Source organism: Aythya fuligula, chromosome 1 (genome assembly GCF_009819795.1).
Source record: "Aythya fuligula isolate bAytFul2 chromosome 1, bAytFul2.pri, whole genome shotgun sequence".
In the NCBI taxonomy this organism is placed as follows: domain Eukaryota; kingdom Metazoa; phylum Chordata; class Aves; order Anseriformes; family Anatidae; genus Aythya; species Aythya fuligula.
The window spans coordinates 9,529,365-9,655,743 of NC_045559.1; the positions used below are offsets into that span (position 1 = coordinate 9,529,365).

Consider the following 126,379-nt stretch of genomic DNA (forward strand, 5'->3'; position numbering starts at 1 on the left):
CACAGTGAGAATGATAACTGTATACATACTTGTTACGCTAGAATATTTATAGCCTGCAGATGAACATCTGCAAATTGAAAGTCAGTTTTGAACATCCATTTAGTGAAAGTTCAGTTTGTTGTTTCTTAGGAGCAAGAATACATTTTTTTCCTACAGGTTCATTCTTCTCTAGTGGCAACTTTCAACTGTTCCCATATTTCAGGGTATGCATTCATGTTCAAATGTTCTAATAGAGCTAAAATGTTAACATTTCTCTGAATATGTCTACATATGAAACACAATTTGCTCCCACAGTTGCTCCTGATAAATTGCTTCAGCACAATATTTATCCATTCCTCCTTAGGATGACAATTGTGCTTAGCAAGTGTCCTTAACAAGGGTGCTCATATGAGTCACAGTATACACCTAGAAAAAGAAAACAGCAACAACACATCTCTTTACTTTGCCTTACTGGATAGTTATTCTTTTTGTGCACCTCATTTGCTGCCTATACATCAATACAGGGGAAAAGCAGTTTAACAGACATAGCTCTGTCTTGCTAAGGGTACTAAAGTGTCTTGTTGTTACGGTTTCTAAGTGCAGCCAAGGGCTGGGACTAGCAGACTTTCAAGCATTAAAGCTTCAGTGATTATCTGGAAGAATCTTTATAAAAGCACCTAAAGCTTTAGTTCAAGTGTTTCTAGTAAAATAGGAGGAATTGGGTCCTTGTGACCCCCAAATTGGGTCCAGCATTCAGGAAAAATTTCGGGCTCTTTAAGTTCAGTGAGAACCTTGCCAGCACCAGATGAGACAGTGGGCTGTCTCATTTAAAACATTTAAAACAAACACGTACATTTAAAATAAAAACAAAACAAAACAAAACACAAACAAATAAAAATCCAACCCTGTAACTTGGCATTGGATAAAGGTGAAATAGTTGGCAGCTTTATTTTCTTGTAATCTCATATCATTATGATACATTAAAAATAAATGTGTGCTTTTGTGTATATGTGCTTATATGCATACTGATGCACTATGTATATGAGTATGTATATACACACTTCTTTTACATGTGTCTTTATATGTATATGCATAGATATCCATATATACACACAAGTGCACATAGCTTCACTTTCTTGGTTCATGAAGTTTCATTCTTGTTTAAATATACATCTTTCATAAAACCTCTTGAGTAATTGGTCCTGTGTTGTGGGTTAGCAGTGTACTGTATTTCCTCAGGGTTATAATCCTGTGCACATCTCTCAGAGTTTTTCATTCACTAATTAGTGCAGTCAGAGATCAAGTCCATTTTCTATCAGTTGGAATTACCTTTTCTATCAATTTTTTTATAAATGTATTTTTTGTCATTTATATCACTAAAATAAAGAAGCAGTTAATATGGCAAAATTCTTACTTCCATATAGAAATTAATTATTTCTTTACACTCATTATTTCCAGTATATATGTTTTTTATATCTTTCAATATCAGAACTTCATAGCAAGAAATTTACATTCCTGTCAGGAGGCTTTCCATTATTTCTGTTCCCCCACACTGAGCTTTCACCCAGCTTTGTTGTTTGAGTGGCCACACTCTTTTAAGGGAGAAAATTCCTCTCTCAGAAAAACAAGGAAGATAATACATGCTTTCATAGTCTAAGTTTTGTGAGTTTAATGGTCAGTTTTCTTAAGAAAACAGAAAGATATTTCTGTTCGTGGTATAAATACACCAGAAAATATTTTCAGATAAGAAGGCTTTCCACCCTGCCTGAAACTAGAAGAGATATAATCCCAAATATTTAGGACCTGTTGTACATGTATTGTATTATGATTTACTAATACAAAATAGTCAAGTTTACAGTTTTCATTTATACATGGTCTGTTCTGAAAGTAGCAGGACTTTTTTTTTTTTTTTTTAAATTATTCATGAGAATAGAACAAACGATTAGAATTTTTCAAAGTGGCACTCTTCCGCATCTACACACTGCTGCCAATGAGTTTTCCAGTTTTCGTATGCCTCCAGGAACGCCTGGACCATAATGCCGTTTAGCACCCTCTTCACAGTCTCTTGAAGCGCCTCTACAGATGCGGGATGATTCCCCTTGAGCATCGATTTTATTCTCGGGAATAGAAAAAAGTATGTCGGGGCCAAGTCAGGGCTGGAGGGGGGCTGAGGCAGCGTTGCCACCTTGTGCTGGGCAAGATACTCCACTACGTGGAACACTGTGTGGCTTGGCACGTTGTCATGGTGCAGCCGCCAATTGTTGACGATGGCTGAGTGGACACAAGCAATGTGTTTTCACAGTCTTGTGAGGACTTCCACGTAAAAAACTGCATTAACTGTTTGTCCGGGTGGTACAAACTCTTTGTGGATGACTCCATGTCGATCAAAAAAGCAAATGAGCATGGACTTTTGCTTGGATTTGCTCATTCATGCTTTCTTGGGGCGTGGGGAAGCAGGGGTGTGCCATTCTGTGCTCTGCCGCTTACTCTCTGGGTTGTATTTAAACACCCACGTCTCGTCACCGGTCACTACATTGTCCAAAAAGTCGGGCTCCTCATTCACATGATGAAGAAGATCCTAGCAGATCGCTTTACAGTTGGCCTTTTGCTCCTCTGACAACACTCGTGGCACAAACTTCGCGCACACTTTCCTCATGGCTAAGTTTTCTTTCACCATCTCAAAAACTTGGGTTTGAGGAATGTTCAAGTCATCAGCAATCATTCTGATACTCATCCTGTGAGCACAGTTAAGTAAATTTTTCACTCATAACACATTTTTGTTGGTCTTGCTGGTCGAAGGGCGTCCGGAGTGGTCGTCGTCTTCCACTCTTTCCCGACCTTCTTGGAACAGCTTGTGCCACTCAAAAACACCCGATCTACCCATGGCAGCATCAGCATCACTGTAGGCCTCCTTAATCATGTCGTGAGTCTCTTTGCCCGTTTTACCAAGCTTTACACAGAATTTGATCGTGTATCGCTGCTCCAGTAAACGCTCCATGATTCTCCGTGATGAGGCGTTTCGACAGGTGTTCACAATACAATTGACCTGCCGATTTTTCCCAGCGTTCCCAATATCCGCCTCTACTGATCCTGCATGCACAGACCACCTCTCATCTGCCCGTTCGCCCAGGAAAAAGTCAGTCCTACTACTTTAAGAACAGACCATTTATTACTATAAAATCAATTTATACCCACAGTGTAAGTGGGTATAAATTACACCCTCCCAAGGTGTAAGAAAGAAACATTTTTTTTTCTTTTTGGTGTAAGAAGGAACCTTGCCCACACTGACATTAATGACAGAAAAGGCATCAGGAGTTATTTCTTAGCAAATCTTGACATAATTTTTTCATCTCACCTCCACCTTTTCCTGTAGACAAATATCACCTGTAATTATTTTGCATGAATCACTGTCCCAGTAGCATGGGATACACGTGCCAGTGCTGCAAACTATTAAATCTTTTGAACGCCTTTTTTCAAGGAATTTTAATTATAGCACCCAAGGTCATTCTTGTTGAGACTTTATATCATGGGCCAAACTTCAGATCTCAGTGAGTGAGGCAAGAGGTTAGTATGTGTAACTTTATCCACATTGCAAAGTTCATATGCTGCTGATTATAAACTTGCAAACAAATCCTTCATATCTCTCCTCACTATAACAGTTTTATAAGGAGTTCATTTTTTAGAAAAATAAGAGTAGGTGACAAGGACAAATTGTCCTGAAGCATGCGAAGGAAATCTAACTTCCCCAATTTATCATGAAAAAGAGATTATAATTAGAAATATCATATCTTTTTGGACTGCGCTGAGTGTACTTAGGTCACTTCACAGTTTTGCTGTCAAGGAATAATTGGCTTGACTTCAGTGAGACAGGATGAATTCTCTTTTCATTTTTCTCAACATCTGGTTTTGTCTCTTTCCACAGGCAGACATATATTTATAGACTAGACTTGAGCTGAAAGGACAGAATCAAACTCTTTGCTCACTAATTTAAAAACTCAATATATTTGGCAATTTGAATAAACAAAATGTTTGCCAGTCTTTATGAATGGTACCATCTCTCAAGGGACATTCTCTTAGACATTTGGTTCATTGTCTGAAATATAAATTTGGAAGTTTTATAAAATTTTAATCCAAATTCTCCTTTGGATAACATTAATTAGCACACAGTAGATCACAGTAATGACAGTAATCAATCATGTTAATATTTCTGCTATTTATCCTACACTTTATGTCTTACAAACATTCATGTCTAAAGTCTATTTGGTCAGTGCAGCAAAACTGCATTTATGTTGTACGGTTCTTTATTTCTTGACAAACTTTGTGTTTTCATTTTTTTTTCCTTTTCTCAAAAAGAACCACCCTGGTTCATCTGCCTCTTTCACTTTATTTGACATATATATGTTTTACACCTTAAGAATTGTTTTGTCTCACATGTGTAATTTGCTTTTAGCCTGCTTTTATCATATTTGCTTCAGAGAGCTTTCATGTCTTCAGCTGTGATTAAATTGTGTTAATTAGGAAAATATCTAATGGCGTCTTGCCCATCACCATGCCCAAATGGTCTTGTAAAGTTAAGAGAGAGAGAGAGAGAGAGAGAGACAGAGAGAGAAAGGAAGGAAGGAAGGAAGGAAGGAAGGAAGGAAGGAAGGAAGGAAGGAAGGAAGGAAGGAAGGAAGGAAGGAAGGAAGGAAGGAAGGAAGGAAGGAAGGAAGGAAGGAAGGAAGGAAGGAAAGCAATATATACTTTAAATTCCTTTGATGCATTTACAAAAATGTCAACATTAATAATATCTTTTTTAGATACCAGTGGGCAAAAGTATAACAAGACAGATTTGGATAGAAAATAATGTAAATACTTTTTTTAATAGTAAGAATAATTATTTATTGGGAGAATTTTCTAGCTAAAGTGATGGAGCTGTTATAATTGAATGTCTTTCTAGATCATGTACTTGAGCTCATCAAGAAATTATTAGGCTTGATGCAAAAATTACTTAATTAAATATTATGTCCAGTGTAAAGGTCAGACTACACAGTCATAACAATCCTTTTTGGCCTTCACTTGCAGGTAAAATTGTTGCCAAGCGAATACAAGTCCTAACTTCTATTGATTTCAATAATAAAATGTTTTTATCCTATAAATTTATGAACAAAACTTTGATTTATATTTTAGTTCATTTATTTTTAATCTATTGTAAATAGATTACAAAAAAATAGATTACAAAAAAATAGGTTACAAAAAAGAGTGAGATATGGATACAATGGTATATACTTCTTTATGTTTTTACAATGGCAATGAGTAGTTATATTTTTAATTGTACTTTGTCCCAAAGAATTCTGAAGGGCTTTGCAAATGGATAAATCAAGTTCATAATTTCAGCCAGTAATGGAACAAAGCTGTCTCTTGCATAAATCTTGTTTGGCTATTTCAATGGTTTTACGCATTGCTGTTTTTGTTGTAGTGATAGGGTCATGGTATAATAATGGTCATGATATAATAATAGTTGGAAAATGGAAAAAAAAAAAAAAAAAGAAAACAAAGGAAAAGTTCTTAATGTTCATTCAGCCATTAGTTTCATTCTCAGTGAAAGCACAACAAAATGTCTTCAGGTATAGTCTTAAAGTTGTAACTATGCACCAAGTTAACAAACAGTTGTTCTCTGAGGGTATGGACTTAATGATGTAAAATGTTTTATTATTGTCTTGTGTGTCTTTACAAAAGGACAAAAAATATAAAACTACCTTCTTAATCACATTGAGAAATGTCCCTGAATGAAATGAGCTAAATGTCCCTATGGAAATTTAGCATTTTTCCATCTGCCTTTTCTTATCAATGAGCCTGTTAAGATATATATATGTTTTACTTTAATATTGGCTTTAATATTAATTAAATATTTAATATTTAATATATTTGATATTATGATAGTGTTTATATACACCATATATAATGTGACCTCCTCTAGTCAATTACAGAACTTTTTGACTTCCCTGAGACACAGAGAAGGTCCTTGCTGCCTTTTCTCTTCTGCAAGTTAATGCCTGTATTTATAGCTCCTTCACAGCAGCAGAGTCAGGCAATTTAGAAACTAACAGGGGTCAGTCTGCTGTTGTGACCCTTAATTGCTTCTGTCTTAAAACATTTCAGTATTTCTAAGATGTGTAATTCTTTTTATTTTCAGTGCACATGAAAACGGATAATGTTAGCATTTTGCAGTTAATTCAATTACTTTCCACTTGTGAAAATGCTGACAGGATTTCCGACCACTGGAAGAAGTGCCCTGACTGTTAGATGTGATTGGCAGCCCAGACATAACTTATAAACTGCAGCTGAAATTAAAGCATTTTATCTTCACTGATATATATCCTTCATGACAAACCATTCAGCAATACTTTTAACCCGTTATTTCAGATTTTCAACAGCAATTAATGACCTATTTGTTAGATAATGATCTCAGTCAAATCACAGACAAATCAGCATCTGCTTCAGTAATGGACAAGACTTTGAAGCACTTGTGAACATAAGTTATAGCTGTTGCTTTTTTAAGTACTTATAGTATTTTTTTAGATTTATATTATTTGCAACACTATTATAAAAAGACTTTGAATTGTGTATTTCATATTATTTAAAAAATATGAAAAAAAAAAAGAAAAAAGAAAAAATATTCAAAAAGAAAAGTGTCGTCTGCATACTAGAGAAAATAATTTACCAGATTAAAACATATATATTTTATTAATTATATTTAAATATAATTTTAAGAATTTGCAAAATAGTATAACAGAAAATAGGTTTGGAAAGTAAAGTGTGAAAAAAAAGCAATTATAAAATGCATGAAGAGAAAAAATATACTTTAAACTATGATAAAATAAAGCTTGTAGTCATCACACCTATGTTTCTTCACTTAGACTTTAGTTAACCCAAATGTTCTCTACAGTATATGGAAAGAAAAAGACATGTTTCCAAGGGTGATTCCTGTGGGGTTAATTTCCATCTCCAAGGGGCTACATTCATGATTAAGTACATAGAGATACAGGATGCCTCTGTACCTGGTTTAGATTGGGCATCTAGATTTTAGACAGAAAACATATGGGACATGAGCTTCCATTAAGCACCCATCCAATAATATTATCAAAGCATGAGTTTATAACAAAATAAGGTATATGAACAGAGAAGAACTAAAAAGGGTGAAAATGTCTATATGACAAATCAAGGATTTATTCCAGTATGAGTATTGCAGACATGTGCATGAAACCTTAAAACTCAGAAGAATAGATAACAATAGATAACAGCCACATACTAGAGCTCTACTTTTTTTTTTTCTTTTTCTTTTTTTTTTTTTTTTAAGGTCATAAAAAGGAGGGGAAAAAAAAAAAAAGAGAGAAGAAAAATTTGAAAGTATTAAGTAGAGTGAAATCCTAAATGAGCAAAAGATGCACTTCTAGCTTGAGGCGCAAGAATATTAAGTATTTATTTTATTTTATTTTATATTTTATTTTATTTTATTTTATTTTATTTTATTTTATTTTATTTTATTTTATTTTATTTTATTTTATTTTATTTTATTTTATTTTATTTCAATTGGCATATCTAACCTGAGGAGCTAGAATAACAATGTTTAGTCTTCTGCATAGCAAAGGCTTTCTTAATTAAATATATGTCTGGGTCTGTATGTGCAGACAGCTGCAAGAACAGAAGGTTTGACCAGGGCCAACTAGAACTCTCTTGAGCAAGAGTGTTTCATAGCTTACAGAAGAAAATTTATTTGTGGTCTCTCTCTTGGGTCTCTCTTCTCAAGGAAACTGATCTTATTGTTAATTTGTTGCCTCTCCTCAAAGATCAATGGGAGATTGATGCATCTTCCAAAATTTGAAATCAGAGATGAGATTGACATACCAAGTTGCCTTGATGCAGTAAGGAATATTGGTTGAAATGCCTTAGACATGCATTATGGGTTTATGTTTTCAGCAGTGAATATCCGAAATATCATTACAGCTGATTTTCTACTGAAAAATAGTGCCCTAAGGATGTGAGAGGAATGATTAAATCACATTAAAGCTATAAGCATTTTAACATAGTCAATATATAGGTATACTGTTCTTTTTTCTTTCTCTTTTTTTTTTTTGGAAAATAACTTAATTATCTTGAAAGACAAGCTAATATGAGATATGAAAATTAAGAGCTATTAGGGAAAATTAAGTAAAGAACTATGCTTATATGTAATTTAAACCTTCCTTGAGGAAGGTTTAAACCTTGAGGAAGGTTTAAAATCATGACAAATTATAAGACATTTTTGTCCTCTTTTTTTGTCCTCTTTTAATCAAATTTACTTTTACACTCTGCTTCATTTTAATTATTAATTTCCATTTTTTTTTAATTCTTTGGCTTCTGCAATGATAAGTAAACATACACAGTGCTTATTCACTTAAAAATGAGTCAAAATGATTCTTTTTTATTTTTTTTTTCAGAAAAATCTCAGTTATTAAGGAATCATTACTACTCCAATATGTAGCTGGTTCTTAAGACATAAAGTCTAGCTTTTTTCACATATCTTACAGATTTTTCTTGCAATATTTATTTTTAACTAGGAAATAGTTACAAGTTATATAGTGTAATTCCTTTTGTCATTTTAGTGGATATAAGCAAAAATAAATAAATAAATAAATAAAATATTTTTATAAATGCCTCTTTGTTATGTCTCTGTTTAATTACACTTACAGATATGGTTTTCCCCTATCATCATGTGCTTTTGGTTATAGTGATATCTGCATTTTAGAGGATTTAAGTGTTAAGTATTCATCATCTGTCAAGAAAAGAAATTGTTTCGTTGCATTTTAGAACAGGTATAGACTAATTAGAAGCTAGTGGAATTTTATTTATTTATATAAAAGAATTCTTCAATTTAGGACTTAAAAAGTCAGAAACATATCTTCTGCTTCAGTGCACCATTGATTGTGCAGATTGGATTATTACTTAATCCATCAAAGATGTTAATTACACCTTTTAATAATTGGAATTGTTAAGACAAAAGAAAAAAAAAAAAAAAAAAAAAAAGATTAATTTAATGATAAGCAGTTTTAACACAAAGCAAGCATTTTAAGTTCAAGACGTTGCCTGAAACAGGAGAAATTGCCTGAAGGCTATGGAGAAAGCTTTATATGGTATTTATATGGTATAAGGAAATATGTGACATATTTCCTTACTTTAGCACAGTTTACAGCTGGTTACTTCTGTTTGTGCTTGCAGAGTCTTCTAAGGATTATTCATGTTGACTAAAATAAAATCAAATGAAGCTTGAGATTTCTGTACAATCTTTGTATTGCTAAAATTACATAGCTATATTTCTATGAGTATTTCTATAGCAGTAATTAGTGAAAATCACTTTCTCAGTGATATCTGTTTTGAGAAGAATATAAATATATAACAGACTAGGTGAAGCAGTACCAAAACAAATTTCCCCTGTGAAGTAAATATATGCGGGCAGGAAGAACAATACTATATCAGTTTAAATTGTGATGATGAATTTATGGAGACAATTTGTAATTATTAGTTTCCTTACCAGGCCTATAAAATTTACAGAGTGAAGTTCACTTGAAAAGTCCTTGTCGAATCTACATGGCCAGATATATTTTATTAATTTATCACAAGCGTCTCTTCAGTGACTTTAAATTAAGATGTGCTGAGGGCAAAATGGCTACATAGAAGTAATGCAGTGGATACGCAATGGATACATAGAAGTAAGCTCTTGTAGAGTAAAAGAATATTGACCATAGAGTCATCAAGAATTTCTGTGAACCCATAATTTTTTGCTTTGCTTTGTTTTATAATGAAATAAAATCAATTCATTTCATGGGTAATCAGTTCAATGAAAGGAATGGTTGTAACATTTGTTTTTTTTTTCTGATGCAATAATTATAAATACACATTGACAAGCTATCATATTTTAGATAGGAATGAGTGTGTTGGGCTTTTTTTTTTTTTTCCTTAAGACTCCACATATATTAATTTAGGTTTCTAAGGCAGGTTTTTTTTTTTTTTTTTTTTTTTTTTTTTTTTTTTTTTTTTAACATGCAGAGGAATATAGGCTACATCAGTACAAAATAGATAATTTCATATCTATCTTCCTCTTTCTTCAGTTTAGACTAGGTCAAATCAGACAGACTAGGTGAAAGAAATATCTTGTGAAATTCGGAGGTTGGTTCAAATGGATCTCATTCTGAATTCTGTGGAAACATTTTTGTAGGTTGCCTAATCTCTGAAGCCTTATAAATACATTGCCAAATCATAATCCAAGATCTACATGAATCTGTATGTTCTGATCCTTGTAGGTATTATTTTCCACTGGTATTAAGAGAGGCTGAAATTTAACCTGAATATTTCCCATGATCAGACAGACTTCTAACACATTTAATAACAGCCCCTTGGCTGTCTGCAAATGATGGCAGTGCATGTGCAGGGTGGAGGGGTGAGGGTCAGTGGACCAGCTGTGTGCAAACCTCAAGACACTAACTGTGTTTTTTCAACAGGCACTGTAGTTATCAGTTACTATTTCATGTGAGAACCGTAGCTTTGGCCTCAATGATTACCTTTAACCCTAGCAACTGCTAAATCAAGAGAATGTTATTTTATTTACTCTGAAGAGGTCTAAGATGCTGAAGGTGATCTGAAGACTCAGCAAACATTGAACTTTAAAGAAAAACTTTTTCTGCTCGTGATGTTTCTTTTGGCAACACTTGAGTAATGTGCTTGTCTCTTATATCTTCTGATGGTGATGGAAATGTACGCAACTTCAGGCTAGTACTCTGTCAGTACTCTAACAAGTGTTAAATAAAAAAATCTATCTAGGTTGCCTTCTGGATAACAAAAACCCTGAAAATTTGTTGCTTGCTGTTGAAATGTGGGCTAAAATATTGAAACTATTGAAGTATAAGACCATGAAATTGCTCTCTTAAAGGTGCTTGCCTGCACAAGGAAGAAAAGCAGTCAAATTTAATAAAATAAAATAATAAAATAAAATAAAATAAAATAAAATAAAATAAAATAAAATAAAATAAAATAAAATAAAATAAAATAAAATAAAATAAAATGTTAAAGTATGCAGTGTCTGTAATAATTGAAAGGGTGGCATACTTTCACATTCTGTTTTGTAATGACACATTTTCAAACAATTGCCTTTCACTTGTTAATATACTTCAGTGTTACTATATGGAGAACCCATGGTCAGCGAGTAACTGAAGATTCTTGAAAATCACAGTAGTCAAAGTTCAGATGTAAGAATTTATTTCCAGATTATGAATTTAATTCTAATCATTGGGATATAATGTTGAAAATTGTGAAAAAAAAACAAACAAACAAACAAAAAAAAAACTGTAGGAAAGACAATTACTGGAACGAAAGAGCTGTGTTTTCAGTCATTTTATAACCTAATGTCAGTCTTACATAGCTGACTCAGAAAATAAGGTAGAATAGACTTTTCATTCTATTCTAGGAGACATTTAAATTTCAGAGCAGGTACAACTGGAGAAAAGGATGAAGCTTTCTGTATCTTGCCTTGCCCTATGTAACCAGACTTTCTCCCAGGCAAGCAGAATGTGTATCCCTGCCCCCATATATCATCAAAGTGTAGCCAGGGCAAAGACCTGAAACCAGGAACTCCCAGAAAACAGCACTCCCAATTCAGATTGCAGTCCTGCAATTCAGATACAGTGGTTATAATGAGCAATTGACCAAGAGAAGGACATGAAATTGTGGAAAGTAAGAAGAATGTTTTGTTGATTGACTAATCTTGTGGTCATTTAATATAACAAACAAAAGTTTGTAATAGGATATAGAAATTAATTTGCAGTCCTCTAATGAGAAAAAGGAAAAGGAGGATGTGACAAACTAATATTTCTTTTTCTTTCTGGACTTTGTCAGGGGAAAATGGTACACAGACTTCTTTATTATATTGCAAAAAATATTTATGTAAAAAACATTTATTATATTGCAAAAAAATATTTTTGTCTAGCAAGCTACATTTACTGGACTTGCTAATAATGTTCACTAATGTATTCTTAATCCAAAGTATCTTGGGAACTTGGACCATATGTAGTGACCTTTCAGATAGTTCCTTGAAAAGCTATCAGAGTAAGAGCTAGAAAGTGAGAACACAAAAGCTTTCACCCTAGCTTTAACCAGGAGGCTGTCTCTCTTCATATTGTTTTCTTGGATTAAAACAAGCAAACAAACAAAAACAAAACAAAACAAAACTGAAGACCAAAAGTATGAATTTTGTCTCTTAAAGATCTGGTTCTAGTTCCAAACACTGATATTTATTATTTTACCTCGATTTCCAAGTTTTCACATATTTTGACCCACTGATAACCTGTTAAACCTAAGCTAACTTCCAGAAAAAACACGAAAGCAAAAACATTATTCTTAAACACAGAGATTCTGTCAAATACTTTAACAGAGGAACTAATGGGGATCTGGAAAATTCTCTTTCAGTAGTGCACAGGAGAGTACTACAGCTCAGCTATGAATTGGTCATAATGGAGATTTAGGTAAAGCATGATTTAAAATCTATATCTAGCAGTACAGCATAGTTTTGTTTGCTTATTGCAGAATCGTGGGATCATACTTGAAGTGTTTCAGAGACTATATAAGTTTTTTATATGTTGATGTATAATCTGAGGGGACTAGAGAAAAAAAATGAACAGTATTATGTTAACATACATTCCCTGGGAAAAGATAAAAAAATAAAAAAATACAACAACAACAACAACAACATAACCCACATAGTTTGTGTACCAAGCTAACAATGATTCTATAAACAACTTTCGAGCAGATTCTGAAACCCAAAGATATTAAAAACATGTTGACCAACACTGTCAGAAAAAGAGTAAAAGTCAGTTTTTAAGTTTGAAACTGCAAGTGAATCTGGTGGATAGAAGTAATGGAATCTATCGTATCACTAATATGCTTCTAAATAGAACTACCAAATTCTTGCACCAATAATTACACCTGAGCTTCTCGTAAGAGAATCCTTTATAACCAGTGGGGGGGAGGGGAAGTTGGGTAGGGAAAAGGGGGAACACTTCTAGAGTGCAATTTATCTCAGCAATGTTGGACATATGGATGAGGTGAACAGCTGTGTCCCTGGAACTAGTTACTTCTTTGCTGTAGAGATTAGACAAAGTGATCATAGGTAGTCATTAATGTTGGGCTTCTGAAATTGGATGTCCCTCCTTTAATGTAAGGTTTTGTAAGGTATTAGGTATATATCTGAATATTTAGGGATGAAAAAATGTTTCTTGTTTCTATGTTTAATCTTTTTCCAGGCTGTGATACAAGGTTGATGTCATTAGCCTGTCCTCTAAATGTGGTCCTGAAATCTCACTTCAGAAGTGTTATGAGTATTCTGTAAATGCAGAAGTGAAAGCAGAACCTAGTTTTTTGACTTCTTTGGCTCTTCAAGTATTGCCAAATGTCTGCTGCCCAGGAAGTAATAACAACAACCTAGCGGTTTTTACAATACTTGACTGAAAACTTTTGAAATTGCAAATGTATTACAATTGGGAAAAAAAAAAAAAAAAAAGAGTTACAACATCAATTTCTGATGACAATTTCTTTGGAACTTACTTAGGTTTTGAAAAGTACTTTAGTTGCAATTAAAAGAAAATATGGTGCACCTGCAATTTCCTTTGGCCTAGTCTTGACTGATTTCCATGTATTCTAATAACATTCTAATGAATGTTAAGTACTAAGGTTTTTTGTTGCTGCTGTTTTCTGTTTGTTTAATAAAGCAAATAGGATTGAGTGTCCTTACTAGTACAAGACATGAAGCATGCAATTATTTGGCTAGCAAGTAAGTAGTAACTGGCAAACTGTGTGGAGAATCTGGAGATTAGATTTGGATGTGGTGCTTTGGGGCATGGTTTAGTGGGTGATATTGGTGGTAGGGAGATGGTTGGACCAGATGATCTCGGAGGTCTTTTCCAACCTTAATGATTCTATGATTATATGACTGTCCTGGTCATCCCAGAGTCTGCAGTGAGGACTGAATGGCATAGGGACTAAACTATTCTTGCAGCTGAGTGGGTGGGTCTTTGCACTTCAGAGCTAAGACAAATAACTAGCTAAAGCAGGAAAATATTTACTGCCACTACCCACTACACATACTGCCACCATACATAATGTACTGACATTATGACTGAAAATAACTTTCCTGGCTCAAAGACTATCAAAGTTGCATATTTTCCACGAATAATACAAGATCTTTCTTAAATCAAGGGACACGGAAACAACATCTCTTATAATATCATAACCACATCTGTGTCTGCATCCACTGTACAAGTCAGTGCACATTTTCATCTTGTATCAATTCAGTCATCTGTACTGCCTGAATTAATAATACCATCTTGCTGAACTTCTCATGCAGTCAGTAGACAAGGATGAGCCATTACAAAGGGTCAAGTAGGTCAAATCTCTCTTTGGAGGGTCATAATTCTCTCCATTTTATGGGATTCAGTTTATGGGATTCAGTTACTGGGTATGCAGTTCAGTAGCTTGGGTGTCTCTGATAAGTCCTCAGTAGAGCTGGAATTAAAATAAATCCACATGATTTAGAAAATTATTAAGGGCAGTGCAAAGGAGATGATAGAAACCAACCAATCAGTATCTGAAAGGTTGCATTGGTCTTCTGTACTCAGGTTACTAAAGAAAAGAGGTCAGAAAACATTGCATTTCTTTCTTTTTCTCCTTGAGCTTCCTCAGAAATTCATTCCAATATTAGCATTGACCATGATCTTCAGCCAGTTAAACATGCCATGTTTAAACTAAATGACTTAATTTGTCTTAAGAACTGAGATCTTGAGTTTTATCATTAAACAAAGGTCTTCTGTTTTAGGTCAAATATGAAATAATGAATATTTTCTAATCTTTAATCTAATTGTATCAAATGCTCAGCATGTCTTTTCTTCTGAAGAAAAAGAACTCCCAACTGAAATAGCAAGCAAACAGTAATGTTTAACCATTCCTGTTGTTTCTTCTCACCTTTTAGTATGAGATCCAGTTTGTTTAAACCATACCTAAGTTTAGGAGCCTGTAATTCTTAACAATTCCATATAATAAAGCAGTGATTTGTGTACTCAATTCATTAAGAAATTTCTCTGTCCTTCAGACGTCTTACCTTGAAAGATACATGAAATCTTTGGACTTAACAAAATTAAACTTGTCTTGAGAAGCAGAAACCAGAGCATTAGAGACTCTTCCAAACCAGTGAACTAACTGTTAGGCTAGGCCCATATGTGTGTTTGCTGAAATGGTTGCACAAGCCCTTGTACTCTTCACTGACATACCTTTCTAAGCCACTTGAATTGTACTTTGCCTCATAAAAGAAACTCACACTTATTCCACTGAAGTCACCTAATCAAAGTTTAATGGTAGAAAAGGATGTCTTAATCAATAAAAAAATGGGAGTTGAATTTTAGATATGTCCTCATTTTATATACAAATAAATGTATATTTTTTAATTATCAAACATTTTTGATGAAAAATAAAACTTCAACATCTTATGTGCTAAAACATCTGACTGGTTGTTACAGTTATTAACATATAAATACTTCAAGATCTTCATTATAAAGTATATATTTATCTATTTACACCCTTGAGCTACACCATCAAAGATATCTTTGTAAGCTACAATTTTTAGTAAAAATAAATTAAAATTGTTCTGAATCCTACTGAAATAACAAACTGTGGCAATCCATCTGGAATTCATTTTACTTCATATTATGGGGTTTGTGTCACTGCTGTCCAATTTGACATCGAAAAGCACAAAAAATAACATTGACATAAGGATATAGTTATGTTTATACTTACGGAAGCAGATTTTTTCTGTTATTTTCAAAGTAATGTCCTTAGAATTGGCACTCTCAACCAGTTTTCAGGAAAAAAATGTTGGTAGCAAGCATGTTAAAATGCAGCAGCAAAAGCCTATGAAATGAAAAAGTTGTCAGTTCAGCTACTGTTCTTAGTCAAGTACTTCCATTGTACCAATCAGAGGCTGGGAGACTGGAACTGGGAGATTAAGTCTTTACTTTATTTACCTAGACATGCTTTGAGGAAAAAGGTAGAATATGTGTCTGCTGGCTGTATCAATGCTTTTTCTCTTAGGGTTCATTAAGTCATCCCCATTAAAGTCAATAGACATATTTTTAATATGCTTAGTATTTCTTTCTCAAAGCAAAATGAATTGCATTTTTTCTTTCTTTTTTTTTTTTTTTAATGTATTTCCTGAAATCATATTTTATACACTTATATAATGCACTTTATTATTTTTATTATTATTATTTTAACATCTACAAAGCTTAGCCTCCACAATGGCTGTAATAGTAAGATCTTTAGGTGCCTGAAAGAAATAACAGAAAGAAGGCAATAAATAATTGTTCAGTGAAGACTGAGCAGAACTTAGAAATTATCTAAATACAACCAAAGCTAAATGAATATTTATTTTTAATAAGGGTAGGGATCACAGATTCACACAGAATCACAGAATTGTCTATGTTGGAAGAGACCTCCAAGATGATCTAGTCCAACCCCAACCTCTGACCTAACACTAACAAGTCCTGCACTAAACCATATCACTAAGCTCTACATCTAAACGTCTTTAAAGACCTCCAGGGATGGTGACCCAACCTCTTCCCTGGGAAGCCCATTCCAATGCCTAACAACCCTTTCCATAAAGAATTTCTTCCTAATATCCAACCTAAACCTCCCCTGACATAACTTTAGCCCATTCCCTCTCGTCCTGTCGCCAGGCACATGGGAGAATAGACCAATCCCCACCTCGCTACAGCCTCCTTTAAGGTACCTGTAGAGTGTGATAAGGTCATAGAATCATAGAATCATAGAATATCCTGAGTTGGAAGGGACCCTTAAGGATCATCAAGTCCAACTCTTGACACCACACAGGTCTACCCAAAAGTTCAGACCGTGTGACTAAGTGCACAGTGCAATCTCTTCTTAAATTCAGACAGGCTCGGTGCAGTGACCACTTCCCTGGGGAGCCTGTTCCAGTGTGCAACCACCCTCTCTGTGAAGAGAGGTCGCCCCTGAGCCTCCTCTTCTCCAGGCTGAACAATCCCAGCTCCCTCAGTAGCACCTTGTAAGACTTGTTCTCCAGACCCCTCACCAGATTCATTGCCCTTCTCTGGACTCTTGAGGACCTCCATGTCCTTCTTGCAGTGAGGGGCCCAAAACTGAACACAGTACTCAAGGTGCAGCCTCACCAGAGCTGAGTACAGAGGGAGAATATGTAAGTAAAAAGTCATTAGTAACAATTAATACATACAAGGGAAAATCTCCATCTGAGTTAGAAAAACAAGTATGAGGAGTTTAGTATATTCAAATCAGGATATAATTTTATTTAACCCAAAAGCTGAGAGAGTTAGAATCTTAATTTTTAAGTTCAATGACAAGATTTTTTTTTTTAAATTAATTGTCAAAGTGGAGAGAAAAATGTGTGGATGGAACTTAACAACAATGACAGCAGCAAAAACAACAACAAAACCACAATATTCTATCAAGATTTTGTTCTCCTCAGAAATGTAGAGTGAGATTCCTACCACCTAACTTTAGGCTCATCCAGCTAATCTAAAAATATCAGTTCACTCAAAAAAGAAAAATAGACATCTCCTTTAATTCTAAATGTCTCTATATATACAGATATGCATTCATATGTAGTACTTTCCTCTACACATACGCTTATGCTTTCCCACTGATTTGATGAACCTAAAATACTATCTCGCACTACAGGCCTAGATTCTGTTTTGCTAAATTTACGTGGAGTCTCTTCAACTTAAAAGTTCTTATAACTTGGAACTAAGCTGACAATGAGATGACACTGAAGATAGCTTCATCAAAGATAAATGTGCTTACTTGTACTACCATATTGTTATTTGATATATGATGCATTTCTTCAGACAGATGAAATGTAGTAGAGCAAATGTGTCTAGACTTCAGTAAAAATTTAATGTGGTGCTATGAGCTTATATTACTCAGCTGAGGGTTAAGGTTAGACAGGTGTTAGTACAGACCTTATAAAATACATAAAGAAAGGAGAGTTATTGAGTTTGAAGAAGGGCTGTTTTTGGAGTTCCAGAAGTGTTATTCATGGAATGCAACTAATCTAATGGACTCGTTTATAGGCTTGGCATAAAAACAAGCAGAGTGTTAATGAATTTTGCAGATAATGCAAAGAATAGATGACCTTCGGAGTGGAGGTGTGGGTGTGTTGAAGTATTAGACAAAATAAATTGAATGAAATTTTAATAGTAACAAAATCATGGTAATGAACGTAACAGGCTTTAATGAATTACTCTTAAAAGCTGCAGCCAAGACTTTTGGGACCCATAGGGAAGGAGAAAACAAAAGTCTAATGACTGATCCCAGCATGATTAATTAGTGATTGGGATTGTCCATGAAAAGAAAAAAGGGCTCCTAAAATCTATAAAGAAAAGTATTTCCAATGGAATTGGGAAATATTATTATATGGTTAATATAATAATATTGTCATTGTCATGGTTATAATATGGTTATAAATGTTATGGTTATAAATGGTTATAATATGGTTATAATATAACCATTGTCATGGTTAATACTGATGACATATGCCAGCCCAGTGCCACTGAGGAGGCTAAGGACTACTGCCCATATCAAGCTTGAAGACAAGTTTGGGACTTCCATTGGGATTCCACAACTTGGGACTTCAAATGAGAATAAATATTATGCAATGCTGTAAGACTTCTCCAGCTTCATTTTTTCTGATGCCAAAACCCATAACAAAGCTCTGTGAATTACAGGATGTCCCTGCTGCAGCTCAGGAGCTAGAGTTACTGAATTTGATCAGAAAAAAAAAAAAAAAAAAAAAAAAAAAAAGCTAATGCAGAAGGATCTGAAGAAAGGCGCAGGCTAGTAATTCAGGTGGCTCATGAAGTGGAGTACAAGTGCATGGTTCAGAGTCTTCTGCTTTCCTTCCACACAGATGATCTCCCACTCATCACAGTTCATGTTATAGAAAAATACTGCTTGAGTTGTGTAGTAGAAAGCCAGTTGAGAAAAGGTAAATTTAGAAATAGGACTTCAACTAAAATCATATGCAGTAAAATAAAATGAACTCGCAGGAACAAAAAAAAATATCTTAGTAAAACTGTAACCAGGAATAAGTTATTAAATTGTATTTAATATTTTAGTAATGTTCTCATACAAGAACATTGAACAATGCAAAGAAGCATGAATTTTTTAATTTAATTAAAAATAAAGTAAATGCTACATTAAAAATTCTGATACATACAAATATTTATCTTTTACAAATAAAAAAAAAAAAAAAGATAAAAAGACAGAAACAAACAAACAAAAACACAAACAAACAAACAAAAAAGAACTGAGGTACCTGAAAATGGATCAAACTGAAAAAAGAACCAAAAGAACCTAGCCAGACCAGAAGGGGTGGGACTCATGTTTATGAGTACTTCTGAAACTTTAGTAAGCTTTCAGTTTCTAAACAATTCTGAAAAGTCTTACCTTGATCTTTGTTTTCCAACCAAAACTGCTATCTAGTATAGAATATAACCATGGATTTTTATTAATTTTAAGGATTTCATAAGCTCATAGTGTAAAGGTTTATATTGTTGGTGTTTGAATCATTTTATATTTTATGATTTGACACTGCTGATGAAAAAATTGTTGTAGTGTACATTTTTCACAATATTGCAGATAATAATAAATAATAATAATAAATAATAAATATTATTATTAATAATAAATATAATAAATAATAATAATAAATAATAAATAATAAATAATAATATAATAATAAATATAGTAATAAATAATAATAATAATAATAATAATAATAATAATAAATAATCATAAACAGAGAAAGATAAATATTTTTTTGTGAGAAAGAGTACCCAAACAGTAACTTCTGGATGTTCGGTGGCAATTTTTACATCTTGTCAATAGTAAAAACATTGAAGACAGTAAAATCTTGGAGTTGATATCTAGCTCAGATTAAGAGTATCATATTTTTCTTAATTGAGAATATTACCGTGGCTTTTTATTTGTCCTAATCTCATCTGAATGTACTTAAATGTGATTTATTTATCAAAAACCCAATTAAATGTAACATTTAGCAGAGTTGGGAAAGATTTTATATTCTCCAATACTATGGGTAAGTGAATAAGAAGACTTTTAAACAATATAGTTTAAAATTATATATACATCATAAAGCAGAAGAATATTAAAAGGTTTATGTATTTTCTGCAACCTATAGGACTGAATGTTTTAGTTCAAATCAATGTACTAATAGATCTATCTATGAGTTATTAATATTATTGGCATTAGTTCTTATTCATGAATGATAATAGCAATCCATTTTCTCAATGTGTATTAAACACCAGAAGGCTATGGTTCAAAACATATACTATGTCACTTAGTATTCAAATTATTCACAGTTCCTGAAGCATCAAATTTTAGCCAGGGTCAGAAGAAAAATATGTATAGATAAGCGAATTATTTAACTTAAAATTAACCTTACATTCTCTTTTTATTATGAACAACATATTTCAGAGCAATTAGCTAAATGGACTTGAGGTAGTGGAAAATATATCTGCAATTCTCTTGTGGAGCTAATTAAGTCCTCTGTGTTACTTTGATGTGTTTTTGTAGTATAGATTGTTTAATATTGGATTATGCAATTCAGCATGTCTACATTACAGAGTGGAAAATGTAACACTATGCCTACAGCAAAAAGTAAGTGAGGCAGTGGCATGGCATGGTTGATCCTGTAGCACACTTATTATTCATTTCTTAAATGAGGAAAGTTGGCTTTCACAAACAAGATGGTGATTTATCATGTAGATGAAGTTAGAAGGCAAAGGTTACTAGAGGCACACGTAAGAAAATGAACCTTTTTCATACTTTAGTTGAGTAAGAGGTTTATGTCTTCCTTAAGCAGATATAGTATACAGTTCCCTTTCCCTTCCTAAAAAGAACCCTACATTATTTCAATGTATTGATTAGTGTACCTGAAAATCTAGTCTAAGCTCTATTCCCCATATTCAGGTGTATACAACCTGCAGGGGAAAATATAAGATGTATTCAGATATATATACAAGATGCAGAGGGGAACTGATAAGAGAAAATATATATATATATATTTCAAAGCACAAAATTCTGACTATGATGTTTAGATTCTATTCTTGGCTCCAGAACAAGTCACAATTGCTAAGTTGCTTCTAAATTTAATATATTTTTCATGCAACTATTATTTTCCCTGGGAACCATAGCTTATGCATATGCAAAATATCAGCCTTTTTGAATACATACTGGCTATAGAACATGTGTTTGATAAAGAAGCCATGATGGGTAAAAGTGACATATACTTCACTGTCTTCAAGGTAATTACAAATTACAGTTTCCATAATTGCAAGCAACTATTTCATCTTCCTTCAACAGAAAGAAGGGAAGTCATCCACTTGGGTCGGGGCAATCCCAGACATGAGTACAGACTGAGAGAAGAACTCACTGAGAGCAGCCCTGCAGAAAAAAGATTTGGGAGTTCTAATGGATGAAAAACTCTACATGAGCAGCATGCACTTGCAGCCGAGAAGGCCAAAAGTGTCCTGGGCTTCATCAACAGAGGAGTGGCCAGCAGGTGGATGGAGATGATGTTCCCCTCTGCTCTGCCTTTGTGAGGTCATTCTTGGAGTGTTGCATCCAAGTTTGTGGCTGCCAGCACAAGAAAGATGTGGACCTGTTAGGCTGAGTCCAGCAAAGAGCCACAAAGATGATCAGAGGGCTGGATCAGAGGGCTGGAGCACCTCTCCTATGAAAAAAGAGAGAGCTAGGGAAGTTCAACCTGAAAAAGAGAAGTCTTTGGGAGACCCCATTGCAGCCTTTCTGTACTTAAAGGGGGACTTATATAAAAGATGGAGAGTGACTTTTTACTTGCAAAAATAATGATAGAAAAAGGGGGAATAGTTTTAAACTAAAAGAAGATAGATTTAGATTAGAGATTAGGAGGAAAATCCTCATTCAGGGGGTGGTGAGGCACTGAAACAGTTTGCCCAGAGAAGCTGTGGATGCTCTTCCCTGGAGATGTTCAAGATCAGGTTGGATGAGGCCCTGGGCAACCTGATCTAGTGGGTGGTATCCCTGCCCATTGTGGGGGGATTGGAACTAGATGATTTGCCAATCCAAGCCATTCAATGATTATCTATCCACTGTGAACTAGGCTTTTTGGTTAAATGTTAGAACTTTTTCTGTAGACAAATTCTGTGACACAGATTCTTTGGGGGCTGAATATGCCATTAGAATGTGATTTGGATTAGAATTATTTAGGTTGGAAAGAATCTTTAAAATCTTCTAATCTAACCTTTAACCTAGCACTGCCAAGTCCACCATTAAACCATATCACTAAGCATCTACACATTTTTGAAGACCTCCACAGATTGTGACTCGACTATTTCCTCGGGCAGCACATTTCCTATATTTCACAACCCTTTCAGTGAAAAAATTTTTCCTAATATCCAAACTTAATCTCCCCTGGCACAATTTAAGAACATTTTCTCTTGTTTTATCACTTTGTGTTTGGGAGTAAAGACCAATCTACACCTCACTATAGCCTCCTTTAAAGTAATTGTAGAGTGTAATAAGGTCTCCTCTGAGCCTCCTTTTCTCAGGGCTAAATAGCCCCAGCTCCCTCAGCGACTCCTCATAAGACTTGTTCTCTATACACTTCACCAACTTTGTTGCTCTTCTTTGGACATGTTCCGGCACCCCAATGTCCTTCTGCTAGCAAGGGGCCCAAAACTAGTTCAAACAGAATGAGTTTCTTAATTTTGCATCCCATACTCAAGTGATTCCTCGATTAAACAAGATTATTATTGAATTATGTAGTCAGACTAACTAGACTAGCAGCTTCCAACGAGGTTTTAATTAACAGATTACAAATACGCTTTTCTTAAAGCTGTTGTTGATGGTTACAGAAGTTACCGCTGCTTGTTAACATTACTGTGGTAACATTATTTGTGCTCATTATTGCCCCTTGGCTATGATTCTGCAATAGGAATGTTTCCCTGCTGCTTCTTGAAATCCAAAGACAAAGAACCAAGCCCTTCAGAAGCAGTCCCTTTACGGTAGACGTAAGAGATGCTTGGGACAACAAAAACTCTTCTTAGCCATGTCACTGATGCTGTAATATATCAGTTAAATAATAATTATTATTTTCTGGAATAAAATAAGCTTGCAATAGAATAAGTTATCCAAATTAAAACAAAACTAGCAGGCACGGATTTAATAAAGAGGAAAGACTGCATCTAATAATAATTTAAAAAAAAAAAAAAAAAAAAAAAGAAAAAGAAAAAAAGTGGATCCAGAGAACAAACGCCACAGTAGCACTGACCTGTGATTATCTGTAGCCTTTAATTTTTTATATTCTTCTTGGCTACTGTGAAAACTAGTACTCTTCCAAATAATATCTGGGCATGGTTCAAGGAACAATACAAGAAAGACCATTCTGAGTTAGGGGGTTGGATGATTTAATGTTGTCTGGAGATGAAGATAGTAGAACAGTTTAATTTTATGGGTATATGTTATGTGGCCAGAAAAATTTAGCAGTACTTATGTAGCCAGGGAGACGATACTCTTTCACAATAGTGGGACCTATTACATCATTAACACCTCTCAAACAGAAGAGGTATCAGCAGTTTCACTTCTGTAAATGTTGTTTTGTATATCACTGTGGTGGTTTTACTCAGGTGGGCAGCCGAGCTCCACCACAACCGCTCTCTCACTCCCCCTCTCCTCAAAGAGGAAGGGGGAGAAAATACAACACAGAAAAGTCTAGGTTTGAGATAAGAAAGGTTTAATTAAAGGGAAAGGGAATGGGGAGGAAAAAACAGAGACAAAAGAAGCAATCAGTCCGCGCGGAAGCACAGAGAGAGAAAAAATTATTCTCTACTTCCCATCAGCGAGCGGTGTTCGGCCACGTCCTGGGAAGCAGGGCCTCAAACGCGTAGTGGTTGTTCAGGAGGAACAGCCCCCTCCCCCACGAGAGCCCCCACTTTTATTGCTGAGTGTGACTTCAGGTGTTATGGAATATCCCTTTGGCTGGTTTAGGTCAGCTGCCCCAGCAATGTCCCCTCCCCATCACTTGCCCACCCCCAGCCTGCTGGCTCTTGGGGGCTTAGAAGGAGTCCTGATGCTGTGCCAGCACTATGCAGCAATAGACACAACACTGGAGTGATATCAGTGCTGTTCCAGCTACGAGTGCAGAGTACAGCACTGTACGGGCTGCTGCAGGGAAAAGGTGACTCCAGCTCAGACAGACCCAACACAATCACCAATGTTTTTTTGTTATTGATGTGTGATCTTTTTCTGAGAATAACAGTGGCTAAACACAGTTTAGATAATGTTGGGAAAATGTTACCAAAGCTAACTCATTAATTGTCTTCTATAATAAGATTGGTAACACAAATATTCACCGTATATTTAATTTTTAGTACAAATAAATTTTAATTAGTTCTTTGAAAAATATCTCTTGGTTTGTCTATTTACATTTCAGGCTGAATATAGTGCAGAATAGAAGAAACATGATTCAGAGTGACTTTCATCTTTTTCTTTTTTTTTTTTTTCCACAATGATCAAAGTCTTCCTTGATTGCAGACACTGAAATTTATTACACTGTAGCTTCCTACGTTCATCAGCATGTGACAGAAATAACAGCATTTTAAGCATTTTGATCATGAGAAAACATTTATCAGGCTGACATTTTGGCTACTTTACAGAAACGTATGAACTTATGAAGTCCACCAGTAGCGCATAAGAAAGGTATAAATTAAAGTTCTTTTATGACATTTTGAGATATATGATTAATGGGATATAACCCAATTTGATTAATCTATGCATTCTTATGCATTCTTAGTATCTCTTATTTGACATTTATAGCTAGTTGCTTTTTTTCTGAAAATTCTTATTTTGTTTATATGCAATAGGATATTAATCATCCTTCCAATTAGTCTTTTTTTTTTTTTTTAGGCACCAAAAAGCCTTGTCTTTACAAAGAGTGTTTCCATTAAACACCTGCTGCTATACTATTTGGTAACTCCACCACACATTTACTGTTTTCTTCTCTCTTGTCAAAATTAGTTTTCATTCTGCACCTTTTATGCTGTGTAATGTTAACAAAGTATTTGAACACAAAAAGCCATTTCACACGTAATGAAACCAATTTGAATGGACATGCATGATGTTCATGCAAGGGGAAAAAAAAATCAAGCAGAAATGAGAGTCATCAGTGCTGGAACCCTATATTTCCATTTGATAAACAATTTCAGTGTTCAGTGACAAATTATATGTCTTGAGTATACACCTGGAAACAATAAAGAATGAAAAGAAGTTAAACTACGATGTGTGAGAGTATCCATTAATGCAGAAACCATAGTGATTACCTTTAAATCATTATTTTACTTCATTCCAAATGTGAAAAATCTTACAGGGAAAATAAATAAATAAATAAAAGTGCTGAAGTGCTAAAAATAATAATAGTTAAACAACAACAACAACAAAAAGATAAAATCTTGTGGCGGCCTCTGAAGCTCTCACTGAGGTTTCTTCAGCTTTCAACTTCCATTTGAGGTGAGGGCTTTCATTACACAGCCTGTTGATATTTCAGATATATCAATGCCAACAATGAAAGCCATGCTTTTTGCATGCTAATAACCAGCCCTGGTGTTAACACATGGAATGAAAATAAATGTCTATGTGATTTTCAGGGAGCCACGTATGTATAAGAAATTCTTGAAAAAGGCCAAAGATTTTTTCAAAATCTGTTATAAAACTGACCTGGAAAAAAAAAAAAAAAAAAAAAAAAAAAAAAAAAAGTAGTTTCCTAATGAATTTGGAGGCAAGAAACAAAGAAGATCTTTAGAAAAATAATAAGGGAATTGGTAGTGTAAGTTTCACGATGGAAGATATTAAATGCTTCTGTGTCGTCCCTCACAACAGAGTATTTGTAACTATGAAATGAGCTCATTAAAAATCTATCACTGAATCTGGATCTTAAAACACATGCCATCATATATATGAGTGAGAATGCTTGTTAGTAATAATAATTATTGCTTGCAGTACTAATAATTAAAGCTCTTCCAGCAGCCAGTGTGTGCTCTTTTCAAGATATATTTTTATATATTTTTTGTCATCTCCTTTTCTCCTTTTGTCATCTCCTTTTGCCTAATCTCCCCCAGACCCCTCACACCCTTTTTTTCTCCTTCTTTTTTTTTTTTTTAAAAAAAAAAAAAAAGAGAAAACATCTCCCCCCTCCCCCCCCCCCCCCCCCCCCCTCCCTGACTTGTAAGGATGGCTCAGAAACCTTTTGAAACTGTAGGCAGACAAAATACCTGGCTAGCTGTAGAACAACCATAGATCAGCTTCAATTTTCAAGGTGGACTTTCATATAAGCTGGAATGGTGTTCAGGCAGAGCTTATTAATTCAACAAGCCTAATGGTAGATTCTTATATAGAAATGTTAAATGCTGTGTAGGCCTGTGTATTTATCTAATGTAACAACCCTGTGGTCGTATAATTCATTGATTTTCTGTGTAGTGCTGCTACTGCCCTTTTAACATATTTCTCCTACATAATCTGTTTTAGATAAACATTATCAAATACCATTTTTTCCATGCTCTATCTACTCTCAGCAGCTCTGAAAGATAAAAAAAAATCACTAAAAAAAAAAAAAAAAAAGCATACACTGAAGTGTGGAAATGTGAATGCCAGTTTTTTTGTAGTTTGATTTTTTTTTTCTTTTCTTTTTTCTTAGACTGACATGCAGCTCAGGTGCTACTGCCTGCACCATTAGCAACTATGTCATTCCCTGTGCAAACATAATTCAGCAAATGTTAATAAGCTCTTATTGAAAGCAGCTGATAAGAGTTTACTGAAGGCATGGCAGTGCATATTTTAATGCCATTATTGCATTTTTAATTGAAATTGCTCTCCCCTTAACGTGCCACACTTAACCTCTAAGTACAATACAGCGTACAAGAGTTTTGAGACTGTTGCACATTAAAGGTGTGTAGTTAGGCATAAAGCCAAACCTAAGTGCTCCTAGCTTCTGTAGAGAATAATATCTTCTAAGGAATGCAAATATTTATATTCAGAAGGTTTCCTTAGAAGCAAATGATTCAGCCTTCAACAATCTCCAGTTCTTCCGAAGAAGGAAGTAGATTATTTTACAGTGTTAATGAATGATTAGCTTTCAATTTATATTGATTCATAAGCACAAGTAAATAAATAGCTATTTTGTTTAGTACTGTCTTTCTGAGTGTTATACTGATACTTGTGAGTCCTTGAGATGGACATTGTATTTCTATTAGCAATTTTATGTTAAAAAATATGTGGTGCATATAGGTCTGTTGTCCACTATTCATCATTTTAAAAAGTGATAAAACAACAACAAAAACATTAAATCCCCATTCTGTTATCAATAGTGGAAATAACAAACAAACAAACAAAAGCTTGTTTTTGACAGCTGAACAGCTTTGTTAGATTGTTTGCTGGGCATTAACAAGCTTCCAGATGTCTCGAGCCTCTTCTCCAACCTTTACTACTCTCGGGAAAAAACAAACAAACTTCATGTAAAACCAGCCATAATTTTATGAAGTTAGTTGCTTATGCCAAAATTAATTTCAGAGGAAAAAATGGTGTGTTAACTAAGAACTGCCCAACCTGAATAATCAAATGTCTGTCAGATCATTGAATGAGCTTAGAAATCAGAAGTATCTAATTAAAAGTATTTTGAAAATGAAATGAAATGAAATGAAATGAAATGAAATGAAATGAAATGAAATGAAATGAAATAAGTTTCTTTTTCAATTTCTTGTGGTTTCAGGTCTTCATGGTTTTGTCACATATTCAGCATCTTCTCCACAATCACAAGAGAAATTTGCAGTCTAAAAATATTAGCTTCTCAAATAGATTGAACACTTGCAGAAAATTCAGTGCAACATTGTGGAAGCTGGTGATGTTGTAGAAGAGGTTAAAAATAGAGTGTGAGTGATGCATTGCACCTGTATTGACAATTTCAGTCAGTATGAATGAAAAAACTTATAAGGTTCTCTCTTACATAAAACTCATAAAATTCGGAAGGGCTAGATTTATGGAAAAGTTAAGACAATGTTCAGGTCACTCGATAGATTGCCATTATCTCTGGTTAGAGAGAAATGAGAGATATCATTAGTTTAAACAAGTCAAATACCTTATTTATTTGTTTAATATATTTTCAATATTTTAAATACTTTATTTTTTCATTATAAGTATTCTATTATCCCCTTCTAAAAATGAAAATATAGATACCCTATATTTAGTCAGTTGTCAGAAGACCAGCTGTAAAAGAACAGAAACATTTTGATTTGAAAAGAAACTTATGTATTGACACTTCAAAATACATTATTTTTCTAATCTATACATGTATTGAACTAAAATTGAGTAAGCCATTACAATTCTATCACACCATGTCTTGTAATTTAGTGCTATGTTTTAATATAAATATTATATTCTCTGACTAGAAAGACATCAAAGTGGAAAACATTTTTGAATATTACTACACTCTTTTTGCATCTTTCTTGTACTAAATACAAAGTGCCTAGTTCCTCAGGGAATTAGAAGTATCTAGTGGGAGTGAGGATAAAGCAATATTAAAAACAAACAAACAAACAAAAAATCAATTTATTGCAGAATTTCACAGTACCTCCGGTGTTATTCAACTAGTGTTTCTATTCAACCATTACTTAAATTTTTAAGATATTCTTCATAGTTAACAACACAAATAAAAATCCCATGCATATCCAACTGAAAGCCTTCCAATTAATAAGGAAAGACATAAAGCCAACATTGGCTTTTCCTTAGTTCTATATGCCATTTCTAATAAGGACTGAATAATAGAAATTCATGCTAAAACTAATCTTTTCTTTACAATAAGAAAACTATAGTGCAGGAAAAATTATAAAATTTTTGGTCTGCATTTCCACAGTCAACGGACATATCTGTTACTGTATATTACTGTAACATTCCAAACACTAAATTAAATTACAGACAATAGAATCAAGTATAATTTACATCTGTGGGAGATTAAAAAATGAGGCTCATTAAGTAGTGTATTTTTCCTATTAGAAATATACATGCTGAAATAATGTTCTTAAAACTTTCTTTTCAACTAGACTTTGCTGTTTCAAATGTACTCCTAAGGCAATGTACATACTTGTTTTTTAAATGTGACATGCTGAAATCAACCTTAACTTTCTTGGATGACTTGACTTTCTTGTGCTGCAGTTTAGGTAACTTTACCACTCCTAAGTTCCAGCCCTGCTACTAAACCTATACAAACAGCCTGAAGCATACTTTATTCAACAGGGCTACAAATAAGCACCAAAGGTCCACCTGTGTTAATATGTTTTGTAGGCTTCTGCTACTTCTGTCACACACTATTAATGTTATAACCAGAAGGAGAGATCAAATAATGTCAAAATTGAACCTGCAAACTTTAGTCTAAACACATGAATCTGTACCATCTGAACTGAAAATCATACTGTTAATTTAATATCAGTAGAGCTCACATAAGTCATAAAAGAGCTACAAACATTACTAGTAGGTATGTTTTTAAATTTATCTTGAAATTGGTATATTGGAAGTATTTTGGATTTTAATAGTAGACATCGGGTATTTTTGTTCCTAACGCCAGCAATTTTTTTCTGTAATTTAAATCATCAGACTATATAAATAAATTGGAAACAGAAATTCAGTGTATAAAGGGCTAGATTCTGCATAGCTGTATTTTCTTTTATACCAGTGCAAATAGGCCAACTGAAATGAGTTTTGCCCCTATAGAACTGGTCTTCAGTTTCTGTTTAAACATACCAAAATGACTTGCAATTTATAATACTCTCTTTTGCACCATGATCTTACCATCTTTTGCTGCTGTGGTTTTTCACCCAGTGACAAAGACTGAATGGAACATGAAGTTGAATCTATGTTACATCCATCCATTTCTGGATTTGTTACATTACACTCTAATCACAAATATTTCTATAATTTCTTTTCTCAAAAGACTTATTAGTCTTCAAGAAAAAGTCAGTACCTGCATAGAGTTTGTAGCTTGATGAGAAGTTTAATGTTTATAACTGTGTGTTGAGTTCTGGGACTGAAAGCCCAAATTAGGTGGTATTGGAAGACATATGAAGGTGATTAAGCATAAATGAATCCAAATTTTGAGAACTCTTGTGTAATGAAACTTCTGAATGTTTACAGTAATATTCCGGAGACTCATTCCACTTGTTTTTTCATTTAAAACTCTCTGACATGAGAATGTAAAAAGGAGATGATAGAATAAATATTTAACATGAAGGGATTCCTTAGATGTCTGTAGTACAGCTTACTTGAAGCACAGGATGGTCTTTCAAGACGCAAAATTTGTGTTAAAGAGCTGATGCTTATATTGGTGGTACAAATGCAAGTACAGGGGCACATAGACTTAGTGGAAGTCAGAGTTGCATTAACAATGTCAAGGCACCTATGCAATCTGGTTTCTAGTAAAGACAGATTCCATATAGCTGCCTTACTAAAACAACATGTGTAAACCCTTATCATACACCAAATGTGCAAACAACCAATGGATACACAGTGAAAATAAATCCTTCTAAAGGACTTGCTTTCTGTTCTCTGATCTTTATAAACCTTCTAAATAAATTAAAAAAAAAAATATTGAAATTCCAAAGTATTAGCTCCATGACCTAATTTAATAATTGATATAAAGACACTGGCCAAGTGATCTATGAATTACCAAAATGCTTAAATTTATAGGGAAAGAAAAGGTCATTGTTTTCAATAGATATTTAGCTTTTATTTTTTATTTTTTTTTCTTTTACATTAATATAAGCACTAGGCAACACTTTCATAGACAATGTTGTAAATTAGTTGTGTGACAATTTTTAGAGATTACCTTATTTTCTGTAGTGATGTCATTGTCACTGAAACTAGTTTCAGAGGAAAAATCTGCTGTCACAGGAAAAAGAAAAAGAAACAAACAAACAAAAAAAAAAACAGACTGCTGTTTGCTTTTATCAAATTTACTTTTCTGCAATAATCTTTTGAAAATACAGGTCCTCATTATAGCTATCATATTCGTATTTTTATTATGATGAATACCACCATTTTTAGCACAGTCTGAGATGGGAAGTGGCTTTGTTGATAAAATGAGAACGTTGTGTGAAATAATGTATATAATGTAATGTATATAATGTAAATAGACATATTATATACTCATTCACACAAGCACACATCCTGTGGGTCACAGAATATTTTCCTCAGATGCCTGTACTCCCACAAAGACGGAATTTTTATCTTACTTTTTTTATCTTACTTGAAAAAGTGACAAGTCCAACTAATGATTTGGTATCAATATATGCATATAGAAAATTCTGTTCTTTAGTGCAAATTGCATTACGGAACATGAAAATGGGTGAATAACCTGGAAGATAGCTAACATGGCTATTAACTAGAATAATTAGAGTAGATTGTGGAATGTTTCATCTCATTCTTGCTTAATAGGTTCATCTAATAACAGTTCTGGTGCTTGCCTTTGTAGATTATTCTAAGGCTAATAGATCTGACTGTCACATTATTATAAGGACTGTATCCTTATTGTTAAATGACCCAAAGGTTCATTTGGTTCCCAACCCAATGGTCCTTGGTTCCATTGTCCTTGAAGTATTTTGTTTTTGGTTTTGTTTCTCTCTCTCTCTCTTTTTTTTTTTTTAATGTATTTTTTTTAAGCCAATATTAACAATTGTGTTGTGTTTTAACAACTTTATTTTCCATTACTTCTGAAAGTTTGAAATGGTGAGAGAATGTCTTATAGTTATCTTACACTCAAACAAATGTCTGTGATTGCAAAAGATGCAAGGAAGAACATTCTGATCTGATTTTCTTGTGATAAAAATGCAATACAGATTGTGGACTATGTGGTCTCAGTGTCAACCATACAGTTGATGTGCCATCCATTGCCAACCATCCATACCTAAGAGTTGTTTATGCAGCTCTTAGACTGAGAAATATATCTTGCAGCAAAAGAGTATATTGAAATTAGAAACAATTTATATGTATGATACTTATTTCTGTGAATAAAACTGGCATATTTAAGCTATTGATAATATAAATATTTCATTTACAATACACAAATGTGTATTTTCTGATGTTTTTCCTCCTTTTTACTTTTCTCTATGAAGAAGGCTTTCTTGTTGCTTTCAGAGCAGACAGTATTTAATATTATCCTAGCGGGGTCAGAATAAAATAAAATATTCCCAAATCTTTAATTCTTAAAGAGAGGAAATTCCCTTGCACTTCAGTTAAGTTTATATGGTAAATGGCAGGATGACTTAACTGTAACATTTTCTTTTAAAGTATTAATGAAATATAATATAAACAATTAAATAGCTTTCAGTTAAATAATATATGTTTAGGACCTATTCGTTCCTAAGTGTACTCACTTGTGACAGTTTGATAATAACAGTATTCTGTGACAACCTATTTCATACAGTTCATGATGCTCATTTTACATATCTTCTGTAGTATCAGGAATGGAGAATTGTATAACAGAGCAATATGAAGTATGTCCTCAAATAGCCCCAAGGTCACAAATAATATGCAGAATATGAATTTCTGTTTTTATTGGAACACTTTTATATAAATTGTTATTTATTTTTTATATTGCAATATACATTTCTGTTTATATTGCAAACAAAAACATTACTCTCAGACTCATAAGTAGTATAGTACTTGGGACATATAGTTCTAATATAACATCTTTGAAGTTTTAATATTTACTTTCTTGTTTTTCATTATTATTTTGGACAGGAAAAAAATTTAAAAAAATTTGAAATAAAAAAAAAGAAAAAGAAAACATGGGGGTGTATATTTGCACATTTTAAATGAATACTCCTTTTTCTAGAAGAACATTTCAATTTGAAGTCTTAGTTGGCTAAGATGAACCAGCTTTAATCAAAATAAAATATGCAAAATTATCAAAACAGTTCCATTAGGTTGAAGTGAAAATTATAAGACTTTTCAATATTTGAAAATGTTCAGTATTTGAAGATTATATTCCAGTTTAGGATTGCAATGTTTTTCAAAGTCACTAGAAATTCTTTCAGTGCCAGAAAAGAGTTCCATCCCAGTTCTAATATATGTATGTTCTTCTTCCCTTTTATTTTTTTTTCTGAAGGTAAATTATCATCTATCAGGATTGTAGCCATGTAAGTTGCTCATTTTCATTTCATTCAGAATATGAAGTTTCCAACCTCCTGAATGACTTTGCCAATCACATAAGTATAAAACCAAGCCCTGGCGAATTTGATGAAATCTGAAATTATTATTTTCTTATTTTCCCCATCTTCATAATGGAAATCTTACTTTTTGCACTGTTTGGCTGTGTCTTCCATTTAGATTGCAAATTCTTAGAGAAAAGGATTGTCCAGCACTGCATGTTTCTAATCCCTCAGTCACTATGGATTCTACACAATATTCTATTATACGAAAATGAAGACACATGTCAACCTCTCATTTCTGTACTATACCTACATACTACAGAAAAAAAGAAAGCAATAACCCCTGTGAGGAATAAACACCATTAAAGGAAATATCTCATGTTTTACCTTCCATAAAGTCAGCTATATCAAGAAAAAATAGGTTGGCCTTAAAAAATCTGACATTAAGCACAAATGCCTAACCAAGAAGCAAGTAAAAGGTGAATTTCTAAAGGGAAAGTGAAGAAGAAAAAAATGCCCATTCATAGATGATATTTATATATACCATGTGTATCAATCAAGACAGGGTAATACCAAGGTGGTGTTCTATTTTGAAGGAGGAAGAGGAGGAAATCTTCTTTTATGGTTACTCTCAGGTTGAACAAGGATATAGAGATGTTACTTGTAATTTTGTGAGATTGTGAGAAAGTGGAGACTTTACATGTAGATTTCTCTAGTGTGACAGGACTTTTTTTTTTTTTTTTTTTTTTTTTTTTTTACCATCGGGTATTTGTCTAAAAGCATCTGAAGGGTTTAGGAGCACAAATTACATCTGAAATTCAGTAGGAGGTAACCTCTGACTGTTAGATGTTTAATCAAAATCATACCAAAATTTACTGTAAGAATTTTATCAAGATTGAAATTGCAAGAAAAGTGCAATAGTTCATAATATAATTTGTAAATGTTATGTGACATGTTCACTTTTAATCTCTGGTTGCACCGCTTATGATCAATTCTGCTGAATTCTACTATCTCAAAGACAAATGCAGAAATACCTCAATTTTTGACTGCTACTGTTTGCGAAGTGTTATTGATTCTGAAATCTTTCAGATATATGTCCAATTTTATTCAAATAAAGCTTTTATCTGTCTCTTTCTTCCAAGACATTTAACCTACCCAGCATTTTACAGTTAATTATGCATTCTCAGGCAGAAAGAGTGGAGACATAAATTTTAAAGACAGTTATTTCTATGTATTGCTTTTCGTTGCAGTGCTGAAAATTGCAAACATTGTCAAGGTACAAACTTAGCTAATGTATAGAATGCATTTTGTAGTGGACTTCACCTATTAAATTTAATAGGCTTCCTTAAAATTCAGAGCATAGAAATAGGTTGCATACCTTTGGATTCCTGTACAAAATACTTTGAAATGTCATTTAGGAATTCATCTTTCTCTTGTTCTGATTTAAAAATAAGTAAGTAAATATGACAGCAGGATAAATATCTTTTATATTTGTGGGATTTGGCCAACCTATTTGCAATGGTTTGTGGGAACAGAACAAGGGTAAATGGCCACAAAATGGATCACAGGACATTCCACACCAACATGTGAAATAACTTCTTCATGGTAAGGGTGACACAGCACTGGAACAGGCTGCCCAGGGAGGTGGTGGATCTCTGAAGATATTTATCTCTGAAGATATTTAAGGCCCGTCTGGATACCTACCTGGGCAACCTGCTCTAGGGAACCTGCTTTGGCAGAGGGGTTTGACCGAATGATGTCTTGAGGTCCCTTCCAACCCCTACAATTCTGTGATTCTGTAATCTTGAACTAGATATCTGACCAAACAAAATAAAAGCTGAATGAGGCAAATCCCACCAACAGTATAAGAGAATGAATTCTTACATAAAAATCCATCTCAATGAATTAAATAAATAAATCAATAAATAAAATAGTCATAAATAAACAAACAGACTTTTTTATGTATTAGATTTTCATAAATATTCAAAAGCATTTGGGATGTACCAGGAAGACCAGGATGGAATCACAGATATGTAAGTGCTAGTTACCTCAAATTAGGTAGGCTTTCTGAAGACAGTGATGCTTAGCAGCTGAATACTTGTCTCTATTCTGTGGATTAAATCTTTAAAAGAAACTATTCTTGTTAATTAAAGAGAATGGACTTTAGTGTAATAACATAATAATTTCCACATAGCTTCATTCACTGATATAGAGGTGCTGTTCTCAGTAAAACATGAGTTTATTTCAGCATGTGAGGTGTAGCTAATCATTTTAAATTCGCCTATGGAATATTATCTCAAAATCTGTATCTGCTGTGAGTAATTGATTTGTCAGGAAAAATCAAAAAACAAACAAAAAAAAACAACAAAAAAAACCAACAAAAACAAAAACAAAAACAAAAACAAAAAAACAACACACACCTTGAAAGTTTCCTTTCATCTTTTTCATGCTTTCCATCTCAATTTTCCCTCTGCTTTTGCTTTTTTTTTTTTTTTTTTTTTTTTTTTTTTACAATGTATCCTTTCTCTTTCATTCTGTTTTTTGTCGTGTTGACGATTCCAGAAAGCCTTACGTATATTGTCAATCACATGCCATCCTGCCCAAGAACATATGCCCCTGAAAATCACATGGGATAGCTCATTTTTATCCATCTTTTCAAAGGAAATTCAATTTAACAGTCATTTTGAATAGCATAAAACCCTGACTTCTGGCATCTTCAGTTTAAATGAAAGCACCAGATTCTCTTTCTGTCAAAACACTGGATCTCTCCATAGGAAGAATTCTACCCTTACCAGATTGGTGTGGTAATAAGCATGTAGTAAGCAGTACACCTTAATAAATTGAGCCCTCAAGAGACTGGATTGTCTGTGTTTCATCAGAAGAGGGCTATGATTATTTGAACCATATGTATCTTTCAAAACTCAAGGGTTTTAGAAATTGGTTCTTTCACTTGTTAACACTTAAGATATTAAACATAATGTAAAACATTTTATGCAAGCATAATGTAAAAATAACATTTCTTTCCATAGATATGCTTTCTTCCATAGAAATGCCTTGGATGAAGTGAATAATGTGCTCAAAGACTATTTCATGGATGGTTCTGTCATCCTTAAACTGAAGTAATTTTGTATTAAAAATACCTGATTTACATTTCTGCTGGAAAGTATTAATAGGCAAACATATTTCTGAAGTTTTCTGTCACGAATTCTATATTTAGAATTCATATTATATATATATGTATAATGTATATATAATGTATATATGTATATATACATTGTGTATATAATGTGTATATAATGTATATATGTATATAATTCATTATATATATATGTATAATGATAATAATAACAATTATTATTGCATACAACATTATCACTTCTTATCACCAGTACTCAAAATGTTTTATTAAATAAATAAGGATCATTAGGATTTGAAATCACTAGAGAATTTTAGGCAGTCACATTATACTGGTTTAATATTGCTCATAAGAGTAGATGTCTATTCTTTGGACTGAGATCTGGGGCAATGTAATAACAACAATGGTATTATGTCATTTTGCATAAGCAAGAAATATAAGAAATATGGTTTAATATTTTCTATCACAACCACATTTTAAAAATTTAAAAATGTGGTTGTGATAGAGAATATTTTAAAAATGTGGTTGTGGTAGAGAATATTTTAGGATTGTATCTACATTTTCTGAAAAAAAAAAAAAAAATCACACTAGAAAGCTAAACAATTCATTTTGATAATGAAGTCCCTGGTACTAGGAATATTTCATTATGACTATAGAAAATTTATTTGAATGCTTCCCAAAATTTGCTATTTATCATCAAAATGAATAAAAAAAAATCATCACTGTGCAAGCAGTATCCTATTATGTGGAACTAAGTATGGAATCAGTATAGTAAACTTAATTTAAAATACCTGAAAACATATGCTGAGAGCCAGTTTGTTGAAAGCATGTTGTGAATGCATTAAAACAATTATCTTTTGAATTCCATTTAAATATTTATCACTTTTTGGGATAATGTCATGCCTGTTGTTTCTCAAGTTCAGATAAAATACAGGAGGAAAGTTATTATTAATATGTAGTTTGACAAATGCTTCATGAATATTGGTGTGGTTACCTAGCTTAAAGCTAATGGATTTAACTGGGGAAATGGTGGTTGAGCTCTGGATTAGGCCTTATGTCTGAAGCCATAGTAGCTCATGTAAATCAAAAGTAATATCCAGAATTTTTTAGGGTCACATATCTGACAGAAGGCAGATAACACCTACAGTATTATTAACAGGTACTGTAAATGTTATCAATTGATTTACAAAGAAGTTTTCTTTTAAGACAATGTCAATTGGCTGTAGTTTCTAACTAGGTTTGATTAATTATGAAAAATATCCAGATTTTATTATACTGCATTGAATTTCTTTTTAAGAAATAGTAACAATAGCTTAAATATCAGATTTTTTTTTTTTTTAATAAAATGTGCTTCTGATTAAAATTGCTATAAATCTAGCTTGTATGAAGATTATATGTGTTTATTTTCAATTTGATATACAGTTCCATTGCAGAAGTTTCCAACAAGAACTAAAAACATTAAATACGATCTAAGCATAATTTTTGTTTGTTAATAGTGTGTAGCATATCAATACTATGTGCCTTGGTAGATTTATAATGGTCAAATTTCTGTTTAATAATTAAAAACAGACCAGCTACAGTGGTACTAACTGAACATAATATTTTGCCATTAGGGAAGAAAAACTAAATATTTGCTAGATGTGACAGGTGAAAATATAATAACGTGAAATGGAAATATCAAGAATCAGGACATGAGCTAATATGATTAGCTGTGTTAAAGGATTTCAAATTCCACTGAAATTTTTCTGCCATAAATGAAGTAGAAGTAGAAGAAACAAAAATATAACCTATGATTTATTAAATGTTCTAGTTATAGATTTTTCCAACAGCCTTAAAGAAAGAAGAGAGACTATACTGTGTTTAAATTGAAAATCTTCTCATCTGTCCATACCATACCTTTCAATTTCAGAAACTTTTGCCTCTGTAATTTAAACAAAGTCACAGACAAAGGTCTTCTAAGGAGGGTGCTTACTTGTCACTATTAATTAAACTTCATCATTAGATCCACACATTCTTAGGAAGTGTCTAGAAAAGCACCAAAGAAAAAACATTTTTTTGGGGACTTTGCTGCATCAGCTCACTTTGTGAAGCCAATTACATTCTCCAAATATAGCTAGATAGCCAAACTCACCTGCTGTTAGGAGCAGAGGTTGAATCATGTGAGAGTATTTATGAACTAATGGGTTTTTGCTTGTCATTACTGGACTTTGTTTTCTGTGTCCTACCCTGCCAAGTTTCTGAGGCTTCTGCCTGCCAGCCACAGAGATAAAACCTCAAGCAGTGTAAGTTCATACTTCAGTCTGGCTCTGACTTCTAAGTTTACCTCCTACTGATTCTAGTTACCTAAATGGCACTAAAGTATCTCAGGATCCAGGTATTAATAGTATAATGACAACTTTCACCATTACTACTATATTTTTGAATTAGCTTGTTATTTGCATATAATTTTGCCTTTAAAATTTTATTTTATTTTTTTTCATCAGATTTTACTCACAAACCTCATGTAGCCACATTAACTTTAGCTGTTTCTGGATGTTTTACACTGCTTGCTTTTCTGTTGCTCAACTGTCACTTGTTACTTGAGGCACCTGAGATAGTGCCTCTGTCCTGACTCTGTAATTAGTTTTGCAGCAACTGACGACTGATGAGCAGGAAAGTAAAATTACTAATGCATTAGCTCATATTCAGCAGCATAATTTTGGGGTGAGTTTTCATCTCTACTATTTTTTTCCAGGGAAGAAAATGTTTACCTCCTGTTACCAATTTTAGTGGAATATTGCCATTTAGAGGTCATAACCTTCTCAGAAAGATCCAGCCACTTGTAAGATTATATTTATGTCCTTGTGATGTATGAATCTTTAGAGTACCATTGAATATTAACCTTTTTTAAAGTACTGGTGGTTTAAAACTGAAGGATACTTGCACAGATTGATATTATCATTAACCTATAGTTCATAAGCTGCATTACAGATGTTTCAGGCTGTCTCCATATGTCTCCTATTTGTTTTTCTTCCTTTTTCTTTCTGTCCTTGTTAGGCACAAGCAGATTCTGGTTTTCACTTGTCCTATAATAGCAAATAGTTGAATAGAATACCATTATATAAGGCACACCAAACTGTTACAAAGCCTTTTCCAATATGCTGATAATTGGAAACGTGGAATGTCCTCCAGGTGTTCACAGTACCTCTATTTTATATCTATGGCCTTTTACATTATTGATGTGGACAGAAGGCAAACCCAATTGTTACCTCTTCCTGTAAAGCAGCACTGAGATGCACATCTTACCTATTCAACATGTTCAAAGTGCTAGACTCGTGTCAGTGCCCTGCATCTGGAAAACATCTTTGCCAGAAGAATGTTCTGCAGAATTAAGTAGTGTGGGAGGTGAGACTACATCTCTGTAGAATTTGAAAGGGGAACCAAAGACTTTTATGAGGGCAAAAAAGGGCAAAGGCAATAGACTGTTGTGGTGATGTAATACTATGGAAAACAGAGCAGAAACTTTTTCACTCCCTGGGAAAATAGAAGACAATGCTGAAATAATATTTATTTGCATCCAAGGTCTAACGCTATACATTCCTCACTATGTTTTTTAATTTCTGAGAAACTGGACAACTCACTATACGCTGGCTATTGTGAAACAGTAAAAATTTTTCTACATTTAATGTCCTAAGCATATTTTAGAAGTTATAAAGAATGAGGTTTGGAACTACATGATCTTTAAGGTCTCTTCCAACCCAATCCATTCTATGATTCTATGATTAAAATAAACAAAAACAAAGCAAAACAAACAAGAAAAAAAATAAATAAAAACAACACAAACACACCGATATTACGAATATAACTAGCATTGCTTGACAAATAACTAATAGAATCCTTCTTGTCAAAGGGATTAAGTATGAATATGTTCACTGAATTATATTTGTTATAAGAAAAAGTACAGTAAATAAAATCTGTCTGAATATTTGCCAACAAGCAAAAAGACAACAAACCTGAAAGTTTATTCTCAGCATTTAAACTGGGAAGAAACTAGATTTGTTCTACTTAGATACTACATAGTGCTATTATGAGACATAATCTAGCAGGCTGGATTTGCCTTCACTATAAGTATAGTGAATATATAGTGAATATGTACATATTGAACCAGTAATTTTTTTTGTTAAGATCATTCATATTGTAATGGTGTGTTTTTATTTATTGTGTACAACTTTTAAGTTAAAATAGTAAAACACTATACTATCATTAATATCACTTTCTCAAATTTGGGAATTTGGGGATCGTTATACTGAGGCGATTTGTTCATCAACTGTTAGGAAAATGAATGGTCTTTTCTCTTTTGTCCTTTGTTTTGAGCACTAACTATGCACTCTCCCTCAAAAATTATTCTTTTTTTTTTTTTTTTTTTTTTTATCATGCGTTTTATTTTTTCACAGAAAAACTTTATAGAAAAGTGGTTTTTTTTGTTTTGTTTTTTTTTTTTTTTTTTTTTTTTTTTTTTTTCACAGAAATCTGTGGAAACTCAGCAAACAGAAGGGTTGTACTCACCTGAAATCTTTACCATGTGAGAGAAGCTGAGAGTTTTTCGTCCATGTGCTAGAACTGTTACTGTACTTTATTCACTAACTCTTTAATATAAAATGTACAGACTATTTTGAGCACTAGAGCCAGCACATCTTTCCCAGAAAAGCAATTTAACTACTAAGTTAGTGTCACGCTCTTGCTTGTTCACTGTGCCTGAACCTGAAAATTTTGTTGCACTGCTTCAACAGGAAATGGAGAAAGCATCCATCCTTCCCTACCAATCTAGCAGCTAATAACTTGTGATTAGTCCTCTTTATGGAAAGAGGAAGATCTGTGTTTTGATGCATTTAGAAAAGGAAATTGAACTCATCTCATGTCTGCTATTCCTCAGGTGACCAATTAAAACAATAAAATATTTTTTTAAATATTAGTCAGTACTATATTTTCTCTGTCCAGAATTTCAGAGGAAATCACAGTTGCACCTGATCTTGTAAGTGTTTTAGATGTGTTCAGTATAATTGCAGGTATTAAATCCTAGGATTAGTTAGAAGAACAACCTCTTTTTGGCTTGTGCTCAAGCTTAAGTATGAGCTAGGAACTGAACTGTTCAATTTAAGGATGTGGGTATAGCCAGAAGCACAACGCTTGACAGCTTGAGGAGTCTATAATAACAAGGTAACCCTTGCAAGCATAAGCTTGGTAATTTACATGAAGCCATATATGAGCAAGAATCAGTTGCTTAGATGTGACAGGCATCTAGTGCCATTTTAGACTCCCTGGGACATCCATCCCATTTTCTTGGTATTCAGAAGGTGCTGTAACCTATTTTTGTACACTGTCCTAATATCTCAGATATCTTACAATGCCCACAAATCCTAGTACCTTTCAAAGGAGCTGCATAATACTAATAAATTTGTATTTTTATAACCAAATTGTACCCCAGATCTCCCTGCTTGGTGTTTTGCGGCCCTTCCAAATGTCACATTTACTTCTGTGCTGATCTCTAAACCTACAGCAAAAATATGCCTGTATAGATATGGTGGAGGCAGACCTAAAAATACCTCTTTTTACAAGCTTGATCTTGAGAGGTGTTTAATATAGTCAATGTTCATTTAAGACAATTAAAGATATAGGTGTACTTGGCAGGACTGTCTCTTACATGAGAAAGTTAACAGTTTAAATGATCAGGTAGAGGAATTCATTGTGCTTAGTATTCTCACTGAAAACAAGCAAGTGATTTCTTTGATTTATTTAAAGAAATATTGTCTTGCCTATGAAAAATTTGCATTCAGGACAAGATGAAAGTAAATCGAGGGAAGATACCAGAGTATCCTTTCATGGCTTGTACATAATTAGAACTTTAAAATGCAATTCATTTTCCACAAAACTGACTTGAAAATAAAATAAACTGGATGACTGATATGCTTACTAATAAAGTCATTTTATTTAGGACCTAAAGAATATTAACCTAAAGAATATTAAGAATATAATATATACCTAAAGAATATTAAGAACATAAAGAATTTCCATTTCCATCTAATTTCTAAGCATTTCTAATTTCATCACAAAAAAAATAAATAAATAAATGAATGAAACATCAATCTGCTGGATTTACTTGGCAAGAGAAGCTTGCATTGAAAATACCATCTCCACATTGCTATTCAATCTTGCACTAGGTGTATCATTGCCAAAAATGGTCAGTGCATTAAGCTTTGACAAACAAGACTCTTGTTTTATTCATCATGATACTCCTCTCTGTGACTTACTTTTTCTATTTGTTAAATCAATCCAAAAACACACGTGCAAATTGTTTTAACCTCTTCTGTTGAAAAATGTAATGGAAAGTCTAGATATTAAAACAGTTCTCCACAGCTATTTAGTTTTTGAAGATAGCTCAGGAAAGAAATCACTTGTGAGGTTGAATGACTCCTTTGATTAAAAGAAAAAATTATCATCTAAGGAAACAGTTTTCAGAAAATAGTTGCTTTAAGCCTCTGTTGACATGAATCAGATCTAGTAAACAAATATAGCAAAATATATTTATCTAATTACTAAACTTCTTCAATGCCACAAGAACAATATAAATACTAATTTAAAATAAAACTAAGTTGTGTTTGTTGTATTGAATTCATAGAATCATAGAATGGTTTGTGTTGGAAGGGTCCTTAACTATCATCTAATTCCAATCTCCCTGACATGGACCTCCCACCTGCCACACCTCCCACTAGACCAGGTTGCTCAAAGCCCCATCCAAGCTGGCCTTCGATAATATCCTTAAAGAATACTAAATATTAAGTTAATTAGAATGCCAAATTTTATGTTAAAATTATATAGCTATTAAATGCTAAGTTTATTTCAAGTAAAAAGAATTATTTTTTCTCTTTTCTATAATTTAAGACGTAAGTAAGGTATCTATTGAGGAAAATTAGGAGTCTTTCCTTGAGACTAAACCAGAGATTTAATCTGATATTTCATACCAGTTCCCCTGTGTATTGGTATGACAGAAAAATCCTTTTTTCTGTTCAACTGGAATATTTCTCACATATGTTATTGTGTATAACTTTTGAATGTTGAGTAACAAATTGCAAAACAAGAAGAGGGAGAGAAAAAGAAATTCAAAGACAAGAATCTGAGTAAACTCTACTGGGACTCTATTTTGTTTTTATTCACACAAGAATGGAAATAAGAATTGTTGTCCAGAGAAGGGCAACAAAGCTGGTGAGGACAAGTCTTACAAGGAGAACAAGTCTTACAAGGTGCTACTGAGGGAGCTGGGATTGTTCAGCCTGGAGAAGAGGAGGCTCAGGGGTGACCTTATCACACTCTACAGGTACCTCCTTTAAAAGGAGGCTGTAGCTAGGTAGGGGTTGGTCTAATCTCCCATGTGCCTGGCGACAGGATGAGTAGGAATAGGGGCTAAACCCAGGGGAGGTTTAGGTTGGGTATTAGGAAGAAATTCTTTATGGAAAGGGTTGTTAGACATTGGAATAGGCTGCCCAGGGAAGTGGTTGAGTCACCATCCCTGGAGGTCTTTAAAAGACGTTTAGATGTAGAGCTTAGTGATATGGTTTAGTGCAGGACTTGTTAGTGTTAGGTCAGAGGTTGGACTCAGTGATCTTGGAGGTCTCTTCTAACCTAGATGATTCTGTGATTCTGTGAAAATTAGTCATGATAAATCTTTTTGAAGTAAGAGCATTTGAATTCAAATACAGAACTCAGATCTCATTGGTTTGGAACACCACTCAGAGAACTCAGGACACATTTTTAATAGTGATGTGAATTTTGGTAGTTTTGTATTTGGGCCCCTTATGAAGCTGCCATTCTTAGCTTAAAGATGCAAATCAATTTCTGAAAACCACAGAATATATGACCGGTATCCCATATATGGATGCCAGAGTGTTACACCAATGCAAGAACTTTCTTTGACACATGAACTTTCTCCTCCTTTCTCTTCAAGGACTTTCTCTCACACAGTGGGGCAGTCCTCTCACAGAAGACCAGATGAGGGTCCACTTTTAATTTTTTTTCCCCTAGCTCTGGGACCATCCCACCTCTTCCATCATCAGCTGCTGGGACACATCTAAACAACTGGCAAAGTTATGTTTAAGGACAGCTGTGAGGATAAAACTAAAAGGAACTTAGTGACTTTTACCAAGAGTGACTTTTGTTTCTTCAAAATGAAACAATTCACCATGATACAGATATAGGAATATAGTTCTTTCCCTCAGTCCCAGCTCTGCTGTTTCTAAAACAGCCCTAGGGCACTTCTTTTGAGACTTCCCAACAACAAAATGATTCTTAGCCTCTCCAACATGTTGTGAGCCAAACTGTGCTCTGCACCATCTGATGAGAGTGCAGAAAGACCCCCAATGCTTGCCTCTTTCTTCCTTCCTTCCTGAGGCCTGATTCCAAGTTTCTGCAACATTACACAGGACGAATTTTACTTTCTCTGTGGAAGTGACTTTAGTCTGGATCATACACAACTAAGCCCCAGATCCCCTTAACAGTTCAACATATTTCTTGACAAAATTAGTAATCACTTGGAAAAATATGAATATGTATCTTACAAAGTTTATACTGTTATTGAATTTAGTGTCAACACTTTCCATGAAGTAAGTGGACACAGTGCTGGGTTTAAAACAAGCTTTTTACTTTTCTTTTTTTTTCATTTTTTTCACATTTCAGTTAATGTCCTTTAGTCCAGTGTTTTTTGGTTGGTTGGTTGGTTGGTTGTTCATTTTGTTTTGTTTTGTTTTGTTTTTTCCTTTTTATAAAATATTTGGGAGAACTCTTGTTCCCCCAACACCAACCTGCACAAAGATTATGATGTAAAGATTCACATACAAGTCTTTTGGAAAGCTGACTTGTTTTGAAAATTGTTCCAAATTGTTCCCAGGTGTTTTGTCTCTTTCTTACTCAAAGATTATATGATTAGCATTTTAATGTCCCACAGCTTCTTGTCTAGTTCCCTAGGAAAATATGAAAATGAAGCCATGAAACTAAGCTGTATGGTATTTATCATGTGTACTCTGTATGTCTTTCAGAGCTCTGGGATTTAAACAGGACATCAGTCTTTCATAGCCCATTTGGATATCTTGGCCTTCACATAATGCTGCTGGATGAGTATCAAGAACGACTGTTTGTGGGAGGAAGAGACCTCTTGTATTCCCTCAGTTTGGACCGAGTCAGTGACAACTATCGAGAGGTGGAGTAAACAGATATATATATTTATCACTTGGTTTGATAATGTGTAGCACAAAACAACAGAGTTTGCATGAGTGGAAATGAGATAATGGAGTTCTTGTAGATATTAACATTTTGTGTATGATCTTTAATGCCATGTTTATCTGTAAAAAGAATAAAATAAAATACACTAACTATCATTTCTTTTCCAATGAAAATGACTCTTGATAGAGATCTGGGAGTCACATAGTTATTTTTCAGTCTCACTTTTTTCAGCATGTTTACTAAAATTTAAAGCATTGCACAGCACATTATATATACCTAATTTCTGTATCTCTGCTATATAAATAAGGCTTAATCACTCCCCATTATTAGTATATTAGAATTAAAATTAAATTAGAATTTTTCTACAGCACCAGGAAAACAAACAAACAAAAACATAAGTTATAAGAGAACACATAAACTATGCAATAGCAAGATAAATCCTGCAATTAATTTCTACCCCTTTCTACCCCAAGTCAGTGCTTGTAAGTACTGACTGAAAGTATCATTTGAAGTCTACTTTGTGGTCTGTGGGAGGAGAAAGGGGAGTCAAGTCACAATGTTTCAGATTCTTTTGTTTCTGTCCCTTCTTGTAAGTGAACAGCATATTCTCATACCAACATCCTGGTCCACTTCCTTATCTCTAAGGGTAATTAGCATGTTCTGTTATTGTGAATAGATATGTTTTATCCTTTTTATAAACAGTTTGGGAAAGGCAATCTTAGATATAGGGAAATAGAGATACTCAGGGAGGCCATTTGTGTATTTATCTACATTTAAAATATATATATATTTTTTACATATATACATTATACATATATATATATTATGTATTATATATTGTATGTTATATGTTATATGTTATATGTTGTTATATGTTATATGTTATATATATAATAATTTTTTAATTCCTCAGAGGTCACTATTACATACTGAGCTTTGCTCCTCCATAGTCAGATATGAGTTAACTTCTTTTCCATTTGACAAAACTTATTAATATCCTGTGACAAGATATTAGAGCTCAGGGATATAAAGACATTTATGAGGCAGTTTCTATAAAATAAGCTTGTTTTCCCTTGCTTATTCCCTATTCAGCAGTAAACTTGTATGAAGAAAGATGACAGAATAGAACATTTTATGCTTCTGTCCAATCACCATTGTTCCATCTAGACACACTCTGAAAGTTTGTTACTCTCTTTTTTGTTGTTTTAAAATGGTAGATCAGCCATTTACTCTGAAACTGTATGCTGTCTTGAGACCCATGTTCAGAGTATGACAAATTAATGGAAGCTCTTCTTGCTTACATGCCTACTTTTATGATGTGCAAAAGATGAGACACTGAAATAAATGGAACTTGACCTAACATGTTTTGAAACATGACCTCACTGGGACTTATCTCCCTTGAATACAAATGTAACAATCTTTTTCTCTTTTCCCAGTGTTCACTCAGTGCAGATCTTATTCAGTGATAGCTAGGGAAAACTTGATTGTCCCACAGCACTATCAGCAGAAGTGTGGAATGAGACATTTCTGTTATATGAGAGCTTAATTACTGAGATATGCTGGGGAAAGTTCTTGGAAACAAGAGACCAGTTAATTCATTACTAACAAAGTTATGTATTAAGCTGCCTTTAACTGTATGTTGATTAGCCTTCGACCTTTTCTTTCTCACTGAAGACTTTAGTTTAATTAATCTAAGATACCAGTTCTAATCTAGAGAAAGTATAAGAAGAAGGAGACAAGATTCTGGGTTTTATTTTCTCTCTGGTAACCAGGATGAATCACTAGCTGCAGAAAAGCAGAAGAGATCTTCCATAAATTTGGTAGCTTTGGGGTAGATCTAATTGATTTTTATTCATTCATTTATAAATTTATTTATTTATTTATAGCAAATAGCTTATGTTTTTTAATCCATTACCATCCCATCTTCCACAATTTGGAAGATGAGTATGCTCTCTAAAAACTAAAATAAAACCCACTCCCAGCCAGATATGTATCCCTTCTGCCATAAAATGACCCTGTAATTCCTCAGGTAGTCAGTTCTAGCAAGAATGTCAGGAGTCCCCCAAAGAAAAACAACAAAATGCTGAGTGGATATAAAATGCTTATGTTTTGAGACCTATTGGCTTTCAAAGTATTTCTAATTAACTCAACATGTTATGTATGTATCCCATAAATCTGCATTTGATAAACCACACTGTTCCTTAAAGTTCAATTCTTTGCATCTGTCAAACACAAAGTAGCACTCTCAAAGATAGATCATAGGCACACATTATTCTGAGCACCTATAATATACAATAAAGAAAAAAATGTATAAAAAATGGAAAATATCTCTTAGGGAAGGAAACTGTTCCTGTCATTCTTGTACAAGCAGAAGATTTGAGGAGAGCTCACAAACATGGTGTAGACCTTCTTGGTACTATTGGACAAACACAGGGTATCGCTTATCCACTGGTCATATTCTATTTCCTTGGCCTACTTTTTATTTTTATTCTTTGTCTCTTTCCTTGCATATAATATGCAGAGTTTTTCTATCTTAGTGTTTAGTACTTCCTACCATAAGTTTCTGAAACAAAGCTAATCTTTTTTTTTTGGTTTCTAATATTAATGCCCTAACGATATCAGTGGCAAGAATGATGGAGGCCAAAATGAAATGAAACTTCATTACTACTTGAAACCACGTGTAAAGCCAAATCTGCAGAGGTACCCTCCATGTGATCTTTGCTTTCCCTAGAGATTTCATTTCCTTTCATACCACCTTTGGAATCAAACTTTGCACATATTTGGGATTTGATCTAAAGTCTTTAAGGCTTGTAACGAGCTAAGACACTGATAGATAATTGTATTTGATATCTGTTGCCAAATTTAATTTATTTTTAAAAAAGCATTACAGTTAATTTTAATTGTTGTCAGAGCAGATCTTTGTTGACAGAAAGCTTGAACCAGTGCTGGTAGTTCAGTGATCTGACAACTTTTAGAGGAGGACAACCACTGGTTTGAGAGCAAGCAAGGAGGACAACCTCTTTTCCTCTCCTGTAGAAGTGAAATTAAATTGTACTTCCTATTTGTCCAAAAACTCTTTTCAGATATTCATTCTGTGCAGTTTTTGCTTTAAAGTGTTCAGGAAGGGCTTGCTATGAAGAAAAGCCTTCATAAGTACAGAGGCTTGTCCAGGCAGGTTTCAATATGCTGTTTCTGTTTCTGATCCATTGTGAGATAACTCCAGGTTAGGATTTATGTTGGTGTTGTAATACATAATAAAGCCCTGACAACATATCTTGTGTTTCTCACCTCTGGTGAAGCTAGCTGTATTTCTGCTCTAGACCTAGCTGAATATAAGCCCACTGGCTTGCATTTTCTTAGTATATGAAACATATGCAAACTGAAGTAAGAAACACATAAATTTGATTATCCACTGGAATTACTTTGAAAGAGGTAAGGTGGGTATGTATTTGTTGATACATACACATAGTATCTGCCAGACATAACAGGCTATTTTTGCAGAATTTGCATTCCAGATAAACACAAGTTATGTGTTAGTTAAGCAGCATGTATTGACTTAAAACAAGAACTGGAGTTGCTTAATTGCTCTGTCATATACCACAGTTCAGACTAGTTCACACAGTAGTACATTTTAGCCTGAACTACTATGAAGTTAATATAATTTCTTGAAATCATTTTTCATTCAGCATGCCATCCTGATTTTTTTTTTTTCTGAGACTAGTGACTGAGTATTGAAACTGTTTGGAGATTCTAATTAGGATTCCAGATGCAATTAAAAAGTCTTTTTTCCCTATCTGTAACTATCATTTCTATTGCCCTATTATCCCTATAATTCTTCTATAATTCTTTTTTTTTTTTTTTTCTTTCTTCAAAGAGCATTTTTAAGTATAGATTTTTCCTGTCTTTTCAACAAAGAATTCTCTTCAACGAAGAATTATATCAGTCAGATATCAAGGATAACAATATTGTGGTGCAAGATGAGAAAACATCACTAAACATGAAATTTAAAAACTTCACAGTAATCTGCAGTAGTGACAACTCTTAAATGATTATGTCCAAAAAAAAAGGTCAAGCTTGTAGCCCTGTGAAATGTATGTTAGTGTGATGTTATTCCAGCCTAGATGCACAGGAAATTTCTCAACAGTATGTATTGACAGCTTGCCAAAAGATTTAAATCCTGGCAAAGAACCAATTCAAAGTTAAAGCTGGTAGTTTTCATGACTCTAAAGCATAAACATAAGGAAAAATTAGATGTGGCAGGTTAAAGGCTACCATTACAGTTGATTAATATCTGGATATCCATGCAGTCCAGAAAAATCTTATTTATCCCAGTTAAGGGAAAATGCACTAATTGCACAAATATACTTAAGTGCAGTAAGTACACCTTGATAAAGTATTATTACCTTAGGCCATTTACTACCCATTTCTTTTCAAATGATCATAGAGAGACCAAAGTTGTATATCGGTTGTATAAACCCAGCTAAAAAATTCTTGTGAAGATTTCATGATTAAAAGGAATGATAATAACAACAACAACAACAACAACAACAACAACTTTTTTGGTGTTTTTCAACACTTTTTTTTTTACTACGCACATTTTTGAGTACTATGATCAGACTTAGTATGCACATAAAATCAAATTTTGAAGAATGCTTTGAATCTGATGTGTAGAGTCTCTCTAGGTCTAAGTATAAAAGAATCTTGAAGAGATCAAAATCTTAATGCTTGTTTAGATTAAGATTCATAAGCTTTGTAAGAAATTACTTCAGGCAACTAACATGAGTTTGCCTTACGTGTAGGTAACTGGCTATGAAAATACAAGATAGATTCCCACAACTCTGCATAACTGATGGAAAAGGTGCATAGATGACTGCCTTTCTCCTTCTGACAGACACTTTTTCTATGACAAGCTATGATAAGTATCCTAATAGGTAATACACATATGTCTGAGACAACAACAAAAACAGGGTTTCACTTGGAGGATTTGTACAGGAGTCAGTTTTAAAAAGCAGGTCCACAGCAGAAGTGGTAGATACAGTACAGCTACTGTTGCTCATTAACCTTTTTATAAGAACAATCCACCCAGGAGGGAAATCCCTCCATCTCTGCAAGATGGTTATGCACATATCCTCCACTTCCCATCACAGTATGCTAAGGACCAAATCCTTGCTGCTTATTCTGCTTCTGCTTTTCAGCCTTCCAGATAAAGGGGTAACAACCTTTTTTTTTTTTTTTTTTAATATATATTTATTTATTTAATCTCTCTCTTAATCCTGTTTATGTATTTTAATTACTATCTCTTAAGTGGAGTATGTTTACATAAATATTTTGAATAGCACTGGGACTAAGTACAAAAACAATCACCTACACACTTTATATTAGATAATAGCTTACAGAGTCAACTGTTCAGTTGTTCATTCATGATGTGTTTTCTCAGCTTCTGCATTCCTAACATCCCCTTGTATCACTTACGGGCTAAAAAGAAAACAAACCTACAACATTTTAGCCTACCAGTAAGAGCACGTCTCTGTGGTTGAAGTTGTGGTTTTAAACTTTTATACTCAAGAGATCCTAGAGCTCACATCTCCTAACTTCTAGGCCTTTGGTTAAGAACAGGCTGTTCCCTACTCCATCCTCTCTGCCAATGAACAAATGAAATAGTAAAAGACCTTGACTTCTGAGCTTTAGGCTGAATAAACCAGGAATGATGACTGAATGAGTGCCTTCACAGTACTTCAACAGAATTCAGCCTTCCAGTACCTAAAGTGGGCTACAGAAAATCTGTAGAGGCGCTCTATGTCAGGGAGTGTAGCAATAGGACAGGAGGAATTGTTTTAAACTGAAAGAGAGTAAATTTAGAGTAGATATAAGGAAGACATTCTTCACTATTGACCACGTTGGCCAAGAACAGTTAAAATTGTTGCCTCATCCCTGGAAGTGTTCAAGACCAGGCTGGATGGGGCTTTGTGTAACCTGGTCTGGTGGGAGGTGTTCCTGCCCATGGCAGGGTGGTTGGAACTGGATGGTCTTGAAGGTCTCTTCCAACCCAAACCATTCTATGATTCTATGACTTCAAGCTTTTTTTAATACAACTCCAGGATTTGTAACTTGTTCTAAATACTTGGATTTTTTTGGGGGTAAAATTATTTCAAGAAAATGAGGTAATATAATTAAAAAAAAAAAAAAAAAAAAAAAAAAAAAAAAAAAACTAAGAGAAGATGGATTTAATTTTAAAATGTTTTCCAGATATAATAATAATTTATTACTGGACTATTGACAAAAATATCTTAATGATGGCATCCATTTTTTCATACTTATTTTTTTTCAGCCAAGCCTGTTATCACTGAAGTGAACATGATTTTGTTTTCACTTTTAAAAATTCTAAGAAATAAAGTAACCATTCCAGTCTGCTGAGTCAATGTTTAACATTGTTTTCATCCAAATAAATCATGCATTTGGAATGGATTTTTTTTTTTTTTTTTTTTAATAGTAGTAACAGAAAAATGATCCTAGTTGTATAATTTGGCTTCACTTCCAGTAACTGACTGTGGAGAGCTGATCCTACTCCCATGAGGTTGATTGCTGACCCTCATTAACTTCACTGTGAGCCATTTTTTTTTTCCTAACTGCCACTTAAAGAAGGAAATCAGTAGTTCAAAATTAATACTCTAAGGGAAATTGTTGGAAGTCACTGACAATTTAGCAGGGACATTTCTACTCAACTTATATAAAATGTCCAATACATTAACTTATTTTACATCTGTTTACCAGTATTAATTTTGCTGAGTTACCCTATGCAAAACTGTTACAACTAAAATATGTCACCATCTTGTACATTTTTAGAGATATTTTTAGCTAAATTATTTGGCTTGAAAACTGTTCAAAATGTAACAGAAACTTGATTAAATGTTATAGCATGCAATAAAATAATCTCACATGAAGAGCAGTGGAAAAGTGATATTAATATGATCAAACTGCCAATTGAATTATTTCCTGTTTGTTTGTTTCTCTTCAGATTCACTGGCCTAGTACACCTCTTCAGGCAGAAGAGTGCATAATTAAAGGAAGAGATGCTGTAAGTATCATTTATTACAAATCAAATATACTTTAATTATACTCACTGCTGACCAAAAACAAGGATTCAAACATCCCTAAATTTCAGATAGATCAAAGCATAGATATAATTCTAAGTGTTGCAGCTTAAAAATATGTAACCACTATGAATACACTAAATTATTAGTTTAATTGCTTTTCAAAGCAGCTCAGAAACAGGCCATGAACACTTATCATCTGAACTTTCTCCTAATTCTTTCTCTGGTGACAGCAAAGAAGTTACCTTAGTAAATACTTCTCCTATTTCTATTTCCCTTTCTTTTTATACACGTATAATACCATCTCTTTTCAAACCTTTTCATATTCCAATTAATTTCTAAAATTCAAATTCTCTAAAAACATTCAAAAAGCAGCTAAATTATTAGTAATTATAAGATATATTCAAAATTCTTTTGCCCTATAGGTTTTCTTCAGTTTAAATTGAGTTATATAAATATTTTATTAATAAACCTAGAAGCTGTTCTGTTCTTGTGTTTCATTGCTTTGACTTTAATCAGTTCCCAGGAAAAGACATGAAAGCTCACTGACATACAGTGGCTAATATCATTGGCATGACAGGATTAAAGTTCTTCTGGATGGGAACTCTCCATAATTTTGCAGTGCACCAAGCTCATTATCTGCACCTCATAAATACACAGCAAATACAACACCTAATAAATCTCACAGCTGTGAGAGCTCACACTGTACAAAAGGATTTGAAAATTATGATAGTTTTACAGAAACAGTGATAGGAACACAGAACAAGAAAGGGCACATACAGTGGTTTTCCACAAAACACAGCAATCAGGCAGCCTTGATGATAACCACATTCACTGTGAAGCCTAGGAAGCAATATATATTCCGGTTGAGGTAAAAGCATGAGAAACATCCACATTAAGGGAATGGATGAATCAGAGTGGAAAAGAGAATATAATAATAATAGTAGTAACAACAACAACAATAATTTATTAGAAGTTCATTGCATTTTTCTGGATGCTTTTGGACCTTTGAGGATTTCAGGTGTCGTGTTGAATGTAGTGTTTTTCTATACTATCTGAACTTCATGGTCATATTAAATGAATCAAAAATCTATGGTGTTTCAGTTTTATTTAATACTACTTTTCAGCATAGGCTGCAATTACACTAAACCTCTGTCATTTTTGCTTCACTATTACATGATATGTTGTATTTTCTGATACTTTGAAAATATTCTTTGGGTTAAATAAATACATAAATAGGTATGGTTGTTCCAATTTAATGTAAAGTTTTCACCCTCAGACTCTCTAAGGATTCCCTAAAATTTGAAACCTTTTAAAATCCATTCTACTAGTGTGTCTTCAAACATGCACTGTAATGAATATGATCATTCATTACATATGTTTCCCAAATTCTCTCTGTGAAAGTCAGGTGTCTCATTTTTAAGAAGAAAAACAGAGAATTTTTAAATAAACAAAATAATACAGAGTTGGTGTCTTAAAAACAAACAAACAAACTAAAGGAAATAAAATGTTAAAATTGTGAAAGCTGGAAATATTTCAATACCAACAAATAGCGAACGATCCTCTGATCCTCATTCAAGGCCTAATTATGTGTGGGACAATGTTAATGGGTAATGCTAATTAATTCCAGGGAATCCTTAGTAATTTTCATTAACATGCTCAGTATTCAGTGAGCTAAATTGCTCAACATGCAGAGAATCTAAATTAGAAACAAAATTACTTGCCTTCTCATCTTCATTTTTTGTAGACATAAATGAATATTGGCCTAATGGTGTTATATCTTAAAATCAACCTTTTGCCATTTCTAAGTTCTGAATTCTATTTATCACACTATAAAGTCTCTGAGAAAAACAAAACAAAACAAAACAAAACAAAACAAAACTCATCAGTGGTCTTTCAAAGTTTTTTTCTTGTTTATTTCCAACTTTATTTTCCTTTGCAAAAGATCTGGTGCTCACTGCATAACTGATATTAAGGAGGTCTGAAAATGTTATAATAAGCATCTCAGTGTTGAGGAACTTCAAGTGTTCTCTGCTAGCTCCCTCTCTATGACACGACAACCCACTTTTGCAATGTTTTACAATCTTTAAAGGTTATCAGTTCATCTTGTAGCAGTAAAACCAAGTATTGTAGTCATAAACAAAATTTTTGAAAGCTTGCAACAGACTAAATAGGACTTTTGAAAAAGTCTTGTCTTAACACTTGCATCGTCTTAAACTCAGGTCACACTTTTCTGATCCAGTTCAAGCCAAGGATAAAATCATTCTGCTCTCATCCAGTGTGCCAGGAAACACACCTGTAGGCCTGTGGTGTGAGAACTTTTGATCCTTTCAATTACTTTATCAGAGCTGGAAATCATACAGAAACAGAAATCAAATTCTGTTGTGATGACTAACTCCTTCACACTAAGAAGATTCAGATGAATGAAATTCTACAAATCTATTAATATCAAATCTGTTAATATGTCTATGGAGTCTCCTAAAGATAAACAATATTTATTAATTTAAATGTAGGAAGACAACTTATTTTAATATCTCCTGCCTGATCCTTCCTTGTTACATGTACAGGATATTATTAGTGGGGTCAACAGCAGTGTCTACTTGTTTTTGTTTTTGTTTTTGTTTTTCATTTGTTTTGATAAAGGCTAAAAATGTGGAATGTTTTTTTCTATATTTGGTGTCTTCTCTGCAGAAATTTTCAGGCATTTCTGTGAAGAAACACAGGAGAAAAATTGTATAATTTATGCTCATGCGAAGAAAAAAATAATCCTAAAATCTCTGTTCCTCTAAAATGCTTTTGAGACAAAGATCAAGAGTTGCAGAGATATATGGATTAAGAAAAAAATAAATAAAAATGGAGAAAAGAGCTTCAGAGATACCACAGAGACAGAACAGAGGGGATAAGTCAGAAAGGTCATACTTGGAATACAGAGAGAATGAAGAAGACTATCAGTGCAAAGCATCTACTTAAAAAAGCTACAACACATCATAAAACTACTATGTTTTAATATTCCACTACTACCAGTTAGTAAATATGTACGAAATACAAGAAAAGTGGGTATCTCTGTGTGTTGATTTTCATGTACTTGATGACATCCCACTAATCTCAATTCACTGATTTTCTATTTGTCTGGCAATTAAGTAGAAAATTTTTCTCAGTGGGTCTAAAAAGTACTGTCGGGTGAGAGACCATGCAGATGCCATATGGAATAAGACATTAGTAGTAGTAGTAGTAGTAGTGGTTTCCTTCAAAGAAATAAAAATAGAAAAGAACAAAAAAAAGGGGGGGGGGAAGAAAAAAAAAAAAAAAAAAGAAAGAAAGAAAGAAAGAAAGAAAGAAAGAAAGAAAGAAAGAAAGAAAGAAAGAAAGAAAGAAAGAAAGAAAGAAAGAAAGAAAGAAAGAAAGAAAAAGAAAGAAAGAAAGAAAGAAAGAAAGAAAGAAAGAAAGAAAGAAAGAAAGAAAGAAAGAAAGAAAGAAAGAAAGAAAGAAAAGAAAATATCTAAGAATTAAGAAATTCAAAGACTGATATTAAAAAAGGTTCATTTGTCCTTTGCATATTCAGCTTGCCCAGAACAGTTCAAGTTGTTGCCCCATCCCTGGAAGTGTTCAAGGCAAGGTTGGATGGGGCTTTGGGAAACCTACTCTAGTGGGAGGTGTCCCTGCCCATGTCAGGGGGATTGAAACTGGATGGTCTTGAAGGACCCTTCCAACTGAAACTACTCTATGATTCTATGATATACATATTTAATTACACAGTGTTTTTGTTACCTGCCTGTGTAGACTATCTAATTCTTTTGAAAAATCACATAATAGTCATGGTTGGAAGGGTACTGGCCCCATCCCTGATGCCCACGTACAAGCAGAGACAATTTAAGCAGAACCTGGTGTCCTGTTGCTTTGTCTGGATAAAGTCCCCTACAAGGACCAGGTCCTATGAATGTGAGGCTGCTCCTATCTGTCTGTCGAGGGCCTTGTGTTTATTCTATGTTTTCAGGTGACCTGTAGCAAGCATCCACTATAATGTCACTTAGCCCTCTCTTCCCTTTCATCCTAACCCATGAACTCTCAGTCAGCTCCTCATCCATCCACAGGCAGAGCTTAATGCTCTCATGCATAAAGGACAACACCTTCTCATCATCTTCCCAACCTGTCCTTCCTAAAAAGCCTGCATCATTTCATTACAACACTCCATCAGGGAGCCATCCCACTACATCTCCATGATCCTAGAAAGATCATAATCTCGCAACTGCATCCACATCTCTGACTTGTTTTCATGTTTATTCCCCATACTGTGTGCATTAGTGTACAGGCACTTAAGAGAGTGTCCTGGTTTCAGTTAGAACAGAATTAATTTTCTTCCTAGTAGCTGGTGGAATGCTGTGTTTTGGCTTAGGATGAGAAGAGTGCTGATAACACCCCGATGTTTTAATTGTTGCAGAGCAGTGCTTATACCAAGCCAAGGACATCTCAGCCTTTCGCTCTGTCCTGCCAACAGGCAGGCTGGGGGTGCAGTAAGAGCTGGGAGGGGACAGACCCAGGACAGGTGACCCAAACTAGCCAAAAGGGTATTCCATACCATCTGACATCATGCTAAACAATATATAGGGGTGGCTAGCCGTGGGGAGGGGGCCGGACTGCTCGGGGTTAGGCTGGGCATCGGTCAGCGGGTGGTGAGCAATTGCATTGTGCATCACTTGTTTGTACATATTATTATTACTTTCCTATTATCACCGTTGTATTATTATTATTATTATTATTGTTATTATTATTTTATTATTATTTTCCTGTCTTATTAAACTGTCTTTATCTCAACTCACGGGCTTCACTTTCCATTTCTCTTCCCCGTCCCAGAGAGGGAGGGGGGAGGGTGAGTGAACGGCTGCATGGTGTTTAGCTGCCGGCCGGGTTAAACCACGACAGAGAGGCACCTCAGTATGTCAGATTCCTAAAGAGGGTTTGAGAGATTTCTCCATGCTGGTGCCCTGTAGGTATTTTCCTTCTTACATGCAGGTTGGAGGTGACCCTGACCCAATGTTGTGGAATCAGTGCTCCTGTCATTCCTGTCATATCCATCTTGTCATATCCTGTCATATGTATTCTGGCCATGGCTCTGCCACAGACTCTCCCTCTGAAACAATAACTTCTTTCAAATGGTCATTAAGACACAGGATTGTTCTTATCTAAATATACTAGTCCAAAAACTGGACTTAAAGAGCAAACTTTCCAAAATGAAATTCCTCCACTCTCTTTCACACATTCATTTTATGATAGATTAACTTGTCTTTTGGAGATGTATGGCCTTCTTCACTGAGTATTGAAAGAGCCTAGAAGAAAAGTTTTGATTAGAAGGCCAAATTTTATAATAGCTACTTTATAATAGCTATAATAGATATCTGAGATTAACCCCATGATAATTGTCTTACACTTCATATGACCTGGGTCTTAAAACCCAGGGTCTGAGAAACAGAAATGTCACACAGTGAGTGAAAATGAACAGAAATTTTACTCAAAACATAGAAAACACTGCATAATATTAAACACTCCAATAAACCAAGTCCCAGGAGTTCCAAAATTAATGGATACATTTTTCTCACTCTCTCTGTTCCTAGTTTAGCACAGAAAGGATAATGACCCTACATCTCAAAGCAATGTTTGAAAAAAAATTTAATTGCAATGTTTATGAAGCTTAAAATACGCTAATGAGTCCCAAAGTATTGCCTCAGGGAAAATGAATAATTTCTTCTTCAAAGGAGGGTGCAAATGGTGGAACTAAAAGAAAGCATGAGGTTATACAATATAAAAATATTGATTAGCAATGAATTACACACACACAAAATAGTTGTGCAGTAGCCTTAAAAATAAATAAATAAACAAATAAAATAAAAAAGTGTTATTTTTCTTGAGTTTATTTAACTTGTGAGGGAAGACATTTGCTGACTCTTCATATCTCTTGCTCTGAATTTAATGCCTAGTGCATCTAATAAAAGTTAGTAAAATGAATATCTAGATTTGGATAATATACTTCAGATTAAAGAAACACGAAATATGTTTTATAACTTATTAACTCCTGAGTCATAAAGTGCTTAAAATAAGCTGTGATAAATAAAAGCTCTAAACATGCTTCTAAACATGTCATAAGTGTCTAATAAGTGTCTATCCATGGATTTGGTGAGACTGGGGTACTAGTATAAAGTGGGAGAACTAAGATTTTATACATGATGGAAAAGGAATTCTCTGTATGCAGACCATCACTTGACATATTAAGCACATGACATATTAAACCAACAACAACAAAACACAAGCAAACAATCAAAAACTTTTATGTTTTTAATCTATCCTTTTTAACAGAAATGCTAAGATATTTCTATGTTTATTTTTTATGTAAACTAGGATGAATGTGCGAATTATGTCCGTGTCCTTCACCGATACAACAGAACACATCTCCTGGCTTGTGGAACAGGAGCTTTTGATCCACTCTGTACCTTTATTAGGGTTGGGCACCCATCAGAGGTAAGAAATATCTTTCATAGTAATGACTCTTTAGATTTATATTGCAGCTCTATGGCTAAAAATAAATATTTAAATTCAAGTGCTCAGAGTTCTCATACAAAGCATACAAGAGGTTGTTTTTCCCAATGGAAATGTAATCATCATTCAAAACTAAGTTTGTGACTAGGGGATCTCACTAACAAGGTATATTTTGGAAAATTAAGCAAAGGACTCATCTTTTCATCTTAGAATTTTATACCATTTGAGCTGATACAGCACTTTTTGAAACAGCATCCTTCTTAAATATTTCATTTTTTAGCATAATCTGTTTTTTGGTGTTGTTATTCTGTTTTGTTTTAGGAAATAATGCACCGTATAACAAATATATTTTTAGTTTGATGGCAGATGGAATATCTTAAGCATTTTTTACCAAATTCAGCTTTTAGTGTTGATCGTATTCAACAATGCTGAATGTATTCAGCAATTCCTTAATATTAATTTTAACTGGGTGAAACAATACTACAGAACAGATCGTTAAATGTAGCATAGAATCTATACAATCTGGATCCTTCCTGCCTCAATTATATTAGATCAGAGTTAAAGGATCACCAAATGTACCAATTCCTCATTTTAAATTAGTGTTTAAACCTCCTTAAGTACCTTCTCCTGATTGTATGAAAAAACTTTGTTACTACATGGGGACCACAATGCTGACTGGTTGGACTTTGGACTTGCTTACATCCTGATTCCTTTTATACTTGTTTCCTCCTGCTCCTACATACAGTCAAAAATAAAAATAAAATAAAATAAAATAAAATAAAATAAAATAAAATAAAATAAAATAAAATAAAATAAAATAAAATAAAATAAAATAAAATAAAATAAAATAAAATAAAAAAATAAAATAAAATAAAATAAAATAAAATAAAATAAAATAAAATAAAATAAAATAAAATAAAATAAAATAAAATAAAATAATAGTGAATATATTCTGAAATTCCTTCTAAAAAAAAAGAAAAAGTCTTAGACAGTGTGGAAAGGTATGAATTAAAGGTATAGATTACATTACCAGTTCTGGACCTGCCAGTCCATATGGAAAAAACAAAACTAAAATTCAGCATGAAAATTGGACACTTAGAGCAATCCTTTTGCATATACTTAGTGATGCTGAAGAAAATATTTATTCTACTATAAGGTGAAGCAACCAGTAAGGAATCCCACTGTTTATCCAAGCTGCCCTGAATTTGGAGATTTTCAGTAGGATGTTAAAGAGGCATATGTGATGACTGCTTTTAGGAATCTGACCAGAGATTCCTGGTCATGCAGTTTGAAGATGTGCTGGATAATGGCTTAGTTGTCTCGTGTTTAGTGACATCTCCCAGTAAAGTTGAACATTTTTCATGGAGCTGATGTTAAAACACCATCCAAGAGAGTTCTTGCTTTTTCCAGTGCCATGTACAGGATTTTCAATTTGATTGCAGTTATATTAGTCCACTTCACAGGTAGGTTTAATTTTGTGTATATTATTTATAAAATAACATAAAATGAACAATAATAAAAAAACTTACTGATGATCATAAGAAAAAATAAAGCTTCTAAATAAATATTTACAAGTGTTTTTCTTTCTCTTTCCATATTTTGCAATGTTTGCCAAAATCGTTAAGATATGTTACAAATAATCTGTTGATTTGTATGTATATACAAGGAGAAAAAAATATATTTAATATTTTATGCAGCTGAAATTGGATAAACTGGAAAAAACTCTGCTATATTCTAGAAAATTAAAGCTCAGTTTTGAATTATGTTCTATAAGTTTAAGGCTTACCTTCAATTGTGAAAGAAATATTGCAAATATACCTTATATTTATTTATTTACTTTTGCCTAGTTCCACCCCCCCTGCAATGGAAAGGGACATATTTCACTAGATGAGGGTTGCTCAAAGCCCCGTCCAACCTATCCTTGAACACTTCCTGGGATGGGGAAGTGTATATTAGTAATTAAGTGAAAATACAATGATGATGATGCTAGTGATAATCTTAATGTACATTTTAACTGTATGTTAACATAAATATGTGACTACAGGGGACATTCTTCCTTCCCACCCTAACACACCTGCAGTTATTCCATATCAGAATTACTCACTTTAACACATTATTAATAGACTGATTATTAACACATTATTAATAGACTGATAAAGTCTATTAATAATGTGTTTTCCCTAATTCATTTTCTCACAGATTACAGTTTATGCTCTCCTAACCAATCTGGTTTTATTCCATCTTTTACATCACACTTCAACTGTTATTTCATATGTAGCTGGGAGTTTTGTGCCTTCCATATCGAAGCAGCTATTCTTCAGACTTTTCTCATATATACAGTATTGCTGATTGGTGTATTGGTCAGAACAGCAGGAAAACAAAGAATAGGGGCTAGAGATGATTTAAAATAAGCAGTTGTCTCAAATAAATATTAATAACAGATATAATTTTTATAAAGTCTACTAAATAAGTCAATAAATGTATTTATTTTAGTAATATATATATTTTAATAAGCCTTTCTGTGTAAAAATGTACCCCTTTGACAGATTAAACTAGAACCACATCACCAGAAACAATCTCCAAGGATCCAATCTATGCTGTAAACCTTCATCTGCTGTTAAAATCAGAAGCACTTCAATAGTTACGAATGCAGTACAGGACTTATATTTAAAGCTATTTGATATTCAGAAATACATTGCCTTCTAAAAATGAGGAACAAAATAATGAGCAATTTAAAAAAAAAAAAAAGTGAATTTGCATTTCTTCTTTGGTCCTGTTATGAACCTTGTGTCAGGCTTCCTTGTACAGTTTAAAAGAAGCAATGTCTATATATTTAGGAACACTATTTAAGAATGTATAAGCAACAGACTAATAAAAACAGAAACCAAAAAATAAAAAAAAAAAGAGAGAAACAAGATTTGTATATAAGAATGTGTGGCTCATGATCCTCCCCTTATGTATCACTGTCCTTCCTTTCCTTCTTTTTGTTTATTATTCTCCCTTTTAAAACTGAAGTTCTAAAACTTTACCCACACTGAAGTCATGGGAAAATTACAATTTTTCTGTTTATGTAAACCAACAGGAAACTCTTTTGCTACACTAGTAGCTATAAGGACATAAGTAGCTAGACTAATTTCCATTATCTGAAAAGTTGACCATCAGGATTAAAAAAAGACAGGTGCCATGTGTATGGTAGTTTAAAAATAACATATGGTATGTGCTTGAGTGGGGAAATTGTAATCTTGAAGGATAAGGTTATCATGTAACTGCAGGAAGTAAAGGGACCAGATCTGTCCTCAGAAAATTGCAGTTTAGACTCTGTGGTTCTCTCTGGTGAGAGTACCCTGAGTCAGTAACTTCAATTATTGTCTTGCAGTTTCCTCCACCTCAGCTCTCTTGTCTCTGTCTGACTTTCATGGAAAAGAGAATAACAAATCATTGGCAGCTGCTCCCCAAACACTTTAGGTCCAGCCTATATATAGAACCTAAATATAAATATATATATATATACACAAATATATATATATCCCACAAATAACCTAATCAGGGAATACAGTGATCCTTACACAGCACTACTGGCTCCCAGCCAGCCTCAGATAGAGACCATGACAGCATCGCACTCTCTGCATTTTTCTGAATTTATTTTTAATTACTAAGCACAGTTGTACAAAAACAGTTTGTTCTTTCTTATACATTAATGCATCTATTTCTTCTTTACTACCCAGTTCAGAGCACAATTGAATCACAGAATCACAGAATTTCTAGGTTGGAAGAGACCTCAAGATCATCGAGTCCAACCTCTGACCTAATGCTAACAGTCCCCACTAAACCATATCCCTAAGCTCTACATCTAAACGTCTTTTGAAGACTTCCAGGGATGGTGACTCCGCCACTTCCCTGGGCAGCCTGTTCCAATGCCTAACAACCCTTTCAGTAAAGAAGTTCTTCCTAACATCTAACCTAAAACTCCCCTGGTGCAACTTAAGCCCATTCCCCCTCGTCCTGTCACCAGGCACATGGAAGAACAGACAAACCCCCACCTCGCTAAAGCCTCCCTTGAGGTACCTATAGAGAGCAATAAGGTCGCCCCTGAGCCTCCTCTTCTCCAGGCTGAACAAGCCCAGCTCCCTCAGCCGCTCCTCGTAGGACTTCTTCTCCAGACCCCTCACCAGCTTCGTCACCCTTCTCTGCACACGCTCAAGCACCTCGATGTCCTTCTTGTAGCGAGGGGCCCAAAACTGAACACAGTACTCGAGGTGCGGCCTCACCAGAGCTGAGTACAGGGGGACGATCACCTCCCTAGCCCTGCTGGCCACACTGTTTCTGATACAAGCCAGGATGCCGTTGGCCTTCTTGGCCACCTGAGCACACTGCTGGCTCATATTCAGCCGACTATCCACCATCACTCTCAGGTCCTTCTCTGCCTGGCAGCTCTCCAACCACTCATCTCCCAGCCTGTAGCTCTGCTTGGGGTTATTGTGCCCCAGGTGCAGGACCCGGCACTTGGCCTTGTTGAACTTCATGCAGTTGACCTCAGCCCATCGGTCCAGCCTATCCAGATCCTCCTGCAGAGCCTTCCTACCCTCAAGCAGATCGACACACGCCCATAGCTTGGTGTCATCTGCAAACTTACTGAGGGTGCACTCAATGCCCTCGTCCAGATCATCGATGAAGATATTAAAGAGGACCGGCCCCAGCACCGAGCCCTGGGGGACGCCACTAGTGACTGGCCTCCAACTGGATTTGACTCCATTCACCACAACTCTTTGGGCCTGGCTTTCCAGCCAGTTTCTAACCCAACAAAGCGTGCGCCAGTCCAAGGCAAGAGCAGCCAGTTTCTTGAGGAGAATGCTGTGGGAGACGGTGTCAAAAGCCTTGCTGAAGTCAAGGTAGACCACATCCACAGCCTTTCCCTCGTCCACCCAGCGCGTCACTTTGTCATAGAAGGAGATCAGGTTCGTCAAGCAGGACCTGCCTTTCATAAACCCATGCTGACTGGGCCTGATCGCCTGCTTGCCCTGTAAGTGCTGCGTGATGACTCTCAGGAGGATCTGCTCCATGAGCTTTCCTGGTACTGAGGTCAAACTGACAGGCCTGTAGTTTCTCGGGTCTGCCCTCTGGCCCTTCTTGTAGATGGGCGTCATATTTGCTAGCCGCCAGTCAACTGGGACCTCCCCCGATCAACAGAACTGCTGATAAATGATGGATAGTGGCTTGGCCAGCTCCTCTGCCAGTTCTCTCAGTACCCTTGGGTGGATCCCATCCAGCCCCATCGACTTGTGCACATCCAAGTGCCGTAGCAGGTCACCAACCAGTTCTTTGTGGATAGTGAGGGCCACATCCTACTCCCCATCCCCTTCCACCAGCTCAGGGTACTGGGTATCCAGAGAACAACCGGTATTGCAGCTAAAGACTGAGGCAAAGAAGGCATTGAGCACCTCCGCCTTTTCCTCATCTCTTGTAACTAAGTTTCCCCCCGCATCCAGTAAAGGATGGAGATTCTCCTTAGTCCTCCTTTTTGTGTTGACGTATTTATAGAAACGTTTTTTGTTATCTTTAAAGGCAGTAGCCAGATTGAGCTCCAGATGAGCTTTGGCCTTCCTAATTTTGTCCCTGCACAGCCTCGCCACATCCTTAAAGTCCTCCCTAGTGGCCTGCCCACTTTTCCAAAGATTATAACCCTCTTTTTTCTCCTAAGATCAAGCCACAATTCTCTGTTGAGCCAGGCTGGTCTTCTTCCCCGCCAGCTTGTCTTTGGGCACGTGGGGACAGACCGTTCCTGCGCCATTAAGATTTCCCTCTTGAAGAGAGCCCAGCCTTCCTGGACCCCTCTGCCCTTCAGAACCGCCTCCCAAGGGACTCCACCAACTAGTGTCCTGAGCAGCTCAAAGTCAGCCCTCCAAAAGTCCAATACAGCGGTTTTACTGGTCCCCTTCCTGGCCTCGCCAAGAATAGTGAACTCCACCATTTCGTGGTCACTCTGCCCAAGATAGCTCCCGACAATCACATCCTCCACCAGTCCTTCTCTGTTTGTGAAGAGAAGGTCTAGCAGGGCACCACCCCTGGTAGGTTCACTAACCAGCTGCGTCAGGAAGCTATCTTCCACGCTCTCCAGAAACCTCCTAGACTGCTTTCTCAGGGCTGTGTTGTGCTTCCAGGATATGTCAGGGAAGTTGAAGTCCCCCACGAGTACAAGAGCTGACGATTTCGCAACTTCTGTCAGCTGCCTGTAGAATTCCTCATCCGTCTCCTCATCCTGGTTCGGTGGTCTATAGCAGACCCCGACCAGGACACTAGCCTTGTTGTCCCTGCCGATCCTAACCCAAAGGGACTCGACCTTGTCATTCCCAGCCTCGAGTTCTACAACCTCAAAAGACTCTCTAATATAGAGAGCCACCCCACCACCCCTTCTGTGCCCATCTGGCTTGATAACTTGCTCTCCAGCTACTAGTGATGCTTCCAGGGAACAGAAAACTGATTAAGAAGAGAATTATAATCTTAGGAGGAGACATTACAAGAAAAATATGTCTCTACATAAATATTTGTAATGAAGTGGAATAAAATAACACAACACAACAAAAGAAAATTTGTCCATACCAAAAGCGGTCTTAAAAATATAAGAACATTCCATTCTATGCAGCAGCAAAAACTGCTGCTTTTTTTTGTTTGCTATTTCTTAATAAATAAATAAATAAATAAATAAATCTAGTAAAACTGAGACTTTTTATTTAAGGGGTAAATGCTAGCTTATAATATGTAGTTACTGCATATAAAGAACATTTCTTTATATATAAAAAATATATTAAAATATATAAAATTTTTTCTTTATATATAAAAATATTCATAGTTTTTAAATATATTGAACTTCATTATAAGAAAAATCTCAATTGATTTGTGAAGTAGGTTACTTCTGTAAAGAATCTTTGGGATCTTTTATATTTGACTGTTTCTATACCTTCTTTTAACAATGATACTTTGCAGACCTTTTGGGTTATCAAATGTGGGAGGAAAAAAAAATCATTTTAGCAGACTTCTGTGTATCTACATGCCTAGCTATCAGAGCATATAAAGCATTAAGTCTCCCATATGGAATTATGAACACAGAAGAAATACTTGCTTTGTTGTCTCTACCTTAAATTAAGTGTCCGTATTGCTTTCTGAGCAATACTGACAAGGAAAGATGTAATCCTCTCAGCAAAAGATTGCAGGTTCTTGAATTTTAATGTGCATATTAATAACAGTTAGATATTGTAGACATTTAAGAACTTGATAGAAGGACTGTATTTTCTATAACCTCGGCCCTTGCAATTTACTGAAAAATACAAAGAGAAACAGTGTGGTGGAACAAAATAACCAACTGAGATTCTAGCTCTTGTGTCTCAGTAGTCCCATGTTGCAGGAAAAAATGTATTTTGTTGCTGAATGAATGCTTACATTAAATCATCCATTTCTGAATATCTTTTTGGTAAGAAAATGGAGTATAACAATTCTTCCTTTGGACTGTGATAATATCCCAAAAATGGGTTCATGCTTGTATTCATATTCTACATTATCCTCTATCCTGATTCAATAATTAGCATGCTTTTGTGAGGTGCACTCTGTCTTATGAAAAAGAGTGTTCTTCCTCCAAGTGCATAGTCTTACTATGCAACTACAAATGCATACTTTCTCATCCAAAACAGGTTTGAGTTGTGTCTTGGAGAACACTGGACTCCTGTCAGCAATCAGTGAAGACAAAATATTTTTTTTTTCTCAAAAACAGGCAGAATTTGGTTGATTAATTGGCAGAGCATTATTTCCTGTAACTTACTGAAAATCAGAACCTTTAAGTTTCTAAAAAAAAAACAAAAACAAACAAACAAACAAACAAACAAACAAACAAAACAGTAAAAAATGTCCTTTTCCCCTAATCAGTTTTCCTAAAAAATATTAATCTAAGTTACTATGTGGTAATTGAAATCTTTCACAATAAAGTTATATTAAGATACCTTATATAATGATTCAATTCATCTTTCATGCTTTTAATGGCTTATAGAAATATAGTAGAAGTAGTATCTATAGATCATAATTATAGAGATATCATTACATTTATTTTAAATAATTGAAGTTTTTAATTATTTCAACTAAATATTATTAAATAACTATACTTGAGCATGTTAATCATATACAAAATAAGCAACATTTATTGGATTTGTTGAATTCCACCTCATAATTTTTTTCTACAGCTACAGTCTCATGAAATATATTTTACTAATTCAAATTATTTATAAATTCTATGATACGTAATATACATATACATAACCATTTGAAAAAATAAATGTATGACAGATTAATACAGTTATTTTATTTGAATATTGTTTTAATTGATACTGCTGTGGAAATCCAGGCTGTTGTGGTCACTTTAATAATGTTGCTGCCAGCATTATTACCTTATTACCTATAAAGTTTTTATAGGTATATACATATAATATATATAAATGTAATATATATATAATGTAATATATATACATATATAATATATATATGTATATAATGCAATAATTATTACATTATTACCTATAAATATATTACCTTTCTAAAAATATACAATTATTGTCAATGATAGCAACAAACAGCTTTTGATTTTTTTCTCTCTTTCTAATTGTTTTGATTCTGATGAATGTTGCTTTCCCAAATCTAAACATTTCAACAAATTACCCAATATTTTTCTGCCATTTAGAAGTTACAAATACGGAAAAATTTGACTGCCGATTTTGAAGACAGAACTAAGCTGGAGTTTCCAAAAGAGCATACTCCAACAAAACATAAGGTAATTGCCAGCTGCTCAGTGAGTTCATTATCACTGACTTCATGAAATATTTCCAAATGTCAAAAAGGCCATCCAGATCAGAAAAGGTGGGTTTGTCTATCATCCAAAAAAGAATTTCCTTCATATTATTACAATTAAATTGTGTGTGTGTGTGAACAAAGCAAGAGTCAGAGGCCCTCCAACCTCAGTTTCCCATGATGCACTGAATATGTATCCTTCCCACGTGTTCTGTGAGAACAAAATGAGATAAGTCTTCAAACAAAATATGAAAAAAAGATGAAGGAAAGTAGAGGGAAAAAAAATTACTCTGCTTCAACTCTTGTCAAATCCACTGTTGTCACTCCTGTTGCCTTTGATACCACCAGGAAAAATAAAGTTTTGTAGTAGAAGATGAGTAGATAAGAAGATGAGTCTGTAGGAGAAGATGAGAACAAGAAACGTTTTCCATTATCAGTCAATGTTTCTTCACATCTACTTGCTAGTAAAACAGTTCTGTACTGTTGTAAGTAGCTCAAAATACCCTAGATGAATTATGATGAACCTTAGGTAAATCAGATGAAGATGTCAGACAATATTTTTTTCTTAATGAGCTATCTATTCAGCAGAGCAGCAGGTTCTAGGAGCAGCTTTCAAATGTCCAGACTGCCTTATTAAACATGAAGTAGCTTTAAAAATGTATGGGATTTCTACCAAATACAGATAGTGTATTTGTTGTAATACTCAACCTCCATAGGACCTGCAAAATGAGTGGAAATACCAAAAGAAAACAATTTGCAGAAATAATATCCTACGTTTTTTACAAACTATATGGAGACAATAAGACACAACTGATTTATGGAGACTAAGGTGTATCTGCATGAGAAAAACCAGTTGAGGGAAAGGAAGATGTGGTAAAGAACAGTGCATTAGACGTATCAGCAGAGGAAACTAGGGCTGTTTTGTCTGGACAAAAGGAGGCTGAGGGGAGACCTCATTGCTCTCTATAATTACCTGGAAGGAGGTTGTATTGAGGTGCACATCAGTCTCTTTTCTCATGTGACAGGTGATAGGACACAAGGAATTGGCTTCAAGTTACACCAGGAGAGTTTTAGACTTGGATATCAGAAAAAAAAAGTTCTTCACAGAAAGGATGGATAGGCATTAGAATGGGCTGCCCAGGAAGGGCAGAAATACCACCATCCCTGGGGGTATTTAGGAGATGTGTGATGTGGCACTTAGAGACATAATGGAGTGGTGGACTTGGTAGCATTAGGTAATGGTTGTACTTGATAATGTTAAGGGTCTTTTCCGATGTAAATGATTATATGATTCTATGATCAAGAATTTTTCTTCCAGAACATGCTGTAAATCTTAAATGTGTATGTAGAGCTGGCAGAGTACCTTTTTCAGTGCCTCATATAACTAAGTAAACTGCCTACAGCTGTATTTCTCCACCTCAGAAAGCTGATGGACTAAGTCATCCTTTCCACAAAACACCCTGGTTGTTTCAGGGAACCCACCCTAAATATTTCTAATCTGATGTACTGTTTATTAAGCTCTTTCCTCTTCAATTAGCCTGATGGGATTCTGCTTGTCAGGGAACAACAGCTTTAAATTCCAAGTCTTTTAGGCCTGTTAGAAAGAAACACCCTAAAGTGAAGTAGCAGGTGTACTTGTTTGTAGAACAGTTCATTCAAACTGGAATTTCTCCTGTCTTTCTAATCTGTGTTTCTCTTAATAATTCATTGGATTAGAGGAGTGACATTTGTTTTTCTATATATTCAGAACAAAAATAGGATAGGGTTCAACTGTGCATTATGCTTTCCATTTGCCTTTCAACCCCCAAAAAAATTAAGTAAAATAAGTCCCTCAGTTCTTGCTTTAGCAATTGAAGTGAATTGACATGTAAATTAGAAAGAAATAGCCTTTACAGGAACATGCGAGTATTCCAGTTTAATATCTTAGTTTAATATTTACATGGCAAAATTTTTATGTTCTTGACCAACATTTGGTAAAGTCATCATTATTTCAGATTGTTAAGGAACAAAATTCTATACATATTTATGTCTATTATGTTCAGATATTTTTTCTGATTTATCTTTTTATAATCAAAACAATGATCTGCACAGTTATTCCATCTCCATAGTTTTCCCTATTACCTCATCTCCGCTCTCAGTTTGCATAGGATTAGGGAGGAGGAACATCTGGTTCCACTGATCAAACAGAAGTGGGTGTTGGTCAGTCTTCATTAAATAGAATGTGTGACAAATTCTTGCCCTGAAAATATTTGCTCAGAGACATAGTGTTCCTCTTTGGAAGGATAAAAAGACACCACTTAAATACCCATCCACTAAATCTTAACACAATCTATTTGTGCATTTGAATCTGCAATGCTAATCACTATGAAAATGCTTTCTTATTGAAGTTCTGTGTACCTATAGTTCATGTGAAACTATTAGTTAAGTTGAGTGATCTTTAAACTAATGTCAAGAGTTCATGTACATAAAGTGACATCAAGTAAGCAACTCACTGTCATAGAATTTTTGACCAGAAGGGATCATTATATCATCTAGTCTGAATTGCCACCTCACAGGCTGTTAAATTACATAAAAGCATCCAAAAGCCTCAAATTTCATTTAGATAAAAGGATTTCAGGTTTTAGAAGTGAAATATGTATGTGTTTCAAGAGAGATTAAAATGTTACCTAAACTCAGACAGGAAATGAATTAAATTAATATTATCTCTAAAATCGCAGGAAAAAAAAAAAAAAAAAAAAAAAAAAAAAAAAAAAAACAAAGGTTCTGTGCTGCAACAAGCAAAAAGAAACAAACAAACAAAAAAAAGACCAACACCAACCTTAATCTGAAGAAATATTTCTTACTCAATCCATTTTTTATATATACATCCCTATGAAAATAAACAAGTACTAGATAAGCAACACATGAAAAAGATTTTCTGCACTGATTCAAAGAATACCATCTTCTAAACTGGACAATCTCTGATACTTTTGAGAAAAGATAAACATCCTTTTATGACATGAAAACTTTCCTTTCTAAGCAAAGCTCATGTCTATGTGAGAATTCAAGTTTCTGAGGTACAGTTATAATAATTATCCTTATGAACAGTTACATATGTGAAGCTCAGTAAGTTTAATAAAGAATGGGCAATTCTGTTCTTCCAAATGCTTTGCTTGGAAAGGAATAATTAGTATTGCATAAATAGAAATAAAGGCCTGAAAGGATCACTTGAACATTTTATGTGATCAGTCACACATTGCATGGATGATTTCTCCCAGATAATGAATTAAAGCATATTTAGGAAAATATGTATTGCCATTTTAAATAATCCAAATAATGGTAACTCCACTCTTTCATTGGTGAGCTGTCCTAATATTTAATTGCTTTCTAAGTTAGGAAATTGCCACTTACTCAAGGTTAAATTTATCTAACTTCAACTTCCTGCCGTTTAACCTTGATATGACTGTGATAGCATAGTTGAAAATTCTCTTACTACCATTTCCACATCTTTTCCGTATTTAAGTACCTATACACAGAGATCAAGCCACCTCTTCACTTTTTTGATAAGCTGAATAAATATAGCTCCTCAAATATACTACCACAAGGATTCCTCAGCCATATTTGTGTCCTTCCTGTGAACTCTGCAGTATTTTTACACGTTCTGGAAGTGTGGACACTAGAACTAGACATGGCATTTGATGAGGCAAGGTCACTTCCCTACTTCAGTTTGAGATTCCTCTTTTCACAAATTCAAGTGCTGAGTTCTTGGCACAGCATCACACTGAAAATTCTCATTTTTGTATTCTGCACACTTGACTCAAAGATACTCTCTGGAGCCCAAAGTTATTCCAGTTAATTTTACACATTTAGTTGAGACAAATAATTAGTAGTCACATATAAGAAGGTAAATGAAGAGATTTCCAGAGATGCTTGTTACGTTTAGCTGTAAAAAGGCACTTATCATATCCAAGATCCCAAATAATAGTAGTTGAAGTAGTTGAAGGTAGCTTGACTGAATGAAGATCTGAGCCTTCACTTTTTAGGGAATTCTTAAGTAAAATCTTATGATATAAACTGTTGTCCTTTTTCCAAGATATACCGCTTTGGATATGGTTGTGTTAAAATATATTTTGTCATCTTCTGACCTTTGTGTTTAGAGTATTCCATAACCTGAACACACTCAGAGCACTTATTAACATTTTCTCTTAGTAGTTATGCCTGATGAGTCTTTTTGTATCATCCGTAAACTTCACCATTAAAGAAGTAATATATTTGTTTAAATCAATGCTAAATTAAAATAAATAAATATATAGATAAATAAATATATAAATAAATAAATAATAAAAATAATATATATAAAAAATCAGCTTTCTATAAAAACAAAACGAAACAAAAACTAAGGAAAACCTTCAGGAAAGGAGGATTCATCAATGCGTACCTAATAACAACTATACTTTATTATAAATAAGCAGTTAATTCCTTAATAATTCCACAATGCACATTGTTTCATCAAATAGCTATGTAGTTAAGTCAAATGCCACAGAGAAAACCAAGTATTCTATATCAGCACAGTTGTTGTAAGACTGTCTTATCAGTCAGTCTTACACATTGTAACAGAGAACAGGTTCGTTCGACAGTACTCCTTATCCATAAAATGGGGTGAGTGACTTTTGGGCACTATCTAAATATGTCTATATCTGAAATTTAAATTTAATTTGGCAGATCGGTAGAGATTATGATTTGATCACCCATATGAAATGAATTGTCCAGTGTATTAAGCCTGTCTTTTAGAAGATTAAAGACAGATGGTCAGGAGAGAATGAATCACTACAGAGGTATAATGTTATTAACCCAAAGAGAAAGAAATATTCCACCTGTGTGGTAATCTGATTGGGATAGGTAAAACATTCCAGTCCTCATCATACCAATTTTTAGATTCTGCCACCTTTATTTATCATAGAAAGTATTTTTCAAAGAGAGGGTACCTTATGTATTCTATGGCATTATTTGAGGAGTGGAGGTACTACACGATAAGGTGTTAGTAATCATAATTAAAACCAGCAAAAATTGAACAATGACAGGATTTAGATAATACAGGTTTATAAAATACACTTTTAATACTCAATAATTCTTATATAATTTCAGAATGATTTTTTTTTTGTTATTTTTTCTTGATCTATCAATATATATATATATTCTAGATTATAAAGTAAACTAAAAAGAAATATTTCTTGCAGTTCATTTGTGTCTTCAAGAGCAAATAGCTGGAGGCTCCTCAGGCAGTGGATCCAATCCTTTGTCCTTTCTTCCAGAAAGCCCATTTTGGCATGCCTTTCTGTAGCTCTGTGGAAGGACTATTAGCTATCTAAGGCTCCCTTAGTCAGAGAGCACTTCCCCAGAGTGTCTCTTTCTTTCTGAAATGCAGTTAAATGTAATCATTGTCTTCTCTGTGCCTAATGCATCTATTCCTCCATTCATCATCAAATCCTGTAATCTAGCCTCAAACTACAGAGCTGTATCTTTTGCTTTTTCATGACTTTTCTCCCCTAATTGTTATGATGACAATCATCAGATAAAAATACTTTTATCTTGCATTTGCTCTGGTGTGACCCTCACAGTCTCAAGACAAGTTTAGACTGTCAAAATCAAGAAAAATTGAAACTCTTGGCTGCCCTTGCTCTGTTCTGTGTAAATACAGAGCAGTTCCTCACTAAACTTCCTTTGCTTATGTGCATAGTTTTTGTACACTCTGTAGCTCTTCTTTCTCCTGGTCATAAGACTATATCTCCATATACAAATATTTAAATATTTTTATTCTAGAGATTCTTTATGGGGTCTCTGGAACTTTCATATATACCAACCATAATACTACTGCAATATAATTATAATTATTGTTGGCAATGGTCCTATATACCATAAAACTTTAATGAGTTCATCTTTGTTAAGTTAAGGTTTTGTAAAAGTGTGTCCCCTAAAATTCTGATGAATTCAATCACTTCTGCATAACTCTGATCAGCCAAGGACCCATGATTTCTATATGCAGTTTTTTCTTTTGCCGGAGTATTTCACATGAACTAACTCAGAGAAGTATATTATTTCTGTTACTTTAGGCCAGATATTTTGACAGAAGTCACATATTTCTAATCCTTCAGCAAACCCAGATAGCAGTCTGACGCAGCTACAGATTTTAAACATGTATTTTCACTGGTGCCTGAAGTATATTAATCATTTGAATGTAGAATAAAAGGAGTTGACCTGAAAAATACATTTGATTTTTTAAGGAGGATTTAATGTCTGTAATATTTTATGCACTCTTGTACCATAGGATTGTCGTGGTTCCGCTCGAGTGGATAGCCGAGCTCCACCACAGCCGCTCTCTCACTCCCCCTCCTCAAAGAGGAATGGGGAGAAAATATGTGAAAAAGGCTCAAAGGTTGAGATAAGGATGAGAAAATCACTTAGTAATTATTGTAACGGGCAAAACAGACTCGGCATAAGGAGATAGTAAGATTTATTGCCTATTACTAACAAGCTAGAGAAGTGAGAAACAAAGGAAAGAAACCAAAATCACCTTCCCTCCCATCCACCCTCTTCCACTTCCTCCCCCTGAGCGGCGCAGGGGAACTGGGGACTGGGGGTCATGGTGAGTCTACAGTGCTTCTTCTCTGCCACTTCTTCTCGGTCACTCTCGTCCCCTGTGCTGTGGGGTCCCACCCACGGGATGCAGTCCTTGATGAACTGATCTGACGTGAGCTTCCCACAGGCAGCAGCTCTTCCAGAGCTGCTCCAGATATGGGTCCGTACCACGGGGTCCATCCCTCAGGAGAAAACTGCTACAACCTGGCTCCCCCACGGGCAGCAGCTCCTGCCAGGTCACCTGCTCCTGCGTGGGCTCCTCTACATGGGCTACAAGTCCGGCCCGGAATCTGCTCCGGCAGCGGTCTTCCACAGGCGGCAGCCTCCATCAGTGCAGGGCCACCTGCTCCACCATGGTCTCCTCCACAGGCTGCAGTGTGGAACCCTGCTCCACCATGGTACTCCAAGGGCTGCAGTGGAACATCCTGCTTAAACCCACATAAACCCACTACAAGGATGATTGATCTTTTCAGTATGTCACTGAAGAGTAAGAGGATTGAAAACAGATCCTGAGAAGAAATACAACCCCCCCCCCCAAAAAAAAAAAAAAAAAAATCTCAATTATGTCAAATAGAGGAGATCTAAATTCAAATGGCTCTTTGAGAACCCTAGCCTTATTATTTAATCCGTATTTGGATCAGAAAATAACCATTGAATAAACATGGAAGGCATAATTTTCAAATTTAGTAATCCTCTGACAACAGGCAGAACTATTCTTTTGCCAGTGCTTTTGCCAGATACTTTTGAAAATTAACATTTGGAATTTTTTTAGAAGACCTTACATCATGAAATATAAGGTATTTTTTCACTTCTGGAGCATCCTAGTTGTTCACTTAAATAGCCTAGCAATTGGACTTATAAACTCCAATTATTGTCTTATAAATTGGTCTTATAAACTCCAATTAGTTTTCTACTGGTTTTAGAATTTTAACTTTTTAATGAGTCTCTTGGATTTATACAAATCAGGCATCCATCTAATATTTGGGACTCTAATTATCAGAAACTGCTAATACAAGCTTTTCTTATTGTCTAAGTGTGGGCTACAATACAAAAAGGATATATGATGTAAGTCTTTTCAAGTCTGATTCAATAAATATCTTCCGTTGTTATTCAAAGAAAAGAGATAGTGTTTATCTCTTTTACCAGTGAGGTAAAATGTGATGAGGAAGACATACAGATCATTATGGACATACAGGTCATTATGGAGTCAGAATTCGGTTTGGAGACCTGCATTTGAATTATATTTTCTTCTGATTTATTGAAAAGTTTTGTGATTTTTCAGATTTTTTTATTTTTTTTTTTTTAATGGTGAAGTCAAGGTTCATCTTTCCTAGATGTGTATTTGTACTAAAAATGTTATAGTGCAAAAAAGAATTAAATCAATATGAGGTTTATTCTGTGGTCAAAAATATATTCTTTTAGTGACTAGATTTTCATTTCTCACATGAGAAAAAAATCCAGTTACATCAGTGAAGACAAATCTTATATTTGATTAACGTTAATGTAAGTTCATTTTTCCTTAGTTTAGGTCATGTGAGTGTGTATGGGTGCATATAAACATGCAAAATGCCAGACTTTAAAGGTATAATGTTACATTAAACCAGAATTAAAAATTATATGAATAAATGAGAAAGTGCATATGAGCATCAAATACTTTATTTGTTTATAAATAGCATATTTGCTATTTTGAATACCTTGAAATTCTATTCTCCACAGAATAAAGTTTGTTACTGACTTGGAGACTTCATAAATTACATTAATTCCCATGGAGCTTAGAGCAGTCAATAGAGCTGCAATGTTGTCCCATTGGATACCAAACTTGGTGAAGTTCTTAAATCACGTTTTCCGATGTGTTACTTTATTGTTTTGTTTCTTTGTTTTTAAAACAGTATTAGAACACAATGACTGTATAGAATGGGTGAATCCAAGAATGATATCCATTATTTTGTGACAAGGGTCTCAGTGTAATTGTCATAAAGATAATATATAAATGCAAGTAAAAAAGGCAAAACTGCAGTGGACCTTAATGGAAGTACTGTGTGAGAGAGTACTTCCCAAATCAGAGTTAATCTGCCAGCTCTTGTGCACCAGTGTACACAGATGCCATGAAAGCTTCTGAACATGCTTCCTGCACAGTAGAATGGTGAAGAACCCCGCAGGATCCCTCTCCTTAACATACCCCCTCCATTTGCAGCTCTCCTTTTTGCTCTGGGCTTCAGAGCCCAAATCCAATGACACTTGTTGAAATCCCACTTTACCAGGTCATTCAGTCAGTGAGTCCATTAGCACGTTCTTCCCTCATGAAGTCAGTGTGTCCCAATGTGTACTGTCCTATCCCAACAGTTTTTCTTCCTCAATCAGAACCCTATAATTAAATAAGATCAATCTTTAATGTTTATTCTCCCTTTATTTTCCATATTAAAAAAAAAAAAAAAAGTTTTTCATTCTTTCTCACAAGCAATGCATCCCTACTTTACAGTTTCACCATTCAACACTGTTTGCAGGTGAACCTTCATAGTTTTTATTAGTTTTGTTTTAAAAAGTTTCAAATTATATGGCCCCTAGAATATGAAACACAACAAATAGCTCTTGCATGAAATGCCATTCATACTCTAAGGTCATGTAATTATGGGCTCATTAGTACTAAGAATGAATTTTGTGCAGTGAGTTATAGTGATAGTAAGTAACATATCCAATGTTAAGAACTGTATTCACAAAAAAATGTATAAAAATCTGACTGTCAAAATACTTTAAATATGATTTACCATCCTGCAATATATATATATATATATATATATATATATATATATATAATATAATGATAATAACAATAAAAAGGCAAATGTCTCCTGGAGAGCAGACTTTGGTTTTACACTTTGCAAGTACTCATATACAGTTACGAATGTAATTAAAGGTTCTGAAATTGTTTAAATTTCCTTCAAAAATGGCACTGTGGTATGTTTTACTTTTTTTGTTTCCTGGAAAATATTAACAATTAAGAGTGAAACAGAAATCCACTTCCTGAAAATCAAATTATTTTTTCTCATAAAAATTGTATCATAGGAAATCCCAAACAAAGCCTCTATATTTTTAAGCCCCTGATTTAGTCAAAACATACAGACATTGCATTAAAGCTGAGAATAGGCTTAGGTACTTTGCTGAATAGCAGTGGAAGAAAGCATATGTTTTAAATTAATCACATGCATAAATGCTGTCTTGAACCAGAGCAAAGCTGCACTCGGCATGAAAGAAAGCAATTTTCTGCTACAAAAGTTAAATACAATCTTTAAATTTTAATGTCTCTGATTGACCTTTTCTTTCATTATTACTTATAACCAACATTCTTCTTCATTGTCTAAAATTATCAATTCATATAAAGTTAATGGTAAAATGCTTGTCACCCTTGGAAATATCTTCTATCCTTTTAAACTACAAAATTATTTTAAAGGTGTATAAGTTTTTCTGAGTCACAGTTATCATAAATCAAACCCAGAGCACCATTTTTGTCCAAACTACATGAAGAAATTAGTAATTCCACTCCCAGTCCTACATATATTTTTTTGCATGACTTTTATCCTAACCACTGAGGAGTGCCCATGAAATAAGTTGTGATGTTAAATTGCTGTGTTGGATAATCTTTGAGGAAACTGTCAGTTTTCTTCTGACATTTCTCAAAGTATTCCAATGTCACAAACAGCAAGGAGGGTTAGAATTATGGTATTAGCCTTCAAAGCCAGTTATTAATGTGTAACGCTTATTTCATTTAAATTGGCATCCTGTGGAAGCTGACACATTTAACACCTGATCTTCAGTTACTTGCTTCAGTAATGGGAATAACTTATTGCCACCACGGAATATTTGGTATGCTGTCCTAAAACATAAAAGTGGAAAATCTCTCCTGCAGAAATCCCTGCTTACATTTTGTAGTGACTTTTCAGACAGTTTCATGCATCTGAAAGCATTTATTAGATGTGCATCCTGTTTTGTATCAAGACTGATGAGATTCATTTAAAAACTTTTCCAAGTTACATTGAAATTCAAACTTTTGTTTACTTTTACTGTTAGCAAGGGTTTATATATTTAAGTTATAATCCTTATTCAGAAATTCCAGCTGTTAAAATATAGATAATGAAGGGACATTATGTATGCTGCCTAATGTTTTCATTCATGGTTATACTGTTAGCTGTATTAAACACGTATATGTCATGAGTGTTAAAAGAGATGGGCTTATCTTCACCATTGATTTTTCTAATTCTCAGGTGAATGGTTAACTATGTTAGTAACTTTTCATTGTCATACTATACTTTGGAGTACAGTGACACAAAATCTTTCCACATCTTCTGGAAGAATCCCACAATGCCCCAAGTCTCAATGGTCTGTATGAGTGGAGTTTTACCAGGAGAAGATCTGAATATGAAATCTGATTTATGATAAACAAGTGAGATCACATATTGTCCAGGGAAATTTCATTTTGTTCCCTCTGTAGGATGACATATGGACCTTACAGTATAAACCACAAGATATAAATAACAAAACTTCTACAAATATTGATTCAAAATATTTTTGTTTCCATCCTGTATCACTTTACGTGAGTATGTTTCCTCAATAAGTTACAATATTATTTCTTTTTCCTATCATTGGCAAGTCCATTTTTCTTTTATTGTGGAAAAAACAAATGTTTTTTTTTAAAAAACAAAGTATTAAGACTATGAAATTATATTAAATTTGAAGCTCTGAATTTATCTCTTCTTTTACATCTACAACAACTTCTTTTTCTTTATTAAGCTGATCCATTGACGAATACTTTAGCTAAGGTCCCAGAAGGTTAGCTTTCTCATGAGTAACTTTATTTTTAATACCTGATTAGAGGATAAATAAAATCAGACATTCATTTATATGATATTTTATGAAAATTATGAATTCCTTGTCCCTTTGTGTAATTTCAGAATTTTTTTCTTTCCCTTCCTGAGTTCTTCTTGCTATTCTTTTTCTACTGTTGACCCAAAATATTATGGTATTTAATTTAAAAATAAATAAATAAATACATAAATAAAAAGGTATGTATGTAATGTCTGAAAAGTGTGGAATGGGGTTGAGAATTCCACACACAGAGATTTTTCTTCATTGTTTGACATTTACCCAAGAGCAGGGTGGGAATAGTTACTACTGATGCACAATTGTAGCTGATAAAGTATTCTTGCAACACTGCTCTCTACCCAGAATGCTTATATTTTTGCTGCATCAGCTTTAACATCAGGCACAACTGTAGGTAATCTGCCAGGTTTCATCAGCAAAGGAGCTTCTGGAGATGTAAGATGCTGAGTGTCTTGTTACTTCATGGGCTTTAGGACTGTTACGAGCTTTTGTGGGGTTTCTGCTTGTTATTTTTATTTTGGGGTGGCTTTTTCACTCCAAGTAGATAAGAAACAGATGTTTTATTTTCCAGACCTACATTCTGGGTTACACTCCATTTTTATGGAAACTCTCCAACTAATGGAATTCTTACATTCTGACCAGAAGTTGCAGAAAAAAAATAAAAATGAAAAAATCATGTATTATTTAGACAGATGGGAATGAAAGATCGGTACAACAATATGAAATACATAGAGGTATTCCATTAATCATCCAGGAGTAAGCACTAACAGCTCCCCAACTTTCCCACTTTCCTTATTTTATTTTATTGTATTTTTTAATTATCTTATTAGTTTTCCATCATATGCAATGGTTAGTATCTCTCCTGAACCTTTTCTACTTGTACATATTTTATGTTTCTTTTAGGAAAACTTAACTGCCATGAACAGTTAGGAGCATAACTTCTCTATTTAAAGAGAAGGGAATATTAGTTTTGCTTGGGAAGAAAAATTTATAGGTTTTAGAGTTGGATGGGTGGACACAAGAAGGTGACCTGAATGGAGAGGGAAGCATGAAGCATTAGACAAAGCAGACACATAATCAAGTTTCTGTGTCTCTCAAAAACACAACTTTCTAGGGACTGAGACACAAGCACTATAACACCTTCCCACAGATTCTCCCCAAATAAAAAAAAAAAAATGTAACTAACAGTAGAAAAAAAAAAAGAACTGTTATAATGTCAAGGACTAAAAGATCATAAAACTGTACAAGGACTATCAGGACACAGTATGAAAAGGGGAAAAAAAAAAAAAAAAAAAAAAAGTGTAACATTTTTTATTTATTTTTATTTTGTCCAGTGTAGATACACTGAGATTTTTTTTTTTCCCTTATGAAATACTGAATTATTCTAATTTGCAGTCTAATAAAATCTGACTTTTATCATTAAAAAGCTCCCCGACCTCTTTGGGCAAGATCCAGGGAGAGATCCAAGTAGATCCACATCAGAGTTCTGGGGGATTTGGAGGTCCTGCCATTATTTTACGTCATGGAGGTGATTTTATGCCTTAAAAATATTATATTAGCAACCTGAATCTGAGGTTAGTTTACTGAATAGGTAGATTGAATTTATTTGATATGCTTATATAATCTGTATTTCATTAACCTTTTGAATAAAACTTATTTCAAACTGGAACTACTAGACTATTATAATGTTTCTTAGTTACACACTTGATGGCTGAGTGGCTTATAGATGAGCTTTCTCTCTGTTTCACTTTTACTCTCCACACAGGGTTTTGTAATAATTTTTGTTGTTTTTTAATTATTTTTTTTAAAGGTGATGACTGTCACTTGATAATTTCATCAGACAGCAGTATTTATTCGACTCTTCTGAGAAAGATAAGACAAAAGTAGCATTTCAAATGAAAATTTGAGTTGTAATTTTCAGCCTTCAAAGCCTTATACAAACAAAAATTAACGAAGTTGCCTATACTCTTCTTATGCTGATATTCTGTTAAATTTACTCTAGAAATCACATCTGCTCTGAAAACTATAACTGTGGATTCATTCCTAAACATACTTTTAGGAAGAATATATATAAACATCTCAAAGCTACCAACAGAAGATAACACAGCATGATATATTTTACTACTGGAAAAAAAAAAATGTTTAAAGAAAGAAAATACATTCCATGGCTAGATATCTATCTAATGTTTAGGTGATTTGGAGAAAAGATAGAGGAATCTTACCTCCTTACTCCCATAGAAATGAAACAAGTAAAATTTTACTACATATTTTAATGACTTCTTTGGGCAGTGAGAACACAATGGTGATTTGTAGAAACCCAGATAATTTTTACAAGTATATCAGTGAGCAACAGTAATTGCATTTACTCCCTAATGAATTCAATTCAGAACAAAGGTATAACAAAGTTAAAGTTGGTCTCTGAGGATTTTTTATTTGCCTGCAGGGCTTATGCTGTTTTCTGTGATTTTTTTTTAAAGGATCATCTGTTTCAACTGGAATCGCACAAATTTGAGAGAGGACGAGGCAGGTGCCCTTTTGACCCCAGTTCTTCCTTCACCTCCATCTTAATTGGTAATGATCTTTATGTCACAACCTTCACAATCCTGTCAATCATTCATTCTGAGTCTCTTTCTTCAGCACACTGAAGGTGTTGTCAATCTTTCATTGTAAACTTCCACATGTCATACTTAATCTTCATACTTAATCCAGTGTCGCCCACACTAATATTACATCCTAGGCAGCATTAACTTCAGCAAGAGTGCCTCACTGAAGTAAGTAGATGCTATGTGACATGCACCATCTTGAAAAGGTAAATGATTGTTGCATAATTTTGAAAATAATAATTTCCTGTTTTACTTCAAAGCAAAGCAATATGCCTAGATTAATCTTTTACAATGGTGATGCAAATATGCAAACCTAACCATTTTTCTTCTTTTCAGATGTAATCTGAATAACAGACATCTTGTAAAAATGTGAATTTAACTGTTTTTTGTTTTTTTTTTTTTTGTTTGTTTGTTTGTTGTATCTGAGGCACTTATTGTTTATATAAATTATAGTTTGTGGAGATTGACAGAGATTTATTTCAGTGCTGTTTATAAAAATCACACACACAAAATGGATGAATACCTGTTTTGAGGGTTGATCTTATACTCAACAGTTATAAAGACAGAATTCAGTGTAAGTCACACACTGCCAGAAAGCTGTGGTTAGGTAGTGCTTCTCTGCACCTTGATGGTGAGTTTATCACTGCTGGGCTGGGATCTTTGAAGTTGTAGTAGAGCAAACCATACATTTTTTCTTCTGTAATGTGTTCCAGAAAACATTTTGTGAGATCAAGTAAACACAGTCTTAGCAATATTACAGTACATTGGCTAAAAATAGGCTGGAAGAGCAGGTAGAGGGTGAAATTTAGATATGGTTAGGGAGTAACACAGTGACTATGTGCTTTTAGGAAACATAAATAAGATGAAAACTGAGTATTCTAGAAGAATAGTCTGTGAAAGAAATTACTAGAAAAGAGAGGTTAAGGATCAAATAATTTTTTCAGTGAGAAAAGAAAAGAAAGAAAGAAAAGAAAAGAAAAGAAAAAAGAAAAGAAAAGAAAAGAAAAGAAAAGAAAAGAAAAGAAAAGAAAAGAAAAGAAAAGAAAAGAAAAGAAAAGAAAAGAAAAGAAAAGAAAAGAAAAGAAAAGAAAAGAAAAGAAAAGAAAAGAAAAAAAGAAAAGAAAAGAAAAGAAAAGAAAAGAAAAGAAAAGAAAAGAAAAGAAAAGAAAAGAAAAGAAAAGAAAAGAAAAGAAAAGAAAAGAAAAGAAAAGAAAAGAAAAGAAAAGAAAAGAAAAAAGGTAGAGAGACCTTGATATTTCTATTCCATTTCAAATCTTAAAGTTGGATCTTTAATTTAAACAGTTAAGTTTCTAGTTATTAACTTCTGTGATATAGATAACCCTTGATTGTGAGGAAGTATTTGCCATGAGTGACAGATATATTTGTATAAGCAAGATTTATTTGTTCCTTTACATCAGCAAATCACAAGAAGAATATTTACCAATAATACCAAATTTCTCAAAGTCCAGCAATTCATCAAAACCTTGTTCATTTCCATTATCAAACATTACAACTCAAAATTTTAAGTCAGTGGTTTAAGAAATCATGAAAGAATCAAGGGAAAAAAAAAAAAAGTATTTTGACTGACCTTTCACAATCCATTACATACAGATTGTTACGCTTTTCTTCCACTCTTATTTCTAAATTGTTTCTAAAATTTTTAACAGATTCCAGTCTTAGCTCAGTCTGGGAACAAAGGCTCATCCCATGGAATTTGCTGTAGGCCTGAAACCTCATGGTCTAATCTTGAAGTCCTCCTCAACCTTTATTCAGACAGAATTAAGTAAATAAATTAACCTGATCATGTTCCTACTGTGAGATCAATGTGAATTTTATTTGCTTAAATGGAAGCCAGATTGTCCCAGTGAGCATTTCAAGACAAATGATTAGTCGTTGTGCTTCTGGTCTGTTCATTACATTGCCTGGATTATTGGAAGTCCTATGAATCCTCACAGCTTTAACTGAAAGAGAAATTCACTAAATAAGCTTTTCCTAATAGTCATAAACTCACTAAGCTAACATGGAAAGATTAACACAGAAAAAAAAAAAAAAAAAAAAAAAAAAAAACTTTTTTTTTATCAGCTCAGTGGTACAACTCCAAGAAATAGGCAATTTCTCTCCCCGTCATCAACAATAATATGACCTGAGAAAGCTATTTACTGGCTGTTTTTCAAGGCCTCCACTGGAAATTCTATCATTTCATAGAATCATAGAATGTTTTAGATCATAGATCATAGAATATTTTTAAACCATAACCAAATTATTTGTTATGTTTATAATTTTTATTTATAATTCTATTTATAATTCTATTGAAACTGAACACTTCTAACACTTAAGAAAAACATCCTAAAGTTTCTTTTTTGTTTTGTTTTGTTTTTTAATTTCCATATATTTCACTATATTCTACTAACCAGAGACATACAGATTACAGAATAAACAGAATTAACGCTGCTACTTAGAGGACAGGATGTGTTTATCTCTGTAGGTATCCATTTAAAAAGGGTGGAAGAGACATTAACCAAATATGGCTAATGTTAAAGAATCTTTAATTGACATTTGAAAATGAGACTGAGACCTCTATCCCAAATTAATTCTAAAAGGAAGAGATGTCCCTTCATTCAGCCTTGATGTCTACTCATGACCCCACGGCAGGAGATATCAGCCTCTGCATCGCAAACTCTTCACGAGTAGTTGTACAGTTTTCCCTCCAACACTTGCAGGCTGCATTCCTCTTCACATCCTCCAATTTTATTAGAAAGTGAAAACTGCTGCTGGTATGAGGTCAGTGTTCTCTTGGAGACTACCCCTAGGCTGCACCCATTTAGGCTCAGACAATGTGCATATCCTTGAAAAGGATTCAGGCAAACCTGTTACCAAAGGCTTTCACATCCCAGCTTCCTTTTCTTCCTAACCAAAAAAAAAAAAAACAAAGTCTGCTTCTGCCTCTGTAAGAACCATATCTAACTCACATTAACAACAGTCTACACCAGTGTGGCTATTGGTTAGCAGTGAGGATTAGACTAACAAAGAAACTTTATCTACTTCTGGTAAAAGTTTGAAAGCTCTTCATCTTGCAAGATCTTTTGCACCATTGCTAATTAGAACCAGATTTAGATAGATAAATTTAGGAAGAAACAGAATCTATTGTGTGGTGTCTCTTTGCATATTTTGACACTTCAGTTAAAACCTCACTTCAGGAAAACAATAATCCGTGACTTGGCTTTAGAACTATGCATCCATGCTGTTATATGTTTTATTACAGGTTATCTGACTCATTGGTAAAGTAGCTTGTGATGAATTCCTCAATTTATGAACAATTAACTTTTAGCAATTTATTGTCACTATCAGGAAACAGAATGGATGTTGGATGGCAAGCAGGCTGAATAAAATGTTCATGTTTAGATAAACTGCATTTTAAACTTTTGGACTTTTATTTCTAATGAATTCTCCCATCTGCTTTCAATAATCAAAACTATGTTTGATATCTGTTCATGCACACAGATTAATTTAGAACACACTCGCTCTTGAAAGCTGAGAAATTAATTTATGCCTATATTTTGTTACCTGCAATATTTCACAAGCATATGGTGATAAACTTAAACTACATTTGAAAAAGTTTTTCCACCCAAGGAATCCATTCTGATAATGGTTTCTGTTCTCACAATTTTAGAACAGTTTCATGTATTTGTGTATTTTTTTTTATTCTAGACAATTAACTAAAAATAATACAGTTTCTCTCAGAACAAAAGACAATAATTGAGTGACAGAAAAGCACATACAATGAGAAAGTTTACTGGCTAAACAAATGCTAATTTCTTTTGAATTTGTGGTTTCCTACTGGGAAAAGTATAGCTCTCTGCAAATCTGAGCTGGCATTTTAAATATAGCTGATATAGGAAAAAAAAATGACAAGAAAAAAAAAAAAGTTGACAAGAAAAAAAAAAAAAAGCATGGCTGACAGAAAAAGAAATGCATGAAAGATGCTGCTTATATTCTATACCTTTATTCATAACTGAGTTAGTCCACTTAGTACAAAGTCATGTAATGGGATTTCACATAAAAATACTACAGATGATTAGCTTATATCTATCAGTTTGAAGCAGGTACACAAAGCTATACTAATACCTATACTAAAGCTATACTAATAACCAATGAAGGAAATCAAATTCCAAGATGGAAGCAGCCTATTTATAAAAATTCCTTGTATGTTAAGTTTTTGGAATGAAATCACATGCATCTTATGTAAAATATACCAAATAATTTAAAATAATTGGAAATTTTTACACTGATAGTTCCAAAACAGTATATATTTGTAGCAGATTTCAGCCAAAAATCCAACTTTACTTTGTGGTCTTTACTACGTAAAGGTAGAGATTTTGTCAAGAAATATGGTTGTTCTGTTAGTAAGTCTCTGTATGAGATTGGGAAGGTCATATGACAATAGGTATCATTAAAGAGCATGATAAAACCCCTTAAAGGAATGAAATAAAAAAAAACAACATTAACAATGAAAAAATACCTGTTCTGTTTGTGTGCCTTAGTCTGCTGAAACTAATAGTAATGAAAAGGACAAATAAAAAATATCTGATAGTTTGGGTACTTCTGTGAAACAGAGACCCCAATAACGACTGAAACTGGTATGCTGTACATCAGTTACATTAAAAACAGTAAATATGGGGCATAACAGTAAATATGGGACATATGTCCTGCATTATTAATAGCAGGAGCTTCTTTAAACTATGACATGAATGGATGTTAAAGTGAGAATAAAACGAACAAAAAACTAACTTAATTGTTCACCTCAAAGCACATTTCTAGCACATTTAACTTGTGTGTAGTTTACAGACACCAGAACAAGATCACAGAATCACAGAACTGTAGGGGTTGGAAGGGACCATGAAAGATCATCGGGTCCAACCCCCTGCCAAAGCAGGTTCCTCAAAGCAGGCTGCCCAGGTAGGTGTCCAGACAGGCCTTGAATATCTCCAGAGAAGGAGACTCCACAACCTCCCGAGGCAGCCTGTTCCAATGCTCCGTCACCCTCACTGTGAAGTTCTTTCGCATGTCAGTGCAGAACTTCCTGTGCTCTAGCTTGCAGCCATTGCCCCTTGTCCTATCCCCACAAACCACTGAGAAGAGGTTGGCTACATCCTTCTGTTCCCCAGCCCTCAGATATTTGTATACACTTAGGAGATCCCCTCTCAGTCTTCTCTTCTCCAGGCTGAACAGACCCAGGTCTCTCAGCCTTTCTTCATAGGGAAGATGCTCCAGGCCCCGTATCATCTTTGTGGCCCACTGCTGGACTCCAGAAGATCCCTGTCTTTCTTGTACCGGGGAGCCCAGAACTGGACACAGTACTCCAGGTGAGGCCTGACCAGAGCAAAGTAGAGGGGGAGGATCACCTCCCTTGACCTGCTGGCCATGCTCCTTTTAATGCATGCCAGGATCCCGTTAGCCCTCTTGGCCACAAGGGCACAGTGCTGGCTCATGGTCAACCTGTCGTCCACCAGGACCCCCAGGTCCTTCTCCTCAGAGCTCCTCTCCAGCAGGTCATCCCCCAGCCTGTACTGATACTTCAGGCTGTTCCCTGGGGAACACCACTAGTCACAGGCCTCCAGCTAGACTGCTCCGCCGATCACCACCCTCTGAGCTCAGCCAGTCAGCCAGTTCTCAACCCACTTGCCGTCCACTCATCTATCCCACACTTTCTCAGCTTTGCTAGTAGGATGTCATGGGAGACAGTATCAAAAGCCTCGCTAAAGTCAAGGTAGATGACATCCACCGCTCTCCCCCCATCTACCCAGCTGGTGATGCCATCATAGAAGGCAACGAGGTTGGTCAAGCACGACTCCCCCTTGGTGAATCCATGCTGACTGCTCCTCAAAACCTTCTTCTCTTCCAATTGCTTGGAGATGGCATCCAGAACAAGTTGCTCCAATACCTTTCCAGGGACAGAGGTGAGACTGACTGGCCTGTAGTTTCCAGGATCCTCCTTTCTCCTTCCTGCCCTTCTTGAAGACCGGAAGATCAGACTCATGAGTTTATACATGCCTTAACTTTGTATATTATGAAAGGCATTTTGAGTAGATTAGAAACAAGTAAGTAGATCTTATGAATCTGTTTTACTTTAAAGAAGTAAACTTATATGTACTTACTATCCTTTACTTCTAGGAATTCTTGATTTTAGAGGAAAAAAGTTTGGAATTGATTGAATTATGCCCTGTACTTAACTCCAAGGATAGACAAGAATAGGGAAAAAAAAAAAGTAAAAAAAAAAAAAAAAAAAAAAAAAAAAAAAAAAGTTAAAGTACCTTTAATTGGTCCCAAGAGAATTTTAATGTATTTGTTTGCTCAAAACAAGTAGTAGCTAAAAGTGTGTGCACATCACTTGAGCTAAAACTGTTTTTTGATTGGGGGGGGGTGTTCTTAAATAAGAAGAAAAAAAAAAAGGGGAGAGGATGAAAATTTCCGTTCTTGTTTTAGCAGGAGTAACCATGCTGTGTTAAAACATAATTTTAGCAATTAATTTGTTTAGTATGTGTGAATATAATTCCTTACTGAATCTGTAATTTAACTGGATGAGATGAAGAAATGTGATGGTCTGTGAAATCACTCAATTTGCAGCTGATTTTCATTGGAAGATACTGGTTTATCAGTGTGTTTTGCAGCACTATAGAAACTGCAACTAGGATGGAAGTGAGTTGATATGTAGTAGTAGGTTTTCAGTGGAGGAGAAAAAGTAGAAATATTGCTAGTTTTTTTCAAAACTCAACTTCAGTTAGTTCTCTAAAGTTAGAATTAGTCAGCACTTGTAAAAACCAAGTGGTGTTCAGAATTTGTAACATGGATTAAAAGGATATAGGCAAAGAACTATTGTAGAGCAAAAAAAAAGTAGATCCTCTTAATGTCAAAAGTGTAAAAGATCTCAGAATTACATTGAATGTTCTTGAATTGAGATTTCTGCTGGTCACACTCCTCAGTATCTCATCACCCTCGTTAGGTCTTCAACTGTCTGTTTGACAGATGACTCCTGTCATTTGTCTTCTGTTTAGATTAGTAACACTTGACTGTAAAAAATCAGATTTAATTTCTGTATCTGTAAAATTGCTTTAATGTAACAATATCCATCCAAGACTGTGACTTCAATTTATTTCTCCCAGGATCTCACAGGTAAAATTAGTGATAACTTTTTGGGTGTATGGTGGGATACCGTACCAGTAGGTTAGTTATGCATACAGAATTTAGACCTATGTCAGACAAAATGAACAGGCTTCCCATCTGAATTTATGAATGTTTGTATGTATCCTGAGCACTAGGAAAATGTGAAGAATCATCTTTCCCACACTGAGTCTTTTTCCATGTTTCAATACCACGTTAAAGGGATAAAGGAATCATATTTTTTTATTACACATCACAGAAAGTTGCCAAAAAAAAGAACAATCACACACACACAAATAAAAATGCAATAAAAAAATTATCCAATGGCATTCTTAAAGGGGGCTCTCTGACTAATGTAACTCATTAATTTCTGTTGTAAAGATTGATTAGGACATTATTCAGACACTGGCAAGCTCCATTGTATAAACTGAACTGTGTTGTTAAAAAAAGTTCTCTATTAGTTCTGGTTAACTTCTGATACTATAACTTGTTGTTAAAAAAAGTTCTCTATTAGTTCTGGTTAACTTCTGATACTATAACTTGTATTTAATTTCACTTGCTAATATTTTACACTAAATCACCAACATGTATTTTACAAGGCAATATTCATTCTTCATAAAGTGAAAACTATGCTCAGCCCTGAATCAGCAGAGATCTCCGAACAAGCTCCACCTGCCAAATTACTCTATGTTGTTCAGAATGTTTATTTAGAGTTACTGTACCATTACATTGATATATATCTCTTGAAAGAAACTAAATTCACACACTGAGGGAAACCAACAAGATTTTTTTTTTTTTTTTTTTTTTTTTATAAATTCCAGCAAACATTATTTGAATTGATTTGTCATGATTATTACTTTTTTAGGAGGTAGGGAACCGTGCCACTGGAAACTCCACTCAGATTAGCCTAGAACTGGAAATAATTTATTTCCCTCTTCTTGTGCAGTTTAATTCCTGCTGCGTTATTTTCTAACATAAGGGTGCCACCTAGTGACCATCAGTGTCTGCTTTTAAAATTAGGCCTAAGAAATTTCTAATCTAATTCCAAATGGATATGAAGTGTATTACTCTTAATGCTTGGTTAGTTAAGAGAGAATTGCACCCATGCATAGAGAAGTTGTAGAATTATTGCTAGTATTATTGTAGAATTATTGCTAGTATTTCAATACAGTAAAATATATCCAATATCATGATTATAGGTCAGATAGTAATAGGCCAGATTTCTGAACTAGAGATATATCTCCTTTAGTTGTACACAACTATATGTAGATTTTCAAAAGTTATTGATAATCAGTATATCATACGTCATTCCACTTGCTTAATTCATGAGCACCACCTAAACCTTTTTGAAAATGGGCCCCATTTCTGCTCCCGTAATTTTGTCAGCAAATGTTCACCATCAGATATGCAGGATGGAAGACATCTCAGGTCCTGTCCCTACTCTGGTGAATATTTTAATGATATGAAGACAAGTTGATGATGGACAAGGGCAAAATAAGTTCCTTTTCCTCTGTCTTCTGAACACCTAAACTCGTCAGCCAGCAAGATACACCCAAGATGCATTTATCCCAGGTAAACTGGAACAGCTCTAGCAGTCTGACTGGGGAAAAGCAAAAACAAAACAAACAAACAAACAAACAAAAAATATAAAATAAAATAAAATAAATAAAATAAAATAAAATAAAATAAAATAAAATAAAATAAAATAAAATAAAATAAAATAAAATAAAATAAACTCAGTCTAATAAAACTTGTGCTTGTTTATAGAAATCACTTCTAAATTGACAGGTCCTACTTCTTATTTCCCCAGCTCAGGAGAAAATCCAGCCCTCAGTGTTTTCAGTACGTTCTTCACTAATGAATCTTGTTTTCAGCCATGTTTTGCACAGAGCCAAATGTCACAACCGTCCTCTGAAAACACTTCCCTTTTTGAGGCTCATTCTGTAGATTCAAGTGTGGTGGCACCTTAAGCTGCATCCATGCACTGTAGCCTAAATCAGTGGGTTGATGCAGCTATCATCATTCTTTTCCTTAGCACTGCATCCTTTGGAACCTGCCGCTGCATTTTCATTCAATTCAATTCAAATTTCATTCACTTTCCTATTTGTTACCCACTCACCCTTCTCTTCCTCTGTCCCTACAATTGCTATTGCTTTCTTGCTAGCCATTTCTCATCCCTAAAATACTCATAAACCATAAATCCAGTTCTAGGGGACAAGCAGTTAGCTGCTCCTTGTTAACAAGACTGGTGCACATTCAGAAACAAATCACTGATCTGAATCTTTGCAGTGGTGACAATTTAGGTGTTGACAAAGGATAGGTATGTCTTGGGCTAGACACTGTATGAGAGTGAGATCTTTGAACATTGGTACCTGATGTGACAAAATGTTGTGGTAAATGTGGTTACATGTTATTTCAATAACTTCACATTTTGTGTGTGAATATATCCCAAAGTCATTGTCAGTCTTGAAAATGAAGTTGAGCCCATGAATGAAATTGGAAATTCTTGACCTCATTCTGTTCCAACTGTTAAGTGCCACAATGCTGATACAATATCTATAAACCCTTTGAACTGCATGTAATTTACTGACTCACTTTCCTGAATTTGAGCCAATCCAAATGACATGTTTATAATGCAGTTCCCATCATTTGCAATGAAATTAGTAAGTAGAGCTTTATCATATTTGTTTGTTTGTTTGTTTAATGTATGGTCTACAGGTGGTGAACTTTTTACTGGTCTGTACAGTGACTACTGGGGAAGAGATGCGGCTGTCTTTCGCACCATGAATCATATGGCGCACCTCCGAACTGAACCTGATAGTGAGCGCCTGTTAAAAGGTACAGCAAGTAGAAGAAAGAATGTAGAACCAGCAGTGTTTTGGATGACTAGAGAATTTCTGTTTAATCAGAAATTAAAATGACATTGTTCATGAATATGCATATCCAATTACAGATGATTATTTTTTTTCATGATTTTTTTCATTAACTTCCCACCAGGTTTAAAAAATTGAAATCTTTACTCTGATTGCATATTGGTTTTAATAAGTGAGGCTTTGAAATCCTTAATTTTTCACTTTTAAAAATGTTTTCAATATATACTTTGGTTATTCCATACTGTTTCATGACATCAGTTATAATTAAAATAATATTTTAAAATTCTCTAATTAATGGGAGATTTTAATTAGAACATAGTTTTTTTTGTTTTGTTTTGTTTTGTTTTGTTTTTTCTAGATGAGATCATTTAATCTTTATGTTGCAGTCAAATAACTGAGTGGTTGCCAAGTTCTGTGCTAAAGAGGCTTATTGTTATACAATAACATAAAATAATAAAAATCCAATAACCATGCAGTCCAATAGAATAAAAAATAAAGCAGATTATTTTAAATAAAAACATAAAAATATTGCACAAGAAAAATATTGAGAAAATTTCTGTGCTGGTAAGTTTATGAAATGTTTCATGATCTTTAGTCTGGAATGTAACTGAATTTCAAAGCACAGAAGTTTCTGTGTACTGGAAAGCCAGAATCTTGATTTTTCTTACTCCAAAAGTATTGCAATATTTCATCATAATAGTGACATATAGTGACAATAGTGACAGCTAATGTTTGGCAAAAAGAGTTAATAATTTCCTTTTATGGTAATTCATATGGTGAGCATTATCTTCTCAGTGAACATTGCTAGAAAGGGCAAACAGAATTTTTTCCTCTCAAATTTCAAGGCAGTTCGCTCTTGAATCAGAAGAGAGAAAAAAAAAAAGTTCTGCTACATGTTTTTTTTTGTTTGTTTTTGTTTTTCCTTCATTAATTTGGCATCAGACTTGAATTAAATTCATTTAAAAAAAAAATGTGTTTAGAATGTGTTTAGATATCCACTATACATCCAATAGTTAGGCCAGTGATGAATGGAGTGTTTAAATATATGGGTAGCAACAATTACATAGATGCTTTCAATATGCAAGCAAAGTTGCTTTTCTCTCTGGTAGATGTCATTATTTGTAATATACAATTATAAGTATTATGGCCTTAAAAATAGTTTTTAATTTACTCTGTATTCAAAATTTAATTTTTCAATGTCCTTAAAATGAATGTCCTTTCAATGTCCTTGAAGAACACATTAGAAAATTTACAAGCAAAAATTCTCTAGCAATGTCTTCAAACACAGTAACTGTTTTCATACGGAACAGAAATTTAGAAAATATTTACACTACCAGCTGCTTCTTAAGAAATTGTACTAATTGCACAAACGACATTCTCATTTTAAAAGCTTGTAAAAATTTGCTGCAATTCTGTGAGATGAAATCATTCATAGCTCAACTTGGTGTGGGGTTAAAAAGTATATAGAATAGACTGAAGTTTGTACTTACATGTAGGTTTCCACTCTGTAATGAAATGTCAAAGTAGGAAAATTTTAGAAGGTTTTTATTTCATAACGAATATACACAATGTGTCTTCTATCTATGAAGATATGTGTCCTAATATGCCTATTAGCTGAGATTATAGACCAGAGATTTTTCTTTAACTAAAAGGCTATGTTTCCAAAGGTAGCATTTGTATGCCTGATTTGTATGGGGCAAGAGATTTTTATGTGAATATTAGTGCCAGGTTTCAGCCTAATACAAATTAAAATACATAAACCCTGGAGAACAGAACTGGAAAGAGATCCTGCACATATACAAAAGGAATATTGATTTGTGAATTACAGCTATAAAAATAGTTTGACATTAATGCATTCCACATGTTCTAGAGATACCCACCTACAAAAAAAAATCATTTTTTTTCCATCACAATGTTCCCCTCAGGTAGTTTTCTGACTGACAGATCCCTGACTCTTTCAGTTCATTATTTTTTTCTTTTCCCACCAGTTGATTCTAAGAATTGCAAAAATAAAATAATGTTTTAATAAGCTTGACCTCAATGCATTTTTGTTTTCCTTTGAAGAACCAAAGTTTGTTGGCTCATACATGATTCCTGACAATGAAGACCACAATGATAACAAAGTATATTTCTTCTTTACTGAAAAAGCATTAGAGGCTGAGACAAGCAGTCATGCCATTTATACCAGAGTGGGACGTGTGTGTGCGGTAAGATCCTTTTTCTAACAACCCAATTAAGTGGACATTTTGGTTGTTCTTCCCCAGGCAAATATAGCATCTGTTAATGTACATGAGATTAAATTATAGGTCTGAATGAAAACCCTGCTTCTAAACAGCCTCAAACATTAGAAAACTCAAAAGTGTCCCAAAATCTGGGCTTAAGGTGAATTCTGCTGAGAAAGAAGGACAAAGTTCAGAAACCTTATTATTCTGCTCGTCCTATTGCTTGTTTCTTGAAAGAGACTGACCCCAATTTCACCAAAACCTCCTTTTAGGTAACTGTAGAGAGCACTGATATCTCTCCTTTTCTCTAGGCTAAATAACTCCATTTTCCTCAGCCACTCCTCATAAGATTTGCTCTGTAGAACAAATTCACCAGCTTCATTGCCCTTCCTTGGACACTCTCCAGAACCTCAATGTCCTTCTTGTAGTGAGGCGGCCCAAAACTGAACACAGTACTTGACATGCGGTCTCACCAGACCTGAGTACAGAGGGACTATCACTGTATCCCCAATCTTGCTGACTACGCTGTTTCTTGTACGTTTCTTTATGTGGGTTCATGATGCTGTTGGCCTTCTTGGCCATCTGAGCACACTGCTGGCTCATATTCAGCCAACTATTGACCAATACCCCCAGGTCTCTTTCCACCATGCAGCTTTCCACCACTCTTCCCCCAGAGTGTAGCATTGCATAGGGTTGTTGTGCCCCAAGTGCAGGAACCCAGCATTTGAGCTTGTTGAGTTTCATAAATTGGCTTAGGCCCATAGATCCAGCCTATCCAGATCCCTCTATCTATCCTTCCTACCCTCAAGCAGAACAACAGAACAACCATACAACTTGGTGTTGTCTGCAAACTTTTACTGAGGGTGCACTCAATCCCCTTTTCCATTTTATATATATAGACATTAAAAAGAACTGGCCCCAGTACCGAGCCTTGTGAAACACTACCACTAGTGACTAGCTGCCAACTGGATCTAACACTATTCACCACAACTCTTTGGGCCCAGCCACCCAGCCAGTTTTTTACCCAGCAAAGTGTATGCCCACCCAAACCACGAGTAGCCAGTTTCTCCAAAGAATGCAGTGGGAAATAGTGACAAAGGCTTTTTTAATGTCTAGATAAACAACATCCACAGCCTTTCCCTCATTCACTAGGTGCGTTACCTTGTCTTAGGAGATCAGGTTCATCAAGGAGGACTTGCCTTGGATAAACCCATGCTGACTGGGCCTGCTCACCTGGTTGTGCCATATGTGCTGCATGACAACACTCAAGATTATCTGCTTCATAACCTCCCCTGGCACCAAGGTCAGGCTTGTAGTTCACCAGGTCTTCCTTACAGCCCTTCCTGTAGACAGGAGTTATATTTTCTAGTCTCTAGTCAACTGAGACCTCCCTGGATAGCTAGAACTACTGATAAATATAAGGAGTGACTTGGTAAGCACTTCTGCCAGCTACCTTAGTACCCTTTGGTGGATCTTATTTGGCCCCATAGGCTTGTGTGCACCTAACTCGTAGGTCGCTAACCATTTCCTCCTGGATTATGGGTGCTTCATTCTGCTCCCCATTCCTGTCTACCAGATCAGAGGACTGGGTACCCAGAGAACAACTGGTCTTACTACTAAAGTCTGAGGCAAAGAAGACATTAAGTACCTCAGCCTTTTCCTCACCCTACGTCACTATGTTTTCCTCCACATCCAATACAGGATGGAGACTCCCCTTAGCACTCATTTTGTTGCTAATGTAGTTATACAAGAATTTTTTGTTGTCTCAAATGGCACTAGCCAGATCAAGCTCCAGCTGGGCTTTGGCTTTTTTAATGTTCTCCCCGCATAGCTTCACAACACCCTGTAGAACTCCTGAGTGGCCTGCCCCTCCTTCCAAAGGTAATAAACTCTCTTTTTCTTCCTGAGTTCTAGACAAAGCTCTGTGTTCTGCCTGGCTGGTCTTCTTCCCCACCAGCATGCACCCTTTTCTTGATACAACAACCCAACAGCCACAGCAAAGCAGGAATTGAAAGTGCTGAAAATTTGTTCGAACACCTTATAGATGCTTGCCTCAGACTTACTCTAGCTGTATTAGCTCTATAGATAGATCCAGAGCTTCAGTTTCTAAGACAATGTCCGTTAAACCCTGCACTGTGATTCTAAAGCAAAGCTAAACTTTGTTAATGTACTCACTACATCCAGTTAACCAAAATGAGACATAAGAGGCCTGCAGCAGCTGTATATTTAACCTATGCAGGGATGCAGTACGGAATTAAGAAATTCTTACAAACCCACAGCTCTTAATGAGACCTGGACTTGATCAATGCAATCTTACTTGAAAAGCAACTCCAGAGAAATACTACTAATGGACGTGTGGTTTGAAAATGTATACTTTTGACATTAAAAGATACAATGAGTGGCTAATTCAGTGGACATGTCTGTGGTTTTAGATTTATTCAAATTACCATCAGTGTTTGTTTCTTTTTATGCAGAATGATATGGGAGGACAACGAATGCTCGTGAATAAATGGAGCACTTTCCTGAAAACCAGATTAGTTTGCTCTGTGCCTGGGAGAAATGGAATTGATACACATTTTGATGAATTAGGTAAATATCTTAGACTTCAACAAACTTAAAACCATCATATAAATGATATTTCATTGTAGCACATCTTACTATCCAATATTGTACATGTCTTCATTAGTCTTTTGTTTGTAATGTATATGAAGTTCTATATATGGGGAGTTAATTATCATCAATTATGCCTTTACTGCTTGCATTGTCTTTAAACATTGCTTTTAAACTCTGCATAAAAATACATAGCATATATAAGTAAAATAACATTATGCTTTTAAGAAGTAATGACATTTCTCTTTTGAGTCTGAGAAAAGTAGTTTATTGCCAGTAACACTGCATTTAAATTTTACAGAGGATGTGTTTTTGCTGCAGACTCGTGATAACAAAAATCCAGTGATATTTGGCCTCTTCAACACTACAAGGTAAACAACTAGAAGAAATAATAACAGCAGTAGAAGAATGTTTGAACAGCTTATTGAACAGTTAGAAGTTGCATGATAAATATCCCAGAGTAAATATATAATAAACAGTTTAATCCTTTTTTCATCCATAGCGGGCTTTCTTGTTAAAGAAAAAACTGCTTTATGACAGGAGCTTGAAGTCTCACACAGTAATCCAATCTGATTCCAAGAAAACAAAACAAAACAAAACAAACAAACAAAAAAAATTAATTAACTAAATATTTCCCTGCTTGAAAATTTTCTAGTGCCAACATGTATGCACTTCAGCACACTTATAAAAGAAGTCTATTAAAGCCACCTGTCTTTCTTTAAGAGATTGACCGTATTTCAAGTTTAAGTATATAGCACCTTAAATTCCTTCTGACTTCTTAGTAAATCCTAAAATGTTATCTGTGATGTTGCTGGTGGCCTCCTTTTCCACAGCAGCCTAATCCAAGTGCAAGACTGTTTATTGGAGATCTAGCTTTAGGATGTAACTGGTAGAAAGGAGCAGCTATGCTATTGCAATTATTTATCTCTCCTGATTTGCTGTTTTCAAAGAAAGAGAGGAATATATAGTCCTGTAAGGAAGTGGTCACCTATTACTTCCTACTGGACTTCTGTGTCAGTAGGCAGAGGTTGACACCATTAAAATTATCTGAATCACCTTCTAGTCTTCAGAAAGAATTCTTTTGTAGAGATCTTTGATATTTCTTCAAAAAAAAATATTAATTGCTTCTCCAGAACTAAGAATGTAAAAACAATAATAATTTTATATATATATATATATATATATATATATATATATATATATATATATATATATATATATATATATATGTATTTATATATATATAATTTTGTGGATTGATCTACATTGTGTGGTCTTTATGAACCCTGACCAGCATTCTCACTCAACAATATAAAAAGACTCCTGTTCATTTCAGACAGTTCTTGGCTAATTCCCATCTTTCCAAGGAGCAAGAATAGGAAAAACCTTTGAGAAGAAAAATGGTTAAGTGTTTAAGTCACTCATCAAAGACCAAAGAGATAATTTCCTTGTCCTTCCTCTCTGTTTATAAACAAGTAATTGAGAGCCTGCTTCAAATTTTCAGATAAAAGCACTGAGCACTTTTTAAGTATTATGAATATAAATATATTAAAGACCTTGTAAAGAACATTGCACATAGTAGTTACAAGAAAAATATATAAGAAACACCAATTATTTTTTTCTACATGAATGGTGTTGCAGTGTGACTTCTTTTTAACCATATTACAATACCAGTATTATATGTAACAAATGTAACATATTGTTGTAATAATGTCTTTTAATTTTACTTCATAGCAATATATTTAGAGGGTATGCTGTATGTGTTTACCACATGGCAAGTGTCCGAGCAGCTTTCAATGGACCATATGCTCATAAAGAAGGACCTGAATACCACTGGGCTCTGTACGAAGGGAAAGTACCTTATCCTAGACCTGGTTCAGTAAGTAAAATTTATTTTCCACTTCTTTACCCGTGTAAATGAACTTAAGAAGAAAAAGCAAACTGCTAGTAACGCATAAATCTTACTGACTTCACAGTCCAGGATATATTTATTTTGATATATACATATTATAACATTTCTGGAAGAGTGTGGAAACTTAGCAATAAGTTTTGTCAAACACCAGAACAATATATCTCCAAAAAGAAAACAGGGGAGTCAAGTATATAGGGTTTTTCAAAATCCTAATGGGACTTGAATTCAGGATCCAAAGAGGAATGGAATGGAATGGAATGCAATGAAATGCAATGCAATGCAATGCAATGCAATGCAATAGAGTAGAGTGGAATGGAATGGAGTAGAGTAGAGTAGAGTAGAGTAGAGTACAGTACAGTACAGTACAGTACAGTACAGTAGATCGGAATGGAATGGAATGGTTCAGTTGGAAAGGATGTACGAAGATCATCTAGTCCAACTGCCTGACTTCTTCAGGGCTTACCAAAAGGTAAAGCATATTATTAATGACATTATCCAAATGCCTCTTGAACTCTTGAGCAACGAAGTTACCTCTCAGGCTCCTTTTATCCAGACTGGACAACCCAAGTCTTTTACCATCTTTGTAAAGTGTAAACTTTACACTTTGTAAAGTATACACTTTCAAGTACCTTAACATCCTTTTATTCTGTGGGGCCCAGAGCTGCACACAATATTCAAGGTGAGACTGCACCATCACTAAATATGGTGGGAGAATCACCTCTTTTGACTAGCTGGCTATTCTGAGTTTAATGTATCCCAAAATGAAGTTCACCCTTTTGGCAGTTCACCCAGGGCACACTGTTGCCTCATGTTGCCCACTGTCACTAGCACCATCAGAACCCTTTCTGAAGAGCTGCTCTCCAGCCACTCATCTCCTAATCTGTAACTATCTCCAGCATTACTACATCCCAAGTGCAGAACTCATTTGTTGACTTTCATGCCATTGATGACTGTCCAGTTCTCCAATGCAACTAGCTCCCTCTGCAAAGCATCTTGTCCCTCCTGGGAGTCAACAGCACCTCACAGTTCAGTATCATCAGCAGTCTTGCTAAGGATACATTCCACTCCTGCATCCAAATCATTGATAAAAATGATCCCAGGATGCCAGGCAATGGGGAGGCACCTTCAGAAGGTTGTTCTGATGCTGCATTCAGATGCAGTAGGTGCATCTGTGAAGGAACTTATTATTAATAATAATAATTATTATTATTACTAATTTCCCAATGGAAGAAAACAGTGAAGAAAATAAATTATTGATTTTTGAATTATTTCAAAAATCTAATTCATCTGGCAGCTACTGCAGCATATCTTGAAATTGTACAGGTGCTGTCATCCAGAGAATTGTTCTTGCCTGTTACTTAGATTTTTTCATTTGGTAAACAAATTCAGGAGAAATTACCAAATTTATTACTTACAGAGAATTTCTACAAGGAATTCCTAATTCTTATGCTGATATCTCAAAGACATAACTGATACCGGGCAAGTAGCTCTGTGTGGCCCTGTTTGAGCAGGGGACTGGACAAGATGACTTTCTTAGGACCTTCCAACATCAACCATTCTGTGATTCTGTGATCACATGTAATCTTCATCTCAAGCTCTTTTTCTGTTTCAGTCTCTTTTTGAAGAGTTTCCAAAGTTTCTATCTATGTTGTATTCTTAACGCAGGAATTTCATGTTCCACCTAAGGGGGTGAAGAGATCAGTGGTACATGAGGGTGTCCTTTGAATTGCCGGGATCCATCATCATTTCAGACATTGGTCACAACTAGGGCTTCCCTCACCCTCCCCTTCTTGCTGTAAATCAGGAGGAGTCCTACAACAGGCAAGGCCAGGGTAACCCAGGGAAGCATCACATCCAGTCTTTCTTTTTTGTGCCATACCTTTTGGGAATACAGCTACTTGCCCACCCATGGCAGTTGTTATGTGTTGCAAAGCTGCTTTAGTTTACGCTCATTGAAGGTCTACCATTTAACATGTCAGTATTGTGTAGATTTTAGTCTTTGTGAGACATAAAGACATTTCTAATAGCCATAGTATGTGGCTAAAACCCACACACAGCTTTCACACTTCACCTCTTTTATCTTCTTGCAGGCTAAGGACTCACTCTCTTGAGCTGGAATAAACAGTCACTGGAGCATTACTTAGAATGCTGTTTTTCCTTCGCTAACTGAATCAATATTCTCTTTTATACCAAAAGCAATCACTTGCAGAAGTAAACGTTTTATGCAATTCATTTATCTCTGAATCACAGGAATAAGAGGTGAAAAGGCCTATTAGCTTATCTAGTTCATGCCAGTACAGCTTTTCTCTCTGTGGCATGATTTCAAATGCATGTCCTCTCTCATTTTAAATTACTGTTTTCTTCTGCTTCTCTTGAGGTTAGACATAAGTCCAAATACAGAACTGGATACTCAGAAAAAAATTAAAACTGGGATTTTTAAACACTGTGATTATGATTGACTATCTTGGCACTATAATTGTGCTGATATCAATACCATTTTTTTTTGTTTGTTTGTTTTGATGTTCATCAAATAAATCATTGGTTTTGAGTCAAGATAGTAAAAACAGATAAGTAAATTATCAAATTTTGAGCAAAACAGTGTAATTCAAAGGAACTATTGATTTCCTATTTGGTTTCCTATTTATAGCAAAATTACAGTTTTTACACTTTTACCAAGCCATGAGACAGTAACATCTATGCACTGCAGAATGGATATTTATTTTAAAAAGGTGACATGATCTAAGTTTTTTAAGTGGCATTGATTTAATTTTCTGGCAGACGAACACCTCACATACATTATTTCAACTGGAGTTAAACACAGGCAGAAATTTAGTATTAAGGATTGTAGTCATTACATTGGTACCATTACATTGACTAGCACTAAAGATTAAATGATGTTTTTTAGGAAAGGACAGAACACTGTGCCAGCACTTCAGTAAAGATGACAATGATTTACACGAAGGTTGCATTAAATTCCATTCCAAATCAATGCTTCCCTCCCTTGCCTCTTAATGACCACATTTGGGTCGTAGTGGATTGTAGATTCTCTAACAGGCAAAGCATAGGAGCTGAAAGACACAAAAGAAGAGAACAAATAATTTTTCCAGTGTCATGGAACAAGTTAATTGTGAAGTCAGGTCTTTCCTGAGCATTAATTGGTTTAATCATGTTTGTCTATAAGTTACAGAGCACATCCGAATTTGGATTAACTGGTTATGCCAGTTAATAGAGGATTACTTCATTTTTGGCTGCTCCTCAAGGGCATAGTTTAGAGGTCCTTTCAACACTTTTATTGTAGCAAGAAGCTGTAGTTTTTTTTCACCCTCCAAAGAACAGGTCAGCATATTGATAAGGTGAATCTCACTACCTTTCCCATTACAAGAGACAGTGAAAAGCAGCCAAATGCATCATATTTTTAGGCACCTCTGCGAGTCAGCACTTTCATCTCAGCTATTGAATAGGAAAAGATAGAGTCTATAAGGAATAAGAGGAGAGCTCAGAGCTAAATAAATAGAAAACCACTGCTGGATTTGCTCTGAGTCTGACAGGCTCTGCAATCTGCTGCTCTCTGAAGTCTGCTTGAAGCATTGCTTCTGCGATACACTAGGATCCTACTCTGTTGATTCACTTAGTGTATTTGGACTGCAATGTTTCTGAGAATGACATAAGCTACCTCAAAAATGGTGTTGATAGACTTCAGGGACAGCTGCGTCTACTGTTTCTTTTCTAGACTACTTTATTTTCTATAATTAAAAACAAAAAGCCTGTGAAGGATTATTTTTATTAAATCTCTCTAAGGCTAGAAGTTTGCAAAGGGAACTTGACAATGACTATTCATTTGATATGCTGTGCAGTGCATGGAAAGCAGAGACTTAGCCTATCTTCATGCTCCTGTTCTGTTTCTGTATTTCAAATAACCAATGAAACTCCATTACTAGGTTAGTTAGACAATTACTTTAAAGTCAACACTGAACAAATACTTTCCTGAAGCTAAGCCCAAAAAGTGGAAACAAACATTGCCCCACTTGATAAGTGCAGGAGTTTGTTCTTGTCAGCTACAGCTGAACACAAGTTTTAAATTACTGTTTCTAGTAAACACAAAGAGTATTTTATTTCATTTTATTGATTGAAAAAAAAATCCAATTTAAGTAGGGAAATGTTGCTACTGTGGCTTTGCTTGAAATGCTTCTTAAAACCACACTGTCTTATGAATATTTGGAGAAAGTAAATGGTTACTGAGCTATTTCCAGCTTGATCATAAATGGTTTAAATTAGACTTCATGAAGCAAATTGGAAATGTAGAATCTACGTGCAGTTAGGGAATACTATATCCTTCACAAAGCATCCTAAAATTAACTTCTCTATGCAACGCATTAAATTATCTCTAATTGCATATTTGACCAAAGCAGTAAGCCTCTTTTAATCAATCATTGAAGTAAAGTGTATTTGCAAAATGGTAGATTGATCATTGTAAACATTGGTATTTTGAGCTAAACTGTGATATATAATACTGCCATCATGAGATAGGAATTGGAATCAAATGTAATACTGTTAGAGTACTGGAGATCAAGAATCACCATTGCTGGAATCATTTTTAAGTGTGCTGAGTTTCTTATGGTAATACATTTTGCATTCAAAAGTAATTAGAGTAGAGATTGATTTCAAGTATTACTATTCTGCTGACTTTACATGGCTGTCTCTCTGATGAAGCAGGAAACCCTTTTAACTCTGTCAATGGCCATTCTCATTACATTTTCAGTATGAATTTGGGGAAGAAATAAACACTCTATATTTTTATTTTTATTTTTATTTTTATTTTTATTTTTATTTTTATTTTTATTTTTATTTTTATTTTTATTTTTATTTTTATTTTTATTTTTATTTTTATTTTTTTTTATTTTTATTTTTATTTTTTTTATTTGTTGCTGGTTGTTGGTGTTGGTAGTGTTTTTGTTTGTTTCTTTCTTTGTTTTGTTTTTGTTTTTTTCCAAAATCCAGAGGTGTCAATATAAGTTTTCTATTTCTAAACATGCAATTACCAAGTCTCTGTTCAGTAAAGCCTGATTAATAGACCTTGCTGACTGGGTTCCCATGATTAATAATCCATACATGCATAAAGTGTAGACTACGGTGGAGTTCTGTGCTAGTTTTTATGCCAGGTTTGGTGTAGACTTGTCATTACCCCTGAAAACAATACTAGTCTCTGACAATTTACTTGGCAAACCTTCAGGATAATCTGAGTTTTATATTTTTGCAGTGTGCCAGCAAAGTGAATGGAGGTCTGTACACTACCACCAAAGACTATCCTGATGAAGCTGTCCATTTTGCCAGGAGTCATCCACTGATGTATCAGCCCATCAAGCCTGTTCATAAAAGACCAATACTAGTCAAAACAGATGGGAAGTACAATCTTAAACAAATAGCGGTAGACAGAGTAGAAGCTGAAGATGGGCAATATGATGTCTTGTTCATTGGCACAGGTAAAGTAAACTAGGAATACAATTGATTTAACGGGTTTTTGACCTCCAGGATGAATGAAATTACCTACAGTCCAAAAATAATGAAGCAATACAACAGTCATTTTAAGAATAATTCTGTGCATGATGGAGCCAATCTTCACTAACAGCCTTACAGAAGTGGTTAGTCATTCCAGACATACAGTTCACTGTGGCGATAACATAATACAGAAAAATAATGGTAAGAAAAACTTTTAAAGACTAGGACTAGAGACTTAAGTATAGTATTCACCACCACCTTCACCCTACAAGAACTTTTAATCCAATTCCTGACCTTATTTTTAAAACTTCACAACACAAACATGTATTTCAATATCTTTCTGAGCTGAGACTTAGACTCTGGGAGAAATAGAAATGACAATGAATTTCAGAAATATCAGTTCAAATTCCTCCATTTCTGGAGATGACAAATCTATCTGCTACTGTTAAAAAGAAATTGATAGCTTCCAGACTTGGGTTATGACACAGCTCAAGGAAGGAAGGGGACTATAACCAAATTTATGGTTCAAAAAGAAAATTAGAAATTTCCTGCAAATTTTTTTTTGCCTTTCTTTTGTGATGTTTTCTAAGATACATAAAGGTTGTTTAAAGAGGATTTTTTAAACACCTACCAAAAAATATAAATAAGGTATAATGTGTCACAGAGTTCTGCAACCCTAAGCAATGGGTAAAAAAAAAAAAAAAAAAAAAAAAAAAAAAAAAGTGGAAAGCCTAGAACTGGACACAATTTTAGTCATATCTAATCTGCCTGTAAAAAATCCAAGGATTCAACATTCACATGTTATCAAGCTAACAACAGAAGTGGTGACATAAATTGTTTTGACCATTTTGTCTAGGCAAGCATTTACTGTGAATTATTTTTTACTAATGAAATTCCTCTGATTCCTCTGAAAGCATTTTTCAGTGTAGAGAACATTAAAAAGAAGAAAGACTGTAAACTAACAAAGGCTTATTTATACTAGGGATGTATTCTGATCTTTTAAATAGCTTCTGTATGGTCTCAGTGTTGGACTCAGTGTGGTCCATAAAACATCGTGTCACTTACGTTTCCACAGCAGATTTAATAACAGTGACTAGATTTTTAATATTTTGCACTTGCACTTATGATTTAGATATTATATCTAATACTTGTACACAAGTACTCTATTTAGCAAAATTGAAACCATTGAGATTTAAGTATGCACTTTAGAGCTGGGCTGGACTGGCACCTAACAGCTGCTTAGTCTTGCCTAATCTCAGGTGACAAGAAATTTCATCATAGGTATTTGGACTTTAGAAACTCTAAGATGATTCCTGCAACCTCCACTTTGGCAAAGCTCCCATCAAAACCCTCACTGCTTCTTTCAGCAGTATAATGTTAGAAAGGGTTAATCTTCTTTCATCCGAGTCCAACACCTTCTATGTAACATTAGTAAACAAGGTCTTACATCCCAGCAAAAATTTCCTTATGGTATCAGTGCAGATTTATCAAAAGGGAAGTCTGAATGTCAGAATGAACTTTCACCATTTCACATCACCAGGATTTGAAGAAGGACTTATGAAAATCAGAGCTCAAATTTCTTCTTCCTCTTCCTCTTCCTCTTCCTCTTCCTCTTCCTCTTCCTCTTCCTCTTCCTCTTCCTCTTCCTCTTCCTCTTCCTCTTCCTCTTCCTCTTCCTCTTCCTCTTCCTCTTCCTCTTCCTCTTCCTCTTCCTCTTCCTCTTCCTCTTCCTCTTCCTCTTCCTCTTCCTCTTCTTCTTCTTCTTCTTCTTCTTCTTCTTCTTCTTCTTCTTCTTCTTCTTCTTCTTCTTCTTCTTCTTTTTATTATTTACTATTCCAACACAAAATGGATTACTTATTCACTTTCAGAAGTGGTGTATGACCCCAGTTTAATGGTTCCTCTCATCCCTTTCGCCTTTTGCTGAACATTTTTCCCACTGCTTGTCTGCTTAATATTTCCCCTGTAAATCAAGGATGACTGAAAGTAACATAAGAAAAGAAGCGATATTTGCATTGTTGATGGCAGATTTCAGACTAAGGAAAGTAAGACTATTATAATAATAGTCTGCAAGACAAGGCTGAAGTGGTGGAAGACTAGATGCTGCTCTTGTGTTTTAATTTCCTGAAAGAGATGTGCTGACAGAGAGACTGGTAAATATAAATTCCAATGTACTTTAAACTTTTTGAAAGTGCAGCTTTTCTTTGTTTCATCTTCCTTTGATTACTACCTTCAGTTCTCACTGAGAGAAAGAGAACTGTGCATAATGAACCCCTGAAAGCATTGGTATTCTTGCCTCAAGAACAGAGCTGCTGCCAGAAATTAAGTATAATTAGTAGTTTCCTAACCAGTGTCTAACACACATATCTTATAATTCAAGACACTTTATATTTCCCTAATTTGATGGTCTCAGCTTCTGCCTACACTTATTTCTTTTATTTTTCTCAAAATTTTAACTCTCTTAGATTATTTTTCTGCTCACCAAGGGGTTCTGGCCCAGAATTTGAAAACTACCTGAATTAATCAGGTAGGTCAAGGATGTCTCAGCTGCCTCTTAGTTGACAGATAGGCCAGAGCATGTCACAATGTCTTTGGAACAAATTAGCATACATGATTGTTCTCTAAGTGTAAGAACCCTCATCAATAACAGCAATGTGCAACTACTTGTATGTATAAGTTCCTATTCATGATCAGTTTGAAGATGTTATTTAATGTCTTTTAAGGCCAAGTAAAAGTTTCCACCAATTATATATTTTAGTATTTTATTTTTCATTTTTATTCCCAGATAATGGAATTGTTCTGAAAGTCATTACAATTTACAATCAAGAGACAGAATCAATGGAAGAAGTGATTCTTGAAGAGCTACAAGTATTCAAGGTGAACTGTGCTTTACATGAAACATACATACAACTAACTGTCTTGTATGTTTTTCAGATAAAAATGTCAAAAAAATCTGAGGATAGACAAATATAAAATAATTGTGCACAAGAAAATTTCTGATTATCTAGATATTATATGACATAAAATCTTTATTTTCTACTAAAGTTTTTCTAAAGTGGAGTTATGTTTAAGTACTGAAGCACACTGTGGCAAAGCAACACTGTCTTTCTATTTACATACTCAGTGTGTGATTAGAAACTTATAGCATTTTACTTAATTTTCCCTCATATTTAATTAAGTATTTAAAATAATATAATTGCAGACACAAAAAATGTGTCCTTAATGTTGGAAGCTTAAAAAAGGACCAGATTATTATTAATAATAATAATACTAAAAACAACAAGTTCCCAGAAAGAGTGAATCAGTTAATGTGTCATTACAGTGAGTAAAATTCATTCCTGGTGAGGCAAAAGTCACTTTTGTTTAAGAATAACCTAAGATTAAAGCTCACTATTCAGTATGTGGCAAAGGTAACACAATGAAATTCACTTAATGAATACTCACATCACTTTATTTTAGCCACATGAAGTAGAAGGCTAACCCACTTGTAACCACAGAGAAAACCTAACATCCAAATGTAGATATTTAAATCCGGCACCTGAATTTGGGCAGAGTAATTATGGACTTGCTACCCTGGGGGAAAAATGTTGGTTTTCAATATACCTATTAGGAGCCGTGTTTTGCCATTGCTCCAGGAAATCTGAGCAGAGGGCAGAGAGGAAAAAGTATGAGAAGGAATTCCTGCTATTTTTACCTATCTTCAATGTATGTTTTGTTATAAAGAACACTCCACTTATCACTCTGGAGTATGACAAAAGGGATTCAGTGGTGGCAAGAGCTAATGTTATGTTTGACAGGGAAATTTTAGTGTTCCTGTGACTCTGATAATCCTGAATTAAGTGTTGGCTGGTTGTTTTTAAATAAAATATTAAAAAAAAAAATAATTCTCAAAAACAATTGCCTCACGTTTTTCTGTAATGTCAGAAGTTAGAGCAAATCAAAGTATTTCACAGAGATGAACTTAAGTAAACATCAACACTATTTTACCTAATTTATTGTCATGGCAAAACTACTTTTTTATTTTTATTTTTTTCTAAGTAAGGATGCTTCCTATTTTCTAGGTGCCAGTTCCCATAATTTCTATGGAAATCTCATCAAAAAGGGTAAGTATTTCGTGAGTTTGACATGCAAACATTGGGACTCAAATTCAACAAAGCTGTAAGTCTGTGTGAGAGGGAGAGAGAGAAAACAATGTATATCATGTCTAAAGAGACCAGGTCTCATAACATGTAATACGTTTGCAGTGCAAACTTATGGTTATATGCTCTGTTCCTTTATAAAGCATTAATATTTTTCAAATCTAACATTAAAACTCTTTAATCCATCTCCTTATCTTATACATATTGTTCAGACAAAAACAAGTAAAACAAAACAAACCAAACAAACAAAAAAGACAATTTGATCCATGAGTTACTGAAATAGAAAGAACATCAAGGATTAGCTTGGTGGATATGGCAACCCAAAGAAAAGTTCCTTGTTGATAAAAGTAGACATGTCAGCCCCACAGGGATATGAGTCCTAAAAGAGCCTTGCTGCCTCCCATAAATACTCAGGGGCCCATGAAAGGCAGAGCTGTTTGGATCTAACTCCCTTTTGAGTCCACCACCAGGACAGTTATTTCTCAGAATAGACAATCTTTGCAATATAGGTGCACAGAAATGTAGTAAAACACAAGTAACAAAGACTGAAGATTGTATTAATAGTAGGCGTGAGTGTGCCTCAAAGATCATTTTAGTCTTGGTGTCTAGTCAACTTGTATTCCCTCTGTAATGTAGAAAGACAAAGTCCTCTGAGCGATTTAGGGGAAGATCCTAACTTTAAGTTTTCCAAATTATTTCTTGGATCTATTTATTTTTTTTTCCATAGACTGTGAAAGGACCTCTGGAGACTAGATTGTCTATCATTACACCTAAGTAATTATTTGGACAAAGAGGCCTGGAACACTTCCACGGATAGGGCATTCACTTCTCTGGTCAACCTGTTCCAATGCCTTACCACCCTCTGAGTGAGGAATTTCCTCCTTATATCTAATCTAAGCCCACTCTTTTTTAGTTTAAAGCCATTACCCCTTGTCCTATCACTCCTCGGCTTTTCTGTAGCTCCCTTTAGGTACTGGAAGGCTGCTGTAAGGTCTGTCTGGAGCTCTCTCTTCTCCAGGCTGAACAACCCCAATTCCCTCAGCCTGTCTTCATAGGAGAGGTGCTCCAGCCCCTTGATCATCTTTGTGACCCCCTACCTCCCCCCCCCCCCAACTCATTCTAATACTTCCATGTCATTCTTGTACTAGGGCCCCAGAGCTGAATGCAGGGCTCCAGGTGGGGTCTCATGAGAGAAGAGCAGAAGGGGAGAATTATTTTTTTTCTCAGAACTTTTGATGCAGCCCAGTTGGCCTTTTGGGCTACAAGGACACATTGCTAGCTCATATTGAGCTTCTCATCAATGAAGACCCCCAGGTCCTTCTCCTCAGGGATGTTTTCAATATCCATTCTCCACCCAGCTTTTATTTGTTCTTGAAATCTTGAAATAACAAGAAATTTCTTGGTACTGTGGACAATTAAATGTTTGAATACTTGCTAGGCACAGGGTTGGTACCAAATTATTTTGTCTCTAAAACATGATTTTGAGCAGAAGTATAGTGCAGTTGAGTTTATGTGGAAAAAAAAAAAAAAAAAAAAAAAAAAAAAAAAAAAAAAAGCTTTCTCTAGTGAAGCATTTTTGCTGTTCCCCTTGGACTTTGGAGTTTGTAAGCCTGTAAAGATCTCATTGATAGCTTTGTTTCAACATCCTTGTAATACTAAACAGCCTTCACTTAGTCAGTGATATAAAAAAATATTGTGTTTCAGGGTTGAGCTATTTATCTGTGTGGCTGGGAGGGAATGTTCTTTGATGTTCTGTTGGCTAGATATTGGATGCTTTTTGCCATCCTCTCATGAACCTAGACTTACAGTAGAGCTTACTCTTTCTAAGAGATGAAAGAGAAAATCCTATTTTGTATGTTTCATTGAAAGAATTGTTCATGTGTTCTGGGACAGTCATGCTGCAATATCGGAAGATGAAAGAATTCCCCTTGAACAAGAACCCTAGGTTTCATCATTTTAAGTTATCAGATTTAGTTCCTATTTATCTGTTTTATCTCAGCTAAAGTCTTTAAACATTGCTTCAAACAGCCTCTCCTAGTCTCTTCCATTGACATTTCTGACAGTTCAAATTTTGAGACCTAGAAAGATATAGGAGGTATAATCAGGGACAAGAACGAGCTATTTGGATTAAATTTCATGGTTTGTGAAAGGCAAGCCAGGCTAAATGAACTGACTGTATTTTCCAGCTTTAAACAATTTTAAACTATAAAAAATTTGAAAGCTTGGACTATGTTTGTCCATTAGGATAAGCACAATTTAGAGTTCATTAGGAATGTTTTTTTCTGACACAAAAAAACACTGAAGCAAGCAGTGCAAAATCAGTTCCTATTGCAGTTCCTATTGCAGTGCACACTGTGTATTTCTGCGTTCAGTTGATTTACATTCACCAGCAACAAGAAGTATTTCTCATATCTCTGCAAATTCAAGCTATACTTTTCTGGATTTTTTATGTCTTAGATCAACAACTTGTGAATCAGATTTATCATCTTTCATTTCTTTTGAAAATGAAAGTTACATTAACTTTATTCAAGCAGTCTTAGAATGAATGATGGTGATATGTGTATATATATATATATGTAGATTGTGACCAGTTAAGTTACAAGGAAAGGTAGCACAGAACCAGAAAAAATACCTATCTTCTGTGCATTGAGGGATTATATAAATCATAGAACTATTGTGAATGCGTATATGTGACTATACTGTATGTATGTAGCCACATCAAGAGTTAAATCCTCATAACTCCAGTTTTAATACTGAGATTGCTTGTAACTTCATCAAATTTGAACTTCTTCAATTAAAGACTTTAAGTCAAGTTTTGCAGGTTTTTGTTTGTTTGCTTGCTTCTTGTTTTTGATGATCGGTTAGGTAACAGAAGTGCTATGGGGGAGGCATTGGAAACTACCCTGAGGAAGAAAAAGACATGTAACACTCCCCCCCCACCCCCCACCCCCCGCCCCCAATTCAAACAGAAAGCTTACAAAACTGAAACTTCCAAAGTTTCCAAAGTGAGGAAATGCCAAGCCAAACTTGCTCATTCTAGATTTTTTCTGCACCTCCATCCTCATGCAGGAGAGTTTAGTTTGTAACCAGTTTTCCTGCAGAGTAACTCTGCCTCCCTCAGGTTACAGGCTAGATGCACAACTGGCAATCTGCTGAATAACATTTCTTTAAAACTCTAGTAGTGGCAGAAATTTTAGTGGAAGTTCTAGGAATTTAATCATACATATATATATGTATGATTATACATACATATATATATATATATATATATATATTTTTTTTTTTTTTTCTCCAGCAACAACTCTATATTGGATCTGAGTCAGTCGTAACACAAGTGAAGTTCCACCAGTGTGACATGTACGGCACAGCCTGTGCTGACTGCTGCCTGGCTCGAGATCCTTACTGTGCTTGGGATGGCATCTCCTGCTCCCGGTACTATCCCACAGGAATGCAGGCAAAGAGGTGAGAACTGCTTATTTTTGTGAAATCTGTTTTGCAAAATAGCTTAATAAAAGTTCCTAATGCAGTATAAATTACTTCATATCTCCTCTTCATACAAATGAGTGAGAAGACATATTAGCTGATAAGTTATTAGTGAGCTTTAGGGAACAGCTAAGGACCTGAATTAACAGAATGGCATAAATTGCAATACCAAGAATATTTTATGAATGAAGAAAACTGTCTACTTAGTCATTATTTAAACAAACCCCAATTTCCTTTTATTTCACCTGGTGGGCAGAGAAAATATGTTTGTTTCATTCCTTAAATTGTCAAGGACCTATTTTGTTAGTATTTGTACAGAACAGGTATCACACAGCAAAAATATACTATAGAATACTATATAGAATACTACAGAATTTCAGAGGAGGGAGGGAAGGAAGAAGGAAGGATGGAAGGCAGGAAGAGAGAGAGAGAGAAAGAGAGAGAGAGAGAAAGAGAGAGAGAAATGAAGGAAGGAAGGAAGGAAGGAAGGAAGGAAGGAAGGAAGGAAGGAAGGAAGGAAGGAAGGAAGGAAGGAAGGAAGAGAAAGAGAAGGACAACTCTGTCAATAGCCATTCACCTCCATCAGATAAAACAAAACTAGGATATCTGCAAAAGCTACAGACTTTATAAAGTGACTTTATAAAAACATGTTGATCTGCAGGCCAGTTCAAATCACTTTATGCTTTAACTCTCATTGGGCAGACTTCTCCTCTCCATGCCCAGTCACTTATGGATTCTGGCCTTCATTCTTTGTGCAGTAATTTCTCATATATCTATCTTCTTTCCTGCCCTCTCAACTCCAGGTTCTCCAACTTAGGTCAATAGATACCTGACCAGACATATAAAACATGCACATTTTAATCCAGACATTTTCACAGGACCTGGTCTGCTCTGCAACTAGAGTGAGTCACTCAGATCCTTAGCCAGCAAAACTCTGGTTATGACTAAGTCAAGCCCTTTCTGTGGCATTTTTACAAGTACTCTTTCTGATAATTTATGTTTAGATATACTACACCTACATTGACGCCAGGCTTCAGAATTAATTGAATAACTTCTGGAGACAGTTTTGAAAACCTGTGCAGATTGTTCAATCAAAACAAACTATCCCCAAATTGATTATTGTTTTTTTATGGAAAACTAGGGAGGTTCTTTTCTTTTATTTTTTTGTCCTAAACATCTTATCTTCCCATGAACCTGGATACACTCAAACAAAATCACTGCTATCCAGACAAAACAGACATTTCTGTGGCTTTTGTAAAAGATAATGAATGCAGGAATTGTTGGGTAGCATAGCTTTTGGGTAGGGAACATAAAAAATTCAAAATAAGGAACAGAGCTAATGACCGTATATTTTAAAATCTCGGACTTTTTACACTGAGATATAAGCTAAACCAAGTAGGAAATCCACACCACTTCTACAAGCAGGATTGCATAGTCTTCTCATGTCTCTTGCAAGCAGACTTATGGGAGGAAGTGCGTTCTGCTTGCCTGCTCAATGTGAGAATTATTCTCAATGTGAGAATGAGAGTTATCATGATTTTAATGAGTATTGGTTACTCATCTAATGATTTAAACGCCCTTTGGGGAAGAGAGTAGGGGGTAAACATTTTCCTACCAGCCTGCTAGGCCTGCATCCACATTTATGCTGTTCTGTTGCAGGCTGTTTACTGTCTATGAAAAGATAAAAGAAACTCGCTCAGTCCTTTACTCAGTTGCACATTTTTAGCATATTTCTCACCTAAGACAATTTCCAGAGTAGCAGCCCTTAAGTTCCCTGACACATGCATTTATCCAGGGTTGAGTGATATGGGGCAGCACCCAGGCACCTTCCTGTGCTTTACCTCTGGAATTTTCAGCAGGTCAATCTCTAAAAGAAGAAAATACTGCTGTTATCACCCTTCTGTTCTTAAGATAAGAGCTGCAGTATTAGAGAAGGGATTTGCACTCTACTGAATGTTCTCAAGGTCTGTAAAACTTGTTTTACATTTAAGAGTTTGGGGAATTAGCAAGAACTTACAATACTGAGAGGGATGTATAGTATCTGTTTTGTTCACTTTAGCTCATACATAAAGCTCAGAACGTTTTAAAAGTTATGAGCTTACATTAACTGTGCAAAAAATGGTGAAGCAAGGAGAGCTCCTCAGGACACACATATGGAAGTTGTTTTAATTTACCTCCTGCTGGGTTCCAGGTGGAGAGCACTTCTGGAAAGGCATGTCAATAAATGATGTGGAGTTTTCTAATAGCAAGCAATGCTGAGCAGGTGATAACCCTGCCGTGGCTGCCCTGTGCTCCAGACATATTAATGCCCCACCCAAGAGCAGACACTTCTTGATTTGGCTTGGCCTTGTCTTAGGGCTCCAGACTTTTGCACAAGCTGTGCAGGGTCGTACAATTAACATTAGGACCAGAGGCATTAGAGTGCGCCTGTTCTCCCTGTTCCTGGCAGCCATACCTCCATGGGGCCTCATGGAGCAAAGACCTTCATACTGCAGCACACTTATGCTGGCTTTAACTGTCAGCAGAAATGTGGCCCTTATACTGTACATTTAGGTGTGCTTCTGAATTGTATGGGTAGTCCTGCTAGTGCAGTAAGAGTACTGTCAAGAGCTCTTTTAATTCCAGTTCTGCTGCTGAAATGTTGAACTAAAGCAGGGATGCACAATGTATATTGCTCCCTTTGATTAAAATGCTGACTGCTTTAGAGCCTAATGCCCAAAAGGTATAACAAGCATTTAGAGAAACAAGAAATATAAAAACTGTAAACTGTAGGCACATGAAAGATATAGATAGAGCTGCAGCACAAATTCAAACAAACAAACAACAACAAAAAAACACAACTCTTTGCTTGACAGCTGGTACTGTTTTAAATTTGAAAGCCTATATTTTAATTCCTTGCAAATTCATAACCTGTTTAATTAATTAAATATAGGATTTATTTAGGGAAACGTAAACACTGAGCCAAAAATTCAATATCATAATGCTGGCAGCATAGCATATTATAATGTCATGGTAGTTACAAGTGTATGTCTCCTGCATACTGCAAATACATTAGATGTCAGAAGGAAATTATTTTGCATTCAACTTTGAAATATGCTTGCAAAAGCAGAGAGATTCAGGACCTAAAGAACTGTTTTAGTTCACTATTACCTCAGTAATCTAATTTAGACAAGTTCAATTTTTATCCAAACAAGCACTAAATTCCACAGATGAGGTTCTTCACTGTGCCACCTCAATGTCTAGGCTGAAAAAACACTGGAGTCACTTTAAAATACCTTTCAGCTGGTAACCCTTTATTACTCTGCTAACTATAGGAAGCTGACAGTTGCCATCCTGCCCTCTCTCCTTCTCCAGCCTTTCTTCACCACCCACTCCACTAACAAACACACAAGCATGCTTCATCTCTCATGGCTAGCAAGAGAGCTCCAAACAGACATTTTTTTTTCCCCCAAAATTTACTTTTTTTCTCCCTGTGTACTGAGCCCACTTGTACACAGTACCTTGTGTGAAGAAGATAAAATCCTAAGCATTCTTCCTCAGTCCCCATGTTACTGCTGAATGGTGTTTCATGGCACCAATCATGCTTGTAGGCAAAAGAATATTTTAACAGTTTGCTTAAGTTTCTACTTAAGTTATATGCTGGCATTTGAATGAAATGCTTTGAAGAATAGAATCCAGGTGCTAACTCAAACATCACTCAGTTGTAACATTTGGTTTTGCAAAAGAAAACTCAGTCTACTGGTTTATTTATTCAAACTGCAATGATGTGTTTTCTCTGTGAACCATTTTGACTTTGCCTCATCTATCCCTACAAAATAATGAAGAAACATGAAGATAATGGTGACAAGGATGATAACTATATTGTTTTCCTATAAATCATCTTTTCCAAAGTCCTGAAACACAGAGTTACAGACTGAAATCTAAATTCATGAATTTATGGATTACAAAAGACACCTCTGTGTACTTATTACATTTGTTAGTCACTGAAAATTATTCTTTATAGTAGCTTATCTCAGTGTTGTCTGGTAGCTTATTATTCATGGAATTCTGTATGAAATGATTACAAAGAAAAAAAAAAAAAAAAAAGGATAACTAATACCAGGATTATATCAATATTTGTGAAATACATTTACCTCCCAGCATCTCTCTCTCTTTCAGCACCTCTTCTCATTTTTTTCTACTCTTCAAAAAGTAGCAGGTGAAGGCACAGATAAATGTCTCCACACTCACAACATCAAAAATCCTTCCAACAAGTAATTATTTTTTCTTGAATCATTCCAATGACTGGAGAAATATTATATCTTACAGGACTATGACATTTTAGCACTATGACAGTAGTACTGAAGGGTACTTGGTATACATATATTGCTAACTTTTCTGTTCCTACCAGATAGGGTTGCCCCACAGCAGCGGAGTTTGTTTGTTTGTTTGTTTGTTCCTTTTAAGGTTAATGTCTGTAGTATTTATGTGTATTTATGCAAGAAAATGTCTCTTCTGAATTACCTGTACACACAAATATGTAAAGCTGTTGGCAGCATTATTTAACACTGACACTTTGCAAAGTTATCAGTAGCCATGGCTACTACATCCATACATTAAAATGAGAACTCCCAGGACATGTTAAAGCCTTGTTACTATCTCAGAATCTCATCTTTCATTCTGAAAGATGCAATTATTTTTAGCATTTCTGTCCAGTAGTCCCCATGTAGTCCCCACCAAATTTGCAGATTCCACTGAAACAACAATGGCAAAACATTATCTCTGCTGCTCTGATTATCAGTAAAAGCTAAAGCTGTTCTGTTGGTCCTCCAGTACCACTACACCAAAAGTCTATTTGTGTGACAGGACTCAGAAAATAATCCCTACTTACTACCTATGGCAGTAGATTGCAAACAACTTCTTATTTCCGATCAGAATCTCAGTGCAACTTGTACCCATTGTACCTCGTCTTTTCTATGTGGTTCCTTCTAAAGAGGGAGTCTCCATCTTGTAGCTATGCTTTAAATATTGGAATTGCTCTTTATGTAAATTCAGGAAATGTATCCATGATATAACTAAATTTCGGATTGTTAGAAATACTACATCTGGCCTGATACCTCACTCCAGTTTCTTTTCCCTAGTAAGCAATCTTAATTTTATTTATCAGGACATTCAGAAAACAAAATTTTGATAAAAAGTACAATTCTTCTGGGGATACACTGTACAATTATGCTTCTAATTATTCTTTTGTATTAAAAAATATAAAATAAATAAATATATATATTTAAAAAAGGAAATTTTCCATGGTTTCAAGAGTGAGAGAACCCAAAGACAGGCTAAAAATCTGTTTGCCACTTCCTAACATGGAATGTTCCCCAGTTGGTTCAGAAGATCTTGTTTTAGTATTTATAGTGTTAGTATAGTTACACATAAACTGCACATAGTTACGACCATTTCTAATTAAAATCTACATCATTTTTTTCAGACATGATCACCAATAGGTTGAACTGAGAAAAAATACCAATGCATGAATGAGTATTTCTCTCAACAATGCTAAATTTTTAGGACCCAATATTTAGCTCTCTATGCTTTTAATGAATGTCACTCCAGTATAACGCTAGTAATCTGTAACCTAAACACATTATCTCAAACAGTTCTGTTTTTCCCCTCCAGACGTTTCCGCAGACAAGATGTTCGACATGGAAACGCAGCTCAGCAGTGCTTTGGCCAGCAATTCATTGGTAATCTACTCACACATTTATACATTGCTACCAAATGCCTGGAACAGAAAAAAACAAATTTTGCCAATAGTATGGGCGAGACCATGATCTCACCTGAGATTTTTTACTGGCATATTCCTATAATAAACTATAAAAGTTATGGAGATAAGCCCATATCATCCAAGTCTAAGCAATTACTTTGTTTCAATGGCAGGACAGGTGCATCCCCATAGAGTGTGTGCAGTCTTGCAGTCCTGTTGTTGACATTAGGGATGTGGGTAATGAATCTCATGAGTGCCTTCTGACCCCTGGGCAAAGGCTTCCAATGGAAATACATAAGGGAAGATGGGGCAGGGCTGTGTCTAATGCTGTTGTCCAAACCTTGGAAAATGTTGATTTCAGACACTGGTATTGGGAATGGCAAAACAGACAGAAGCTGAGATGATGGGAAAATTTACTTAGCAGCTTTTACCAGGCATCACTTTTCAGTAGCTATCTGGTTGGATGTAGATTAAATTTCACTCTTAAAAGTAAATGTATCTTGAAGACAGAGTATTGTCAGAAACAAAGTGGCAGACATTTTTAAAACCTTTATTTTCACACCAGGAGAAGTTCTGGAGAAGACTGAGGAGCGATTGGTTTATGGAATAGAGTACAACAGCACCCTATTGGAGTGCACACCTCGGACCTTACAAGCAAAAGTAATCTGGCTTGTCCAGCGAGCCCATGAAACTAAGAAGGAAGAGGTAATTATTGTTATGTCCTAATCTTTTAATTAAAAGATCCCATGGTTAAGAATATTATGTCTTCACTGAAAGGCCTGCCATCAGTTGCTGAAATGTGCATGGGCATAAGGGAAAATCATTGTTCATCTGAATCATTATGATCCACTGAATTAATAGAATTTCATCTGGTGTCTGAGTTCAGCATCTTGAAATTGAATAACTACACAGATGTTCTAGAAGAAGCTAAACTTGACTGAATGTCTCAGAACAAAAGGGAATCCACCACTTCTCTTGGTATGTTATTACAGAGGTGAAAATTATACATATTACTCCCAGTGTTAGTCTTGCTTAATGTCTATTAATTCTGGCTGCCTCAGCCATTACATCACAGAGACATCTAAAAATGAGTGTTCCTGGTTCTCTGCCACCAACATGCATTGTGGTATTACAAAAGTACTTAATGAGTGTTGCCATACTTAATTCCCTGGTACCTATCTGATACATGTCATTTTAGCTATCCCCACTTAGTATGTGTAAGCACTTAGGGAGGAAAGACACATGACCAAAGGATATGGTTGGTTTCCTTACTGCCTAGCGGCTAGGCTCTGCTGCAAACTCCAGCTCAGCCATAGACATACACAGATGTAAGTGTTGAGTCTGAGGAGTGGGATTCGTCTAATATTGAATATGGACATTTACAATAAAGATAGCTAAGTGGGAGCTGGTCCCTGTAGGCTGCTTTGAGGTCAGAATAGCTGTTGTTGCAGTTATAGCCAGTGGTATCATCTCATGCCAAGCTAAACAGCTTCATTTGGTCAAGTAAAAAATGACTAGGTAAATCACTGAATGCAAAAGTAAATGAGGAGGCCACACACAGCAGTAGAAACATAAAATTAAGCAGGATGGATGCCATCCCTACTCTCCGTAAAACATATTTCTTCCTGAAGTTTTGTCCAAGTCCCAGACCCTCAGAGGGACCTTCACATTTGGTATTTCCTAATGCATTTTACTGGGAGATCCCAACCTATTATTCATGATCATTCTTACAGTAGAATTGTTCTTTCACAAAAGGCAGTGAATTTTGAGGATTTTTACTGTGTTGGGCAGGAGGATGTCCTCATATATGCCATTAGACCCAGCACCTCAAATGCTGAGCACCAGAAGCACAAACTCAAACAGACTCTAACCTTCCAGTACATCTTTATACTACTAGGATGAATGTATTTTAATGTTTCCCCGTCATAGTTATTCTGTTTTACATGAATAATTCTATAGTCATTAGTAAAAGGTAATCCCAAGCAGAGAGAAGCACTTCTCTTCTAAATAATATTTAGCATTTTACTGCTTAAATAGAAAAATGGGGCTTCCATTATTCTGCTGAGCTTTTCTGCTGGTTAAATCAGACAGCTCAGTGCTCCCTGCATGCTAGCATCTCTAAAAGCTTCATATTTAATAACCTAGTTCTCGGAAGCTGCAGGGGGAATTCCAACACCAAACTCAGAACTGAGGTTTCAAGATCACAGTTAGATATAAACACAGGTGCTGCTTCAAAAACATTTGTAAATGAGCATTCACGGGGAGAGTTATTGAAGGTCAGCTGGCAAATGCCCGCTTGTTTTCCATCCAGTAGTTATCTGCATGTTTCAACCTAACTTCCCTCTGTGATTTAGCCACAAATGACTAGCTCATGCTGGGAAAACAGGAAACTATCTGCTCTATTGTCTGTTCTACCATGCTTGCCAGATCCTTAAGATTGCTTTCCTTTCACAGCATAACCTCTTCTTTACTTCAAGTAAATATTTTATTTACTTACAAACTGTGAATTAAAGGAGCTTAGAACTTTAATCTTCCTCCACAAATTTAATATTATATTCCTGAAAGTACTTTTCAAAAATAATCACACTGACTTTTTGCAATAGTGAACTCTCATCTATGCTGTATTACTGCATCGATCTGTTTTTTCAGGTGAAGACAGACGACAGAATAATCAAAATGGATCTTGGTCTGTTATTCCTGAAGTTGCATCGCCTAGATGCAGGGATCTATTTTTGTCAGACAGTGGAACACAGCATCATTCACACTGTAAGGAAAATCACCCTGGAAATAGTTGAGGAAGAACGTGTAGAAGAAATGTTCAGTAAAGATTATGAGGAGGAGATAACTCACAAAATGCCATGCCCAGTGCAGAGCAACATACCTCAAGCATCAAAGCCATGGTACAAGGAATTTCTTCAACTGATAGGTTACAGCAACTTCCAGAGGGTGGAGGAATACTGTGAGAAAGTCTGGTGTACAGATAAGAGGAGAAAAAAGCTGAAAATGTCTCCATCCAAGTGGAAATATGCCAACCCTCAGGAGAAGAAGGCAAGGATCAGGCCAGAACATTACCGACTGCCCAGGAACATAGCTGACTCTTGATGAACAAAATCCACCTGCTGTTTCTGGGCAAAATTTTATTTGAACTTAAATAAGAGTGAGAAATCAGTCTTGGTTTTGGTAATTGAAACAGGTTTATATATATAAAATATCAGGACTGAAAACAAAAATGCTATGCTAAGTTGTACTGTACACTCATGATGACTGTTTAGAAGAATTTTACACAAAATCTTCTTAACTATCTGTTTCTAAGTAGGTCAATGCAATCAGAGTTGTGCATTAAGGAGGACGTGACAATCTTCAGACTTTGAGTGCTAGAATCACTTTCCTGTGTGGACCATGCTTGCTCTGTATATTGTTGCAAATGATGGCATATTTAAGCAAATTCAAATAGCTAAGCATTCACAAGTGGATGAAAAATATAACATATCTTTTCTTGGTTTCACAAGTATATCATGCTTCTGAAAGCAGCACGTCTTAAGATCTTTCATTTTGATTGTGACCTGTCTGAATTTATCACTGAGAAAAGTGAGATGTGTTAATATGGTGTCCTGCTATTTCTAAAGATAATGAAGGGAAACCCTATTTACTTCCCAGCAGTTTTTGTCTCATCAGTCATTTATGAAGTGCAGTGTACTGTCACAGCTAAATAATATTTCCTAGTAACTTAATGTAAGTCAAATGCATGTTCAGAACACAAACAGAATGAAATTCTTCAGCACTTTCATATAAAATGTTGGAATAATGGTATGGATAGAAAACAATTCTATCTTGTCTCTAGTAATGGGTATTTCCTTAATAACGACAAGAATTAAGAGAGTGCCCTCTTGTGGCAAAACGAAGCAAATCTGATATCATATATTTTCTCAAGAAATGAGTATTGCTAAGTATTACCAAGACCCACAGCTGGGTTGTTTTCAGCACACACGTCTAGTCACTATGTGCTAAACACACAATAAATAGAAGGTAGAGTTGGAAGTCAGTTATGCTGGACAGACAATATTTTAAGTAATGCTTTATGTTGTTAATGTGCTTTGGAGGTAAGATGCAGTAATGAAAAGTTAGGAAGTAGATTGAAACAAGAATAGCATTATATAGATGTGTTTCTATAGTTTCACAGTCCAGATAAATCTTTTCCTGATATGTACTCTCTGGTTAAAAGAGCTGTTTTGCTGCTCTTGTGCATGATATCAGGAGTGGAGATGAAAGAAGTAAATAACTTCTAATTGAGGGCTTTCAGTACATTTTTTTTTCTTTTTCTTTTTCTTTGAGTACAAGAAATCAGATTCAGGAAATGCAGAAAGCATTTTCCAAGCAGTTTACTACTTGGAAAACCTGATATTACAAAATGAGCTGGAAATAAATAATAATAATAATAATGATAATAATAAAAAGATAGGGAAGTTATAAACACAAGTGAGTCATAAATGAGCTAACTCCTCAAATAAGAACATGATGCCAGTAAAGTAAATAGCCAAGCTGATAATAGATTTTGATGCTGCCAAGAAAATATGCAAGGAATTAACCAACCACAAAGAATTTAATGTCCAGCTTCAATGTCTAATCAGGAAACAGAATTTGGAATTAATGGGAATTAACATCCTGGAGAATAGAGATTTGCTAGGTTTGCTATGCTAACAAACCTAGCAATGGATGCTGAAGGAATGTTCTCCAAATAGACTGGATCTTACAGATGGACCAGGAAGCTTTGCTGTGCTCCTCTGGGAGAAGAGACTGTTCCCGGGTTTGAAATGAGCCTGTGTGCACACTGTCAGCAACATGAGTACAAGAAAAAACACGTTTGACACTGTGTCCATGGAAGAGCAGATTCAACCCTTCCATTAGTCAGTTATGTTAAGGAAAACTTTGCACTTCATTTAGCTAGAATGCCTGTCTGAGAGATGGGAATGGACACTGTTCACAGCCTTGCATGAATTTTTATGTTTGCCACCTTTGATCTGATATGGGAGACTGGATAAAATCACTCTTCTGTGACAGTTTAATAGAACTTAGCTGCAGTTAGAATTGTCTGTTTGTTTACAGCTACATGAAAAGAACTAGCACTGAAGGTTGTAACAGAGAGAACATGTAGAATAAGAATCCCTAATTTATACCTCTGTTCAATTCACCCTGGAATCCCTGTCTGGAAAACTGCTAAAACATCACTGAAATACTCTTTTGATAAATTACGGAGTCCACTTCTTTTCAACAGTAATAGGAGTTATATATTACTTTTTTTTCAGATTCATTTGTTAGCTTCTAGTGCCAAATGTACCATTAATGGATTATGAGAAAAGAATGACAGCATCTCATCCTGATGGAACAAATGTAACTTTATGTCTCGTTCTCTGAGATTTCAGGTAGAAATCATGTGATATGCAAATCAGGATTTCTGATTTTATATGAGTGTGTATTTTTAGCACCCCATCCCTTTAGTGGTTACATGTGGAGAATTCCATTAAATTTTTATTAAAATAATAAATTCCTAACTCACACCTTGCAACTTCCATTGTTGCAATGACTGAGAATTTGTAACTACAATGTCTTGTTCGGAATGCTACAACATCTATGGAAGAAGACAAAGACTGACAATAACATATTTTGGAAGGCTACGCACAAATGTGCTCGTACACTTACAATGTTATTTAAAATGCTTCTTTGTATATATGGGGGGCATTGTCTACTTCTTTTCATTATGAGTTTGATGTATTTTGTATGTGCATGAAGTGGTCAAATTATAAATATAAATAAGAATTATATTTGGCTGACATCATCTGTATTATTTCTCATAATTTAATTTGACCAGACAATGTGATCCTGTGCAGATCACTAGTCACACAGTGCTATTTGCAGATGCACTTTGCCATGCATTTTATGAGCAGGTCTTAGAAGAATGTTAGTATACGGTTGCCAGTTGGGAAACTGTGGCACTGGGTGATCTACAAGTAGTAGATCTAGTGCAAGTGGTCTACATGGCTTGTCTGTCATCAGGCAGCAGGGTGGAGAGTTAAAATAACTCTCACTAAGACATTATTTATTCTTTGCTCTTGCTTCTGTGTTGTAAATGAGATTATTGTCACCTTGTACAAATTACTATGATCTCAGACTCTGTTGGGGCAAGATAGTGCTAGCCTGCAGTGAAATTCCTGCCTTGTATGTATCTAAACAGGGCTTTAAGGTCTACAAAATGTGGTCCCATCCAGGTCCCTGAAAAGTAGAGTTAACAGTCAGTCATATTACAGGAAGTGCTTGAATTAACATAACTGACATAGTTAGGCAGTTTTTCTTTTTTCCTTCTAAAAAATAAAATAAAATAAAATAAAATAGAATAAATAAAATAAAATAAAATAAAATAAAATAAAATAGAATAAATAAAATAAAATAAAATAAAATAAAATAAAATAAAATAAAATAAACAAACAATTGTTTTCTTCCTCCTCCCTCTCCCTCCCCCCACAAACACCAGTCAAACAGTTTCCATTTTAAAAAGTCCATTAATCCCCTTAGTCTATCTTGAAGCAGTAAAGCTGGAGTTATTAATGCAACTTTATATCTCTGGGACCAGAAGGTACAAATGCCTTTGAAAGATGCACTGTCCAGATAAGAAGCACTGAAAGTGAGCTTTTCTACATTTGTAATCTAGCAGGATGTCTGCAATGCCTATCAGTCCCAGAATCCTGTTCAGTTTACCAAATTACTGTTTTAAAGGAGAATTCATGTCCAGTTAACATGAGTATTTATCACAAATGAAACCATGATTGACATGCCTAGTCTTGGGTGACACTTACTTTCTCTGAAAGTAATGAGTGACTTTTTTTTTGGTTTTTTTTTTTTTTTTGCTTTTTTAATAATTTAACTGACTAGCACTATAGACGGGAAAAAAGCAGAGCTAGCAATGTCAAGTAAGGCTACTAGGTGTTATAAATTAATAAACATTTTACAATTTCTGAACAAATTTGACAAACATCAACCTAATCCATCACCATAATCCCATTCATCAAGACAACTTTGATGATTCACCTTATCAACAATGGAATAAGACATGACTCTCATGTAATGTTGAACCAGGAAATATATTGTTAAGTCTTTGTGCTCATAATTTGCTGAATTGTGAAACACTATGTAGAAGTGCAGGATTTAACATTGTTGAAGAGAACTGGAGCCTGGAAGCCCTGGCTGCCTGATTCTTATATTTTCTGAGATACTGACACATATCTAGAAAGAAAAGATTTAACTGAAGGAAGAGAATAATCACTGGAGATTTCAGGGAGTCAAAGATTGCATTTCAGAATATCTGCTGGTTAAACAGCTACTGCACATAACCTGTTTCAGTAGACTTTCCCAATTGCAACACCTGGCAAATTCCAGTGAAAAAAAAACACTTTACATGCCATGCTGGCTAATTCAAATGCAGAATTTCATGGCTTTGAGAGTGTTTTTGCACATATTTAAAAAAAAAAAAAAAAAAAAAGCATTTGCATAAGTACGGTCTAAGATTATATTTAATGTGGGTGCATTTGTGTGTGTTATGAACCCTAAGAATGTCTCTAGTCAGTTTTGAGAGCTATTTGAAATTCAGCATATCCTGCAAAATCTGACATATATGCTGATTTCCATGCTGACTTTTTTTCACTAGCTCTGAAGAATCACACTCACCCAATGCCCTCAACATGAATTTCAAGCATATCTGTACTCATAATTATGTCACATAAATAATAATAATAACAACAACAATAACAGTAAACAGCTGCAACATCTGTAATTCACTGTCTTCTCCTTTACCCAATAATGGGATGAAATTTGCAGAGCAATGGGCATAATTAATGCACCATGATCATTTTCGACATTTTAATTTGCTAGATGTATTAAAAGATGTTATTAATAATCAGAATTTGAAGAATGTACTCTGGACCTTGTCAAAATCAGGTAATTGAAATATTCAACCTTAGTTTTAATGCAGGCACACAGACCATTAGGATTTAATTTAATAGATTTTTGTTCTACTTAAATATGCCACTTAACACATTATTATTTTGCAATCACATGCACACACACAAAAAAGATCATTTTTAGTGCTTTTAATATTCAAAGAAATACTGAAGTATTGGCTAATTCAGTTTCACAATAGCCACCAGAGGAATGGAATAACTATTAATTATTAATCATTATAAAATCATTAATATAGTTAAACATTATAATATATATAATATCATATATTATTCATATATATTAATATATTATAATGTTATATTATCATATATTATTCATATATTATATATTAATATATAATAATGTTATAATATTTATTTTAGCATCCCTTACTCTTGTTCACAGGAACAAGAAGCTACACAAAGCTCCCCTATGAAACAATGCCATATCTTGCTGCAGCAATATATGGCATAGAGCCAGGTGAGTGGGCAAGTTAAAACACCAC

General features: G+C 34.7%; 1 protein-coding gene across 1 annotated transcript; it reads left to right on the plus strand.

Annotated features, from left to right (window-relative positions):
• The first annotated feature begins 45,537 nt into the window (after positions 1-45,537).
• On the plus strand, positions 45,538-121,306 carry SEMA3E (semaphorin 3E). The gene is made up of 17 exons (XM_032197087.1): positions 45,538-45,694; positions 52,733-52,792; positions 59,199-59,318; positions 68,056-68,145; positions 82,130-82,223; positions 92,132-92,251; positions 94,351-94,493; positions 96,983-97,097; positions 97,420-97,489; positions 98,853-98,997; positions 104,288-104,510; positions 107,309-107,400; positions 108,585-108,626; positions 111,958-112,124; positions 117,798-117,865; positions 118,451-118,590; positions 120,535-121,306. The coding sequence occupies exons 1-17, from the start codon at positions 45,599-45,601 to the stop codon at positions 120,985-120,987; spliced, it is 2,238 nt and encodes a 745-aa protein (XP_032052978.1). The 5' UTR covers positions 45,538-45,598; the 3' UTR covers positions 120,988-121,306.
• The last annotated feature ends 5,073 nt before the right edge of the window (positions 121,307-126,379 follow it).

Coding starts and splice junctions, on each gene's coding strand:
- SEMA3E (XM_032197087.1), top strand. CDS start 45,599: ATGCTGCTGGATGAGTATCAAGAACGACTGTTTGTGGGAGGAAGAGAC. Junction 68,146..82,129: donor ATACTCCAACAAAACATAAG/GTAATTGCCAGC, acceptor TTTTTTTTAAAG/GATCATCTGTTTCAACTGGA. Junction 94,494..96,982: donor GAGTGGGACGTGTGTGTGCG/GTAAGATCCTTT, acceptor CTTTTTATGCAG/AATGATATGGGAGGACAACG.